The 141,886-nt window shown below is 52.3% G+C and overlaps 2 protein-coding genes across 3 annotated transcripts; both read left to right on the top strand.

The window, feature by feature from the left end:
* The first annotated feature begins 23,180 nt into the window (after positions 1-23,180).
* On the top strand, positions 23,181-24,514 carry LOC308355253 (DNA/RNA-binding protein KIN17-like). The gene has a single exon (XM_080823350.1). The coding sequence runs from the start codon at positions 23,216-23,218 to the stop codon at positions 24,392-24,394; it is 1,179 nt and encodes a 392-aa protein (XP_080679476.1). The 5' UTR covers positions 23,181-23,215; the 3' UTR covers positions 24,395-24,514.
* Positions 24,515-63,253: 38,739 nt separating this feature from the next.
* On the top strand, positions 63,254-141,465 carry UNC5B (unc-5 netrin receptor B). 2 transcript variants are annotated; one of them, XM_080823468.1, is made up of 17 exons: positions 63,254-63,497; positions 124,177-124,401; positions 127,597-127,740; positions 128,189-128,292; positions 129,059-129,239; positions 129,871-130,038; positions 130,779-130,943; positions 131,164-131,196; positions 132,957-133,151; positions 133,525-133,914; positions 134,562-134,649; positions 135,548-135,716; positions 135,861-136,094; positions 137,973-138,122; positions 138,693-138,857; positions 139,676-139,857; positions 140,652-141,465. In XM_080823468.1, the coding sequence occupies exons 1-17, from the start codon at positions 63,419-63,421 to the stop codon at positions 140,815-140,817; spliced, it is 2,838 nt and encodes a 945-aa protein (XP_080679594.1). In that variant the 5' UTR covers positions 63,254-63,418; the 3' UTR covers positions 140,818-141,465. The 2 variants fall into 2 exon arrangements, with proteins under 2 accessions (XP_080679594.1, XP_080679593.1); XM_080823467.1 differs by lacking the exon at positions 131,164-131,196 and having other exon boundaries at positions 63,284-63,497.
* The last annotated feature ends 421 nt before the right edge of the window (positions 141,466-141,886 follow it).

Here is a 141,886-nt window from a genome sequence, read left to right as displayed (position 1 = left end):
GAATAAATCTAACCAAAAAGGCAAAGTATCTGTATTCAAAACTATAGAACACTCAAAGTATTTACACCTTTCTTTTATAGGCCTTTCTAAAACTTCTGAAGTTAAAAACAGAACCAGTATCATTTAGTGTTTTCATGTGAAGAGTAACATTTATATGTAGGAAAGACCTTGATTCTTAGGATAATATACAAACTTATGTAAGACATTAAATCTTCAGTCTCAAAATGCCACAAGAAGATTGAGGGGAAGACCTAGAGTTCTCTAACAGGGAAGTAGTTTCCTTCTCTACACAAGTTGGGACCCAAGGCAGTATAGAATCCTTATGGGATCCTCCCATACCTGAGGATGTAGGGCCTTCAACTCCATCCAGGCCCAGGAAAGTAACCTCAAATTCAAGCTCCTCTGAATGGAAAAAGGATGCCTCTACAAGATATTTCCAGTATATCCCCAAACTGGGAACTTCCTTCTGGCTCCTGAGAATGCCAGTGCTGAAGATCACCCAAAAAACAGAAGTGTACCTCAGGAATAGATATGTTGGACCTGTGGGAATCCTCAGACGTCATGCCCCCAGATACCAGCACAGCCCTGGGTCATATCCAAATGTGGTTTCTATCTTGCCTTGCAAAAGTAGGGTATTCTTTGAGTTGATGGGTCCCTATGTCCCTTCAATTCAAGATTCAATGTAGGTATCTGTAGGGAAGGATGTGGTCTTCTCCCACCAACCTCCCCATAATTCCCAGATGCCAACTCCAACCAAATGTAGTCATTCCAGTAGCAAAGAACTGAAGTCCACCCATATCATGCCACATGCCCTCATTAACACTTGTTCAACACTCAGCAACAAAAGCCTTGCCTGGTGACTGGAGATTAACTGGTGTCATTCCCATGGGCCTAGGACTATATGACCTTAGGGGTGGGGGGTGGGGTGGCTCCTTGCTGTTTCATTCTTAAGGCCAGGTTCAGACTTCAAGCCCAAGAATAAAGTCTAGAAATAATGGCATATGGTGGCTGGAGATCAGGGACATTGAGATCGTTTTATTTCAGAATAAAATCATGACTATGACAAGGGAAGACAGACAACCAGCTGCAGAGAAGGATACAACCCTAGGGCAGAAAGGATATGGGGGAATAAGATCCTAAAACTAGATTCTAAAAATAGAGACCTGGTGGTTAGAGGAAGGGCCACTTGAGGGCACCCTGCTGACCAAGGAAGGCAGCAGGTGGATGGAGGGAAACAAGTGGAGACTGAAGGCAACTGATGGGACCCTGGAGCAGGGCAGAGGTTGGGCCCAAGACAGACTAGGGCCCTCAACTTGGTTTGGGTTCAGAGTCATACCCAGAGAATGAGAAGACCTATTGAATGAAGGTGACCTGAGGGGTACAGTGGGAACAATCCTAGGATGAGAGGCACTAGAACACAGGCTAGAAGCCGTACTTCTCATGGGGTAAGCACTCCTGGATAAAGGTAGGCAGGTGGCCTGGGTTCCTGAGGCCCACACCTGCCAGAGAGAGGATAAAGATACTGAATGGGTAAGAACAGGGAAGGACACAAGTGGACCTGAGGCAAGGGGAACAACTGTAGGCCATGTCATTCCCTGTAGAACAAATACTGTCACACACAGAAAATGGCAAAACCACAGGTCTCTTACCCGTTGAGATCAGGAACACGACAAGGATGCCCACTCTCACCACTCTTGTTCAACATTGTATTAGAAGTCCTAGCAACAGCAATCAGACAACAAAGAGAAATAAAAGGTATCCAAATTGACAAGGAAGAAGTCAAACTCTCTCTCTTCACAGATGACATGATTCTTTATATGGAAAACCCGAAAGACTCCACCCCCAAACTACTAGAACTCATACAGCAATTCAGTAATGTGACAGGATACAAAGTCAATGTCCAGAAATCAGTGGCTTTCTTATACACTAATAATGAAAATACAGAAAGGCAAATTAGAGAATCGATTCCATTTAGTATAGCACCAAGAACCATAAGATACCTCGGAATAAACCTAACCAAAGAGGTTAAAGATCTGTACTCGAGGAACTACAGAACACTCCTAAAAGAAATTGAAGAAGACACAAAAAGATGGAAGACCATTCCATGCTCTTGGATGGGAAGAATAAACATCGTTAAAATGTCTATACTTCCCAGAGCAATCTATACTTTTAATGCCATTCCAATCAAAATTCCACCAGTATTTTTCAAAGAGCTGGAGCAAATAATCCTAAAATTTGTATGGAATCAGAAAAGACCCCGAATTGCTAAGGAAATGTTGAAAAACAAAAATAAAACTGGCGGCATCACGTTACCTGATTTCAAGCTTTACTACAAAGCTGTGATCACCAAGACAGCGTGGTACTGGCATAAAAACAGACACATGGACCAGTGGAACAGAGTAGAGAGCCCAGATATGGACCCTCAACTCTATGGTCAAATTATCTTCGACAAAACAGGGAAAAAATATCCAGTGGAAAAAAGACGGTCTCTTCAATAAATGGTGCTGGGAAAACTGGACAGCCATATGTAGAAGAATGAAACTCGACCATTCTCTTATGCCGTACACAAAGATAAACTCGAAATGGATAAAAGACCTCAACGTGAGACAGGAATCCATCAGAATCCTAGAGGAGAACATAGGCAGTAACCTCTTTGATATCAGCCACAGCAACTTCTTTCAAGATATGTCTCCAAAGGCGAAGGAAACAAAAGCGAAAATGAACTTTTGGGACTTCATCAAGATCAAAAGCTTCTGCACAGCAAAAGAAACAGTCAACAAAACAAAGAGGCAACCCACGGAATGGGAGAAGATATTTGCAAATGACAGTACAGACAAAAGGTTGATATCCAGGATCTCAAACTCAACACACACAAAACAGACAATCATATTAAAAAATGGGCAGAAGATATGAACAGACAATTCTCCAATGAAGACATACAAATGGCTACCAGACACATGAAAAAATGTTCATCATCACTAGCCATCAGGGAGATTCAAATCAAAACCACATTGAGATACCACCTTACACCAGTTAGAATGGCCAAAATTAGCAAGACAGGAAACAACGTGTGTTGGAGAGGATGTGGAGAAAGGGAAACCCTCTTACACTGTTGGTGGGAATGCAAACTGGTGCAGCCACTTTGGAGAACAGTGTGGAGATTCCTCAGGAAATTAAAAATAGAGCTTCCCTATAACCCTGCAATTGCACCACTGGGTATTTACCCCAAAGATACAGATGTAGTGAAAAGAAGGGCCATCTGTACCCCAATGTTTATAGCAGCAATGGCCACAGTCGCCAAACTGTGGAAAGAACCAAGATGCCCTTCAACGGATGAATGGATAAGGAAGATGTGGTCCATATACACTATGGAGTATTATGCCTCCATCAGAAAGGACGAATACCCAACTTTTGTAGCAACATGGACAGGACTGGAAGGGATTATGCTGAGTGAAATAAGTCAGAGAGAGTCAAGTATCATATGGTTTCACTTATTTGTGGAGCATAACAAATAATATAGAGGACAAGGGGAGATGGAGAAGAGAAGGGAGTTGAGGGAAATTGGAAGGGGAGGTGAACCATGAGAGACTACAGACTCTGAAAAACAACCTGAGAGACAATCAGACTCTGAAAAACACCTGAGTGGGGGGTGGGAGGTTGGGGGAACCAGGTGGTGGGTATTAGGGAGGGCACAGATTGCATGGAGCACTGGGTGTGGTGAAAAAACAATGAATACTGTTATGCTGAAAAAAAAAAAAAAAAGCATAGTTAAGAGGAAAAAAAAAAAAAGAAGGTGGTCCCAGCCAGGGAATCCAAACACTTTACTGATGTGCACAGGGACCCTTGCCACACGGACCCCAGCAGAAGGGAACAAGACAAATCAGGAAGAACCATGACTACCCAAGAAGTCCTAGAGACCAGCACATAGGCAGGGGTTCCTACCAAGTTCTCTTCAGAGGAAAGCCTGAAGGACATGGTCTTCTTAACCAGATGCAACTGAGAATTAGGTTACACCAAGGTCCAGAGAGAAGTGCTGGGGGGAAGGACCCCAGTTGCCTCAGAGCCAAGAAAGTGGCTTGGATTCTCTAGGTCCAAATCCACCAGCAGGAACACCAGCCCACATAGAAAAATAGGTACCAAGCCTATTTTACCACCAGACCCTGGATCCTAAGGGTCTGCGGAATAATGCTAGTAGAGACAGGTGGCCAAGCATGGAGCTTCTCCAAAGGCAAAGGAAACAAAGGAGCTTGATCTATCCCAACCCAGCAGGACCCTTCACTGAAGATCTGATCCATGGGCTCCAACCTAGTTCTATGACCAACCTAGTTCTATGGGATGTGGCTGTCGCTCCAGCTACTTTGGAGCCAAGGAGGTCAGACAGTCCAACTAGAAAAGGAGACTAGGAATGAAGGGACAGAGTTACCCAGCAGACAAGGACTCCCAGCCAGGAAGGAGCTAGGGGCAAGCATTGAGGTTCCCCCCAAGACAGGCTGAACCAAGCCATGGAAACAAAAGTTCTGAAGGTGGCAGGATATCTGGGGCAAGGAAGCCACCTGCCCAGCCATTAGAGACCAGTCTGTTTGCAGCACACACACAGGACCCAGACAGCCCACCCCTGCCCACTGAGCCACGGACCTCAGAGGCTGCCCTCTGACTAAGGTCCTGCCTCATAACTGTTCTTCCTTAGGCTGACAGAACACCTCCACAACAACCCCCACCCCCACTTCCAGTCAGTTCCCACTATTTCCTATAGAGTCCCCGGATAGGAAACTCAAGAGTCCAATAAGTTGGGCAGTCAACAGTCTACAGAGCGGTGGAGTCCTCTCTAGCAACAGGGGCTGATGATTATGGTCCTTTGTACCACAGCTAAAGCCTCCAGAATGAAGAGTGAAGCACAGAGGCTTTCGTAAGCTCAGAAGGGCGAGACTCAAGCTAGGTTTTTATTTTTGTTTTGTTTTGTTTTTTAGGTTTTTTGTAGCAACTGAGCTGCTCTCCTGAGCATCGGGGGCTCAGATAAGAGGAGCAAAGCTCCAGAAACATCAGGAAAGCTTTTCCACCAGACTCCAATCGGTCACAGAACCTGAAGGCCAATGAACACAGAGCTGACCAAGTAAAGGCATACCTTTGGTTGTATTTTGTAGATACAGCATTTTCTTTTTGACACACAAGTTGGAAGTTTGTGGTGACCCTGCATCAAGCAAGTCTGTTGGTGCCATTTTTCCAGGAACCTTTATTTCCTGTCACATTTTGGTAATTTTTATGATATTTCAAAATGTATTGCTATGTTTAGTACAGTGATCTGTGATCAGGGATCTTCGAGGTTACTAAAATTGTCTTGGGGTACCATGAACCACGTCCATTTAAGACCATGACCCTCATCAATAAAAGTAGGTGTTCTGACTGCTCTGCCTGCTGGCTGCTCCCTTATTCCCTCTCCTCAAGCCTCCTTATTCCAAGACAAAACTGAAGTTAGAGGCCACTTGACAGTCATTAATTGGCCTAAGTGTTCCTAGGAAAGGAAGAGCCACAGGTCTCCCATTAGATCCAGAGCTACAGATGAAGGTTAGGGAGGACAGCATGTCAAAAGGCAAGATGGATATAAGAGGCCTCACTTTTGGCCCAATAGTCAGCCAAGTTGTGAAGGCAAAGGAAAAGTTCTTGAAGTTAGAAGTCCTACTCCAGTAAACACAAGACTGCTAAAGCAAGAATACCCTTGTTGCTGATATAGAGAAAGTCTGAGTGATCTGGATAGAAGATAAAACCAGGTACAACATTCCCTTCAACTAAAACCTAATTCTGAACAAGGCCTAATGCTCTTCAAGTCCATGAAGAGCTGAGAGAGGGGAAGAAGCTGCAGAAGTTTTCTTCTGAAGCTACCAGAGGCTGGTTCTTGATTTAAGGAAAGAATCCATCTCTGTAACTTAGAAGCACAATGTAAAGCAGCAGGTTATCCAGAAGATCTAGCTAAGATAATTCATGAAGGGGGATACACTGAGCAGGATTTTCAATGTAGGAAAGAGAAGCCATCTGTTAGAAGATGCCATCTCCCTAGCCAGAGAGAAGTCAATGCCTGGCGTCAAAGCTTCAAAGGCCAGGCTGACTCTTGTCAGGGGCTAATGCAGCTGGTGGCTAAGTTGAAGCCAATGTTCCTTTGTTGTTCTGAAAATCCTAGGGCCCTTAAGAATTATGCTAAATCTACTCTGCCTGTGCTCTATAAATGGAACAAAGCCTGGATGACAGCACATCTGTTTATAACAGGATTTGCTGAATATTTTAAGCCCACTGTGGAGACCTACTGCTCAGCAGAAGAAAGTTCCTTTCAAAATACTATTGCTCCTTGACAACGCACCTGGTCACCCAAGAGCTCCAGTGGGGGATGTACAAGGTAGTTAATGTTTTCATGCCTACTGACACAACAACCATTCTGCAGCCCAGTCTTTTTAGAAATGTACTTTCTAAGACTACAGCTGCCATAGACAGGGATTCTTCTGATGGACCAAAGTAACTGGGCAAAGTAAGTTAAGAACTTCCTGGAAGGGATTCACCATTCTAGAGGCCATTAATATATGCTGACCCCTTCGCGTGAGTCACACATCCATGTCTATGTTAATGGGTGCTGGGAGGAGTGGATTCTGACCCTTATGGAGGACTTTGTGGGGCTGGAGACTTTGGCGAAGGAAGTACCTGCTGACATGGTAGAAACAGCAAGAGAACGGGAAGTGGAGCCAGAGATGGGACTGCATGGCTACAACTTCTTGCCAAGACTTGGAAGGAAGAGGAGGACTTATGGAGAAGCAAAGAATGCTTTCTGGACACAGAATCTACTCCTGGTGAAGACGCTGTGAAGACCACTGAAGTGACAACGGGTTTAGAAGATATCATCTTCTTAGTTGCTAGAGCAGCCCAGGGCTTAAGAGGACAGACTCCAATTTGGAAGAAGTTCTTCTGTGGGCAGAATGCTACCAAACAGCATCACACACTACAGAAAGGTCATTCGTGGAAAAAGGGATCCATCGATAAGACCACACTAGAGTTTGCTGTATTTTTAAGCAATCGCAGCAACCTCCACTCTGATCAATCAGCAGCCATCACCATGGAAACACGATCCTCTACAAGCAAGAAAGCTCCAATGGTTTGCTTTTAAATAATAAGTATTTTTAGTCAAAGTGTATACATGGTTTGACATCGTGGTATCACAGACTCTAGACTAATGTGACCAGAACTCTTGTATGCATTAGGAAACACTCCTTTGATCTGCTTCATTGCAGTGGTCTGCAACCAAACCCCCAGTATCTCCAAGCTATGCCTGCACATCAGCTTCATCAAGGATCTCAGCCTGGGGCAAGTCAGACAAGAGGAAAGAGCACCACATCCTAAGAGGGTACAGTTCAAAGGGTGCCCAAAACCTAAACACCCGAGTCCATCTTTTGCCTCCAGCCATTTCTAACTCCAGATTCCACCCAGGCTGGACATGGTTCAAACTGAACATCCGTGCCGTGAAGCTAACTTTATGAGCCACTCTACACGTGTGATTTCCCCAGTCCAGGGGTTTCTGCCAAGATCTAGATAAAATTTAAGCAGCACATTTCTATGAAGTTCAAGAATCAAGTGGAGGGAGAGATTTCCACTAAGGAAGTGGATACAACTGTAGTACCTGCTTCAGCCTAAAAATGCCACTTCCCCCTCAGGCATGATAGGGAGTGAGGGAACCCAGGGCAGCAGCCCTTGATCTCTCCTGAGTGCCACACAGGAGCCTCGGTGTCAGGTGGCAAGCAGCAGTGTGGGTAAGTCTCCCTGCTAGGACTGCCAGACTTCGTGGGGGGGGGGGAAGGCTGAAGGTGGAGTTTCACATGAGCCACAGGTAAGGTTTTAGGGTGACTGTGTCCCATACAGACCTCCTGCATTGTGTCTGCTAACCCTGTCCCCTGAGGACAAAGTTGGTGGTCACCTGTGGTTTTTATTGGACAAACCCAAGAAATCGTGTACAGAAAGACACCTATAACCTGCCTGTAGTATGCCACACCCTTTTGTGGAAGGCAAGGGGTTCCTTGAACACATTTGGAATATGCTGGATGACAAACTTCCAATAAACACAGGACCCCACACAAGAGGATGACCAGGACAATTTCTTGGCTCAAGACTGTAAAGAACATAAAGGAACTCTAGGGCCTGTGGCCTCTGGGCTCACCCCTTCACCATGGGCTTCTACTCTGCCAGCCATGGATAGAAGGCACATTCTCTGAGCTCTTGACTTCAAGTTCCCCAGCGGTGACCACTGTGTGAGCTGGAACACAGGAGCCACTGGAGAAAGGTTTGTTAAACTGCACTTCACGATTTATCCCAGTGCAGGCTTGTTGCACAGAGAAGGTCTTCACTGTTCCTCTGAAGACACAAGTTCAGTGGCTCTTCAGTAGGATCGTCAGCTGAGCATCATCAGGGAATTCCAAAAGGAAGGAAGCTTCCTTTAGTTTCCCTGCTCAGAAAGCACTGTACTTCAAAAGCTTTTCCTTCTCAACTGGCACATAGTTGGCATCACTAAACTGTTGGGTTAGAAGAAAAAAGGGCAAGTACGTATATACATACTAATCATGGTCCTTCATATCTAAAGCAGCCTTTTCTAGTTTCCTGAACAAACTAAGTTCTGCAAAATTGGCTCCAGGGTCAAGACAGGATTCCCTTCCATGAAGCAAACCAGAATAGAGCAAGTATATTTTCAGTGCCTAAAGTTAAATCTTTGGTAATTAAGGACTTGATTACTATTTTTATCTAAACTAGGATAGTTCAGGTGTCCTACTGGCTACATAGGGGTTCTCCATCCACAGGACTAAGCCAGTGAGCAACATCCTAGGGTTTTATACCCACTTCTGGTAGCCAGGAAGACATCTCCTGTACTTGTAGGTTTCATTGCAGGTTCTTGGTTAATTTCAGTTAGGCATTTCCTTCCACAGAATAAGAACAGTGCAGCTCTACAGGAAAAAGCCAAGTTTCAGATTTCCAGGTTAGAAGTAGCAGCACAAAGATGGTCCCAGGGGAACCACAAGGTTGGGTCCTTGATGGGGGGAGAAGAGAATAACCTTCAGTAACCTTTGTGTTTCAGTTTCTTCAACTGTAAAAAAATGCTACATATGCATATGTTCCATATCCCTGGGATGTGTTAGTTCAGTTAATCTTTAAAACATGCCTGAGACACTTCTGCCTCCATTCTCAGGTTTGAAGTAGTTTGTTCTCACGTTTGAAGTAGTTACAGTATCTACCTTCGAGGGCTTGAGAAGAAGCAGTTAGACATGTGAATTGCTTAGTATTCTCTAGCATAGAATCTGCATGCAGATACTAGTTAACACTTGGCAAGTGAGAGATCTTAAGTGCCAGTTCTAGGAAATAGGAATATTCCCCTAAAATACCAGGGCATAAGATACAAAAGGCAGTGAGCAACATTAATCTGTACCCATAGGAGTCACCCAGATACTGTTACCTTGGGGTAGTGACTCTCCCTTAGGAAGGGACTTTAGGGGAGCTTCTGGGGATGCTGGCAAGGATTGGTTGATTGATTGATTGCCCTGAAGGTCAGTTACAGGAATATTTACTTTGGAGATTCATCCAGCTGTGTGCTTAAGAGGCACGCAGATACATGTACAATTCATATGCACGAGGAGGTTCATGGCAGTCCCCTCCAAAATGAACATATAGTTCCTTGCATCTACCGGTATTATAAAAGGGAGAAACCCTCTCTTTAGGAATCCAGCTGTGTGACCACTAAAGGCAGTCAGGATGTAGTAGTATGGCGTCCTGACAGTTCTAATTCTTCCTCTGGTAGTAGTCTAACAGACACCTCTATTTACTGTCAATGGTATTCATGAATTGTTAAGTTAGAGCTCCTTAGTAAGCAGAAAAGTATTCTAACTTAGGTTACCCACAGTTCCTGGACTGCTTTGCACCCAGGTGCACTAGGACTTGAAATGGCTGATGGGTAGGAAATGAACATCAGGGGCTGATTTTCCTTTCCACTTGAGATGGTGCTAAGCAAGCTAAGAACTGCTTCCCTTTCTTATGGACAGCTCTCCTACAGGAAGCTTGCTGGACCCACTCAGACCCTTCTGAAGGGATTGAGCTAACACTTCCCCTTTAAGAAGTCCCTCAGCCAGTTTAAGGCCTTAAGAGATCTAGTTTACTTTTAATGGCTAATGCTTAACATGGAGGTGATCAGCTTAGGAGTGGCAATTAGAAAAGTTAAGAGGAAAATAAGCATTTCATGGTGAACAGTATGGTAGGTTGTGTTAGTAAGAGGAAAATAAGCATTTCATGGTGAACAGTATGGTAGGTGGTGTTAGTAATTAACACTAGCCTTTTTAAGGGGCCTCAGCCTTTGCAGCTGACAAGAGGCTCATTCATGTCACTGACTGGGTACTCCTGGTCCCCTGGTTCCTTTGTACCAGTCTAGGGACTGGGGCTCCCTTCACCTTGTGGCTTCACCCTCCCAAGTGTTTACCATTAAACCAGCAGATAAGGGAAGAATCATGAAAGAAGTATAGGCTAGGATCCCACATGTAGTCAACATTTCTGGTCCTGCTCTACTGGCCAGAGCTCAGCACAGGACCTCAGCTAGATGGAAGGAAGGCTAGAAGCTGGTCAAGCCGGGGGCCCAGGAGGAAACCCACGTCCTGGGAGTACTAGCAGTCTCCACCACAAGTATACACCCAGAAGGTATGAATTTACAAGAGTCAAGTCTGAGGTCTCTGAAAGCCAGCCATGTTTAGTATACCACACTACATCCCATTTAACAGAAAAAGTTTTAAGAGTCATCGACTCAAGTATATTTAGAAGAAACTGGAATTTTACTGATAGGATCAGTAGGATCCTTTTAAACAAATTGCTTGACTGATCGGATCACTATGAGTATGAAATTAAAGCACTTTAGAAGTCAGGACCAATAGGTCCCTCCCTGCCCACCCACCAGTGCTTCAGAGTTGTTTTTCCCTAGCATTATCATCTTGACACTGGCATTTCAGAAAGTTCCTACTGAAAGATGCTCTTATAGGTGCGTGTATATGTTTAACTTGACAACATTCTTTAAGGTAGGTTTCAGTCACCTACCTATTTTCTCCAAGGCCAATGACTCTACTCCCAGGCAGCTTTGACATACACAAATACCACTTTACAGGTTCCTAGAGGAGCACTCTGTGCTCTGAGCACCTGGAAGGTCATGTGTTATTGCTGCAAGGCAGGCATCTCCAGGAGACCATGCTCTAGGCTTATCTGACCACCATGAGGATGTTTCCGTCTAATTCCACCAGATAGTTATTTAAGGAGACCATGTTTTAAGATACAAGAACTGGTAGGTGAAGGGAAAGAATCATGCATTTAGGCTGTTTTTAGTGGCCTACCTCTTCAGATGGATCAGCTGCATCATTGCAACCCCACCTAAGTAGACCCAGATCCTAGTCCATGGCCATGAAGCTCATCATACAATCATACACAGCTCCTGACGGTAGTACATGTCTGCATAAGAGGTAGTCTCGCCAAGTAAACTTTAATCTCTTAGAGTCAATCACAGACTCATAGGAAACACAGGAGAGAGGGAAGGTATTAAAGCACACCACAGAGATGCAATTAGCAGACCCAAATGGGGAGGATTCTGTAGGACAAGAGACCCTGCTTCAAAGGATTACAAGGAAAGATGGAGAAACCTATACGCTGAGATAGGAGACCCCACACAGGATAACATACAGATCCTACCTGGATCCTAGTTCCCACAAGGAGTAGAAGGAACTAGTGTAACTGGTAAAATGTGAACTCTGAATATGGTCCAGGATTACTTGGTTTGGGTTGTATTGTTAGGGTTTCCCGCGCAAGCTCCTGTCTGGGAACTAAGGTATTTATGGAAAGTTTAAGGAAGAGCTATTTTTAGAGGTAGGTCTACTCATTTTTCTGTTTATAGGATACTAGGACAGGAGATAACCAATTCTATAGGTTCCCACATCTTCATAGGAGGGCCTTCCCAAAACAGAATCTAGAATGTCACAGCCCACCCTGGATCTTCAGAGAAATTCTTAACACCCCTTAAGCCAAAGTAAGATCGAAGGGGCTGGTTCCAAGCAAGGCTAGCTCAACAAAGCACCCTATTGCTCTGTCTGCCTCCAGTAAGAAGATCCTGCTTCCCCCCACCAAACACCACGAACAAAACAAGGACCACCCAATGGAACACGTAGGAGCCTAAAGCCCCCTGGGAAGAGAATAACAAAGAGCCTCCTGGATCTTACACTACTAAAGGCTAGTACAGCTCAATCATCTTCTCCCATCCCTGGTACCCACCTCACATTTGAGACCAACGAATACCCATGAAGGCAGGTGGGAGAGCACACTGCATGCCTGCACTCTGGCCTCCATTCTCAGACAATGGCATGCTCATTAAGATAGCAGGAAGGACTTGCTCACAGACTACAGGTAGACCTATAATCTAGACCTTCTTACATGAGGTTCTCCTGTAAAGGCTAGTTGTCCACCTGTGTCAATCCCTGTGCTTTTCTCTAGACTCTCATGCCTTAAGTAGTCCATCTGTCTTAAGGATAATGGGGAAGGTGATGCAGTAGATTAGGAGGTAGCTCTCATCTTAAGGAGGGAGGTCTTATGAAACCTTATTCTTCCCCCTGCCTCTGTTCCCCTCTACTGTGTAAGTCGTCCCTATTCCATCTCTGCTGCTTTATGTGGTCCAAACTTCTCTTTCCATTGTTTCAACAGCTTCTGTGGGCACTAAGTTACCCATTTTGATAAGCATAAGACGTGATCCCGTTCCACTTGCTGAACACCCACATTTGACTTGTCTTGCTTTGCCTGTGATCACCTTCTTCCCACAGACCGTTTTTGCTCTTCAGTCTTTGTGATCACCTACTTCCCAGTCCCCCTTTGCCCATGTGCCCACCCAACCATTAGGTGCTGAGACTCCTCTGGACACCCCAGTTTGGCACATGGGCATTGGGTAGTTACATGCTCCCTAGACGACGAATTCTAGGTTTAACTTCAGGGAATTGCCCTGCTTTGGGGAGTTCCAGTTTTAGTAAAAGTGCTGCCAAAGTGAGCAGAAAGAGCACCAAGTTCAGCTGTCCAATTGCCTATTTGAAGTTAGACTGTCTCACGGGCAATGCAAACCAAGCTTGTCCAAAGACAGAATAACCTTCTCTAGGAATCCTCTAACCAGACGGATATTATCTAACTCATTAACCAAGCATATCCACGTGCTTAATTTTGATTGCCCACTATTGGACACTTAATTGTTCCTTTGCTTCTAAGTTTACTACCAAGTCCTGTCCTTACTACCATTCAAATCTTAAACCCTTTCCATTTTTTCCTTGTTTCCATTATTTCTAGCTCATACAAGCTAGGAATCCAGTCCTTACCTGCTCAGCCCCTACAGGGCTTTATCTTGCCACCAGAAGGTCCTTTAATGTCACAGAGGACACTTACCTACTTCAATGGCTAGGCATTCCTAATATGGGCTTAAGTCCTAGATGGGAGTCAAGGCTTAAGAACCAAGCCATTCTAGTGTCCTTAAGCAAAAATAAGTTTACATACAAGGACTTTGAAGACCAACAGACTTTAGGCTTCTGAGAATGATGGTCAAGACCATACCCTGGAACCTGCCCATGAGGAGAGCCCATACTTTTGCCATGACCTAGAAGGGGAAGAACTAAAACTACCCAAATTCCTTGACACTACAATGCTAGTGCTGATGCTCGAACACCTCTGCAAATGAGAGTAGCCCCAGATCTTGGCTTGTCAAGAGCAGAGGGACTCAAGTGCATCTAGTTGGCAGGATCTGATTGCATCTAATCTTTGCTCTAGGATTATGAGACATTCAAGCAATCTGAAGAATATGTTAGCCACCTTCTGTAGTATAGGGTAGTGGAATGGTCAGTAAGGAAGGTGAATCTACCACGTAGACCACTGTGTATGTGGACCTTGTCTCTTATGGCTTTTAACCTCATTTTATGCTTTGTCCTCTAAGATGGGTGATACCACCTAACACCACCACCCACCCTCCCACCCTCCCATCTCAAAGACCAACTGGATTTACATAAGCTTTTGAACTGAATGGACTGGCCTGGAAGACTGGAGGTAGGTGTATCTAAGATTTGCCAGATAGCCTTCAGGACCCAATTGAGAGGCTAGGTCAAAGAACAGAGAAGGTCCTGGTCTACCTAAGACTGGTAGTCTACAAGATACTAACCATACCATTATTTGTTCTATGGCCCAGAGTAGTTGTGGCTCTGTTACTCCTTTAGGTAGAGGAGATATCCAGAGACTTCACCCTCATCCTGAGACACACAGATGCTTTCTGGTCACAGGACAATTGTTCAACAGCTATACTATCTATAGTTTTAATAGTGATGTATGAGGGTACTTGGCTCCCCCTACCTCCTTGTTTCATGATCGGTCTTTATTGTCAACCTAATGAGTGAAGTGGTATTGACATAGGCAATTCACTTGGGTCCTTAAGTGGGGTGTATGCACCCCTTTATTTCTGACCTTATCCCTGTCTTTACTGCCCATATCAAGGCTGCCCCTGACCCCTATTCCTCTTATTCCTCTTATTCCTAAGATAGTTCAGCTGATGCTTTTATTGGTATAAAGCAAAGCTGATTGAATACAATCTTGTAATACATGTCTACTAACAAGATAGCAGTGTTTGGCATTACCTACCAGAGATTTTTGGAAGTGAAAAACATAACTGTTATAGATTGGCATTGATGAGTCAACTAGTGCAATTGATCTGGTGGGGACCATTGACTTTGAAACCCTGATCTCCAGAGACAAGTTCGGTTTTCTTTAAGAAACTTTTACGGGTTTTTGCAGAGGTTAATTTTAAGTCTTGTGAAGTTCTCCTTAGTACCACCATAATATCTTCAGTCATTGCCCCTTAGCCCACAAAACCTAAGATGCTGGCTATCCAGACCTTTATAGAAAGTTTGCCAACCTATGTTCTAAGGGAAAAGAAACCATAAAACTTCCAGCAACGTAATTATTTAAGTTCTTCTCTTCTAGAAAGTGAATAGATCTCACCTGACTACAGACAGGTAGGATATTGCATTTGAAAAGTGACCACATGCAAATCCAAGTTATCTTTGCATTTAACAGATGAGGAACAGAGACTAGACAGCTAATTCAGCCTGGAAAGAATGGTGACCCCAAATGTTAACATCCTTAGCTAAATTCATTGCCTACATTTGCTGTTAAGCAGTCTCTTGCTGTTTCCCTAAGCCTCTCATCACTAAGTATTTCCAAAGTGAAGATTCAGTTATGAGCAGGCTGTGAAGATATCACAAATGAACACATAGGCATGGGAGGGACTGCTGTCACACAGTCCCTGCAGCCTTATTCACTAGAAGGGTTTTAAACTTAGGGGTTAATTCTAAAAGTTAACTACTGGCTAGGGATTCACAAGATTAGCTCACTTAAGAGCTGGCAGGTCAAGTGGTAGGAATTAAGGGTTGCATAAATAGACTTGTTACATTCATTTATAGTCACTAAGTAGATCTTGACAACTCTAGATCAGGCTTTCTCCAGGAGACTGGAGGTTTTGTCTTGATGGCTTGAAAAAGTAGATTCAATTCCTTGCCACCTTCCACCCCAATCCTGATTACTTGACCAACTCAAGAGATTTATAGCCCACCACATTCAGAGATTGGTTAAGATGGCATAAAAAAACAGACAAGACAAGCATGCATTTTTAGGTCTTTGGACACAGTGAAGTAGAATCTAACAGTATTTTGAGAAGTCCAATTTATGTATCCCTCCCTACAAGTGGGATACGTGTCTAATTGAACTACTACTTGACATATTAATACTTTCTAGAAAAGCTCCTAAGTCCTGAAGCCCTAGGGTACCAAGTTCTTAGTTTTCAGAAACAGAAGCAAATCTGTAGCTCAAACATGGCATTTCAAGAAAGTCATGGGAGCATAGATATAGTGTGCTTGAGACAGAACTCTGGGAAGAGTGAGATTGTTAGCTTTTACCCCAGACTTGATCAAGGCCAGGGGAGAAGGCAGTCATTGACCATAGCGAGGGTTATGGCCCAAGGATGGCAGTAAGAGCACTAGCAGTTAGTTCCACAAGAACTTGAGCTACTGGTATACCCTACTTCTGTAGGCATTTGAAGTTCTGTACTAAGTGTTAAAGCTAGTTTGACCTTGAGGGTAAGAAATCCCCATTAACACCCAAGTCACAAGTCATGAGAGGATGAAACAAGAATATTTAGGGCTTATTCTTTATTGGCCATAAAGATTAGACTGGTGACTGGAAAGAGATTAGCAGCATTTAAAGAAGGGACAAGGGAGATCTAGAAGATACAGGGAACTCCTCCTACCAAATGAGGGGAGAATGTTAATGGGAGAGATTAAATACAGCAACAGGAAGTTCAGAAAAGGACTTACAGATATGGTTGCCTGTTACATTAGTCAGAAATAAGTTTCTAGCGGTCATCTTCCACTGATCACCAAGAGTGTGCTGTGGAAATATGGAGGCAGAAATCTTTCTGCTCTGATTAGTGGTAGCCCTTAGTGACACGGGAATATGCCTGTGCCCCAGCATTCCAAGGTTAGGTGCATACCTCAGATCTCAAACACCTAAGACATTTATAGGCCCTCTATTCCTCACAGCAGAGGAAATCAAGCATGCACAGGTGATCTGCACGGAATGGCAGGCTACACTCTTAGCGCTTACCACCTGGACTTCAGCACAGCATGAGAAAGTCACAGAAGTGACCAGTGGAGACCGATGCATGGTATCATTTATGTAGACATATATTCTAACCACTCTCCAGGATAAGCTCACTCCCCCCAGCATAGGGATTCCCCTACCCAGACATGGGTTTTTAATTATTTCCCACCCCAGCAGAGGGAGGTGAGCATCCCTGCTGTTCCAAGGTGTCAAGGACACAGCAGCCTCAGATGCTGCCAGCATTGCCCATGACCAAAACAGAGGCCAAGAGATAGCCGTGCTCACCGATTGGCCTCTGAACTGGAGACGTGTATCCAATCTCTAGAGACCCAGGCCCAGCTTTCCAGAGCCACGACTCATCAGATTGCTTGTTTTGTATTGGAGGGGTTCCTGATGGCTGTACATTCCTGAAGCTTCCACAGGCACCTAGAAAGAGCTAGATATTTTAAGTTTGACATAGCTGAAGTAATCTAGACAATCCTAGTCTATTCCAAGGAACAAGACCCAAACCAAATTCATGTGCACCATGGGTAAGAAAGCCTTCTACCTATTTAGCTCAAGTCACTGAGCGCCTGGGGTTACTAGTTTGTCCTGTGTTCAGGGACTCAACCAGATTTCAGGAAAACACAAGGTCAGCAGGGAACAGCAGGTCTTCTGAAGAAACCAAACCAAAGCAACCAACTCCATCCACACCAGAGACCATTCTTCCCCACACGGTCCTGAGAGGTAAGAATTCCAAGCACAAAAGGGTCTGTCCAACAAGAAGACCTAACAATCTTAAATATCTATGCCCCTAATATGGGAGCAGCCAACTATATAAACCAATTAATAACAAAATCAAAGAAATACATCAACAGTAATACAATAATAGCAGGGGACTTTAACACTCCCCTCACTGAAATGGACAGATCATCTAAGCAAAAGATCAACAAGGAAATAAAGGCCTTAAATGACACACTGGACCAGATGGACATCACTGATATATTCAGAACATTCCATCCCAAAGCAACAGAATATACATTCTTCTCTAGTGCACATGGAACATTCTCCAGAATAGACCATATCCTGGGTCATAAATCAGGTCTCAACCAGTATCAAAAGATTGGGATCATTCCCTGCATATTTTCAGACCACAATGCTCTGAAGCTAGAACTCAATCACAAGAGGAAATTTGGAAAGAACGTACATACGTGGAGACTAAACAGCATCCTTCTAAAAAATGAATGGGTCAACCAGGAAATTAAGAAGAATTGAAAAAAATCATGGAAACAAATGATAATGAAAACACAACGGTTCAAAATCTGTGGGACATAACAAAGGCAGTCCTGAGAGGAAAATATATAGCAGTGCAAGCCTTTCTCAAGAAACAAGAAAGGTCTCAAATACACAACCTAACCCTACACCTAAAGGAGCTGGAGAGAGAACAAAGAAAGCCTAAACCCAGCAGGAGAAGAGAAATCATAAAGATCAGAGCAGAAATCAATGAAATAGAAACTAAAAAAAACCAATAGAACAAATCAACAAAACTAGGAGCTGGTTCTTTGAAAGAATTAATAAGATTGACAAACTCCTGGCCAGACTTATCCAAAAGAAAAGAGAAAGGACGCAAATAAATAAAATCATGAATGAAAGAGGAGAGATCACAACCAACACCAAAGAAATACAAACAATTATAAGAACATACTACGAGCAACTCTACGCCAACAAATTTGACAACCTGGAAGAAATGGATACATTTCTAGAGACATATAAACTACCACAACTGAACCAGGAAGAAATAGAAAACCTGAACAGACCCATAACCAGTAAAGAGATTGAAACAATCAAAAATCTCCAAACAAACAAAAGTCCAGGGCCAGATGGCTTCCCAGGGGAATTCTACCAAACATTTAAAGAATTAATTCCTATTCTCCTGAAACTGTTCCAAAAAATAGAAATGGAAGGAAAACTTCCAAACTCATTCTATGAGGCCAGCATCACCTTGATCCCAAAACCAGACAAGGATTCCACCAAAAAAGAGAATTACAGACCAATATCCTTGATGAACACAGATGCGCAAATTCTCACCAAAATACTGGCCAATAGGATCCAACAGTACATTAAAAGGATTATTCACCACGACCAAGTGGGATTTATTCCAGGGCTGCAAGGTTGGTTCAACATCCGCAAATCCATCAATGTGATACAATACATTAATAAAAGAAAGAGTAAGAACCATATGATACTCTCAATAGATGCTGAAAAAGCATTTGACAAAGTGCAGTATCCCTTCCTGATTAAAACTCTTCAAAGTGTAGGGATAGAAGGCACATACCTCAATATTATCAAAGCCATCTATGAAAAACCCACTGCAAATATCATTCTCAATGGAGAAAAATTGAAAGCTTTTCCACTAAGGTCAGGAACACGGCAGGGATGTCTGTTATCACCACTGCTGTTCAACATAGTACTAGAAGTCCTAGCCTCAGCAATCAGACAACAAAAAGAAATTAAAGGCATCCGAATTGGCAAAGAAGAAGTCAAACTATCACTCTTTGCAGATGATATGATACTATATGTGGAAAACCCAAAAGGCTCCACTCCAAAACTGCTAGAACTTGTACAGGAATTCAGTAAAGTGTCAGGATATAAAGTCAATGCACAGAAATCAGTCACATTTCTTTACACTAACAACAAGACAGAAGAAAGAAATTGAGGAGTCAGTCCCATTTACAATTGCATCCAAAACCATAAGATACCTAGGAATAAATCTAACCAAAGAGGCAAAGAATCTATACTCAGAAAACTATAAAGTACTCATGAAAGAAATTGAGGAAGACACAAAGAAATGGAAAAATATTCCATGCTCATGGATTGGAAGAACAAATATTGTGAAAATGTCTATTCTACCTAAAGCAATCTACACATTTAATGCAATCCCTATCAAAATCCCATCCATTTTTTTAAAGAAATAGAACCAATAATCCTAAAATTTATATGGAACCAGAAAAGACCTCGAATAGCCAAAGGAATATTGAAAAAGAAAGCCAAAGTCGGTGGCATCACAATTCCAGACTTCAAGCTCTATTACAAAGCTGTCATCATCAAGACAGTATGGTACTGGCACAAAAACAGACATATAGATCAATGGAACAGAATAGAGAGCCCAGAAATAGACCCTCAACTCTATGGTCAACTAATCTTTGACAAAGCAGGAAAGAATATCCAATGGAAAAAAGACAGCCTCTTCAACAAATGGTGCTGGGAAAATTGGACAGCCACATGCAGAAAAATGAAATTGGACTATTTCCTTACACCACACACGAAAATAGACTCAAAATGGATGAAGGACCTCAATGTGAGAAAGGAATCTATCAAAATCCTTGAGGAGAATGCAGGCAGCAACCTCTTTGACCTCAACCGCAGCAACTTCTTCCTAGGAACATCGCCAAAGGCAACAGAAGCAAGGGCAAAAATGAACTATTGGGATTTCATCAAGATCAAAAGCTTTTGCACAGCAAAGGAAACAGTTAACAAAACCAAAAGACAACTGACAGAATGGGAGAAGATATTTGCAAACAACATATCAGATAAAGGGCTAATATCCAAAATCTATAAAGAGCTTATCAAACTCAATACCCAAAGAACAAATAATCCAGTCAAGAAATGGGCAGAGGACATGAACAGACATTTCTGCAAAGAAGACATCCAGAAGGCCAACAGACACATGAAAAAATGCTCCACATCACTCAGCATCAGGGAAATACAAATCAAAACCACAATGACATACCACCTCACACCAGTCAGAATGGCTAAAATTAACAAGTCAAGAAATGACAGATGCTGGCGAGGATGCAGAGAGAGGGGAACCCTCCTACACTGCTGGTGGGAATGCAAGCTGGTGCAACCACTCTGGAAAACAGTGTGGAGGTTCCTCAAAAAACTGAAAATAGAGCTACCCTATGACCCAGCAATTGCACTACTGGGTATATATCCTAACGATACAAACGTGGTGCTCTGAAGGGGCACGTGCACCCGAATGTTTATAGCAGCAATGTCCACAATAGCCAAACTGTGGAAAGAGCCTAGATGTCCATCAACAGATGAATGGATAAAGAAGATGTGGTATATATACACAATGGAATACTATGCAGCCATCAAAAGACATGAAATCTTGCCATTTGCAACGACGTGGATGGAACTAGAGGGTATCATGCTTAGCAAAATAAGTCAATCGGAGAAAGACAACTATCATATGATCTCTTTGATATGAGGAAGTGGAGATACAACGCGGGGGAGTTGGGGGGAGGTAGGAAAAGAAAAAATGAAAAGATGGGATTGGGAGGGAGACAAACCATAAAAGACTCAATCTCAAAAAACAGACTGAGGGTTGCTGGGGGGAGGGGGGACGGGAGAGGATGGTGGGGAAATGGACATTGGGGAGGGTATGTGCTATGATGAATGCTGTGAAATGTGTAAACCTGGTGATTCACAGACCTGTACCCCTGGGGATAAAAATACATTATGTGTTTATTAAAATTAAAAAAATAAAATCATCTTTTAAGATCTTAAAATTGCCTCACAAGGGTTGTTTTTTTTTTAAACTGCTACAATTTTATGTAAAATATTTTGTCCCAGTTTCAGAAACTTTCCATTGGATACTACCTCAGGTAAAAATACTGACAGATGACATTTCTGCACAGCAACAGGGGAAGGAGAGCTGATGTTTGCTGAGCACCACTGCACGCCAGAAACTGTCCCATAAAGCTAAGACCATATGTATTTGTTTACCATGACTTTTTAGTACTTTCCACAGTACCAACTTGGTGCAGGGCAGGCACCCAACAAATGCGTGCTGAGTTATTAACAAATGGGACAACCTACATGACTGAGAATCCAACTAAGGTGATTTAATTGCCATGAATACTCTTTCAAAATTTAAAAAAAATCGACTTTGAAAGCAAATCCATTGACAGTTTTCTGTAGGTATTCACACCTGATTTCATTACATTACCCTAATTTTTTCCGCTATTGTTAAGAATTCTTGGCTTAATGAGAAACGAACCTATTTCCTTTAAGGCTCTACAGTCCCTCCGCAAGAAAATTAGGATGCAAAATCTACTTTTGCGCTGCAGCTCGTTAGAATTCTTCCTCACTGTGAAACCGAAGAATTGCGACTCAGCTTTTAGCCAATAATCTCCTTAGCACCGTGTCTGAAATTCTTCCAGACTCCGTCTCGCTTCAAGACATTACATCCTATTGTATGATACCACCCACAAATGAACGTTTATCTGCCCATTGGTTGGCCTTCTAATACGCAGGGTTTTTTGTTGTTGTTGTTGTTTGTTTTGTTGTTTTTTTCCGGAACCGATGATTAAAATCCTTAAACTTGCACGGCCGTTCACAGACGGCATTTTACAGCCATCTATTCTCCTCCTCAGGACCTTGGGACCATTTCATGACCTTGCAGGGTTACTGCTTTAACATAATGGTTTCAAGACAGTGCTAGGTGTCTCTACCTTCCGATCGCCATCAGACGGATTTTTAAGGTCCCTCTTGCACCCGAACTACCACAAGCCCACGAAGGCACGTATTATATACAGCAGTACCCAGCCATGAGCCTGCGCTGCGGGCTAAGCGCTTAATACACGTCCCGGCTGAACTGAACGGCTCTGAATGGCCCATGCAAACCTGCCCAACACTAGAAGGTTTCAAAAGGCGTCAAGGGCAGAAAGCACAGCTTAACCTTCCCCTAGACCTTGCCTTCGGTCTTCCCCTCCCCCTCTGTGGGCCTGGGAAAGACTCCTCGGTCTTCGCCTGTGCCTGACACGCAGCAGGGCCTCTGTAAGTATGTATTAGCTGAGTGAATCCAAGACCGCCCTGAAACCAATTCGGACTAAAGTCTCAACCCCGAGGTCCCAGATGACCGCTCCTCGTGGCCCTCACTCCACCCCACCCCGCCTCAGGAGACGTGGCGAGCCCTTGCTGTCACCGCAGTTCCTTCATGCACCCTTCCCAGATCGGAGGGGCTTCTGGCAGCACGGGCTTCCCGGGGCCTCCTCGGGACAGGGGTCCTTGCAGGCCCTGAGACCCCTGTCCTGTCCCACTCGCCTCCACTTGCTTCCTCCTTCCCCTGACCGAGCTCCTCCATTCCTCATAACCCTCCCGTCCCTTCGCAAGCGGCCATGCCATTGCGGCTGCACTGCCCAGCCCTCGAGAGCACAGCGACGCCCGCCCGAGAGAACATGGTGGTACCGGCCCGGCTGAAGGTCGGTCAGACAGGCCTCACCGCGCCTGCGCGGGACCTTCTCCAAGCGCCCTCCCACCCGGCTTTCTCCTTCAGTCTCGCTTCCTCCCGCCAGAAGGAGGAAGCCTCGCGAGCATTGCGGGGCTCAGTCTCCCGAAGCCCCACCTCCTTCCGGCTCGCGGCTGGTATTTGTCCAGCCCACCCACCCTCGTCGGCTTCATTCCGCTTCTGGTTGGCAGAGCGCTGAGCTTTACCGAAGTTGTCGCTGTCGTGGTCGCGATGGGGAAGTCAGATTTTCTTACCCCAAAGGCCATGGCCAACAGGATCAAATCCAAGGGGCTTCAGAAGCTGCGCTGGTATTGCCAGATGTGCCAAAAGCAGTGTCGGGACGAGAATGGCTTCAAATGTCACTGTATGTCTGAATCTCATCAGAGGCAACTCTTGCTCGCTTCCGAAAATCCTCAGCAATTTATGGATTATTTTTCAGAGGAATTCCGAAATGACTTTCTAGAACTTCTCAGGAGACGCTTTGGCACTAAGAGAGTTCACAACAACATCGTTTATAATGAGTATATCAGCCACCGGGAGCACATCCATATGAATGCCACTCAGTGGGAGACTCTCACTGATTTTACAAAGTGGCTGGGCAGAGAAGGTTTGTGCAAGGTGGATGAGACCCCAAAGGGCTGGTATATTCAGTACATAGACAGGGACCCAGAAACTATCCACCGGCAACTGGAACTAGAGAAAAAAAAGAAGCAGGACCTTGACGATGAGGAAAAAACAGCCAAATTTATTGAAGAACAAGTGAGAAGAGGTCTGGAAGGGAAGGAACAGGAGGCCCCTATTTTTACAGAATTAAGCAGAGAAAATGACGAAGAAAAAGTTACATTCAATTTGAATAAAGGAGCACGTAGTTCGGCAGCAACGTCCTCCAAATCCAGTTCCTTGGGACCAAGCGCATTGAGTACCATCGGGAATGCAGCATCAGTTAAACGGAAAGAATCTTCCCCGAGCTCAGCTCAATCGAAAAAAAAGAAAAAAAAGAAATCTGCCCTTGACGAAATCATGGAGATCGAAGAGGAAAAGAAAAGAACTGCCCGAACAGACCACTGGCTACAGCCTGAAATCATTGTGAAAATTATAACCAAGAAATTCGGAGATAAATACCATAAGAAAAAGGGTGTTGTGAAGGAAGTAATTGACAAATACACTGCTGTTGTAAAGATGATTGACTCTGGAGACAAGCTGAAACTTGACCAGACTCATTTAGAAACAGTAATTCCAGCACCAGGAAAAAGAATTCTCGTTTTAAATGGAGGCTACAGAGGGAATGAAGGCACCTTAGAATCCATCAATGAGAAGACCTTCTCAGCTACTATAGTCATTGAAACTGGCCCTTTAAAAGGACGCAGAGTTGAAGGAATTCAATATGAAGACATTTCAAAACTTGCCTGAGTTTGAGAACTTATTAACACATTAAAATCCTAAAGCATCAAATTGGTGTTCACCAAGGCATTATGAGACTCTACTGTGTTAGGGTGTTTCTTTTGTATAAAGCAAATGGATTTATTTAAATATTACTGTATAGTTGTTCAGCTAAGCTTACAGAAAAATCTAATTATGTCTCATGAAGTATCAAAACAATGTAAATTTTGTTCTTGGTGTTTTTGTTGCCTTTATAACATTTCCTTAATGCTTTTTAATCTTCATTAAAAGAATGTTATTGTAAAAAAAAAAAAGAATTCCAAGCACAAGGTCATAGAGAACACAAAGTCCTCTTTAAAAAAAAAAAAAAAAAAAAGTGGTCATGGAGCAGAGCCAGAATGGGAAGGGGACAGTTTGCCTCCTCCATTTAGGAACGAGCCAGGCCAGTCCTGGGGGGGGGGGGGGGGTGAGTAGCTCCAGGGTTCATAACATGCTGTATGAGAGGCAGAGCCCCAACCCACACTGGGAGCAAGGGAAGACAGGAAACCCACCTCCTGGCTTCTCTTCACCTGGGCCACAGGTCCTGTCACACGGGTATGGCTTCATCTTGGACCTAGACAGCCGCCAGCTCCCCCCAAGAGGTCAGACACAGCCAGGACACTTCCACTGCCTGAGCCCACCACAATCGAGGGCAAGACTTGCTGTGTGCCATGCTCAGTGCACAGTTCTCAGGCAGAGAAAGCTGTCCCGATGAAAGCCAGTCCCAGCATGTGAAGAGTTTGGAGGTCACGGTTCTCCGCACAAAAAGAACGCTGAGCAAAGTCAACAACTCCTTAGGCCTGCTAGGAAATTAGGGTCAGAAGGCAAACCACCACCCCAAGAGATGGAGACAGATACACAGAATCACCGCCAAGAGCAGCTTCCCTGAAGAAGCCACCAGAACCGGTAGAAACACTTTGGTCGCTTGCTGGAGGTCAAGTTGCTGGGCTAGCTTGAAGCTAGAAATTCTAGGGTCTGTGGTTGTAGGGGGCCCTGTACTGTTCTGAGGAGTTGTACCTCCAGAAATACCACCAGGTTCTCACGGTGAGGGTCAGACCAAAAAAAAAAAAAAAAAAAAAAAAAGTCCCCTCGTTTCAGGTCAGTTCAAGGGAAGGGAAGAATTACCATTGTGAGATATGCCCAAAGCATCCTCCATGACAGAGGCCAGGCTTCTGAGGACAGCTGCATTATCAGAGTCTTGCCTGACCCAAGAGAAAGCTACTTGGCCAACTCCAGCCCTTTCAGACTTCTCCTAGGAGAAGGCAGGCCACACTATTTCTGAAGTTCAGCCTAGACACTCAGGCCCACTAGAAGCTCTGAAACTTTATCCTGGGACTACACAATGCTCCCCCCCACACACACTCAGGGCTCTAGTGTCGAGTGGCTGACAATGGAGAGCCATAAGACCTAGACCCTAACTAAGGAGTTCATAGGGAAACTGAAGAACAGCAGAGAACAATTAGAGGAAACTAAGCCTTCTGGCCCCCACAGATACCCCCATCCTTAGCCCAGATGAATTATATCTGCTCCTACTTTCACCATCCCCCACCCCCTTACACGGCATGCCAAAAAGGCAGCCACACAATCCGGAGTGTAAACACCAGGAGCAGGTTCAGACAGGAGACAGGTTTTGGGTTATCAGACACAGAGTTCAAGATCACTGGTTAATAGGTAAGGGCTCAAAAGGAAAAGGGCAACAGGACAGAACAGAGGAATGAGGGACCAAGATGAACCTCTAAAGATTAAGAACAATGATCAGCAAGAACAGAAGAATGCCTTTGCTGGGCTCGTCTGTAGAGCAGACATCGAGGAGAGAAGTTGAAAAGTTGCAGTTAGGCAGTAGTAGAAAGCTTTGTATTAAAAAAAAAAAAAAAAAGCAAAACAAAACAAAACAAAAACCAAAACCAGACCCAAATTTCTGACTAGTAGGTGTTCAGAGTCTTCTTCCCCAAATTTCAGGGCTAAGCATCCCAGAATGAAGGGGCTCCTAGACCAGCCGCCCATCAGGTACTCCCTCCTCAGGTCCTGTCTATCCATAGCCAACAGGCAGACCTCCCAAGGCTTCTCCATTCTCTACACATCACCACTTCTCTGGCTGCACATGGGGACCAGCCTGCCTTCCCTGCCAAGCCGTAGTTCCTTGTTTGCATGGGCACTGGCCCCTCTTCTTCCAGCCTGCTCTCTCAGAAGGAATAGGGAGCATGTTAGGCCCTGGGTCGCTGTACTTTTTGCTTTCCCCATAGTTGCACGATGTTCTTGACGAGCTCTCAGAACCTTAGGGCTACTGCCCAGTTACTGCCCAGTTGCCGTGTGTCCCAGTCCCCTGAGCTCAAGGCAAGGAGCTATCAGAAACAGAGATCTGCCACTCTTCTTCCCAAGGACTCTTATGCAGAGGATTATTCTAAGTGGCCAGCTGTCCTAGTCTTGTTAGCCCCTTCTTGAAGCTTCCTCCCCAGCAAGGGGAGGCTGGGGAGGCCCAGATGCCCTCTCCAAGGCCAGTCGAGTTATCAGCAGGTAAAGCAGGTACTCTGCCTGCTCAAGATGGCCCCAGGTAGGCCTACTTCTTCCCTTAGCACCTGGTCAAAGCAAGGCAGGGCTAGATTGTCCAGAATCACAAAGAGAACCTAAAGTCTTAGCTAATTGTTTCACCTGGGTTCTCTTGCCAAATACCTATACTTTGCCACAGGGATTCACCCTTCTTATCAAGAAGGCAGCATCTTCTTTTTAAAGCATCTTGTTTTAAAAAGCTAGGAATTCTTAAGATGGAAAATTCAAGAGAAACCAGGCAAGGATTGGAAGTTTCCAGAGCACTGGAGGTTACATAAACCCAGCCTTTTCACCAAGAACAAACAGAAGAAGCCAACTTTCTTCCTTCAAGTATTGAAAGCAAGAGACCGCTGACAAAGGATAAGGGATTAGGGCCTCCTGAATAGGCATCAGGGGCTGTGACTAGGGGTTAGGGAACAGACTTAGGAGCTCCAGGGAGTGCCCAGATGTTTGGGAGCATGTGGGTTAGTCCCTAACATTACCAGAGCCTAAGAGGGACACATGAGCAGGAACATGTGACCAGTGCAGACACCCACAGAGGGACCAGGAGGTTCAGGTGACTTATACTTCGCTAGCTAGCAGTCCACCCTGACTCGATCTAGAACACCTTTGTGATCTTGATAATAACTGTTCTCTGGCCCCTTCCCCATGAAAGCAGCCACAGGGTCTGGATGAAGGACCTTGGTTTTTTCCTCCATGTCCAAGTCCCACAAAGAATATAGTGTTTGTCCCACCTGTTCCCTCGAAGTTCTGTGAAGCAGAAACAGGCAGATAAGGGATAAAACCTTCTACTTTCTACAGGTACTGGCACCCAGCCTAGAGCCTGTGTGGTTTTCCTTCATGCCCTCCCACAGTGGGACACACTGGCTAGTTAATTGTACCCTTCAGGTTCCTGAGCAGCTGTCCCAGCTCAGGGCAAAGCTTCCCACCTGTTGTCCCTAGTATTAAAAAACTTCACTGCGTCTGGCTCAGGGTGAGATTCAGCAAAACCTAGAGTTGAAAGTGCCTTCAAGACTCCAGTTGCCTGTTGCCTAGAGCAGGGACTTGTGGAATCTTACCAAGATTAGTCAGATTCAGGAGAATAGGACAAGTTTGAAAGTGTCAAGAACCTTCCAAATAAGACAAGCCCAGAGATCTAAGAAGTTCAAACTTCATGCAGATTAAGAATGTAGGCACATCAGTTTTGACCCTCATGGATGATGATAAACCCCAGAAGCAGTCAAGGAAAAGACCATGAAGGTTCACAGCTGAATTCTTGGTACAAGAAAAGCCATGAAGGCTGGCACAACCCCTTCACTGTCTGGAGGGAAAACATCAACCCAGAACTCTAGTTGACAAAGATCCTTCAATACTTAACACGGAATAAGGACAGACAAAAGCGAAGTCACCAGCTGAGCAGCACTAAATACTGCGGGAAATTAAGCCAAGAGGCAAGGACTTCAGATGGAATCCCAAGCATAAAGAAGGAATGAAGTTCACAGGCAAGGTCTGCAGTCAGAAGGGTCATGATTCCGAGAAAGTAGTAGGACCGTGTAACCAAAGAGGACAAAAAAAAAAAAAAGAGCTAGCATGAACTCAGAAGTCCCTGAGTTAGGCTAACTTGCACATTCAAATAGCCAGTTACTAGAATGGCGTCTCCCTCCAAGATTGAAGACCCTGGTGGACCTCAACAGGACTGTTGCTACAAGAGACTGTAGTAGTAGGCTTCCAACAGTAAAGGCTGTTTTTAAGTTCCTTTGGATCTTTCAAAGGACTTTGCATCTCCCAAAGAACTGGACCTGGTTGTACAGACAAGACTTACATGGTCTTCTTTCTGGGCTTTTCCAAAGCCCCCCCCCCAACATTAGCCGTTGGCCAGTCTTTGCATTTGGCAGTGAGGATACCAGGAGTGGTTCTGGATGTCCTCACAACTCAACACTCTAGTGAGCAAAGATTAGAACATGGGAATAAAGCAAGGAAAAGATAGACTTTAGGATCAAAGGTAGACAGCCTTACCAGTGAAGCAGGCAGAGACAAAACCTTCTGAAAACTATTGAAAAGATAGTACAGCAAAACAGCAAGGACTTAGGACCTTGTAATACATTCTTATTAAGTATCTGGTTAGTTTCCACTTGCTAGGAAGGCCACAACCAGCAGTCAGAAGAGTTCACTGAACTTCTTAAGAAAGGAGTTGGATCACGTTCCTGCCCTAAGAACATAGATCACAGCTGCTAGCTCGTCGTACCAGGACCAGGCCCACAAAGATAAACAGGGAAGGGATGAAAAGGAGGACCGTCCAGGTGAGGGCTGTTTGGACCCGTGAGGGGGTGGCTCTTCTCCAGGGCAGGAGGCAGCCTACTGGCAGTCTAAGTTAGGAACCAAGGTCATTCAAGTTTTGCTCCCCCTTCTCCCCTATTACCTTGGGACAGGGCCTGCCTCCGGCCACAGCAGTTTCCTCCTCTGGGCCAAGTGTCTCCAGAAAGGAGGTCAGGACTTGGCAGAATCCCTGAGCTAAGAACAGATAGGAAATCGCTTGGGAAGGGAACCTTCCCCCCACCATGGCTGCCTATGCCTTGTGCCCCCTTCTCTGTCACTTTCTCCCTATGCCCTAACATTCTTCTGCCTGGCAGGCCCTGCCCTAAGAAGGCCTGGGTGGGGTGAAGAAGGATTCACTGTGTTCCTAGCACCTGGATGCTCCATCCTGGGGCACTTTTCCTTCCCACCCACCCCAGCTCATGGAGCCCTCTGAGCATCTAGCCTGCCCTGCCTACCACAGACCTTGCTGGAAATAGCCACCACCACCAGGGACAAGGAGTGCAGCTAGGTCAAAATGGTTAATTAATCCGATTCCAGAGAGCAAGGGTTTTTAACAGTAGGAGTTGTATTAAATTAGGGATGAAAATAGTTACTAGACAACAACAGATCACAGAATGGACTCCTCTAAGAAACACCCCACAGTCACTTGAAGTCCAGGTAGAAGAACCTCCCAGAAGGGCAACAGTCGATAGAGAAGCTAAGACCTAGAAGACAGGCCAAGATCCAGGGAGGAGCCCTGGCGGAAAATGGAAGTATCTGGAGGGCAACATCCGGAGACAGAGATGTTGAAGACCACGACCCTGGCCACAGGAGGGGAGAGAGAAGGAAGAGCCGAGCCTGAGAGAAGTGAGCTGGGATCCCCTTTTACTTTCCTAAGAAGCCAGAAGCTGGAGGAAAGCAGATCACACAGAGGAACAAAGTCAGACTCCCACCGCCCTGGCTTTGGGTGGAAGGACGAGACCAAGGGATCTGGAGGAGGCGATCTTCCAGGAAACAGAGCTGGGAGCAACTCCCCGGATCCACACAGAGCTACGCCTGGCTGCAGCCCGTGCCTCCCCAGGGAAATCCAGGGAATGGTGGGGACCACACAGACACCTGAGTGAGGGCTCATCACTGCAGTGCTGTGGTGAGAGGGGCTCCCCCGGGGCCAAAGCAGGAGCGCCCCGACTCCCCACAGCCAAAGCAGAGACCGCCAGGGGTGGTGTGAGGAGAGCAGCCCAGGTCACAGATGCCGCGCTGCCGGCCCGAGCTTGGGAAGGCTGGGGCATCCCGGCTCAAGGGTCTGCTTAGCCAGCTCGGGGTGGGCAGGGGTCCCTCAAGACGCTGGAGGCCACTGAGCCAGCCTCCTCCTGCCCCTCATCCTCACGGGTCCCTTCATGCACCGTCTACCCACTCTCCTAGCCCTTAGTTCTTCATCTAGACAGACCCCAGGCTTCTTGGCGGGGCCTCAGCTGCGTCCTGCGAGCACCACAGCCCAGGCGCTTTTCACAGCGAGGGGAGGGGCCTGACACCCCTCACGGATGCCAGGGAGAGGACTGGCCGCTCCCCCCCACCCCCACCCCCGCAGCCCATGTTCCTGCTGCCACCCGCCCCGTCTCTACTCTGCGTGGAGTCCACTCCGGCCTTTCTGCCCCGACAGTCAGCTGGTATCCGGCCTCTCCGCTCACCGGTGCCTCCCCTGCTAGCCCAGAGGCCTCACAGCAGAGCAGGCCGGCCCTGTTCGTCTTAAACACGCCTACCTCTCAGGGCCGGGATCACACTTCCTGGAAGAGGCAGCCTCTAAGGCCCGGTGGGATGGCTGGAGGGTGTTCCTATCACGTGACCCTCACTGGGCGTGGCCGGGGGCAGGCGTTTGAGGGGGCGCTGCGGCCAGGCGGTCATCTCAGGAGCTGGGGCCTGGATCCAGAGCCCGACTTGTGAGCTTTCCCAGGGCACGGTCCCCGGAAACACCCCTGTAGCCCATGGCATGGGCAGGGCCCCCAGAGCCCTTTTCTCCTTCCCAGCAGTCAGAGGGCCTGCCCTGGGCTGCACACCAGAAACATGGAGGTGTGGGGTGGGGAGCAGATAGAAGATCAGAGCTGGAGACCCTGCAGCCTAGCCTCCTCTGTCATGCCCTCTGGTTTTAGATCGAAGGCATTCCTTTGGTTGAAGCCACAGCCTAAAGGGGGCCTCCATAGATCCACCTGAGGGGACATCTCCTGGCCTCAGTCTCAGACTAAGAAATCCTCAGGCCACCAGTCTGGACTTCTAAGACTCAGGGCCTCCCTGGCCACGAGCTCGTCTTCCCTGGGTGGCACTGGAGAACAGATTGGGGCACTTGGCCGACACCAAGGTACCGAGTCCACGCAGCTGAGCCTGGATGTTGGGGCAGCACGTAGTCCACAACTGGGGCTCCCACACAGGAGGTGTGCACCCAGGGCTTGGGTCTCCACATAGCCCCTCATCTCAAGTGCCAAGGTTCCTGGTGCCCATCACACAGGGGTGCTGAGCCTTAGCTTATCAGCTCCCACCGGAGCCACAGACCACACCAGACCGACGCCAGGTGGAAGTCTTCAGAACAGACTCAAGGGATTCAGGTGAACTTGAGGCTGCTGGAAAATTCCAGGACCACCTGACCATTGTCTACCTTAACAAGCCAAGCAGCTGCTCAGAGAGGCTAATCTCTTTTTCCAGAACCCAGCCCTGCTCAGAGGGCATTTAGCTCCAACAGACCCCAGGCACCACTAGGATCCTGCCTGGGGAAGGCTTCAGACCCCTGAGGCAACAGTAAATGACAGCCCTTTAAAGAACGAGAATGCAGGTCTTGGCACCAGTCTCATTGCCGCAGCCGAAATCAAGACTGCCTCTCTTCCCTGGCCAGCCATCCAAGATCTGCCCGGCTCAGGAGCTCAGACGGGCCCAGCCCTCTTTAGAAGGTCAGTCTTCTCCACACACCTGGAGTACAGGGCTGGCCAGAGACTGTACCCAGCAACCCCCTCCACTTCTGGGGACCTCTTTCAGCCACATACCGTAGCCAGCAGCAGGCTCTCTTCCAGCCCAAGCTCCAGCTGTCTTTCTCCTTCCTACCTCCACCTTCATCAGGTGGGAACCCTGCACAGCTGTGCCCCAGGGCTTTTGCATCTCTGTGGTATTTTCTTCCAAGATGGCTGTGGGGCTGAGCACGTCCACCTTCTCTCCTCTGAGCACAGTGGCCTCAGAACACCCTCCCCTGAGAGAGGCTACTGGGTCCCATTCAACCAGAACAACGTGGGGGGGGGGGAGCGGTGGGGGGCAGTGTACAGAGAAAGGCAGGACCTACACCCCTCCACCCCCTGTGTCTGGGCTGGCAGCCTCCCACCCCGAGGCTGGCCAGTAGGTAACACCACAGAGTCCTTATCCCTAGCTCAACTCAGAGAGGCACAGCCTGGCACCAGGCCCACGATCTTCACCTGGCCCAGAGCAAACACATCACCTGGAAAAGCAGCCTTCAGGCCCTGCTGTTAGGATACCAAGTCCCACGGCCCGTGGCTTTGGTCACATCTTTATCTTCAGTGTACGTGTACTTCCTAGGTCACGGCCGTCCTAGAGCCAGGAGTTCTCTTTAGCCCCCGCCGGTCATGTTCCTCAACTATTGGCCATGGCTCAAGGGGACTAGCACCTTCACTCAGAGTCCTTCAACCCCTCACCAGAGACCTGCTTCAGCCTAGCCCTTTGGGGGAGAAAGATACATCCCCTGAAGGTCCTGCTTGACCTAGCGCACGGCAAGCTCGTCTATCAGCCCAAATGAGGCAATGCCTGACAGTTTTTATAGGGCTCTGACCCTGCCTCTTCTAGAACAGTTGTTCTCATGCCTTTTCACATATATTAGAATCACCTGGAAGGCAAGTTAGAGCAAGATGGCGGGGCCCCATCTCCAGAGTTTCTGAGTTAGCAGGTCTGGGAGAAGACTCCAGAACTTGTATTTCAAACATGTTTCCAGGTGGTCCCACTATTGCAAGTGTGAGGCGCATACATTGAAAACGGCTGTCCTAGAGTTTTCGGAGATAGAAAGGGCCTGTGCCTCCCCATTTCATGAAGACACGGTGGGGAGCTGGATTTATAGGAAGAGTTTTAATGCTTTGGGGTTGACGCCTCACGGTTGGATCAGGAGAGTGGCTTGCCTTGGGTTTGAAGGGCTTTGGGGCCCTCCCCTAACTCCACAACCCCCCAGGGGCTACTGAGGTCGCTTGGGAACAGGGAGGCAGTGCTGGGCTTCCTGGTGTAGAGTCCCGGCAGAAGGGAGAAGACAAGCAGAAGAGGGTGTGGGGGATATGGGGAGCACACTCAGAAAATTAGAGCAGAGGGGTGCCACCAGCTCCCCGGGATGTGGGTAAGTCACTTGCATTGTTGGATCACATCTGCCATTAGTTGGGCTAACACTGGTTGAGTGAGTGCCTGTCGAGTGGTGGGCCCTGGGCTGGGTGCTGGGAGGTGTCAGGAAAAGAGGCAGCCCTTTGCTGCCTGGGGGAGTGAGGGGAAAACGGGCAAAGGCAGGCAGCAGGGGGGAGCCCCTCCTGTGGGTCCTTCCACCCCAGGACCTGAAGAGAAGGAAAGGCAGTCAGAGGGGCAGGCCAGCCCAGTCCTTGCGAGGCAAGCCATCCCCCCAGCTCTGGAAATCAGGCACGGTAGCTTGTCGGGGAGAAGGGTGACACTTTGATGCAAAACCCAGCTTCGGAAAAGTGTTCTCCCTACCCCAGCTAGGCTCGTTCTACTGCAAGTGGCAGGCTGTGTGTTTTATTATTTATACTGAGCTTACAGGTGACCAAGTGTCACATAGGCAAAGAGCCTGATGCCCAGGCCCCATCCCAGACCTGTGCATCTCTGGAGGCAGGACCCAGGCATCAGGAAGCCCTGTAGGCGGAATCCTTGGTTGACTGTTTAGAGAAGCACTGGTCTAGATTAGCAGGGAAAAGATCTCCCAAGAGACCTGCGGAGATGGGCGGTTCCAGTGCAGGGGAGAGGCAAGGGCAGACAGGACGGGGAAAGGTGAGATTCCCACCCCCCCCCATGTGACTACCGGCTAGGCAGGAGTGACAGAGAGTAGAAATGTGGGTGGGACCCAGTTTTGCCAAGGGACTTTTTTGCCCAGCAGAGGAACTTGGCTTTATCTTCATGGCCAGTGGGAGCCATGGGAGATCTCTGAGGAGGGGCACTCCATGTCAAAGCTGAGTACCAGCTGCAGCAGCCTCAGCTTCCTCCTGCCTCTGCTCTCTCTCCTAGATTTCATTGTTTGTATCATGTGATTAAAAAAAAAAAAAAAAAAGCACAAGAAGAACTTGGTCTCAGGAGCCCATCCTGTCAGGTGATGCTGCTTTGGGAGGATAGGAAGATCGGAGGATGACAAGTGTCAGTGCTGACTCCTGCCCCTTTGGAATCATTTAAAATCTCCAGTGTGGCTTTGGGTTGGTGGGTTAGCGTCTCTGAGCCCAGTGATCAAAGACAGCTCCTCCTGCCTGCCTGGGCCTCGGCTCCAGTGCACGGGGGCGGGCTTTGAAAAAGTGGAAGCAGGGCCCAGAACAAGATGCAGTCAGTATCCTTTGCAGGAGGTGCACAGGGACTGAGGAAAGGGATGGCTGGGAGGACATTTGAGCAAGATCCCCCCAACCCTGTTAAGTCCCAAACCTGGGGAAAAGCATCAGGGCAGGTGGAGTAAACACATCTATTTTTCATGATCCCAAGCTCAAATGTGAGAAGACGGTAGCAGGGGTGTCATGGGATAGAAAGCAGATGAAACATTGATAAGAGCCAGATTAATATTGCAGGAGGGGCGGTCCGCAGGTGTGGAGGCAGGACCCCAGGGTACCCCTCCCACGAGAGGCTGACCTGAAAGAATGCAATTGTTCACGTGGCTGGCCAGGGAGCTACCTGAGGACCACCCGCCTGGGGCTGGGCAGGGCGTGCGATAAGGGGGTACTCGTCAGAATTCAAGCCTCCGTTTTGCTGTGTGACCTGAACACGCAGCATCACCTCTCTGGGCCTGGTTAGTGCTAATTTACCAGCTCCGCCTAATTAGGCTAGACCTTGAACCTTCACTTGGGTTGTTAATATATTGCTCTGATCATGTTGGCATCGATAAAGGACCACGTGGTATGAAGTGGTAAGAAGAGTCTAAAATAAAGGATGAAAAATAACAAAGCAATTTATATAACCAGAAGCTTTCCAAGGGAGTCCCCAGGCTCCCAGCCCCCACCTCAGCCAGCCAGGGTGCTCCCCAGGCAGCCACTCCCAGGGCAGTCCTGCTTCCCATCCTGCCTGCCCCGCCAGAGTCTAGTTCCTAGCCTGGGATGAGCCTTTGAGGCCTGGCTCTGGAAACTGGCGGCCCCCAGATAAAAGTCTTGTTCCCAGGAGGGGCTCACTGGTGATGGTACAGCCTGAGATGACCCTCCAAGAAATCTCAGTCCCCTCCCACCCTCCCTGCCCCACCCTCCGTTCCCTCACTGAGAGTCTGGGAGCTAGAGCCTCACTTTGGCTTGCTTGTTTTTTTCCATCTGCCTTTTCTAACACTGTTTTTTTGTTTTTGTTTTTGTTTTTCAAACCAGTGTGTCACATAAAGCAGCCTAGCAGGTCACCTTCTTTTAACACCTGCCATGTTTCTGTCCCCAGCAAAGACAGCAGGGAAATGGAATGGTCATCCAGACACTTGTCTTCTCTTTCTACTCTTTCTCCTTTGCACAAACGGTTCCTGAGAACATAATATGAGCCGGGCTCCTCTCTGTATGCCATCCGCCGGGATGGTCCCAATAGCCCTCCCAGGAGAAGGAGCCCCGGCTCTGAGGGTCACGATGCTGGCAGAGCCAGGGCCCCAATCCAGGCTGACAGTGACCAGAGCTGTGCCCTTTCCCAGTGGCTCCACGGTTATGGGGGCAAACCTCCACTGTGGCCTCACTCTTCCCTTCTGAGCAATGGCTCGGGTTTGCTTCACCCTGCCCCCATCCGGATGGTCTTGAGAAACTTGGGAGGCAGTGACCTTGAGAGCCCCACAGACCTCCCTGTGTCTTCTTCCCAGATTTGCAGATCGTGTGCAGGCTTCTCTCCATGGAAATAACGCTGTTCCTCTCCAGCCCATGGGAAGTCAGTCCCACTCCAGACAGGATAAGAAGCCAGAAACCAGAAATCTAAAACCTACCTTGGGGAGGAAGAATGCAGTAAAGGATTGAAATTTGGAACTTGGGACACTTAGGTTTGACTGATGGCTTTCACATTCACTGTCTCACTGTGTGACCCTGGGTAAGTTGCTCAACTTCTCTGAGCCTGAGGTGTTTTTTTATTTTTTCCCTCTTCAGTGGGAAATCTCTTCAGATTTCAGTGGGAATCTCTCAGTGGGAGATCTCTCTTACAGTGGGAATCTCTCTTACACCTGGGGGATCTCCCCACTTGTTTTTTCTCTCACGGGATAGCAGGAAGTCTTCAATATGACCGTGAAAACAAGCTCAGCAGGTGGAAAGGACACCGCTAATGTTAGTGTTAGCAGTGTCCGTTTCCAGACAGAAAGCGGCCCCAGAGCAATTGGCATATACGCTGTCTGCAGGGCCTCATTACCAAAAGCCAAGGAGGCTCAGGGGGCCCCCACCCATGAAGGGCTTCCAAAGAGTGACCCCACCTGAAGAGTGACCTACAGACACTGGGAGACGGCACACGAGTGTGTGTGTGCGCATGTGTTCATGTGTATGTGCGTGTGTGTGCATGTGTGTCTGCGTGTGTGTGTGTTGCTGTCCCTTCCTCTACTCCCAGGAGGCACATCTGAGCTCTTTCTTCCCCAACCCCAAGCTGTCTGGCTTGACACCTGCTGAAAGCCAAGTCCCCGACTCTGCCACCCTCTGTGTCTGGAATTTTGGAATAATTCCACATGAGCCATAGAGCCGGCAGGAGCCTCATCAAACATGCATCCCGGACTCCTATTGTATAGAGGGAACAGGAGAGTCTAGAGAAGAGAAAGCGCGATTCAAACAACCGGGTGGGCCGGGACCAGAGCAGGGTCCCCGACTCCCATCCCAAAGCTCCTTTGGTTGCTCTGTGCTGGTTCGAAGTGTTCTTTTCTTGGAAAAACACAGAGAAAGCAACAACTTTGTAGGCCAGACTAATAGCTGGGGCCAGATTTGTCCCACTGATAGATTTGCTTTGCCAGCACCCGTCCTTCCGATGTTTTAAATTTTTACCCCATATTTAGAAGTCAGAGATGTTTCATAGAAAGCCACAGTCGCACATCTCCTTGGTAGCTAAGTGAACACGGTGGCGCTACACCCATGTCCCCACGCGGCATCTTTTGTGGTATTCAAGTGGTAGCCACCTGTTCAAGATGGGATGTGCATCTCCACGTCTCCACAATCCCCACTACTCCCTATAGTCTCACACCCAGCCAGCTTCCTTCACTGGACATTACCTGCCTGCCCCCAGAAGAGGGCTTTTGAGAGCAGGATCTATGTGTTCCTGTGTTTTCTCTCCCTCTCTATCCAGCCTTTAAAGTGTCTGGCCCACACTCAGTCATGTGTCCCCTCCACAAGGATGCTTGCAAAGTGCTTCCCCAGCTTTCCAAGGCAATAGCACGCCTGTGTCCCAAACCATAGTGAAGTGTGGTGGCAAGGGGACAAGTGGGTGGTGGCAGCCCATTTCACAAGGGAAGAAACTGATTGGCAAGTGGGTGTGGGATCGGAGCTGAATAAACTGGCAGACGCCTGCTGGGGGGGCTCTGGGACCGCTCCCTACCTGTTGGAATATTAGTACTGAGAGGCAGGCTCTGCCTGGAGTGCTGGAAGCGAAGCCTGGTCTGGTCACAGGATTTGGAAGAGGCAGCTCTATGAGGTGGGCAGAGGCAGCCTTCTAGCCTGACACTGTCCCTTCCCACCCTGGCCAGCCCAGCTCTTCTCTTGAGCCACCAAGCATCCTGCTACAGGAGGAAGGGCTAGCAGCTCAGGCCAGGACCCAGCCCCATATACATTAGGAGTAACACAATTGTGTGAGAGTGTAGAACATTATTGCCTGTGCATTATTGATAGTTATTGTACCCTACAAACCATAAATTATTGACGGGACTGAGAGAATGGCGAGGTGGGGGCTGCAGCCCGGGACCAGGGGACAGCAGTGGGGGAGGGCAGGGTAGCACGTGTACAATGCCTGCCACAGTGAGGTGTGGTGGGTTCGGGCAGAGGACCCAAGCAAAGGGGAGAAATACACCTATGTGCACCCCCAGGCAGGAAAGTAATAATGTGTGTCTCTCTCTTTCCTTCACTATTCACCTATCTTTCCTCGATTTCCCCTTCCTAGGTGCCTTCACTTCTTCCCTCCTGCCCCTTCCTCTTCCTGCTCTCTGGCCTGCTCTCTCTGGTAGACAGCTGGCATCTAAAAGAGGCCTCAAGGACAATTCCAGGTGCTGGCCCCTCAAGTGTTGGGGGCACAGTGGCACAAGATGGGGCAAAGCTAAGGAACAGACATTTGGGTGGGGTGGGACCCGGGGTCCTGTTCTCACGGGGTGAAGTTTGAGGAAACTGTCCACCATCCAGGTGGAGGTGGAGAGGGGCTTCATTACTAGGACAATGGTGATCACTCGGCGGGGGCGGGGGGGTGCGCAAGAGCTTCGGGGGTGCTCCTTTCATCCCACAGCAATGATGGGAGGGAACTACAGAGGGGTTAAGGGACTGGTCCAAGGTCACACGGCTAGTGAGTAGCAGAACCAGGAGTGCAGCCCAGGTAGTTAGGCCCCAAGCCTGGCCTCTTAACTATCCCATGGGGTATGTGAGTGACCATCCCTGAATGAGGAGCTTAGGAGGGGGTTTTTTATTTGCTTTTTGTGCTTATCTCTATTTTCCAAATTTTCTACAATGAATATGCATTGGTTTGTAATCAGAAAAAACACACACAACAAATTACTTTTTTAATAGCGTCTCCCCTCCTCCCAAGTCCCTTGATGCCAACCTATCCCCTCCCCAACCCCTTGGTAGCCCCAGGGGCCTTCTCCAAGCAGGCAGGAGGAGGGGGAAAGAGGAAGCTGACCCCACTCGGACCCCCTCCTGTAGGCTGGAGGGGGAGGTAAACACAGTGTCGCCACCTCGGTCTACCTCATCCGAGTTCAGGGCCAGGAGCACAGGTACTGGTCACGGGGCACCTCCGGCCTCCCTGCCAGGCCTGGCAGCTTCTCCTTTGGCTCACTCAAGGACTGAGGGTCAGCCCTAACCTCAGCTCTATCTACCCACAGTAGCTGGACTGGCAGCTGGGCCCAGGGCCAGGCCAGTACTGCGGAAGGAACCCTGTAAACCATTCCCAGCCCCAAACTGTGCCCCGAGATTACCACTCTGTTCTCCCCGTACTGAGTTCCCTGGATTAATGAGTGTTCCCAGCCTGGAAGTGCGGGGACTTGACTCCCATGCACACAGTTCCAGGAAAGAGAATCTCCTACGCCTCACTACTCCTGGCTCTCCCTGGAAAGACGGCAGGCGTCCAGGAGGGAGTGAGAGCCTGGGGGCGGAGGCTGCTGCCGGCAGCGTGCACCTTCTCAGCAGCGGGCACGAGGCCCGGCACCATCCACACCCTCATCTAGGCTTCTCGGTGGGCATGGCAGAGAGGGCATAGATCTTCATGCACTGACCTCTGATAATATCAGTGTGGTAATGGTAAGTGGAGAAACAGATTGCATTCCCACGTAAAGCATATACCTGTTTTGTTTTTACAAATAGATATTTTAGCCAGGTTGATAGCAATGACATGTCTGTGTCATCTTCAGCTTCAAGACACGCCCCCTGAAACCGCTCACAGAGGTTAGGAGGGCGGTTGTCTGCAGTGGCGGGCTGGGTGAGGACAACAGTAAGAGAGAATGAACACATCTTGTTTTACATAAGCCAAAAAAAGAAGTGATGACATTATGGGTTATTTTTTCCCACCCAGAATAAATAAAACTTTAAAAAGAACTAAACATGGTGGGCACGCTTCTGCCTCCAGACTTGGGCGACTACTAGCTGTCCTCGTGTCTGGAGAAGGCGTGCTCTGCTGCTCCCGCCTGGGAGCTGTGTCCCTCTCCGGCGACGGCTAGCCAGAGGTCACGGTGGCCAGGTGGCTCGGGGCTCCTGGACAGGACCGGCCTTGGTTCTGGGAAGACTGGTTCAACAGTGACCTCAGAGACACCCCCTAGATCCCCGCCTCCCTCCCTGGATCCTTCTGTGGCATTGCCACCCAGTGCCTCAAGGATCCGTGCTGAGGACGGGGACCTCTACTCCTAGGAGACCAAGTCTCTGCCTTCCTCCCACTCATCAAGCCCCCACTATGTGCCAGATGTTATGCTGGGTGCCTCCATTGCCCCATCTAAACATACTTATGTCAGTTTTCTCCGGGAGGAAGGATGAGACAGATAGAGGCACAGCCAGGAATGAGGTCGACCTGTCCAGTTTGGAAATGCACAGGAAACATATCTATTGTTATACGTATGTCTGTCTTCCCACAGAAGACAGAGAGAGAGTGAGTATTTCCTTGAAAGTCTTGGAGACAGCAATCCATCCGTTCAGTGTTTGGAGCTGGTAGGACACCCTATGAGCTCATAGGCCAGAATGAGGCACAAAATCCCCCAAGGGGAAGAAACTGAAGGACAGTGTTGGTCCTTTTTGGATGGGGAATTGACAGAGGAGGAGCTGGTGGGGCTCTGGGGAAATATACATTCCAAAAGGGCCTGAGCTTCCCTCGGGGTTGAATGGGACATCTGTAGCAATGGCCTAGGGCGGGGCTGAGGTGTGGCTGAGGGCAGCCACAGGTGTGTGCTGGATTTGGCACGCCTACCCTGCTGTCCCCACGCAACGCAGGTCACCATCTGCAAAGAATGAGAAGATCCCACTGGGCAGATGGAAAGATGGAGGCCCGGGAAGACTGTCCTGGGGGAACTACCACACCTCTTTGGGTGAGCCTCATGCTTCCTGTGATCCCCTACCGTCCCCCCACTGCTCCCCTCTCTGCTCCTGAGTTCAGTCTTCTGGAGGAGGGGAGCAAGGTGTGTGGGCCACTCTCCTCTGCAGGCAAAGCTGGAAGGCCCTAGAGAAGGGACTCCAGAAGAGTGCCCAGTGCTAGGTCTTAGAGCATCATGGCTGTACCAGTCCCCCTTGTCTGACCCAGCTCCAGGAGGGTGCAGGAGACGGGGTGTGTGGGATGAGATCCGGGAAAAGGGAAGGGAACTCTTGGTCCCAGCTCTGCTGCCAACTTTCTGTGGGGTGACAGAGGGCCATGTTGGGACAGGAAATGACAGGCCACAGTGGGAGGCAGGGACTGGTCAGCCTGGGCGGGGGGGGGGGGGGGGGGGGGGGGGGTTGTGTCACGCCCCCTGCTGGTGGGGGCGGCCAAGGTGGGGGTTGGGAAGGGAGCCAGGCCTATCCCTGTGGAAGGGAGGAGAGGGAGCACCTGTGTGAACCCACAGGAAGGCTGATACCTGGGTACATTCAGGGCTGAAGGGAAGGGGAGCATGAGGCCTGGGTCGGAGGCACACTGTATCTGTGTCATCCCATATGGCAGCCACTGGCCACAACTGGCCACGGAGCACTGGAAACATGGCCACAGTGACTACAGTACTAAAACTTCAGATTTCAATTTAATTCATTTTTTAAAATTTAATTTTAATTCATCTCAATTTAAAATTGAATTTAAATTGTAAAACATACTTAATCCACTTATTGGAAAACTTTTTAGTATGTTTAGAACAACATGGGGACCCTGTCATGGTCACTTGTATGAACTATAAACACTGATCAAGTATTTCCGTTGAAAATGTAGAGTTCAAACGGAGACATACTTTAAGTATAAAATACATACCGGGTTTTGAAGAGTTAGTGTTAAAAAAAAAGAATTGGATAACTATTACCAATTTTTATATTGCTTACACGTCGAAACAAAATCGTGTTGGGCATATTGAGTTAAATAAAATATCTCAAATTAATGCCACTTATTTCTTTCTACTTTTGAAAATGTAGCTGCTGGAAAATTTTAAATTACGTATGTGACTTGCGTTACATTTTAGCTGGACAGAGCTGAAAGTCGGGAATGTTGGCCTAAATTTAGCAGGAGAATATGCATTAACCATTATGTGGCTCTCCTGTGAGGACCCCCTGGGACACTGTCCTTGCTCCTTAAGACTCAGTAGGTCCCCTCTGTGTGCTTCTGGAGTACCTGTATGCATCTAAACATAGGGGGAAAAAAAAAAAGGCACCATGACTTTAAGGCTTTATACATGTATTTTATTCAAGATGCACAGAGTCTGTGTGAGAGTTGGGGTTCTGCTTCTAGGTTCTGGTGCCCCGCACCACCACCCTGAGCTGTCAGCAGTCCCCATGCCCAGAGTGTCCTAAATCCAGCCAGGCGTGGAAAGCAGGCATCATCTATGTCTCCCGCCTCCCTGCACAGACAAGGCTGGGCCAGAGTCATCAGCTTGGGTCTCTGCACACTTCCAGTGGCTGGGTGCTGGCGGCGGTGGGGGGGTTGGGCGGGGGAGCGTCCCTGGGGAGCACCTCATGACACACGTCAGACCTGTCAGTTCTGATGCTGTAGAGGGACATACAGGCCAGTGAAATGTGACCCCAGTTCCTGCCTTGGAATCAGGGCATGGGTCACCAGTGTGCCGGGTCCAGTCAGGCTCCCAAGCCTATCAGAAACTCCCTAGCTCCTCACAGATTTGCCTGAGGGGAGAGGACCCTGAGGGATGAGGACCTGGGCCCATGTCTGCCCCAGGTCCAGGGAGGAGCCAGATCAACTTGCCGGTCTTGATAAATTTCTCTCCTATCCCTAGTTTCTCCGGATTCTTTTCATGGGGCAGGTTTTCACATAGTCCTTGAAACCACCTTTAACCTGGTCTTTGTCACAGAGATGAAGATAAAGGCCACAATTCCAGACAAGGCAGTTACTTGGGGCTGCAGGGTGAGACAGAATTGCTGTGTGGCCTTGGGAGAGTCACTTTGCTTCTCTGTGCCTGTTTTCCCAGGTGGAAGACTAGCCTGGAATTCCCTCTTTGGCCACACACCTGAGGTGGAGCAGACCTCTGTGGAAGGAAGAAACGCTGGGGAGGAAGTTCTGCACGTACAAACACGTAGAGAGAGGAGACCTGAGCCTGTGGCCAATGACCTGGTCCCAGAGCCATAAGGCAAAGGAAATAGATACTCCGAGAGGGGGTTTCCCAAAGCAAGGTGTTATGTGAAAGTTACAAGCAACCTGCTTCCCACTTTTCTTCAAAGATTCCATTCTCTTTCTCTTTCTCACTCCCCCCTCTCTCTCCCCTTCTTCCCACTTTGGGCACTTTCCTGCTTCTCTGTACAGGAATAGACTCATCTTTTCATTTATTCAGTCAACAAACATCCATCTAATATTTATTATTATGAAAATTGCCTGGTACAGCGTTCAGAGCACACTAGATTTTATAATTATTATAATCATCTTCCATGTCGGGTGCCGAGCACACTCTTCCCCTGTGGACCAAGCACTTCCCTGAGGGTTCTCCCTACTAAATATCCTCCCTGGACCGAACCATCCCAGGGGTGACAAGGATGATGCCTGCACAGCCTTGCAGAGGGGCCCCTCCTGCCTCCTCCATCTTTGCAAAGCTTCCCCCCATACATGCCCCCTAACAGGATCACTGCGGTCTCCAAATTTCTCTCTCTAGGAGTGGGACCCTCTCTTTAAACAGACGACCTAATGTGTGAGCCAGCTCCCGGTGACAGGTTGGGGTTCTGCAATCTTCCTACTCAACACCTGCTCCCATCCTGTCCTGTGGCAACTTCTTGGGTACCGCTGCAGACAGGACTCTGGGACTCTCCAGAACACAGTTCAAAAGTTCCTGCGGTGAGAAAAGACTGGGAGTCAGAAAGATAGGGCTACACCGCACAGGCCATCGTCATGCTGTGCAACTTCATGCAAGTTACTACCCTCTCTGAGCTTCCGGTCCATTTTGGTTCAGCGAGGAGGTTGGGGTGGATGAGTCAGAAGAGACAGCCATGATCCTACAATGGGGAGAAGGGAGAATTAGCATGAGCAGGGGTGAGACAGCCGCACCACCCTTCCTGAAACAGGTGACCAGGGAGCAGCCTCATCTCTGCCCCATCCGGAGTGAGTCTTCCTCTGGAGTGAGTCACTGCACACCAGGAAGACTTTGAGGTCCTGCTTCGATGCTAACTGCCCCAAAATATGTCTCCTCTAGTCTTTCACAAAGTCTGAAATTCCACCATTAGCACCGCAGCCCTTTGGATCCCTGGTACTTTATGTTCCACTCAGATCTCAGGAAAATATGGATCGCTATATATAAGAAACAGAAATAGCTCATCAGATAAGACCTTGGTGCAAATAAGCCGGCAGAGATGGGCTTGGTTTGGCACTCGAGGGGGTCAGCCCAAGATCCAAAAGACCAACTTTGCCAACTTCATCATGACCATTGGGCAGACCAGCTTGGCCGTGACCTACTTCGAGACCCACGCAGTGCAGCCGAGCTTGCCCTTCAAACTCTCCTCCCACCCCAGGCCTGTTCCTGCCTCTCTGCTCGGCCACCATAGTAGCCACGGCTCCAGAACCAAGGGCTCACCAGGCACCATTCTCCATGCGGGGGACTGGTCCCTGAGAGCACAACTGGCCCCCTGCCCTCTGCCGTACGATAAACGAATTAGCAAATAAATAAGGTTGCTTTCCAGGCAAGTGGTATGTTCAGGTTTACACTTTCAAGGGTCACTGGTCGCTGGCTGAACAAGGGATTTGTAGGGAGACAAGAGGAGAGCCATTTGTCTGGGAAGCTGGAAAAGGGGCTGATAGCTGCCAAGTCTGATCCCCCATTTCACAACTGGGGAGACTGGGACCCAGAAAGGGAAGTGGCAACAGCTTGGTCTAGTGAAAGCAGTCTGGGCCAATTTGCCTCATCTTAAACCCCAGCCTAGGTGTTATTCACGGGGTGGCGTCATTGGAGTTCTCCAGCCTCCCCAAGCCTTACCTTCCACATGTGCTCATGGGGCTCCCACTCCCCCTTTTGCAGGGCCTCATGAGCATGGAGAGGTGACACATGTGGAGAGCCCAAAGTGTAGTAGGTGCTCAGTAAACAAGGCTGTTAGCATTGCCATCAGCATCGGGGTGACCTGCCCAAGGTCACACGGGAGGGAGCAGACAGGCCAGAATGGGACTCCTGACCTCCCAGTGCCCTGTCCCCCCACAACCCCGCCCCCCAGCGAGATCCAGCCAGCGATCAGTGGAGTTTCCAGGGCAGATGATGGAGGGTGGAAAAAATGAATAGGATGTTATGCAATTGACTAACATCAGGATAAGCGATTTTTTAAAAGGGGGTGGGGAGGAAAGTGCCTCAGAGGACACGCTCTCTTCAGGAGCTGCGGCTCTCTGTTTCCTAGTGTGTTTTTCCCTGAGGTCAGCCCAGTGGGAAACACAGTAAATTACTGTTCAACAGGAAAAGACCATCCCAGTTGGGGGAGCCATCCTCCCTGAGCAGAACTACCAGGAAGGGAGCTCACTTCTCTAGCCAGAATGCCTGAAGTCAGCAGGAGAGGCCAGCCAGACCAGCAGGCCTGCGGGGACAGCCTCAGGGAGGACGGAGGTCCGGTGAGGGGCCAGCTTGTGCCACTGGCACCTGCCTGGGGCCGTGCGGAGAGGACGGTGTTGAGTGACCTGGGAGCCTGGCTCCTGACACTCCCTTCATGAGCCTGCTGTCTCTAGCCTATTCCCCAACTGCTGTGAGCCTCAGGGTCTCCAGCCATAACCACTGGGCCGGCAGCACCCTTCAGTGCAATGAGGCTGCAGGATCCCCTGAGACCATGTACTGAGATGCCCAGGAGCCCAGGAAGGACTCAAGCCTTGTTTGCCCCCCTGTGGAGGGCACCCCTCTCTGGAGAGTGAGGGGAGACGTGGTTCCTGGAAGGTGAGAGCAGGATGGGACCAGGGAGTGCGAGCAGAAGGCGCAGGGGGACTGGTATCTGCTTCTCTGGGTGGGCCAGGGAATGGGTCAGCTGCTGAGCCCCTACCTAGAAGGGACCCTGGGGAGGAAGCTCAGATATTGAGGGAGAACAGAGAGGAGAGAAAGGGATGTGTGCTTGGTTGTACGTTCAAGTTAATAAAGTAGCACTCTCTCAAGGTGCTTGGATTAGCTTCTGGGGCTGGGGGGGCACCATAACAAAGTGCCTCAAACTGGGGAGCTTAAAATGACACTTATTGTCCCACACTCCTGGATCAGAAGTCTGAGATCAAGGCATAGTCAGAGCGGTGGTCCCTGGGAGACTGGGTAGAAACACTTGTGGGCTCTTCTTTGCTTCTAGGGGCGGCCAGCAGTCCTTGGACATTCCTGGCTTGTGGCTGTGTCCCCCCCATCCTCCGTCTTTACAGGGCGGGCTCACAGCCTCTGCCTTGTGTGCGTCTATGTCCGGATTCCTCCTCGTAAGGACATTGGTCATGCTGCATTAGGGCCCACCCAAATGACCTCATCTTAACTTGGTCACACCTGCAAGGTTGGGGAGAGCACTAATCACAGGTGAACTCATTCTAATTACCACTGAAGCCCAGCACCTGTCAATTCAACCCAGGAAGAGTCTGGTCCTCACCCCAAGATGAAAGTGTTGACCTGCTCTATGAAAGATACAAGAACACAAAACAAAATTATATCTCAGTCCTCAGATTTTTTTCCAGATAGTATTCATGAAAAATAAAAATACTTAAACACACAGGGAGAAGTAGGAAAACCTGCAGCAGTGTGCTGGGACCAGCTGTGCTCTGCTCAGTTTCGTTACTATGTGATGCTGATAACTTGAACTCAGCTGTCGGGGGAGTATTTACACAACCGACATTGGCAAACACTGCCAATCAGGGCTGCTGGGACTGTTCTTTTTCTTCTCCCCCTAAGGCCTGGCTTTAGGCTATTGTAAATTATATTTTTAAAGGTTTTGATTTATAATCATTCATTGCCAGTGGACAGAAATGCAATTGATTTCTAAATATATTGATCTTATATCTGGCAACCTGCTAAATTTACTCCTTAATTCTTACAGCTTTCTTTACTTTTTTCTTTTTTGTGGGAAGGAGGAGTTGGATGAGGAAAGGGAAGACGGAGAAGGAGAGAGAGAACCTTAAGAACGCTCCACACCAGTGCGGAGGCTGACATGGGGCTCGATCTCACAACCCTGAGATCATGACCTGAGCCAAAATCAAGTCAGATTCTTCACTGACTGAGCCATCCAGGTGCCCCGATTCTTGTAGCTTTTTTATAGATTCCATCAGATTTTTTGCAGAGACCATATCATGTTGCTTACAAATAAAGACAGTTGTATTTACTTCTTACCGATTTGCTTGTCTTTTATTTCCTTTCCTTGCCTAGTTGTACTGGCTAGAACCTATATAATTTTTTCAGCTTTATTGAGATCTAATTGACCTACAACATTCTGAGAGCTGAAAGTGTACAAACTGTTGATTTGATACACTCTTATATCGCAAAATGATTACCACCTCCACTATGTCATATAATTAACATTTCATTTTTTATGAACATTTAAGACCTACACTCATAACAACTTTCAAGTATATAACATAGTATTATTAGCTATAATCACCATGGTGTACATTACATCCCCAGAACTTGTTCATCTTATAACTGGAAGTTTGTACCCTTTGACTACCATTTCCCTGCCCTCCCCACCCCTGCAGCCCCTTGGCAACCACCACTCTACTCTCTGTTTCTATGAGTCTGGCTTTGTTTAGATTCTCCTTGTAAGTAAGATCATCCAGTATTTATCTTTCCTCATCTGACTTATTTCACTTAGCATAACGGCCTTAAGATTCACTCGTGTTGTTGCAAATAGCAGGATATCCTTTTTTCTTAGCCAGATGTATATATCATATATATATATATATATACACACACACACACACATATATATACACATATATATATCTCAAAAGTTTATACATATTTCAATTATATAAACCAATTATATAAATTATATATATATACATATTTCAATTATATAAACCAAGCACGCATCCCTTTCTCTCCTCTCTGTTCTCCCTCAATATCTGAAGGAGGAATGAAAAGCTTAAACAGATGTTTCGTTATGCCTGTCTAGTAGAATGGATACAATTAAAAAGATCGACCTTCCCAAACATTGGCAAGAATGTGGAAAAACTGGAACTTTCATGCTCTGCTGGTGGGAATGGAACATGGTACAACCACTTTGGAAAACAGTTTATCAGTATCTTTAAATGTACACCTAGTGTATAATCCAGATATCTCATCCCTATATACTCACCCGAGAGAAAAGAAAGCACATAGCCATATAAAGACTTGCACACGGGGGAACCTGGCTGGCTCAATTAGAGCATGCAACTCTTAATCTTGGGGTCATGAGTTTGAGACCTACATTGGGTGTAGAGATTACTTAAAAAAAAAAAAAAAAGGCTTGCACACAAATTCTTGTGGTAGTTATTTTTATAATAACTAGAAACAACCCATACATCTGGCAACAGGTGGTTGAATAAACAAACTATATTATGTGCATATAATATGTTACTACTCAGTAACAAAAGGGAATAGACTACTGATACACTTAACAACATAGATGACTCTCAAAATTAGTATATGAGAGAAAGAAACCAAACAAAAGAAGAGTACATTTTGTGTGATTCTGTGTTTTAGAAAATGAGAACTAACAGACTGTGAAAGAAAACAGGTCAGTGTGTGTTTGGGAGGCTGGGGAAGACAGTGGGGCAGGAGGGGGCAGATTATAAAGGAGCATAAGGAAACTTGCAGGAGCGAATGACAACGGTCACATTCTTGACGAGGTCATGGTTCCATGGGTGTATAAGGGTCTTAATTTACAAGATAGACATATCAAATGTGGGCAGTTTATTATACATTGACATATATTTAGATTTCAATAAAACCATTCAAATTGTTTAGAGTATATGCTATGGTCCATAGGTATAACAAATATGTAAAGTTTATATCGATTAATTGGATAGATTTGTTTGCTTTTTCTCTTATCTCTCAAGGCAACTCTATTTTTTATTTACAATAGTGTGCTGTAACTTATAAAACAAGTTTTTCTTATCATGTAAGAAAAAGTTGTTGCTATGGTAATACCAGACAAAATAGCCTTCAAAACAAAGTGTTAACAGCATTAAAGAGACATTACACCATGATAAATGGTCAATTTATCACAAAGACTTGACCTTCCTAAATGTCTATGTTCTCAATAATGGAGCTTCAAAGTACATGGAGTGACTACTCCGAAAATTAAAGGAAGAGGTAGAAGAATTATATTTGAATATTTTAAAATTCCTTCAACATGTGAATAAGTAGATTAAAAAGGATTTGAAAAAAGGAAATGGATTTGAGCACAACTGTCAATCTGTTAGTTGCTTTCAATAAACTACCTGATATACATAGAATATTACATTTAACAATTACAGAATATACATTTTTATATGTGTACACAGAATATTTAAGATATTATATATGATATATTATTATTATAGACATTCATATTCATAAAGAAAAATTGTAATAAATTTTAACGGACTGAAGTTATGGGAAGTTTGTTCTGTGACCACACTTGGATAAATTACATATCAATAACAAAAAGGTATCTGGAAAATACCACATATTCGGAAATTAAACAGCATGTTCCTAAATAAATCATTGGTCAAAGAATAAATGCCCCAGGAAATTAGATAATATTTTGAACTAACTGAAATTGATTTGAGATCTTTTTCTCTTTTCCAACGTAAGTATTCAGTGTTATAAATTTCCCTCTCAGCCCTGCTTTAGCTGCATCTCATAATTATGTTGTACTTTTGTTATAGTTCAGTTCTAAGTATTTTTTTTTTTTAAGTGTTAGGAGATTTTCCTGTTCTCTTTCTGTTATTAGTTTCCAATTTGAGTCCCCTTGTGGTCAGACTACATGATTTCAATTCTTTTAATTGGTTGGGATTTGTTTTAAAGTTCAGGGTATGGAATACTTTTGTGAATTTTCCATGGGCCCCTGAAAAGAATGCATAGTCTACTCTTTGGGTGGAGTGTTTTATAAATACCTATTACATCTGTTGGCTGATACTATCTCTCAGTTTTTCTATATCCCTGCTGATTTTTTGTCTGGTAGAGAGAAAGGGATGTTAAAGTCTGTGACTGCAACTGCAGGTAGGTCTATTTCCAATTGACCTTCCAGTTTTGTCAGTTTTTACTTCATATGTATTACAGCTCTGAAGTTTGGTGCATATATATTAAGGATTTCTATATATCCTTCTATATATCCCTTTTATCAATATTTAATGTCCTTCTTTATCCCTGGTAATTTCTTTTGCTCTGAAGTCCGCTTGGTATAAATATACCCACTTTGCCTTTTTTTTTCAAAAGATTTTATTTATTTATTGAGAGAGAAAGAGAGAACACAAGCAGAGTGGAGGGGCAGAGGCAAAGGGAGAGACAGAATCTTAATCAGACTCCACACTAAGGACAGAGCACAATGCAGGGCTCAAACCCAAGACCCTGAGGTCACAACCTGAAAATCAAGGGTTGGACACTTAACCAACTACACCACCCAGGTGCCCCCTCTACTCTTCTTCTTTTTTTTTTTTTTTAAAGATTTTATTCATTTGACACAGAGAGAGGGAGAAATCACAAGTAGGTAGAGAGAGAGGAAGGGAAGCAGGCTCCCTGCTGAGCAGAGAGCCCGATGCAGGGCTTGATCCCAGGACCCTGGGATCATGACCTGAGCAGAAGGCAGAGGCTTAACCCACTGAGCCACCCAGGCACCCCTCTTCTTTTTTTAAATTAGTGTTTGCACAGTACATTTTCCCTCCTTTTTACTTTCAACCTACCTATATACCTACATGTGAAGTGGATTTCTTGCAGACAACATATAATTAGGTAATTTTTTTGTCCACTGGGCAAATCTCTTTTAATTGATGTATTTAGGTGACTTACATTCAATGTAATTATCGATATGGCTTACATCTACCACTTTATTATTTGTTTTGTTTGTCTATTCTGTTTCTTACTCCATTGTCTCCTCCCTCTTTTCTTCCTCTTTGTAGGCTATTTGAACAAACTAAATGATATTGAAAAGAAAACATATCCAAATTAATGGAATGCAAATAAAGTTCTGCTAAAAAGAAAGTAGAGCTTTAACTACTTATGTTAGATGGGAATAAACCTAAATACCAATGATCCAAGCATCCATGTTAAGAAGTGAGAAAAGAAGAGCAAATTCCACAGTAAGTAGAAGGAAAGAATTAATAGAGTGAAAAGCAATCACTGAAAAATAGATAAGAGAAAAATTCATCAAAGACAAATTTGATCACTTTAAAGATTGAAAAAGTTATTGTCAAAAGATTGACAACCCCTTAGATGGATTGAAAAAGAAAGAAAAAGAGAGAGCCAGAGGACACTCAAATTACCAATACCAAAAACCAAAGAGGGCATATCATTATAAGTTCCATCCTAAAACCTCACACAAATAAATATGATAATTTAGATGAAATGAAAAAATTCTATCAGAGTACAGCTTACCAAAAGTGACCCAAGAAGAAAGAGCAAATACTAATGGGCCTAAGTCTGTGAAAAAAATTAGATTAACAAGCAGAAACTTCAACAAAGAAAACACTAGTCTCACTGCTAAATTCTTTCAACTATGTAATGAAGAAATGATATCAATCTCACACAAACTTTTTCCAAAACTAGAAAAGGAAGAAAGGCTTCCCTAATCATTTCACAATACCAGCATGACCTTCTACTGAAACCTCACAGAAATATTACACAAAATGAAAGTATAGACCAACATTCCTCATGAACATCAGTGTAAAGATTCCTTAACAAAATATTGGCAAGCTGAATTCAGAAAGATATCAAAAGAATAATATATGATGACAAAATGTGGTTTATCCCAGCAATGAAAGGCTAGTTTCTCACTTGAAAAGAAGTCACTGTAATTCACCACATTAACAGAAGAAAGAGGAAAAAATTATGATCATCTCAATTGATGCAGAAAAAGTATTTGACAAAATCCAATACCCATTTATGATACTTAAAAAACTTAGTGAAGTAGGAATAAAATAGAAGCGCATTTCCTCAAGATGGTAACAGCTAGCTATGGAAAGTTGACAGTTAACATCCTACTTATATGATGAAATATGAATGCTTTTCTCCCACAATCCAGAACATGTGAAGAAGGCCTGTTCTCATCACTTCTGTTCAACATTGTACTGGGTGTTTTAGCCAGTACAATAAGGCATAAGAAATAAATACAATTGGAATGGAATGAGAAAATGCTTTTTATTCACAGATGATATGTTTGCATATGAACAGAATCCAGAAGGATTGAGAATAAAACAACTAGTATTACTTACTGAATTTAGTAACTCACAGTATACAAGGTCATTATACAAAATCAATTGTATTTTTATACAGTTAGCAAAAACCCATAAGATATATAGGAATAAACTTAATAAAAATGTACAAAGTCATTACATCAAAAATGACAGATTAATGTTCAGAGAAACTAAGACTGTGAAAAGATACGCCTTTTTGCAGATTGGAATACTCCGTGTTAAAATGTCAGTTCTCCCCAAATTGATCTATACGTTTGATGACATCTTATCAAAATCCTAAATTTTTTAATGGAAATTAACAACTGGATTCTAAAGGTAATGGAAATGGTAATGATCTAGAAGATCCAAAATAATATTGGCGGGGGGGGGGAAGAAGAGGGTTAGAGAGCTAACATATTAACTATACACACCTGGTGATGAAGATGGTGTGGTATTGGGGTAAGGACAGACAAATGGATTAATGAAACAGAACGGAGGGTCCAGAAATAGATTCATACCTGCACAGTTCATTGATTTTTGGCAAAGGGAGCCAAAGCAATTCAATGGGGAGAGGAAATTCTTTTCAAAAACATGGTGTTGAAAAAAAAAAAACCAACCAAAAACGTGGTGTTGAAACAAGTGGGGTAATGAGATGGGGAAGAAAATGACCCTCAACCTCCACCTCACACTATACACTAAAAATAATTAAAGACAGATAATAGACTTAAACATAAATGTTAATTACAATAAACCTTCTGGAAGGAAACAGGAGACTATCTCTTTGACACAACACGCAGTCATCATAAAAGAAGAAATGTAAAACATGGATCTTTATCAAACGGGAAAATTTTGGCTCTTTAAAACACACTGTTAACAGAATGAAAACCCAAACAACAGGCGACTGGGAGGAAATATTCACAACACATCCATCTGACAAAGGATGTGTATTCAGAACATTCAAGGAAGTCCTACAAATCAACAGTAAAACATGAGAAACATCCTAATAAAGATTGGGCAATAGGTTTGAACAGCTCTTTCATAAAAGAAGACATACAAGTGGCTAACAAGCACATGAAAAGGTGACCAGCATCGAGAGTCATCAGAGAAGCACCAATTAAAACTAAATTGAGATACCATTTCCCAACCACCGGCTTCATTAAAAACACCGACAATATCAAATGCTGGCGAGGATTGTGAACCTGGAACTCTCATACACGGAAGGCGGGGGTACAAAGTGAAACAATCACTTTGGAAAAACAGTTTTGGCAGTTTTCTATAAAATTAAATATATACTTACCTGAGGACCCAGCAATTTCACTCCTTTTTACTGCAGGAAAATGGAAACAGGTTTCTAAAAAAGCAAAAATGTGTTCAGGAATATTCATAGAAGCCTTATTCGTAACTAGACTAAAATGGGAAATAATCCAAATGTCCATTACAAGAGAATAAATAAACACATTACGGTGTGTTCAAATAATTAAGACTATTTCATAACAACCAGGAACACACTTCTGTTACCACAACAACCTGGAATGGATCGCAGTCATCCTGGTGAGCAAAAGGAGCCAGTCACAGAAGGCTACGTATTATCTGATTCCATGCATGAGGCATTCGGGAATAAGCAACCTTCAGCTTTGCTGTTAGAAATCAGGGGGAGGATTGACTGGGAAAGAGGTAAGGGCATTTTGAGTTGCTGAAAATGTTCCTATCTTGATTGGGATTGTGGTTACTAGGTGTGTTCACTTGTCAAATATCATAGAACGTTACACTCCAGATCTGTGTGTTTCATCGTATGTAAATTACACCTCCACCAAATTCTTTATAAGACAGAAGAGGAAGTAGGGGACAGGAACGTGGGTGAACTTCTAGTTCTTGAACCTTCCTTTCCTCGACCTTGAACTTCCCCACCATTTGGGATCTCGTGAGTTGGCTCTGTTCATTTTTAAGGCAGTGGTCGCTCCTCTAAGCCCTGGTCAGTCCTGCATTCACACAGGTATATTGGGAAGTCCACAGGTCACCCCAATTAGGCAATACTGGTCTAGTTCCCGACTTCTGCACAGGTCCTTGAGTGATGGTATCTGGACAGCAATCATTGGAATGTTTTACAACTCTCTTAACTGGGAGCAGAAGTTTTGACTTGTTTAAAGTCTCTCATCCTACAACCTACCTAACTACTTGAAAAGCATAGCCATTTTAAGAAAGAATATGTATACACGTGCACACCAACAGAGTCTGCTTTAAAAGATGCTGGTGGTGGGACGCCTGGGTGGCTCAGTGGGTTAAGCCTCTGCCTTCAGCTCAGGTCATGATCTCAGGGTCCTGGGATCAAGCCCCGTATTGGGCTCTCTGCTCAGCGGGGAACCTGTTTCTCCCTACCCCCACCTGCCTCTCTGCCTGCTTGTGATCTCTCTCTGTCAAATAAATAAATAAAAATCTTTAATAAAAAAAAAGATGCTGGTGGTGATAAAGAGTCATCAGGAACAGCAGGTCTAGAAGCAACCAATGAAAAGCTAAATAGGTCCAAATTCATAGTTCATGCTGAAATCGATTTACGGCAAAACAATGGAACAAAGAGAAATTTAAATATGCAGAGCCAGATGAGCTGACTGCTGATATTACGAAAAAGAGCAGAGGACTTGACGAGGACTGCTCCCCATATGGTAGGTAGAGTCAGCATTCAAGAGGAAGGAAAGGTCTATACTATCCTTCTCTCCAAACACACACACACACACACACACACACACACACACACGCACACACACACACATACACACACACACACTCTCAGTCTACCCCACTCTGCTCCCAGAGTCTCTCCTTTCCCTCTTCCCCCAATTAATATCTTTGTGGCTCACACATCCAGTTCGCAGGAGGACCTCCTCAAGTAAACTTTCCACTGAAGAATGTCTTTGGCATTTATCCTGAAAATCATAGTTAGTTACCTTCAAAAGTTACCAGCTACTGAAAAACCAGAAGCACAGAATCCCAGAAACATGGGAGTGTTGTCTCTCTTACAAATTAATTTTGAATTAGCTCTCATTTTTGGTTTGAGGAACTGCTAGACTTTAAGCAATTCTACTTTTGCCCTAATGAAAACTTTACAGAGTTATAATTACCAAGAGAGTGATTTGTAAATAAAGTTGATTTAAATATTAATCTCAGCGAGTGAATTATCTTGTACTCTCTGGGTAGCATAAATATAGTATTCAATTCGATTAGCAGCCCATCATTACATGAACAATACTGGAAGCATCACATGAGCTGTTCTGAAATTGAACATATTTGAAATGGCCAAAGGCATTTCTATATGGCAACGGCTGTATTGTTACAGCTTTAAGACAAACGTCAAGTGCCTTGATGCTTTCATTAGACAATGTAACTTGTTGTTACCTGAATACATTTAAACTGGAATATTTAAAAGAGAGTACAAGAGAGTTTAAAGGGTCTATCTTGCTATTTCATTTTTTTAAATTTTTAAAAAAGATTTTATTTATTTATTTGACAGACAGAGATCACAAGTAGGCAGAGAGGCAGGCAGAGAGAGAGGAGGAAGCAGGCTCCCTGCTGAGCAGAGAGCCCAATGCAGGGTTTGATCCCAGGACCCTGGGATCATGACCTGAGCCGAAGGCAAAGGCTTTAACCCACTGAGCCACCCAGGCGCCCCTATCTTGCTATTTTAATCATCTCCTTAGACAGTATCCTCTCCTCTTACTCCTCCCTCAACAGAGATTACTCCCCAGAACTCCAGACAACATCAGGAGAGGCTGGTAGTGTGGACCAGTCATAGAGCATGGTTGCAAAGCTCAAGGTCAGTCCTGACCAGCTGTCCCTGTCTCTCCCCCAGCCTCAGTTTCCATTTCAGTGAGTCCGGAATCAACACTGAGCTCCAAGAACAATGGAGAGGAAGGAGAGGAACAGCAGGAATTCACGTTGTTACAAGATCTACCCGGGGGAACTGAGGGGGTCCCTTGTGTGTGTCAGCTCTGTGGGCTCTGAAACCAGACAGCCCGGCCCGGGTTTCAGTCTGGCCTCTATCTCCCGCTGAGCAGGGAAATCTGAGTCACAGTTTTCTCATTTTTAAAATGGAGATAAGCATAACATCTTCACGGGTTATCATGGAGATGGAAGGAACTGATTCGTGTAGAGCTCTTGGCACTGTGTCTGGCTCGCTCTTGTTGCTTAGTATACATTGGCTGGCTTTGTTCATTTTTAAGACACTCCTCTAAGCACCGATCAGTCCTGCATTCACACAGGTGTATTGAGAAGTCCACAGACACCCCTAACTCACCACGCCCAAACCCAGATTCTCCCCAGTCTCCCCAGCCCACCCCATCTCCTCTTTTCACTATTCCTCCCATTGTAACCCTGTCTCCCCCTGTTGGGCTCCCCCAGCCCCCCATTCTCTCCCGTACCCCCAAGTTCCCACACTTGGAGAGGCCCAGAGTCCAGAGTCTTCTTTTCTCCCTCTGAGTCTTCCCCCACTGCAGCCCCAGGCACAGACTCCCCTGTTTCCCTGCCCTGGGCTGTCCCCCTCAGTGTGCCCCTACGCCCCAGCCCAAGATATGCTCCCACAGCTGGGCTCTCATCAGGCCTTTCTACAGCTCAGTCAGCACCCATGACTCCCTGTTTCCTACAGAATCTATCTCTAGCATAGCAGGCCCTACCTTTGCTGGGAGGTTTCCCCTCCTGCCTTCTCTGCCCTTTTGTCCCCTGCTGGAAAGACAGGGGCCTGGCCACACCCTGACCATACCCTGACCACACCATCCCCATTCCTGGCCCGACATCTTTCTCACACATTACCTTGGAATGCATACCTCTTCCCGGTGTATGGTTTCCTTCCCACCCTGGGTCTGGAGTCCAGCATTCCCCCTTTAGAGCTGATAAAGTCCCTCTGGGCAGTACTGAGACTGGCCAGCCAGACTGGCAGCATATCCCAGGCCCTGCTTCACGGCCTTTTCCCTGTCCCATAAGCAGGACAGGTTACCCAATTTGCAGGACCCAGTCCAAAATTATTTTGAACAGGGCTCCTTGTTCAAAAATGATTAAGAATTTTGGGGGAGCTGGGTGGCTCAGTTGGTTAAGCACCTGCCTTCAGCTCAGGTCATGATCCAGGAGTCCTGGGATTGAGCCTCTCCTTAGGCTCCCTGCTCAGCCCAAAGTCTGCCTCTCCCCCTGCTCAGGCTCTCTTGCACTCTCTCTCAAATAAATAAGTAAAGTCCTTAAAAAAATTATTAAGAATTTTAAGATGGAGAAGTCCCAACTGAGGGTCATTCTACAAAATACCTGATCAATAATTCTCAAAACCATCAAGATCATCAAAAACAAAGTCTGAGAAACGATCATAGACCAAGAAGCTTTTGAGGTCATGATCACTGTGTGTAATGGGGCATGCTGGATGGGATCCTGGAACAGAAAAGGACATTAGGTGAAAACTAAGAAAATATTAATGAAGTTTCGTTCATAATAATATATCAGTATCAGTTTGTTGATTGTAGCAAATATACTACATACAGATGTAAGATATTAATAGTAGGGGAAATAGGAACTTTCTGTATTATAGATATATTTTTCCTGTTTTCTGTTTTAAAATTCAAAGTGTTTTTTTTTTTTTTTTAAATTAACAGTAGCAACAAGAAAGAATTTTGAGAAGGCAACAGCAGAGAAAATGAGTAAATCGTCCCAGTCAGAGCCAGGATTTAAACCCGGATCTGCCTGACCCCAAGGCTTTTGTGACTAACTGCTTCTGTTGCCTGAACCCCAGGGAGAAGGCCCTCCCCTGGGGACAAGAGAAAAGATGTGGGTGGGGTGGGGAGTAGAAGGAGGGCTGTCACAGTATTTTGCTGAGGTTAAGAGCCCAAGCTTGACGGTCACGTAGTGTTATGATTCCATTTATATGAAATTCCCAGAATAGGCAAATGCACAGAAACAGGAAAGTAGATTCATGGTTGCCAGGGGCTGGCAGAGGAAAGAAAGAATGTACAGGGGAAGCGGGGGGCGGGGGGGAGGACTGTTTCATGGTGTGGGATTTCTTTCTGGGACGATGGAGATGCTGCTCTTAAATTAGATAGCTGTGAGGACCGCATAACATCACAAATATACTAGAAAACACTGAATCATATGCTTTTATTTACTTATTTGTTTATTTTTTAGTAATCTCGATGCCCATTGTGGGGCTTGAACTCACGACCCCAAGATCGAGAGTTGCTCGCTCCCCTGGGAGCCAGCAAGGCACCCTGAATCGTGCTCTCTGAGATGGTAAGTTTTATGTTCGGTGAATTGACTCTCGATTGAAAAAGAAGAGTACAAACTTGAGATCCAGTCTGTCTGGATTTGCATCTCCCTGCACCGTTGACTAGCTGTATGTGACCCTAGCCAAGCCACCTCTCTGTGCCTCAGTTTCTCTATCTGGCAAACAGGGGTTGTAATAACAGTACCTATCTCAGAAGGTCATTGTCAGCATATAAAGGACTGGGGACAGCACCTGGCACATAGAAAGCACTCCACGTTGGCTATAACAATAATGTGGTAGAGCTTCAAGGGGCTTCAACCCTACGTGTCTCCCTTCCCAGGATCCAGGTGTTTGGGGTCCGCGATGGACTGGATGGTCAGGGGAGGGATTGTGAGCTTATTCTCAAAACTTCCCTCCCAAGATCCTCCAAACCGTGTCATCTGAGAAACCCCCTCCACAAACAAGCCAGGGGTCCACTCCCTGGGAGGCCCCCCGCGGTGTGGAGGGGGTTGCTCCTTGCTTGCAGACCCACCGCCTTAGGATGGAGGTCGCAGGGGCGGCCGGTGAGGTGTGGAGCTGCAGCGCGCCGCCTAGTGGCACCTGTGAGACACGGGTCCCGGCTGCCGAGGGAGGTGCCAACCCAGAGCGGCCCGCCCCGCCGGCTGGGAACCTCCTAGCTGCTTTTACATCAGCATTGTTATTAAAGAAGCAGCCTGTATTCAACCAGATAAGGGGCCTTCTGTATATTCTTTTCAATTCGAGGAGGTAGTTAGTGTTTCCAGTTCACAATTGAGGAAACCGAGGCTAGGAAGGGCTCAGCAGCCAGCCCACCTTCTCCCAGCCCCTAAGAGCTGTCCCTGACCCATCAAATGAACATCAGCTCAACTCCAGATTCCAGAACTCTTGTCTTCCTCACGTGGCTTCTGGTTTGGGAGAAACGAGGATAACCCGTGGAAGCATCTGCAGCCACCACTAAGGGCCAGAACTGGCTCTGGGACTGTTTCAAAGCAGCTAAGCTGTAGGAAGGCAGCCCCACCACCTTGCCCCAGACCCCAGGCCCCCAGGAAACAGAGGGGGAGGTGGGAGGCTCCTTCTAGGGCCCCTTTGACAAGGTTATGGGCCCTCTGCTCATTAACCCCTCTTTTTCCAGCCTCATTGATCTTTCCACTCAACCAATATTGATCATAGGCCTCCTGTGTGTACCATGCTGTCTTCCAAGCGGGATAAATAATAGTAAATGGGAAAGGAGGGGCCCTGCCTCCAAGCAGCTCACCACCTCCTTCTCCTTAACTCAAAGCAGGACACCTTGGCTGTGAGTCTGGTGGCACTGGTTTTGGGAACACCTTGATAATTCTTAGTCAGTTACTCCAGTGAGTCATCCCAGGGCCTAGGCCTTGCCCGTTCTTCACCCATCCCAGGAAGAGGTGCGGGCTCAGGGTATTATGACTTCCCCCGAAGTCCTTTCCCTGGCTCTGACTGAGGACCAGCACTCACACTGTTACAGCATTGGCGGCAGGGGGGTGGGGGGGGGCAGATTACAGAGGGAACCCAATGTGGTAAGTTCCTCACCCTGAGGCTGGAGCCCTGGAGGGAAAACAGAGCCCAGGATGCTCCCCCCACACCCCTATTGGCATATTTTAATAGTTGAAAGAGTTTGTAGGCTTGGGAGGAAAGTGGGACAGACACCTGCAGGAGAGGGGGAAATAAAGAACCACTCTTCTATGGCTTGTCCTCCCATCCCCCCTTCCCTGCTGCCAGGAATTAAACAAAGTCATGAAACCTGACATTGGACTAGAAGAGCCTACCTGGTACAACGACTGCCTGAACAGCAAGTCCAGAGGACTGTCATTTTTGGAAAAATCTCCAATTTCCACTGGCCTCTGATGAAGGCAGGGGTGGGGGGAGGGGGGCACCTGCTCCAGTCCTGAGGTTCCCCACAGGCATGCCATGTTTCTGCTGAGGTCCCTGCTGAGTCGTTCAGCATAGTGTCCTTGACCATGAGTCTGCATCTGTCTGGGGTTGGCAGTCAGCTGTGGGTCTTGGTACCTGTGTTCCTGTATGTGTTTCCTTGGGGAAGTTAGGTGTCTAAGTATCTAAGTATCAATTTGTCTTTCATGTCATCTTCTTAAGAGTGTATTTGCGTTTGCACAGGTGTATGGTGTTGTATGTGTTTGTGTCTGTGACACAGGTTATGTGTGGTTTTTTTTTTTTTTTTTTTTTTTGGTCTCTTGTCTTAGGTATATGGTTTTCTCTGCAGCTGGAGGCCTGTTTGTAAGGGTTTCTAGGAGGGCCATTTTGCACCAGTGCTGCCTGTTTACTTGTGCGTGCTTTCGTAGGTGTCTATCGGCGAGGCGTGCTTGTGACTGTGTCTAGGGGTTTGTGTATGTATGTATGCTTGTAGTTGTGTGGCTGCGTGGGGTTGGCTTGGTGTGATGAGCTGTTGATTCTTATCCACTGCCCTTGCTGGGGCTGTCCTGGGCCAAGCTAAAAATAACCCAACTACCTTTGTCCATAGGGACCTTTCTCAGTTGGCCAAAGTTCTTTGCAGGGAATCCTGTTCCACCCATATTCAGCCTCCTGATCTGGGAATACCCAGCAGGGGGATGGGGCAGGGGAGGTGGCTGACGACAGGTACCCCGGGCCCAGATGCTCCAGACCCCAATCAGTGCAGGAGTGTGTGGGGCAGAGGATATTGGGCGTTACTTACTGCCTCTCTGTCCCCACCAGGTCCCCTTCCAGCCTGCAGGGTCTGATCCACAAGTCCTTCTCCTGCAATCTAGGAAGCGTCCCTGGAGACACTCGGCCCTATTCCAGCCCACCTCCACGGGCTCCTGGGCCTGGCTGGAACAACCTCTGACTGCTTTCACCCCCACTGTACCTGTATTTGAGGATCGATTCTAGATCTCAGCTCCAGAAAAATCCCAAGTAGAGAACAGATCAGAGCAATGGGGAAGAGGCACACCTGCCAGCTGCCAAGTCCAGTCCCAGGGGAGGGCTGGGGTGGATGTGCCCCAGCTCAGAGACTTTCTTTCCAGTGCCATCTCCCCTTCCCCCTTCAATCACTCATTCTTGGAAAGCCGGGTTATCTTGAGCAAATGACTTTACATCTCTGTGCTTCCATTCCATCATCTATAAAATGGGGATACAATTGGTGTTCTCAGAGTTGTTGTGAGGACTAACTCAGATAATGCGTACAAAGTACTTAACCCCTTTCCTGGGGCACAGGGCTTTGCCAGTGTAGCAGGCTGACCCCTCCTGACACCTCTGTGTCTCAATTTCAAGACACTACCGTCCCTCAAACTTTCCGGATGTCTTTTGGCCCACCCTTGGGTGGCCAGGACTTTACCCCCCAAATCAGACTGGCAGGGAGGCGAGATCTTGGAAAGAGACATTACTGACGTTTATGCAGTTTCCATACATACTTTTTTCATTCAACTCTACACCCCCTTATGAGATAATTATAATTTTTCTCTATTTTAGACGATGATGAAGAGAGCGTCAGAATGGTTAAGTAACTTGCTCAAGGTCACACAGAAGGTGAGGAGCAGCCCCCAATGGCTGTACCTCTCCCCTCTGACCCCCTGTCCTTTGGAGGGCACGTTTTTAACACTAGTACTGAAAGTGTTACAGGAGGTTTAGAGGGGTCTGGAAAACAGTTCTGCCTAAGGTCATACAGACAAGTAGAGCCACCCAGGACGATCCCAATCTGTGCCCACCTTTACATAGCTGTAAGCCCCAGCCTAACCAGGACTTCAGTGTTTGAGATTTTTCCAAGTTAGGGAGTCTTTTTTGGAAATATCTCCAGAGGTTGAAGGCATAGGACGTAGTACAGACCAAGGGAGCCAAAAGTGAGGGTCCTCAACTTAATCGGATGAGAAAGCTGACACCGACAAGCCAAAGGAGAGCGTGGATATATTTCCTTAATTTTGGGGAAAGGAAACTGGGCAGACTCCGCTTCCAGCTCCGCTCCAGTGGCCGGGTTTTCTAACACGCCAGGCCCAGCGTCTGGCGAGGACCCCCCCTGAAAGGCCCCCCCAACCCGCTCAAGCAGAGGCGGCGCCCAGGTGGCCGTCGGTTTCCCCCCTCCGGGGGCCCCCTGCCGTCCCCGCCCTCGCCAGTCCAGGCCCCGCCCCGGCCGCGCGCCGTCCCCCTCCGTTCGCGGACTGACTAGGGCGAGCGAGCGGCAGCGCTCGGCATTGTGGCAGGCGGCGGGGGCCGGAGAGGGCTCCTGAGCCCCGGGCAGCGACGGGGCGCAGAGAGGCGCGCGCCGGGGTTGTGACGGCGCGGTGCCGGCCGCTGTGAGGGCCGCTGAGTGCACTCATCTTCCGTCGCGAAACTTCGAAGCCAGGGCGCGGGAGCCCGGGGAGCGCTCGGAGCCCCAGAACCTGAGGAGCGCAGAGAGGGGCGCGCCGGAGCCTGGCTGGAGAGAGGGCTCTGGGCACCCACTGCGCTCCTAGCGCCGGGCAGCCCTCTGCGCAGCGTTGGCTGCCGCTGCCCCCACGGAGGGCACGGGCTGGCGCGGCCGGGCGCCGGGGAGGACGGCGAGGAGGAGGCGGCGGCGGCGGAGACGGCGGCGGCGAGGCTGGGGCCAGGGAGAGAGCCCCGGGGGAGAGGCGCCCGAGCCTGGCCGCGGGAGCATGTGGGCCCGGAGCGGAGCGCGCGGTGCGCTGCTGCTGGCGCTGCTGCTCTGCTGGGACCCGAGGCTGAGCCAAGCAGGTAGGGAACGATCGGGCATGGGGGCGGGGATTTAGGGGACCTTTGCGCCCCAATCTGTCCCGAAGTTGAAGTGGTCCATCACCGCGTCGGTGTGCACTTGGAAAGCGCAAGGGCACCCAAGTTAAAAGGTAGATTTCTCCGCCCCACCAAAGTGGGCGATGGCGCAGCCACCTCGCGGGGGGCCGCAGGCCAGGTGGTTCAGAGTAAGCTTCTTGCCCCGCCCCCGCCCCTCTCCTAGAAGGGATCGCTTCTTTTCCCTGGAATGGGTGTCCGAGTCTGGGTCGGCTCCTCCCGGAGGACTGGCTCCAGGGACCCCGAGCTCCCCGCGCACCGCGGCAGCAAAAAAAAAAAAAAAAAAAAAAAAGACTATTGCTGCTCGGGCCAGGTGTGCGCTTGCTTGCCTTTCGCCGGCAACTTCCTAGTCCTGGTTGCCGGCTCTTCCAAGCTCCTACGCGCCGCACCCCCCCGGAATCCGCAGATGGGAAGGAGCAAGAGACCTGCGGAGCAGGGGAAGCGCGGGTCCGCTCCGCTAGCCGGGGGAGGCCGGCTTGAAGGGCTTTGGCTATAGAAGGGGGAAGGGCTGAATACTGCTCAGACAGCTTTCCCCGCGACCGCAGGATCCGCAGGTCTAGAAGGAATTTTTCTGGGGTTTGGTGTGTGTGTGTGTGTGTGTGTGTGTGTGTGTGTGTTGGGTGGGGGGGGGGAAGTACATAGTGATCCTGCCAAGTTTCCTTTTAAATGGGTCACTGACATTTTGCCTCGTCCGGGGAGCGGACAAGATGCGCTTGCCTACTGTGGGCCTGCAAGATGCCTTAAGGGGATTGGTGGGCTCCTAAAATAAAGTCCCCATCACCACCACCACCACCACCACCCCCTCGCCCTGGTTGTGTACACCTCTCTCTTCTCTGTTGCTGGGCCCCGCGTAGCTGACTGGACTGCGTCTTCTAGCGAGCCAACATCTCTTTGGTACCGGAACCCAAGTAGGTGGGCTGGCTGAGGCCGCTGGACACCTGCGCTCCCGGGACGGGGCAGGGTGGGGTGCGGAGGGGGGCGTCCTGCTCGGAGTCCTCTGAGTTGAGGCTGAGAATGGGGCAGGAAAGCTGGCTCAGAAAGTAGACGGGGTGACGCAGCCCTCCCCCGCCACCTTCCGCTGGGATGTTGGCATCCGCCCCCACCCACCTCCCCACGTACACCCCAATAGCCCAAGATTCCTCATTCTGGAATTAATGATTCCCACGGCCTAGGAGCGAGGGCTTGGTTTTCGCACAGCCTCCACTTTTTTTTTTTCCCCCAGCCCTCTGTTGTAAAGTTACGACACAATCATTTGATCCAAGTTAATTACGATTTGGGCAGACTCTGGTATTTAAAGCAGCGTTTTGAAGTTGGAAGGTAATGTTGGGGGAGGGGGCAAGCTGCTGAATGACCAACCTTGTTTTAAAGAGCGTAGTTGAATGTGGGAGTTGCTGGGCTGGGGTGTTGGTTTCTGGTTTGAGGATGTTTGGGGGGAGTGATTGAAGGGTAGGGTGAAGTCTCTGTAAAGGGCACTTGGGAAACTGTTTTAGAACCAGCCCGGCAATGGGATCAGGAATAAATACTGAGGTTACTGAGGGTAGGGGGTGGGCCTCCGCTGGGCAGGAAAAAGACAAGACTGGTTGGCCTAGAGTTCTCCCAGAGCCTGGTTCCGCGGGGGAGTGGCCTGCCTTTCCTGATTAACAAAGCGTCCAGCCCCCACCTTCCCCAGAGGAAACCCCAGGCCCAGGGCTTTGATGGATTTGGGCACAAACGGAGCCCAGCCAGAAATGGCCTCTAATACCGGGCTTTGATTTCTCACTAGTGAGCAGAACCAGTGTTGGAATTGTGCTCATTACTTAGCACGGCAGGGGCTGTCTGCCCACCAGCCTAAAGAGGGGCCAAGTGGTGGGGTCACTGTGCAGTCTTCCCTCTGCCCAGAATGTGAAGCCCTTAGAAATGTGCCTTCAGGAGGGAGAGCATGCCCCTTCCTCCAACGCAGCCCGACTCTCGAATGCCACAGGCACAGAACATCTTTCAGAACGTTCTTTGGGTCTGGTAATTTGGTTCTTGGTCTTTTCCCCATTTCACGGATGGGGAAAACCAAGGCCAGAGTGTTGACTTTCCTCAAATCTTGCCTTCACTTGACTACAGATTGCAGACCTGCATGCGGGGCTGCTCCTCTCTAACAGCCAGGCTGGTTCAGGTCACCCTGGACTCCTGCTCGTGGCCCCATCCACCTCCACCTTGAGGCTTCTGTCAAGCTGAGGGAGACAAGGCTGTCTCCACAGAGGGGGACCCCTTCTGGGGGGTGTGCAGGCTCCTGTCAGGTCAGGTGGCAGGCACTTCTGTCTCTTTTATTTCAGCCCCTTCCCGGGGTAGATGTGGGGATGAGCCTCCTTTACAGCCTCGGGGATTTTTTAACCCTAAAGTTTGATGTTGGAAAAATCAAATCCGGAACCATAAAACCCCAGACCCTTAGAAGGAGGTGTCAGCAAGTGACTGGCCAGCAGAGGCCACTTCAAAAGCCTGGGTCAGCCCTGAGGATCTCCTCTCACTCCACCCCTTAGCCTTTCCTGGAGTTTTTAAAGAGTCTTGCCTTGGCCTCTGACTGGGATGGTTGAGAAGGGATCGTGGTATCATGATAACACTTCTTTTTAAGATGTAATTAAAACCAGAGTTTTCCCAGTGTCTCTGCTGTGTGTGCAGGTGTGTGCACGTGTGTGGGTGTGCGTGGGTGTGGGTGTCAGATGGTGGCCCATCAGAGTCTCCAGAGGGAGACTAGAGCAAACACCCATCTCAAACAAATGGAAAATCAAGAGTGTCTTAATGTGCTTTCTCATTAAAGTGAAAGTATCACTACAGGGGAGAAATTTCGGAGGTAATTTCTCTCCTTCCTCCACTCCCACCCCACCCCCAACTGGGAATTCCAGAGGACAAAACAATTCCCCTTTTCCAACCCCTTTATTTAACTGCTGAAGCTTTGGGACGGGCCCTGACATGCATGGGGGTTACATGGGGACTCAGGGATAGATCTGGGATCTGAACTCAGGCCTCGAAAACCTCAAGCTGCTTCTGGCTCCTTTCTGGCTCCTTTCAGCAGCTGGGCTGCTGACTGGCGGGGGGGGGGGGGTGGGGGGGGTGGGGGGGGTGGGGGGGGGGTCTGGGACTGAGCTGCCCAACTGAGGCCCTGAGGGAAAGCAGGCAGCTAAAGATAAGGTTGTTTGGTAGTTAGGTCAGACTGGGACTTGTAGCAGGATGGGGGGAAGAGGTGGAGTCAGGAACCAGGACCCCAGGCAGGTGGAACAGGGCCCAGCCACAGAGGTCAGAAGTCAGGCCCGAGACTAGCCAGCTGCCCAAAGGTTGGCTCCACGCCTGGTCCTGATCTGCCCCAGGTGAGATAAACCACAAGCCAAGCTCCCTTAGGCTGCAGAACTACCTGGTTCTACACTTTAAAGGTCTGCCTTCGTATGTGTAGATGGAGCAGAATGTATTTTTACTTTTTATTTTGAAGTTTTGGGGAGCCCATCTCCTCCCCACCGGCGTTGTTGAGTTTCTGGCTGTCCAGCCTAAGATGAGATCTTCCCCTCTCCCCTTCCCCTCCTACCACTGTCTTCTAAGGAGGGTGTGGACTGCCTAGGACTTTGAGGACGAGGGTAGAGAAGGAATCCCTCCTTTCAAGTGCTTGGAGAGTAAGGTTGGTGATTTGGAGTGGTCTGTCCTGGAGCACCGACCCCCCCCACCACCAAGCATGTTCTTTTGACCCTCAACCCTGGGGTTGGGGTGGCAAGGAGACACCTTGGAGCCCACCTGATGCCTGCAGGGAAGGGAGAGAGGCGGGGTCGCCGGTTGGGACTGGGACTGCGGAGTAGAGGGACCCTGCCCCCTTGGTTGGGTGGCTCCCCTGGGGAGAAGGGAGGGGAGCAGGGCATCCTAGGCCACAGCCGGTGCCTCTCCTGGCCTCCTCTTCCTTCTCCTCCTCACCAGTTTCCTCAACAGCTTCCACAAATGGAGTCATTAAAGCTGTGAAGGCAAAATGAAACCAAACAAGAGCCTTCTGGGCTTTTCTGTTTCTTGTCTTAATTTTTTTAAAGGGAAATTTAAAATACCGTGATTAGAATAATACGAGGAGAAGGTGGAGGGAATCGGTGCAGGGCCCCCTTTGATTTGCTTCCCCAGTTGGGGCTAGTGCGCCCCTCCCGCCCCCCATGGGCCCGGCCGCCTGAAGGGATGTGTCCGGACCCCGACATTCACTTTGGGGAGCCGGGCGTCCCGCAGCTGGCCTGGGCTCCCGGCTGTTAGCTGGGCGGGCGAGAGCACGGCGTTGGCACTTGGCCCCGCGCCTTCATCGCCGCTGCGCCCCCACCGTGCCGGTCTCGCAGCGCCCCTTCCTCTCCGAGCGGTGGCTTTTTTTTTCTCGCTAAAGGCCGAGAAAACACTGGCTGAAGTGCGCGCACAAATCGGCGGCGTCCCCGCTCCCCCACCCCTTTTGTTCCCTGTCCCTTCTCTCCGAAAGCTGTCGGGTGCGGGGAGCGCCCGAAATGACCCTCGCCAGCCTTGCGGCCCCACAGTGATGAGCGCTTACCTGGGGCGGCCCTCTGCGTGTCCCCGCTCCTCCTCCCTGCGCCCCGCAGCACCCCTCTCTCCTCCCCACTGCCCTCCCCACTGCCGTGCCGGCTCTTCTCCTCCCTCTCTCCCTGCATCCCCTCCCCTCCCCTCCTCTGCAGAGTTCCCGGGGAGCGCCAACACCGCGGCGCCCAGCCTCGACGCCTCCGTCCTCACCTCCCAGAACAGGCTGCCCACCCCGCGCCTCACAACTTTCCCCGCGCCGCGTGGCCGGGTTCTCGGGGAAGGCAGGCTGTGGGTGTGAAAGTGTGTATTAAGGAGTATGCCTGTTGCTGGGCAGGAGGGGTGGGTGGTGAGAATGTGTATTAAGGGGGTGGGCGTGACGGTAGGTGTGGTGTTGCACTGGGGTTTTAGGCTATGAGGTGAAGGTGCAGGACAGGGAATAGGTATGTTGCAAGGGTTGTGCCTTTTGTATATGGGTATGTGTGAGGTAGGTGGCTACGTGTGTTTGGGTGTGCGGGGGTGTGTGCATGTGCATATGGGCACAGCTGTGGTGTGTTTGTGTATAAATAGGTATGTGTGGCATGGGGACAGTGAGTCACCACCAGGCATGAGACGCTTCATCCATTGTATTCTGTTGGGGCTGTCTCTTCCGGAGGGGACCCAGGCCATCTGCCCTTCAGCACTAGAGACCTTACTTTGCTCCGCACTGGGAGTTGTGGGCAGGATTTGGTCCAAATGCTGGGTTCTGGAGTTGGGAGGGCAGAGGGCAAAGGCCAGGTGTCCTTGTGGTCGTGTCCCCCCCTCCCCTGAGGGCAGATAGGACAGGTAGGTCCTGCTGCCCCAGAGGGAGTAAGGTCAGCCATAGATAGGTCCTAAAGCCAGTCCAGGAGCTTGATTAATGGCCCCCCAGGACAAGGGTCTGGGTCCTCGGGTCACCCGCAGCTGGCCTCCAGCTTACCAAGAACAGCGGGGGCACTGAGGGTTTGGAAATCAGCTCTCCAACCTGGGTCAGGCTCATGCTGCAGCCCTCTAGAGGCAATGGGGTCTCCTCTGGAATTTGCTAGAGAAGAGGCAGGCAGAGCTTGAGCGAGTGGCATCTTTCGTGGAAAGCAAAGTAAGCAGGCATGGCTGGGGCTGGGACTCTCAGTGGAAGCAATTGAAAGTGGACACGTGTGCACATGGACACACGCGAGAGTCGTACTCCACTATCCTTACTACTTCCTTGCTCACCAAGAGTCCCTCTGCTTTCCCACCTCTGCCTACACTGTCTCCCATCCTTAGCACTAGGATAAAAAATGTGCCAGTGTGGACCAGGGAGATATAGGAAAGTGCCAGCCCCACTGCTGGTGCATACTGCCTTGGTTTGTAAAACCCTCTTATAGATGGGACCTCACTTGGTCCTTATAAGAACCCCACCAGGGAGGAGGTTACCCATTTAGGAAGCTGACCTGGGACCCAGTCAGAGCCAGAGCAGCCTTGGCCCTACCCCTCAAGGTGGTCACTATGCTGGATGCTGATGTCCACTCCAAATCCGGGATGACCTTCGGAGAGTCTCAGATGCCAAGTGAGGGAAGTGTCCGTATATGTGGGGGAACACAGCCAAGAGTGAGCTTTCCTAGCCTTGGGGCTTCCTGGAAGGGGTGATGGGAGCCAGACCTTGACTCTCTCTTTTTCAGGTGTTTCTAAGAGCCTGTCCTGAAAAGACGGGGCTGGCTTAGCCAGCTGGGGGTACCTGGGCAGGGATGCCTGGCCCCACGCCTCTTCCACTCTCAGAAAATGGGCCCTGTTGGCCTCTGCTCAGCCACCAACCTGGGCAAGCCCAGTCCTTGGTGAGGCAACCCTTGGTCACATTTACACTCCTAGGGCTCTCAGTCTCATCTGAAGGGGTGCATCTTGGGGAACTGGCCCTCCACTACCTCTGACTGCAGGCTGGGACCTGGGGTGGAAGCTGGAGAGGAAAAGCTATCTTACTCTCTGATTCTCTCCCTGTGGCTCTTGAAGATGGGGTGAGCCCGGAAAATACTTTTCACGCACTGGTAGGCATTACGCTGTGGGCAGGAGCACGGAGTGGTGTCCTCCTGTGTCTTCTGCCATGCCCCCACCAGTGTGGACACGGAGGGAAGGACAGAACCCTGGGCCCAGCAACTTCTGCAAGCCAATCCGAGTGGGACAGTTTGTTTGTCATTACTCCCTGTGGGAGCTCACAGCCCCTCTCCACCACCCCTCCTCAGAGAGGCCCCTCTCCAAGGCCTCAGCTGCAGGCATGGAGGGTGTGCAGCAGGGCCAACTGGGATTTCGAGCAGGTTAATAGCCTTCCAGCATCACCACCTCCTAACTGTGGCCTTGACCGCTCACCTAACTGTGCCATGCCTCACTTGCCTCATCTGTAAAGTGGGGGTAGTAATGCCATCCTCGTGGGGTTGTTTTAAGGAGCACATGACCTGATTATGATAGAGCCCTGGCACGGAGATGGCCCTGTGATGCCAGAGTTGGCTTCCTTGAGGGGCGGGAGGGGAGGAGAGAGGAGGGAGGCTCCGGGCCTGGAGGCCCAGCAGCTCCTGGCCCAGGAGTTAGGAGACTCTAGTATTTGCTGACAGCTGCCTTTTCCTCTCCGGGTCCTGGTTGGTCTCCCCTTCTGGAAGTTTGGGGTGGGGAAGGGTGGAAGGATGACCTTTGGGGGCCTCGGGGTTTATTTCTGGGTGTTTTGGGTTGTTTTTTGTTTGCTTGTTTGTTTTTGTCTAGTTCCCTCTCCAGAGGCCCCCGCAGCCAGCGAGAGAGAGGTAGTAGCTGAGGCCCAGAACCACTTGTGTTTACAGAGGCCCCTCTAGAAAGTCAATATATCGACTGCAATGCCCTTGTGAACATTATGTGGCCCTGGGTCTCTCTCTCTGAAGCCATAAATCACCCCTTGGGACTTCAGTCCCATTTTCCTGCTCTATAAGCGTCTTTTGCCTCAGAGGCCAAGAGCCCCAGATGCCAAGCAGGGCCCAGGGGCAGAGAAGGACCCCACTGGCAGAGGCAGCCTGGTCTTTGCGAGACAAGGCACTTACTCCCCTCCCCAACCAAGGCTGGGGGGGGGGCCTGTGGAGGGGATGGGGGGAACACACTTTCAGAGCTAGCAAGACCTTCACCATTTCATTTTGTAGGGGTGTTGGGCGGCTGATCTCGCGGGTAGGGAAGGAGGGATCCTATCTCCACATCCTGGCGGGACACCAGCCCAAGCCCTGGAACTCAGTGCACATGCGTATGTTCTTTCAGTCTGAGTTAGTCCTGGGCTCTGTAGTTGAAGGAGGGCAGAGCAGAGGCCTAACCCTTGAACTGACTCGGGTCGCTTCTTGGGGCCCAGGCGAGCCTTGTGCCCGGTGCATGCTGCTGAGATGTGAGAGTGAGGAAGACTGTGTGTCAGGGAGGAGCTTGTTCCCAGGTGGCCGGGGAGGGATCCAGTGCTCGGAGGGCAGGTGGTGCTGTCGGACCACGTGGGCCAAATCCTGGCTGGGGCCCCATCTGGCTACGTGTCCTAGAGCCAGTTGCCTACCCTCTCTGAGCTTCTGTTTTCTCATTTGTAACATGGGACTGCTGATAATGCCGCTTGCATCCGATTGCTGTAGGGAAGAATGAGGTAATACACACAAGAGTGTGGCATGTCCTCAGGTGCTCGAAGCATTCACCATCCTCCTCAGCATCATTTCTACTGATGCCACGTGTCACGTGGTACAGCAGGAAGCACTGAGGCTGTTGAGAGAAGCCTCTTGTGGGCCTGCGGGGCTGGTCAGGGAGGGCTTCCTGTAGAAGGCAGCATGTTGTTTGGCCTTCAAAGGATGAGCAGAGTTTGGGGAGGCAGAGAGGGCATCCTAATGGGGGTTATGTTTGTGAGGGGCTGGGGCTGGGAGCATCTGGCTCACCTATCCAGGAGACAAATTGCTAATTCAGCACTGACTTGTACCTGATCATCCGGTAGAAGAAGAATGCTGGTGCCAGGGGTCCCTTGGTACAGTGGAAAGAGCCATTTGGGATTAAAAGCACTCACTCATTGAGTGCCCCACACATCCCAACCTGCGAGGTGACCTGCCCCCTTCACTGGGCAGTGCTTTGCCGTGAGATGCCATATGTGATCCTGGCACAGGGAAGGTTCTCTTGACTTCTATTGCCTTCCCTCCTTCCTGCCTCTCCCCCGCCCTGATCTGGCTGACCCCTGGCTGGGACTGTGCCTTGCTTTTTCTCTGTGGCCATCTCTGGGCAGGAGAACAAGGAGACAGAGAGTAGCAGCTTCCGGGTTGACTGGAGAGCCAGGGAGAGGGGCAGGAAGAGGGAGGCTGCCTGCCTGTTCTGGTCCCTGGGGCTCACCTAGGGCTGGTGGGTACCAGGAGGCATCACCAAGGTCTGGGAAGAACAGCTACTGAGATCACCCAGGAGCCTGCAACCCCCAGAGGCTTCGAGTGGCGTCTAGAGGCATTACCGGAGTCAGGAGACAGAGCTGAAGGCAAGCAGCTCTGTAATGTGATCAGAGGCGCCCGCCTGCCCAGCCTGGGGCCTGAGCACCCAAGGAGGATGCCGAGCTTACAAGAAATTGAGTCAGAAATTCCAGGAAAGTTGTTCCTAGCTCCTTCCCCCATCCCACCTTCAGGCATTCTGTGACGCAGCAAGGCAGAGTGAGACTCACAGAGCAAGCAGTGGCCCAGGACCAGGTGACAAATACTGCATGGGGTAGCCTCCCACCCTTCCCTTTCCTTGTCACTGAGCCAGGGCCCTGGGGACCTGGGTGGAGGCAGGATGGGCTTGAACAAGTAGGTCATGAAAGAGCAACTATGACAGCAGGTGGCTAGGGGACTGGGTCTGATTTCGCTCCCTCCCATGTCCCTGGCTCCCAGCACAGTCCCCGGTGCATAGAAGGTGCTCAATAAACACTTGTAGAATGGATGAATGAGAACTCACATTCAGGCTTTATTCACCCCGCTCTTCGCTACGATTCAGCCCCTACTGTGCCTTGGGCTTGTGGCTGTGGATGTAACCGAAGAATCAGGAGATTCTGGTAGCTTTGCTTGCCTCCTCCCCGTCTTTGCCTACCTCTCTGCATTCTCTTCTGCTTATGTCTTTGAGCACTTCCTATGTACCAGACATGGTGAAAGAGCCCAGTCTTCAGTGGTCAGAGCCCCTAGGTGTGAGAGAGTTTATTTGCTAAGTCCAAGGGAGCCACAAAGAATTAACCAAGTATCATCAGTCTGCCCAGGCCCTTGTAAAATGTTTGTTTCCTACTTGCCTTCCCAAGCCCATTGATCATTCCACTCCAGCCTGGCTTCCCGTGGTGGTTCAAGAGAGTGCCTATTGCATGTGCATGGGCTGTGGGGCCTGGGACTGCATGTAGGCTGAGGGGGTATTCCTCGAAGGCCCACGGGCAGGGTCTGACCGCAGCCCTCAGCCCTCCAGAGCAAATGCTACCAGCTCCTTGGAAGGAGCCAGGTTTGGTGCAGGGGAGCAGTTTTGGCTGCAGGGTCTGACCAAGCCAGGTTCTCCTTGGCACTGTGTTTGATGCTAACATTCAGGGAGCCTCCCTGGGAGATTCAACCCCCTTGGGCCCTTGGCAGAGGCAGCGGTAGGCCTGGCCAGTACCACCCTCCCAGCTGGGCATCCACTGGTTCTTGCCAGGAGCCCCTGTCACAGGCTGAGCTGGAATTCCTGCCTGGCAGCCAGACAGCCAGGGCCGCTGGGCACAGTGACCCCTGCTGCAAATCTGATCTGGCCCCATATTTTTGTGCTGGAGCACCCCACTTCTGTACACACGCGTGCGGACTCGGAAGAGACAACAGCAGAAAGAACCCTGAGCTAAGGATTGGGAAGCCTGGATTCTAATCCTGTCTACACAGCTAATCTGCTGTATGGCCTTAAGGTACTCCCTCTCCCTCTCTGGGCTTTGGTACCCTCATATGTTCAAATGAAGAGGGTCTTCCCTAGAAATAACTGGGCTAAAGTCCTATCTCGGTCATGAACTGCACCTCCTCACTGTAAAAAAAAAAAAAAATGAGCCCCAGTTGGTTGTCGGGGAGATTGAACGAGATGGGGCATGGCCAGTAAAAGCTGGTTTCCTTTTCTTTCTACCCAGGAAGAAATCCACCTGCAAATTGCTGGTTACAGTCGTCGCTTCTTTCTAGTAGTCCCCTTTTGATGTGGGGAATATCAGACACAAGGTTCAGGGTGATCCGCTGGGGACTTAGTGACCCACTTGGGGTTACAGCAAGGGGAGGAGCCTGCATGGTCTTATGCATTTGGAAAGAGCACTGGACTAGACATCTGGAAGCTTCAGCTCCAAGGCCAACTCTGTATGACCAAGAGCTCACTCACCCTCTTTGAGCCTTGGTTTACCCATCAATAAAAGGAAAAAAAGAAGCTGCATGGCAGGTAGGGCCAAAGCAGAGAACACCCAGAAAGATGCTTTGGAAACTGTTGTCCAAATCTGAGAAGCTGATCTGAGGTGGAAGGAGGCGGGCAGAGCAGGGACTCTTGTCCTGTGGACCATGTGGTTCATCTGAGAGCTGTTTTTGGGGGTGGGGGGCATGGGAAGGACCCAGGAAGGACCCACCATTTGTTTCCCTGGCTGGAACCTCCTGCTGGGTGGTGGGCCCTGGCTTCTCCCCTAGCCTGGCTGGCCATGGCTGTTGAGCTAAGTGACAGAGTCTGGGGTCTCTCCCCACCCTTCTCCATGCTGCACACCCCAGAGCAGAGGAGGCCGGGGTGCCACGTCAGGGAAGGTTAGTATCAGTGCTGGCTTTGATGTGTCTCAGCTAGCATACCATCTGCCGTGCCCACCAGAACTTACATAATCCCTCGGCCGGCTGCCCGTTCTTAGAAAACGGGGCAGGCAGGACCAGCAGGGAGTGGAGGGGTAGGGTTTCCTTCTCTGCCCTTTCTTCTCTGGCAGCCCACACCTCCCCGGATTAGTGTTCCTTCTCTGAGCTGCTCCTACACCATCCAGAGCCTGAGCCACGAATGCGAAGTCAGAGCAAGGCTGAGGTTGGATGGGGACATGGCAGGCCTGCAGGGCTGCTTGCTGCCTGGCCTCGCAGACTTCAGGGGCATCCGCAGGCCACTTGCTGACAGCACCTGGCCCGCGGCAAGATCGCCAGCCCTGCCTCGCACCATTCCTCTGCGGGGCTCCAATGGAATGGGGCGAGGGGGGCAGCTCAAGCTTCCAGGAAATAAGGATAGACCTCCCCCCACTTCCTACAGATACGTGCCCCTTCCCACATTTTATCAGGTTGTGAGCATTTTTTGTATATCTAAGTAACAGCCAAATAACACTGCCCACTTACAGCCGAGACCCGAGATCCAGTCCTGTCTTTTTTCTTTGCTAGCTGTGTGATGCGGGCCAGGCCACTTTCACATTGTTGCTCTCCGTTTCCTCATCTGGGAAATGAGAATAATAAAGCCTGTTTCCATAGCTTCAATCCTGAGGATTGAATCAGTTAATAATGCATGTAGAGGACAGAGAAAGTGTTCCATAAATGCTGGCTGTCATCTTTGGTACCCAGTTCCATTCTCTCTTTTTTTTTTCCCCTTAGAAAATGACACAGAATGACTAACTCTGGGTCATTCTAGGAATGCAAGGTTGGTTCAAAATCCATTCACATTAATAACATGCCAAATTAATATCATGCACCAGATTAATGAATCTAAGGAAAGAAAATCATGTGATAATCTCTATAAATGCTGAAAAAACCTTGGTCAAAATTCAACACCCATTTGTTGTATCAACATGCAAAAAAAAAAAAAATAGCAATTAAGGGTTTTTTTTTAGCCTGATAAAATACATACATACTCTAGTCCTACAGCCAGTATTTTGTCTAATGGGGAAACAAACACTAACGGCCATTAAAATCACTAATGAAGCATGGATACCCACCATCCCTTCTCTTCAACACGGTGCTAGAACCATTCACCAATGTGATTAAACGAGAAATCATTTAGAGGCACAAAAGGTAATGATGAGATAAAACTATCCCTACCAGATGTTAAAACATACTGTAGCCCTCCCATAATTCAGACTGCAGCATGGGTGTGTGAATTGTGGGACAGACCAGTCAAACCTAATAGAAATTCCAGAACGAGACCCAAGTGCATAAAGAAATGTAGTATATGACAAAGATGCTATCTTGGCCCACGGGGACAAAGACAGACTTTGAAATGAATAGTGCTGGGACACCTGGGTAGCCATTTGGAAAAAAGTAAGCTTTGATTCACATTTCACACCATGGAGAGAGGAAAAAAAAAAACACCTCCAAATGGATTAGAGATCCAGACGTAGGTAGCAGATGAAACTGTGGGTGAATTCCTCCTTAACGTTGGGTTGGGAAAGGCTTTCCAACTATGATTCAGAATCCAGAGGCAATAAAATTAAAAAATTGATGTTTATTACATAAATATTAAAAAATTTTTGGACAATAAAGCACCCCAGACTAGTCAAAAGACAAAATATTTGACAAGCCAGGAGGAGATACTTGTCACACATGCCCCAGACAAAGAACTAATATCCCAATACAGAAAGCACTCCAAAATATTGGGGAACAAAGGACCGAAAACCTGGTAAAAAGAAAAAGGAAGAAAAGAGACATGGACAGACAATTCACAAAACAAGATGTAGGTCACCCTCAAACACATGAAAAAATATTACAACTCAGAGTTAGGAAAACGCGAATGAAAACAAACCCTGAGATACCATTTCTCACTTTAGGAGACTGGGCAAAATGAAAAGTTAGGACCACACCTTCTGCTGGGAAACCTTGCAAAGCACACTTGCAGATGTTGCTGGTGGAACCGCTCCTTGGTGCAATCCTTCAGCTAGATGGTTGGCCAGTATTTCATAGCAGCGCGTCATGTACTCTATTTTTTGGTCCAAAACCAGTACTTCTAGAGCTCTTCCCTTCAGGTACAGCTTTATACGCAGCTTTAAATACAGCTTTAAATACATATGCACGTTGTTTGTAGTTGCAAAATATTGGAAATCACCCCTGTGCCTTGCAGGAGGAGTTTAATCAGCTACAAGCACACATCAGAAATGATGGCATTGCTGGGGACCCGAGGGCTGGGACTCCCAGAATGTTCCAGCACACGAAGGAAGCATAACATAGTATCTAGAGGACACTACCTCTCACGTAAGAGAGGAGCGGGTGCGAGACCAGGCTAGATCCGGACCTCTCTTTCTGTTTCCATGGCTGCTGGAATGCCCTCTGCTTCCTCATGCGTGCGCCTCCTGCTCTGCTCAACGGTCCAAGCAGTGGGCTGTTCACGGGGCGGCGGGTTCCCTGTGCTGACCCCAGGGAAGATGGAGAGGGCAGGACCCACAAGTGCTGGCCCTGCTCGGGCTTCAGTTGTGACTTCTGGCTCTCTGTGGTCCTGAGCACATGCCTTCAGTGCCCTGGGACTCGATTTCTTCTGTAAGATGGGGAGTAATAAATTCCATACCCCTTGCCTCACAGAGAGGAGGTAGGATCTCGTCACGGTTCATGTGTGTGCAAACGGCTTTGTTTATTATTTACCTGCAGCGTCTGCTGGTTGCTCTTTGGGTCTCAGTAAGCCTTGGATTCTCCTTTTCCAGTCCCTTACCACATAGACACATGCGCGCGCAGGCACGCACACACACACACACACACACACACACACACACACCCCTCCATTCTTTCTAGACCTTTCCAACACCCTGAGGTGGCTGCTCCGTTTGCTTTCTCCTTGATTAGCGAGGGTCCCATCCGTGTACACTCCATCTGTGTGCCAGGTGTGTTGTAGGCCCTCCAAGGCCCCGGCCGCCCTTCTACTCTGGGCCTGTTCTCTTGCCCGCATTGAGTCTCATGGAGCCCTTGTAATGACTCTGGGAAGAAGGTCTTATGGGGCTTAGGGAAGTGAAGTGATTCAGTCTTCTGTCAGAGCCTGGTCAGGGTGTTACCTGGTCTCTGGACTCTAAATTCAGTGTTCCTTCCAGTGTTCCTTCCAGGAACCCATTCTGCATCCACGCCCTAGGCTGGGACCAGGTCTCCCCCCAACCCCAATACACCTCCCGGGACATCCCCATGAGAGCTGGCTGCGCAGCGGTGACTTGTGGAATGATTGCGTGGTGAGCACACGTGAGCCCTGGACCACCCTTGTCAAATGCAGCCACCCCAGCCTGGTCTCAGTAAAGAGCCGACGGGCAGAACTGGGCTTTCCCCCCATAGACCAGTCCCGGCCAGCATGTCAGTCTTCTCTCTCCAGCCTGTGCCATTTTAAGGGTCAGTCCAAGAGGGTGCACGGGGAGGACCCAATGGCAGCCCTGGGGGCACCTTGTCTGCAGGCCTCAGGCCCCTACAGGTCAGGGCGGGGTCTGGGAGGGAAGGGGTTCAGCCAGACCTGAGCCTTCACAGAGAGGGAGGGGTCCTTGGGCAGGCGGTGGAGGGCATAATTGCCGGAAGGTCGTGCTCCCAGCCCTGAGAACTCTGCTTACCAGTCAATAAGTCGTTTATTACACCCTTGACAGCATCCTTCTTTGCCTCCGCTCTGGGTCTTGTGCAGTTTGCAGAGGGAAGGGCCGGGCCAGCTGAGGGTCTGGCCTCTCCAGGGAGAGGGGCTGCTGGAAGCCTGAAGTCAGCTGTCTTCCCCACCTTCCCACCGCAGCCCACTGGGCCAAAGTACTCCCAGAAGCCCCCGGGGGGCCTGATCACCCCTGCAAAGAGCCGGCTGAACAAGTTCCCAGGTGCTTGAACATCTCCACCTCACTGCCCTGGAGTTCTTTTCCAAGGCTCTTGGTAGGGAATCCCAGTGCTTATGGGGGAGGTCGGTCTTCAGAGCCTCTCAGAAACCACGGCCTGGCAGAGATGAATCGCAGCTTTGGAACAGCCCTGGGGGTCATCAGGGCAAGTATCTGGTCTTCCCTCTTACAGGTGGGGGAACTGAGCCAGGGAGAGAGAGGGATGACTTACTTACCCAAGTTATCTCAGGACTTGCTTGTGGCTGGCTGAGTTTTCACCCTTGCCGGGCCCTCTCCACCCTTGCACGGTTGAGAAAGATTAAGAAAAGCATTTTAGACTCTTCTAGATTGTCTTTCCAGGGCACCCAGTCTTCCCTCCAGGATTTACCTCTAGGAAACTCCGTTGGAGATGGAGAGGAGCTGTCAGGCCTTTAGCTCTGAGTGCTCTCAGTGGTAGGGGTGTGCGCCTGCTCTGGGGCTGGGGATGGTGGTGGCCCCACAGCCTGGCCTCTAGCCCTCCTGGTGACGCCACATTCAAAGGCAGAAATCAGTCTTGAGCAAGAGCAAAGCCAGCAGCCGCTTTCGGTGAACTGTTCACGCATAGAGTGACCTGGAGGACCCAGCGTGCTTCTGCGCAGGAATGCTCCAGAGAGAGCCGGCTGCATTCCCTCTGCCTTCCCTCTGCTCTCCCTTCCACACCAGGCCTCTGACTCTGGGTACCTGGGCCACCCGTCGCCTCCCTGGAATATGTCATGCCCTTCCCTTAGACGCTCACCACGGGTGGACAGCTGGGACCAGCTTTCCTATAAGGGAAATTCCAGATCCCACTAAATTCCAAATTCCACAGCCTTATCTGGCACCATTCTGTCTGGCCTTCGATGGGCTTCCTGGTGTGGGTGGAAGGACCTCCCTAACTCAGAGCAATTACTGGGGGGTGCCCACACTTTCCCACCACCAAGCTCCCTGTGTGTGTCACAGGTTTAGAACGTGGCTGGAACACACAGATCGATTATACAGGGAGCAATGAATAGCATTTGGGGAGGAGGGAAGAGGGGAGGGGCCGACAGTGGGTTTGACAGCAGCAGACCAGCTCCATGGCTGGGCCCTTGTCTCATGTCACCCTTTCAGAGTGGAGGTGCCACCCCCAAGCAAATCACAGCCTCATGCTAAGCCTCAGTTGCCCCATCTGTTAACTGATGGAGGTTGAACCAGTAAACTCTGAGCCCCCTTACAGCTTTCAGCTGCACATTTTCCAAAATCCCCCTTAGCCCATCTGCCTGTAGAATTTCCTGATGTCCCAAGAGGGCCGTTGCAACACTGACTCTTCCCCAGCACTTCCTGTTTAGCCAGGACCCTGTCAATAGAGGGGCTGACAGGAGTGGGCCCTACAGCAGCAGGAGCAAGCCATCCCCGTGTCAGTAGACAATGCCTCCACGCCGAGTCCCCCACCCCATGCTCCTTCCTGCCATCCAGGTCTTGGCACAGATGTCCCTTCCTCAGAGAGGCCTTCCCTGATCCCCTGCCCCTTTTATTTCTCTTCTAGCACCTTCTGTGAGCTGGGATGATTATTTATGCAACCAATTCCTTGCTGGCTGGTTTCTTATCTCTTACACTCTAGCCTATAAACTCCATGCAGGCAGGCCATGTCACTCACCCGGTAACCCTAACCCACAAGGCCTGGAACAGTGCCTGGCACAGAGTGGGCCCTTGGTGAACAGGTGCTCGGCGAGTGAAGAATCAGGGCTGTACATGTGGCTCTCCTAGAGTTTTTCCAAGACTCACATGCCTGGCCTTCATCCCTAGCAGTTCCGGCTTAGGAAGTCTGTGTGTGTGAATTTCGACCTCTCAGATGCACAGCACTTGTTAAAAAGAGACCAGCTCAGTGGTTGTCAGCCTTGGCTGAATGATGGGATCGCCTCTGCCTGGGTTCCCCCCCAGACTTACTTGGTCTTGGGGTCTGTCTGACCTGGGCATTGGGAGCCTTAAAAGCACACCAGGTCATCTGCTGTGCCACTAAGGTAGAGGGCCCCAGGATTCAACCCTCTCCATGGCCTTTCTGGTCCCAAGTTCTGCGATTCTTGGAAAGCCCTGTGTTCCACATGGCAACCCCAAGGCTCTAGCGGGGGGAACCTCCTTGCCCTCCCTTCCTGTGCAGATAAAGGGAGAGTAGCTCTGTTTGACCCTCATGGGCAATCCATCAGGGACGTGCCCGGGATCCTGTGGCCCTTCTCCAAGCAACTTCCCAGGAGTGCTGGTGGCTCTGTGCACAGCCCAGTGCCTCCCTTTCCTGGCAAGAGAGCTGAGCTGTGTTGGAACCTGTCTCTTCCCCTCCCTTGATAGCACACAGTTTTAAATAAGATCTTCATTTACCAGAAGTTCACACCACAGCTTATGTGTTATATGAGAAGCGGCAATCTTGTGCTCACGGGAAAGAAAGTGCATGGAGATGCAGTCAGGGGGGCTGGAGGCGAAGCGGCCACAGGGGACAGGGGAGTGGGAGGAAGAAGGAACCCGGGGAATCCGAGCTGGCACCCGGCCCCGGCCCTGGCAGTGCCATGCTCTTCTTGGCTCAGCGTGTGGCGGGTGGGGGAGGTGTCCCGCTCTGCCAGCTGACCTCATGGCTGCTGGAAGGCTTGGAGCTGGGAGTGAGTGTGATGTCACTACCGGCTCTGCCAACTGCCCTCCCCTGCCCCCATCCCCACTGTGCCGCTCTCTCCATCATTTACGTGTCCTCAGTGGCTGGAGCCCAGGATCTTGCTATTGACCTGCTAGGTGCTTCCGGCCTTGCCTTGGAGGCTGGGATAAGGAAGGGATTCGGTGGCCGTGGACAGATGCCCCCCCTCCCCAACAGTGTCCTGCCTCACTTCTTCCCCTACCCTCACCCCGGCCTATGCAGCATCAAGATCAATAAATAAATTCCAGTTGTACAGGACTTTACAATTTCCAGGGTGTCGTCACGCGCCCCTCCCAACCACCCCTGACGTGGGTATGATTACCTTGCTTGCGCAGAGGGAGGAACTGAGGCTTGAGAGGTAAAGACTCTAGTGGCAGAGCTGCGGGCTCGTGCCAAGATCTCTGTGGGTACTGCCTGGGCCCAGTGGGGGACAGGAGGGCAGGTCGCCGTCACGTCTCAGTGTGGTCTGCAGTGTTTTTACTCCAGTGCTGTTTGTCTCTTCCACTGGCCTGAAAGCTAAGGGATCAAGGCTCAGGTGTCAGAGTGCCTGTGACCTTGAGTCAGGCTGCTTCTTCCTCAGGGCCTCAGTTTCCCTGAAGGTAAATCAAAAGGGTTGGATTAGGTGGTTTTTCGGGAAGGTACTACCCTTCAGCTCCTCCTTGCAGGTCATCAAGTGTGCTCTCTCGCTGAGGACGTGGGGAAGAGGGTCTTATGGTGGCCCTGTCCCGGGATCTGTGGTACAAGGCCAATGTGCATGTAATAAATATTGAGCCGACAAATGCTAAGCCGCATCCCCAGCCTCTGAATAAATAAAAAGTTGCCCAGAATAACAGCCCGGAAAATGCTCGGGCTCCAGCCAGCACTCACCTTCACCCCTCCTGCTGGCCAGGCCTTCGAGCTGCCTCCTCCCACTGCGTCCCATCCCCCTCCTGTCCGTCACTCACACAGGCCCCAAAGGCAGGCGCTGTCCCAGACTGGCCTTAGTTCAGGGCTCTGCAGATGACAGCTGGAGGACAGGCCAGCCAGACTCTCATGGGGCTGGGGGGGGGGGGCTATACTTTTAATCCCCACTGCCAACCAGAAGTCTTTCCTTCTTTGTGGGACCCCCACTAGCATTTCCGGCCCCCTCCCTGAGAGGTCAGCTCGCCAACTCCAGCAGAGGACTTCTACTCTGACTGCCCCTGGCTGAGACCAGCAGGAAATTAGGACCAGGGGACGCATAGGTGGCCTCAGGATGCTCTAGGATACCCGGTCACACTTAGTCTGATATTACTTTGATGTGTATAGGAGTGTGTGTTTCCTTGGTGTTCTAGTTCAAGGTTTATAGTGCAGACACCCAAGTGTCAGATCAAGCATAAAGTCACAGAATGTTAGAGCTGAAAAGCATCTCTCTTTTCACAGACAAGGAAACTGAGGCCCCAGGTGGTCATGTGAGGGGGGGCGGTGAGGACACTTGCCCAGGGACAGACAGCTAGGAAGTGGCAGAACCTGAGTTTGAACCAACATCTAGTGCCTGCGCCCTTAACCCCCACTGATGGTGCCCTCCCCCCAAGGCCTTTGTTGGAGCCCCACAGATGACTCCTCACACTTCGGGTCCCCAGAGGAGAAGTCCAAGCCAGGCTCCTCAGTCCTATTCTTGGTTTATGGACCACCCTGGGAAGACAGTGCCCCAACAGAAAGCCTGCTTTCTGCTTTGTGAAAGGAACCACTATCATGCCACAGGGTTTCACTGAAAGTGTCGGGGCCAGTCAGTCCCAAGACGTAGAGCTTTTCTGTGGGTCCCCAAGCTGTGTGAGAAGCAGCCAACAGCCTCTTGAGTGGAAGGCTCTAAGCATCAGGCAGAACACACACCCCCCTTTCCTGGCCCTTCTTAGTCTTCACAGACAGTGTTCCATGGAGGGTTCCAGTAGTTCCATGCAAGAGGCAATGGGGCTTTTAATCCCCATTCTACAGATAAGAGCACCAAGGCACAGCTCATCAGGGAATGTAGCCAGAGTCTGGTAGCTAAGGCCATGGCCCAGCCAGTGCAGGTCTGGGTCTGGATCCCGTGCTGCCTGGCTGGGAATTTGGGGGAATCACTTAGCCCCTCCTCCCCTGTCCTTCTATGGAGGTCCCAGGGCGAGTCGAAGCTTGGGGGGCCTGAGAGCTGGCCTGGAGACTTGGTATCTAAAGCCCCTCCCGGGCAGGGCCAGATTCCCATTGGTCCTCAAGTTCTGCAGGCCCAGAACAGACCGTCCTGCCCTCCTTCCTCCTAGTGCCCAGAGCAGGTCCCCTCCTCCGCTGTGGCTCTGAACGCAGGGCCTCCATCGCAGGGCTCCCGGCCTGCGGCTGCTGCTGCCTCTGACATTCCGCCCCAGAAGATAAGGATCCTGTCTGGCGCCTGAGTGCTTTTTCCCTCCTTCTTTCCGAATCTGTTCGCTGATTATCTGCAGACAGCCCCTCACTGGGGGGCCACCAGGGAGAGGGCCCAGCCCACAGAGAAAGACAGGAGGGGGTGGCGACCAGGAGGCGGGTGGCCACCAACAGGCCCCGCCAGCCAGACCCTGCTCACCGCCCCTCCTGCACCCAGCTAGGGGCTTGACTGAGCCCCCCAACTTAGCGGAGAGCTGAGGGCTGGCTTCCCCGGGTAGACTGACCCACTTTAGTAGGAAGAAAGGGTATGTGTCCGGGGGGCTGGGCCAGAGCAGGCCAGAGGGTGGGGTCGCTTCCGTGGTCAGCGTTCCTCAGCACTGGGCCTGGACGGTGCCCAGAGGGGATGTGGTAGCGGCTATAGCCAGCCAGACGGCCACATCCTGTGGGAGACGCTGGCCCTTCCCAGGCCAGACAGGGGCTGAGGACACTTAGGGACAGAGGAGGGAGAATGCTTGAGGGTTCCTAGAGCTTCTCCCCCAGCTCTGGGGACAGGACTCAGATGGCCAGAGCTAGCATGGCCTTCTGGCCTCAGCCTGGAAACGAGGAACTCCCCATCACCACGGCCCAGGACCTGGCTCCAGGGGGCACCCCTGCCTTAGAGAGCCAGGGCCGCCTCTAGAGAGCATCTGGTCACGTTCAGGCAATGTCCAGATAGGGAGACCTGAACAAGAAGGGATCACGCTCCTCTCACCCACTGGCAGGTCGGATGCCTCCCAGGGGTCAAGAGTCTGCATCATGGGCCCTGGGAGTCGGGAGCCCTAGTGTCAGGTCAGTATGTTATTGCTAACAGGCTGCGTGACCTTGGGCGAATTCCTTTACTTTCCTGGGCCTCAAGCTCTTCAGCTGTAAACTGGGAAGCCTAGGTGGGATGAGGACATACAGCCTCAGGTTGGAGGTAATACTCTGGCTTGGAGTGGGTGCCCCGTAAATACAATCATGTCCCGCTGTCGGCAGCTCTGGCTAGGGACCTCAGGACCGGCAAAGGCCTGCCTCAGGAGCCTGGGCTGGGGGGTGTCAGGAGGCTGAGGGGTCAGCCATCTCTCTCCATGAGTATTAGCTTGGGCAGGCTCTGGAAAAGGCCTTCCCTGCTCCCAACCTCCACTCATCGTCCCTTCCCCCAGCCCCTAAAACCATTTGGGGGAAGGGAAGCAAGGCAAGATCATTTTTTATGGCTTCCTGGCCCCGGAGCCAGAGGGCTGGGGACTGGGTGGTGTGGGCTGAATTCCTGAGCCTCCCCGTCCGGAGCCTCCAGCTCGTAAATATGAAGCCCGGGGCTGGGAGGATCTGGCCGTTAAGCTGTCAGCAGAGCGCCCACTTAGAAAGTCGTAAAGTGGTTCTCAGAGCTCCTCGGAGCTGGGCCCAGGGCTCTCCTACCCCACCCTGGTGGGCAGTGGGCTCCTCACTTGTGGGTGTGGGGCTCCCTCTGCCTGAGCCCCTATCTGAGTCACTAGTCTCCTGTGCTTCTTCCCCGGTGCTACCATCAGCCATGCCTCAGTTTCTCCTCTGTGCAAGGGAAACCTGCTGTGCTTCTCCTCTCAGGGGGATGGATAGGGAGTCCAGGCTCGGGGCTCCCTGGAGCTCTTAGCAGGCCAGTGGAGGCCTCAGAAGGCATAGAGGGGCTCTGTTCCTGGATGTGTCCTAAGAACAGGGGAGCCCCCATTATTTCTAATTCCCTTCTCTGTGCCTTCCCTTCTGTGTGACCTAGAACCTGCTCCAAGGAGTGTGCAAAATTGCAGTTAGGGAGAGAAGATGAATGCTTATGGAGAAAGAGCTCACATTTTCTCTAGCTCAGAGGAGGGATGGGGGAAGGCTTCCTGGAGGAGTCAGGCATGTGGATGGGACACAGGGACTGTGGGATTGGGAAATGGAGATGGGTGGGCACCTAGGAGCCTGGGGTGGGTGTGCAGTGCAGTGGTGGAGAGCAAGGAGCCAGGACCCGAACTTGGGGTTGGCGGGAGGAGGGGTAGTCTGTGAGCCATGGGACTTTGTGAACACATTGCCCAAGGACCCCTCTCTCTTGGTCACCAAGACACGTGCTTATGGGGACAAGCTCTGGCAACAGAAGGGGTCAGTTGCCACCTTTCCCTCTGCTTAGCCCTGTGTCCTTGGACAAGTTAACCCAGCTGAGTCTCTACGTCAGCCTCAATGGGCAATTAATAGCAGTCTACCCCCATGATGTCCATTGTCATAAAGTTTAAATAACACTTTGTGTGAGGGGATATCACTCAGTGGTTAGGGGGTCTCTGGAGTCTGGCAGCCTGCCTTCAAAACTCAGTTCTACCTCTTGCAGACCATATGGACTTGGGGGGTGACTTGACTTCTGGTGGCCCCAGTTCTCCCATCTGTGAAATGGGGATTCCACACCAGCTGTGTGCCTGTCTGGTGTCTGTCGCAGGGTAGGGCCCTCCACCCTCAGCCTGTGGCCTCTCCAGGGTCGGGAAGGGAGGCTTTATTGGGAGCAGGAATGGTCTTTATTAGGGCTCCTTAAGTTCTTTTTTTCAGTCTTGAGAAACATTTAATGCTTACCTTAAGGCACGTAAAAACAATAAATGTGGGGCGTTTTCCTCATTTGTGGTGAGCTGGGTGGGTTGGGGGAGGGGGGTTGGTAACCTGAGCTGGGGAGGGTGAGTAAGGTGGGAAGGGCCTCACCAGGCAGGTAATTGGGGCTGGAGGGGATTCTGTCTTCTGGTGGGAGAGAAGGCGGCTTCTGTGTCACCTCATTAAACTCCGCCACAAATAGCCCAGCTGCCTGTAATGCCCCGAGGCAGAAATTGGCCCGGGGGGGGGGGGGGGATTCAACACAATATAAATAAATAGGAGTGTAATCATTAAAAATAAGCCCTGCCCTGGGTGGAAAGGCCAGTCTCCCAGCAATGGAGCCCCAGGAAGGGCTTGCTCACAGCTCTCAGGGATCGGCCATTCTGCAGATCACCTGCTGCTCCCAAAGGGGACACGAAAGCCAGGACAGTGGCCATGCATCCTTGGTTATGGCCAGGGAGACCCTGTTCCTGGACCACTCCCTCCCCACCCCCACCCCAAATGCTCTTGTCTTCCAGAAGTTTCCGCCTGCCTGCAGGCTGTGCCGCTCACACTCACTCTGGCTCTCCATCCTCCCCACTTCCTTGCTCCATGTGCTCTTCACCCCCCCACAGCATCTCCAGTCTCTGTGGGGCTCAGACTTGGAAGCCAAGGCCTTGCTAACTTCCCTGCTGCTGAGCTGTCCTGGCGGGAGGCTGGGGGATGGTGGCAGATGCTGGCTGGTAGCAGAGAGGGCGGGTTCAGGTTTGAGTGGCCTGTCCTCAGGCCACTGTCAACCTACTCCGGGTCCCCCTGGGGCCTCTGACCCAGGAGAGGCTGGCTTATCACCTCTCAGTAAGGCAGCAGGTAACTTGATAGCTCGTGGGGTGGGTTTTAGCAGCCCTGGGCAACACCTTCCATGAGTGTGAGGTCAACAGAGACCTCCCCCAGGAGAACCTGCTAATGGGGAAGAGGGACCTGAGCAGCAGTAGCCATCTCCTATGCGGGGTGGGCAGAAGAAGGAACGGCTGGGTGGCGGGCTATGGTTCCCCATAGTGCTAAGCAGTTGGGAGTGCCCCCACAGGTGTCCCTGGGTAGATCGCTTCGCCTTCTGCCCTGTTTCCCTCTTATCAGCAGCACCTACCTGATGGGAGACTCTGAGGGGTCCATTGGAGGATCCCTGAGAATTTCAGCCCAGGGCTATTACATCAGAAGTGCTGGGAAGTACACGCCATGCCCCTCCCGATGCTAATAGTATTTGGTGCTAAGCTAGACAGGGCTCAGCTAAGATCGCCAACTCCGCCCACCCCCCTTACCCACCCTACCCCCGCTCCCCCGCCCCATTCTCTGTTCTGCAGAGGGTTCCCCAGGTGGGCAGTGGGCAGCTGGCTCCCAGGTCGTGACCGTCACCCATACCAGAGGGTTCCTGGGTGAGGCCGAAGGCTAGATTTATCAGCTCCGCGTTCTAGGCTCCTATCCTGCTTCTCCATGTGTGCCTTGTGCAAGTAAACCTCCAGGCCTGCCCGCAGGGAGCCACCTGCTCTGCAGGGTAGATGGGCCTTGGGCTTGAGGAAAAAAAAGCAGATGTCCTATGTGGGTCCTTGGAAGAGGGCCCAGCTGGTCTCCAGGAGCTTTCAGACAGGGGCCCAAGCGAGGCGTGTTGGATGCAGAGCCAGGCAGCCTCCCCTCCGCTACCCGCTCCTGCACCGTGTTCTCTCAGTCCCCGCCAAGAAGCTCTGCTTCCAGTAGGGTGCCAGAGACTGTGAGCCATACTTCTCACATACCAGCCTCTGCTCCACACCCCCGAGTGGCACTGTCACTCTCCTGCCATGGAGCTTGCTCCTTTTGGGGACAACTTGGATAGCTGTTGGTCAGGCCTAAATCTGCCTCCTCTGGCTTCCAGCCCCTGGCCCCAGGCCAGCCACTTGCCACTACAGTTCCTCCGCTGACATAACCTGCTGAGCTTTAAATTTCCCTTTGCCCAACACCCGAATATCCCCAGTAAGAAAGGAAGGCTCTTGGAGCATGGCCAGTGCCCCCCAGAAACCAGGGGTCCCAGCCACGGAGGTGCTGTGTGCGGCCTGACTCTGGAAGGCTCCAGCATGGGCACAGGGCCAGCAGGGTGGGTGTGGGTGGTGAGGCCTGGAAGGGCCAGCTTTACCCCTCATCCTGCCTTCTCCCTCTGACTCCAGCCTCCCACAGGGCCCACGCATTGCTTCCTGTGAGGGTCACGGCAAGCCGAGGACAGCAATAATGACTTCCTCCCTGCGCAGCGGAGGCCTGCCTTCTCTCTGACCCAAGCAGATACCCACCTTCCTCCTGCCCTTCCGTATTCCCCCACTCCCCTCCCACTATATGGTCTCCTTTCTTAAGCGACCAGGGGGAATATGGGAGCCAGGGCCAGCTGAAGGTGTATTTGATATTTCTGGCCAGCCTGTCTAGCCTGAGAATGCCTCTGCCTGAGAAATCAGAAGAAAGTTCCTTGGAGGGTCCTTAGAAGTAAGAGGAAGCAGGCTCCTGGGTACCAGTCCCCAGGAGCCAGAGACAACTTTGGTGAGCTTTTCTGCCTGGAGAGGGGGATTCTGGATGACCTGCTAGGCTGCTTTCTCTTTTACAGCCTGGGAGTCCACGCGTCTCTGATTTTCTGGCTTTGGGGCTAGACATTTCTGAGTCCACCATCCACAGGGGCCCCCATGTATGCAAGGGACTGTTCCACACACTCTGCGTGCATCGATTCCCAGTCACCCTGGAAGCCTCTTCAGGCAGGAATTCTGGCCCCATCTTCCAGAGAAGCTGAGTGACCAGCCAGCGTGTCCCGCTCTGGCAGCGTGCCTCTGGACCCTACTCCATAATTATCGCTCTGCTGCCGGGTCTCCCATGATGCCTGGCTGTCTTCTACCGCCCTCTGAGCCTGTTTCTTGAGATTCAGTTAGCTGTGGTCGGCTTTGGCTAGAGGAGAGGTTGCCCAAGCCTCCTTGAGAAGCTTGATGGGCCACAAGTGCCCAACGGGCCGCTTAGAGAGACCGTCACTGCGGCAGGAGCCCCCCACAGATGTCCTAGACGTTGCCTCGGCTTATTGCCAAGGCCTCCTCAAACACGCTGCATTTGCACCAGAGCTCAGCCCTCTGGAGTCAGAGCCTTGCGTCATGGAACCTGACCACATTCCATGACCATGGCTGACCACGTTCAAGGTTAGTGCTGGCTTTGGTGGCCCTGGTCTGCTCAGGGAATGGGCCAGAGGCCCCAGGGCCGAGAACTGCCCTTGGGAATGGCCTTGCTGTCCTCCCCCCGCCCCGCACCCCCTACTGAGTGCTGCCCAGGTGGCCCTGTATTATCTGAGTGGGGGAAAGGCAGGCAGGGGAAACGCACTAGCAGGCCTACCTCACTCCGTCCCTGGGAGCAGGGGCGGGACTCGAACAGCCGCGTAGTAACAGGCACCCAGATGCGAGGCTCGCCTTCTCCACCTGGCACTGCCCCGGGAGATCTCTATCTTTAAATCACAGGCTGTCAGAGCTGGAAGGAGCCTTCCATTACCATGGCCCAAGTCGAGGCCCTGAGCCCCCAAGTGCCGCCCAAGGACATGGGATCATAACGGTGCTCCTGGGCCACTGGAGGGGGTTAAGGCCAGGTTAATCTTAATAATAAACCTCTAACAATGGGGATAATAACAGCCCCGGCCTCAGCCCTGTTATCTCGCACGTCACCTCTGATGAGATTATAAAGCAGAGCGGATGTGGGGCTGGCCCGGAGTCTCGGGATTGGGAGACGAGACTTTCCCCGGCGTCCCTGGCTACTCGGCGGGCATTCACATGTGGCCTGGCAGTGCAGCAACTGCCCGCAGTGACGGGCGTGTCCTCCACCCGCACTGTCCTGCGTGGTAGCCTTAGCCGCACGAGGCTGTTGAGCTCTGGAAATATGGCTGCGCAACTAAGGAACTGAATTTTTCATTTTAATTAATTAAAGATTAAATAGCTGGCGGCAGCCGTTTTGAATGGCCCAGCTCTGGAAGTTCTGGGAAGACGCCATCCATCGTGTGTCTATTACAGCATGAGTATTCCTCCAGGGGAGTCCGTCCTCTCTCTGCTGCCCAGAGGGGTCCCCTCCCCACCCCGGGGGGCGTGAATGGCCAGGGCAGGAGGACCAGAGAAGCCAGGACGAGCTGGAAGTCTGTCGGCTTGTCTCAGGAAGGCCCTCTGTAGCAGAGAGGGGAGTCCCCGCTGTGGCACTGGGGACGGCATACGGTGGCCACTGCTCTTTAGATCTTCCAGATCTCATCCACACCCGGTAGTAGCGACATTGGCTGGGTGCTAACCGAGCAGCAGGCACCGTGTGAAGGGCCTGACCTGTCAGGCTACGTCAGCTGAGCATTGTTCTCCCCATTGTGTAGTTGAGGACAACGCGGCCCAGAGAGGGGAAGTCAGTGGCCATGGTGCACACAACAAGTGTGCACCAGCACCAGGATCTGTGCCCAGGTTTTTGTCTGTCTCCAGAGGCCGTGCCCTTCTCCCAGCCCTCCCGTTGCTCTATTTACTGTCTACCTATTCTTCAATGGTCAGTCCTGGGCCAGGCAGCTTTGGGGACACAGAATTGTACAATGCAGGGTGCCTGCCCTTCAGGTCTCCTCCGCACATCAAAAAGGGTGAGGGATGCCCCGGTGCCTAGTCAGGAGTCTCTGAGCCCAACCCTCACGGGCTGCAGTAGTTCTTCTTGTCACCTGGCCCAAAGCTTACAGAGACCCTTCAGGTCTCCTCCGCACATCAAAAAGGGTGAGGGGTGCCCCGGTGCCTAGTCAGGAGTCTCTGAGCCCAACCCTCACGGGCTGCAGCAGTTCTTCTTGTCATCTGGCCCAAAGCTTACAGGGAGTGGGTGGCTCCCTACGCTGGGACCACTCGGGCATTATGGCTGCACCCGAAACCTGGATGCTGAGGTTTGAATCCTCATCTCTGAAAAGGACACCCAGCACCCAGCAGTTTCCTGGCACTACAGAAGGCTTGCAGCAAAAATCAGTTGGATGAATATTCTCTAGGCAGGAGAAGCACATCTCATTTTTCAGGGGAGGAAAGTGAGACTTGGAGGAGCCTCCAGGCTTGCCCTAGGTCATGCCCTTGCTCAGGGCAAGGCAGGAGGGCACCCAGCTCTCCTCATGTCTCCTCCAGGGCTCTGTCTACCTCCTGCGGCTGCCTTTCTAGGAGAACCAGGGAGCAGGTGGAAGGAAAACACTCAGCTTGCGTAGAGAGGTAGTCATAAATATAATAACATCCAGGAGGAGGAGGAGAAGGAGGAGGGAGGGCGGATGCTGAGAGCAAGGATGTCCGCTTCCGAGAACCTATATTCTCGGGCCCCGCTGTGAGCAAGGATCCTGCGGGTCACTGGGACTGCTTCGAGAGAGAGGGGGAGAGAGAGAGAGTATGTGTGCGCGTGCACGCGTGCCCCAAGTCCCGCTGGCATGGCCTGTGCATCTGTGGGCAGTCGTGGCACACAGATCCTCTCCAACTCTCTCTGCCCCGCCGCCCCCCGCCAACCCGCTTCCCAGTTCTCCGGCAGCCAGATGTCTCCCAGATGTTTCTCACTTCCTGCCTGGCTCCGTGCAGTGCGTGTGTGTGTTTATTTTGGACAGCCCACTAAATAATAACCATTTTAAGAAAAGCTTTTCATAACCCTGTTCCCACGAGGAGTCAGAGTTCAGGAAATAATCCCAACTCTATTCACTATTGTCCCCAGGCGCTCTTCTCTCTGACCTCTGCTCCCCCCACCTTCGGGGACCACTTTTGAAGAGATTTCTTTTTATTCTACATGACGTGTCCTCTCTCCGTGACGCTGGCCCTCCAGGAAGCTGAGGCTGGGTATTTCTGTGGAGTGTCGTGAAACTGGGAGCTCAGCGCAGGGAGCCCTGTAGAGTTTCGCTACTCCTAGTGTGGGCCCCAGACCAGCCTCACCTGAGAGCTTGTTAAGGATGTAAAGTCCCAGGCCTGCCCCAGATCTCCTGAATCCAAGTCTGCATTCCAGCAAGATTCCAGGTGATTCATACTTGCTTCAAGTCTGAGAAGCACTAGGCTGGGCTTCTTGTTGAGAGGGTATAGGAGCTGAGTAGGAGGGGGTTGGAGGTCCTGCCATCAGGAGAACCCAGGTGGGGTCTAGTGGTACAGACTAGGAGACCCAGAGCCCCCAGTGCTTGGAGCCTGAATTGCCCATCTGTGTGGGCTTGGGAAAGAGACAGCCCAGCTAGCCCCTGGTCGGGGAACAGAGGAGGCAAATGGGTCTTGAAAATGTCATCCCATCCCTGGCAGCCAGTAGGGCAGCAGGCGAGGTGACTTCCCAGCCTGGCCACGCAGCATGGGCCAGCCCTGCCATCTGCTTCTTGGGCTCCTGTTAGTCCGTACCCTGTGCCCTCTAGAGACCGGCGTGGGCATCTGCATCCCTAGGCAATCAGGGCCCTTCGAGGGGGGTGGCCAGAGTTTGTGTTCTGTGTCTACGTGACCCAGCTTGTGGTCCTGCCTCCTATGAAAATAGAGCAAATAATGTCAGCCCTGCTTGCCTCACAGGGGACATGTGATCACTCCGTAAACTCTCCAGCCCTACCTGGGTCCAGTGTTAACGTCTCTCGGCGAGGGCTTATGGAAGGCATGGCGTGCCTGGCTTAGGGCAGGGGCAGCGGATGCCCTGAGAGGCCTGAGACCCAGGCTTGGGCTAACTTCAGGCAGCCGGCGGCTTAAGTGGGGAGACAAGACTTCCGCCTTTGGAAGGTTAAAGAAAAATCTGACCCCAGGGCAGGAGACCAGCGGATGGCAAAGGCTGCTCCTCAGGCAAGAACAGAGCTGACAGGAGTCCCTTCCTGGGCAAGAGGGGGTTACAGGGACGGGGTTGCAGGCAGGCTGGGAGGGGTGAGATTCTGAGGGGGGTGAGGGGACATGGGGAGGTCCTAGCAAGGACCCCAGGGTAAGAGGCCCGTGCACGTTCCTTGTAGAGGGATGGCTCCCAGGCCTACTTGAGTCCCTAGTGGGATGGTCCTCAGGACGGTAGGGGAGACCTCCCTGAGGAGTTGGGGCCCAGGCAAGGACCACGTTGTGGGTACCTTGGGCTCCTTCCACCGTGTGTCACAGTATGTGCCCATTAGATCTTAGTAATCAGTGGGTGAGTGGCCAGGCGACTGAGTGAATGGAGAGGAGAGGGAAGGAAGAAGGGAGGGATGAATGTAATTGTCCTAGCTTCTGTACTTGTCAAAACCCTTTCCCATCCATCATGCTTCTGCTCCAATGCTTGCCCTCTGAGGGGAAAAAACTGTGAGTATTTCTCTGTAGGATCAGTGAGACTAAGGCCCAGACCCAGAGAGGTACAGCCCGCGGGCCAGCAGTCTCCCACGAGGAGTGTTTCTTGAGCACCCCAGCTTCCTGGCACTCCGCAGCGGCAGGGCTGGACCCTGTGTCATCCATTGTCCCTCGCCTATTCTCTCCATGACCAGGGACCCGGCCTAAGGCCCTCCACACCCGTCTGTTCATGCCTCCACTGCTCGGAGGACCCCCATGCCAGGGGCGGCCCAGCTCCAGCCTTCCCCGGATTCCAGCACAAACCAAATAAGACAGTCCATGGCCCTGATTGTCCACCAGAGGCAGTCCAGGCCCCAGCAGGGTTGTCCAGGAAGCTTGTCTCTGAATATTTACTGAGCCCCCAGTTGTTTGGCTGCGGTTCCTCAGGACAATAAAGGATGGTAAAGGTCAGTTTTTGCTGCAAAGGTGATTGTGGTGTCTGAGAACAAAAAGGTCGCACAGACATCCGCAGCACACCAGGCAGGCTTCCTGGAGGAGGTGCTGCTGGAGCTAGGCCTGAAGGGAGGGCTGGGGTCTGTGGAGAAGGCACTCTTCCTTCTGGCCAGCCACTCAGCATGTCCCCACCACCCTGCCCTGGGAACATGCTGGAGAAGAGAGATGAATGAACAGGACTGCCTTGTTTCTGTCTCGCCCATGGAGGACTCTGCTCTTGGATGAGCTCCCACACAGGGCACTATCTGCTGAGGCCCTCACCCTCTGAGCTCCCCAGACCTGACCCTCTGTACCTCTAATCTGATACCCATCCTCAGCCCAGCTGAGCTGTTTCAGGGACCTGAGAAGACTGGGTCTTCCCCACCTCTGCTCCCCAGCCCCCCAGGTCCTGTCAAGGCTGTGAACCATGACCATACCCCCCAAATTAGAACCTGTGCGTGGTTGGGAGTTCTGCACCATTCAGGTCTGTAAGAAACCATGCAGCAAATTCCAGACATCAGACAGAGGACCTTAGGAAAGACATGCTTCCTTTGGTTTGCCCTGGGGTCTGGTGCCAGGGAAGTAAGGCTCCCTAGTGATTTGGGGTCTTGTGTCCGGGAGATCCCTTTCAAGGCCTCAGGGAATAAGAGAGAAGATGCAGAACACCCCCTCTGCCTTTAGCTAGCTGCTGATTCCCTCCTCCTGTGTGTCTATCCTCCTCGTCCTCTAACAAGGGGTTGACTCAGTGACCCCCTGCGGGCCCTCTGTGAGTACGGCCCTGCCAGGTGGGTGAGATCTGAGGGGAAGAGATGCCAGGTTCTGGGGACCTGTCCGAGGGCCCCGAGCCCCTGGACCTGCTCTCCTCTCCTAGTGGCAGAGCCTCTGAGCAGGAGGCAGTCAGGCTTCCCCACCCTGCTGGGCAGCCAGCCTTGCCTCTGGCCTCGGCAGTGCTTACCCAAGCAGGAATGCCCAGGGAGGCTGCCGCTGGAGAGGAGCGAGGAAGGGGAGGAGAGCGGCCATACAGACAGTGCAGAGAGCCATCCTGGAGCAGGAGGAGGCCCTACCCCTGTCTGGGTTCCTCTTGGGACCTGCACATCCTCACCCCCCATCCAGGAGGGCTGAACCAGTGGGAGGGCCCACCCTCCCCTTCTTCCCCTGAGTTAGCACTTTTTTTCTCTGGGTGTTAAACTCAGCTCTTCCTTTTTTCTCCCATTCCCTACTGCCTGTTAAATAATTTAAATATTTGGGCCTAAAGGGCTTCAATTATCCTTTAATTTACATTAGTAATTTATGTATTAGGCAGAATGGACACGCGGTTAGTGTAACAACCCCCAGTAGACCGGCGAGTATCTGCTGCTCTTGACGTTCCCAAGAATCTCATCATTTTCCTTTGCAGCCCAAGCTCTTTGTTTGAAAAGCAGCTGCTCTAATGCGCATTTACACAGCCCTGTGTCTACATTCCTGTGGGCAATGGGAGGCTCCCTGAACTCAAGGGATCTCTGACAGGCATCCGCTTACAGGTGTGTACACCGAGGCAGAGGACACGGTCACACACACACACATACACACACACACACACACACACACAGAGCAGGGCGTAAAGCACACATGCCATTGGCCTGCAGTCACCACTCCCCCCCATCCAGCCTTCCTTATTTCTATATATACGCTCATATTTGCATCAGTTGGTCAGGTGGTCCCAAACATAGCTCCTTCCAGGGGTGCCTGGCTGGCTCAGTTGTTAAGCATCTGCCTTCGGCTGAGACCATGATTCCAGGGTCCTGGAATCGAGTCGCATCGGGCTCCCTGCTCCGTGAGAAGCCTGCTTCTCTCTCTCCCAGTCTCCCTGCTTGCGTTCCCTCTGTCACTATCTCTCTCTGTCAAATAAATAAATAAAATCTTTGAAAAACAAAAAAGGCCATAGCTCCTTCTAGTAAAGAGGTGGATGGGATCCAGGTGGCATTCCGGGGGACCCTTCTGTGCCCTAGCTTTCCATCCCTCCTGTGCAGCCCCATACAGGTGCCTGACTGAACCCAAGGTTGAACACACACATGAGAGCAAGATCGTGGCCTCCTCTCCAGCCAGCTCACAGGCCGTGGGTTGCCACAAGCTCCAGACCCCTTCTAGGTGTCTCTGATGGGCTGTCCACCCAGTCTTGGCGCCAGAGTCTTCCAGCCTGGGCATAGCAAGCAGCCTGAGCCCTTGGCCCAACACAGGCTGCCAAGGGGAGCCCATTCGGGATTGCCAGCTCCCGGCTGCCCTTCTAGTCAAGGGCTGAGGGCTGAGAAAACAGTGTTCTTATGTGTGGTTTCTAAGCTTGTCTGCTGAGACAGGCCCCTAGCCCTGCGGGAACATAGCTTGTAGTTCTGTGCTGAGACCATGCTTTCCAGGCAAGGCTCTTTGAAGCCAGATCTGTCCAGGAGGATGTGGCTTCCCAGCTGTCATCCCTAACTCTAGGAGAGCCCCCAGCATGGTTCCTCCCTCCCATCACTCCCCATTTGTCCTCCATAACCCCTAAAGCCCAAGATGGCCAGGAGGCAGTGGCCCAGTGAACAGTGCAGACTTCCAGTTGGTGGGAACAACCCATTATACAGACGGAAAACCAAGACTACATCTTGGGTCAGGGGAGAGTAGTTAGAGAGTCCCCTAATAAAGTCCCTCATAGGGTACTGGCCACATGTCCCAGTGCCCATGGGGCCTTTTGGGGCACAGATTCTCTCTTTCCACTCTGGAACTCAGACTGTTCCCCTGAGGCCTGGGACGGGGTCTTGGAGATGTAGTTTTCTTCCCTGAGCACAGATCTGGGCTCAGGAGAACAGTCCAAAGGAACCAGGTGGAGAATGTGTAGGCCATGGGTCCCTGTCTCCTGCCCCCCTCAGAGACTACCATGGCACAAGCATCTCCCATTCCTGAGTGGGAAGGGGCACTGGGAGCCTGTGGTACACTGGGCCTGGGCCTCCCAGTTGCCAAAGGCCTACCTTGTAGGGGTCCAGGCCCCGTTCCCAGGATGCCTTTAATGAGGGGGCTGTGCCAGTGGCCCAGACACCAGAGTCCCTTTGACCTGGCTCCCAGGATGCTCTTGACCTTCTAGCCGTTCTGCTCTATCCAAACACAATGCTCCCTGCCTTGGCCGGTGTGCTCGCTCCGGGCCCTCCTGGGAACCCCCACCATCGCCTTTCTCCGGCCTTGGCCTCTTTCTCTTCCTCGTCTGTCTGGTTTGGCTTGGGGGTCTCGGTGCTTCCCAAGTCCCAGCCTAATTCCTGCCTCTCCCAGGAAGCCTGTCCTTATAACCCCAACCTCCCTAGTCCTATGGCCCGTACCTTAAAGTCTAGGGCAGCACTGGCAAAAACAGTTCATCTCTGGTGGCTGTTTGCAAGCCAAGGGTGACTACCTGATAGGTTACATTTAGAAGAATTGTAGGGCCACAGCTGGTCTCGGTCTCCTTCGTAAACTGACACCTAGTGTCAGTTAGGAACGCCTGCTCTGGGCACGGGATTGGAGCTAGTGGTACTGAGGCCTGTATTTGCCATCCCGGCTCCGGGGCTTGGTCGCAACCTTGTTACCTTGCTCTCATGGCTGCACGAAGGCTTCTCCCCCTCCTGACTCCCAGCACAACAGCAAAGGCTGTACTTCTCCCTTGAGCAGAGCCTACTTCTCTGCCCCGCCCCCACCTGCCCCTGGTTTCTAACATAGGTCTGGATCTAGTAGACCTGAGGAGGGGGATGCTTAGCATATGCTCAAGGTGGAAGGAACTCCAGAGACCATCCAGTTCAGGGATGGCAGATAGATGTCTTCTTGCCTGCCAACCCTGAACAGACAGCAATGACTTCCAGGAGCTGTGCCGATCCCGAGGTGGAGATCAGGCTCAGCTGGAGAGAGTGCTGGGAGCAGCTAGTGATGTCTGTCACAGGCTCAGCCATGGTAGCTGTCCTACCAGGTATGGCTGTCTGGGTTTTAGTCAGTCTTCTGAGCAGACTGATATGGAGTCAGGGAACCAGACGTCATCCCGTTGCTTGGTTGAATTATTAGAGAATGCTAGCTCCTGCTAAGAGAGTCAAATTAAAGAAGGCAGGAGTTTTCCAGCACATCCTCATGAGTTTTCACTTGTGTTTATGATACTCACAAACACACTGAAACATATACACCACATATGCACATGTTCCCAAATATATGCAAACACACACACACACACACACACACACACACACACACACGTGCGCACACACACACACTCCTTTGCCTTCTCCCCAGGCAAGCCTCATCCTTGCTTGACCAATCAGTGGGATCTAGGGGCAGCTGAAGGGAGCCTTGGCAGACACACTAACCATGTGTCTGTCTGCTCCCTGTAGCCACAGTCTTCATATGTTTTCATGCAGTTTTTAAACTTTTTAAACTTTAAACTCTTACCTGTTACTCTTTAATGTCATAGGCGGTTGGTGTGATAGAAACACTCTGCAGATGGCATTTAAAGGCAATCGGATTTTCTTCTGGCAGCTTCCCTGGCCTTGAGACTCACAGGCCACAGAACCCACCTCTCCATCTGCGAGAGCAGTTTTCCATTTGCCCCATGATGGGCGATGGAAGCAGTTGTGGGCCAGTGTGTCGCAAAGGTGGCCTGTACCATAATAAGTTTGCTTTTAAATGCTGTCTCTCACTTGTGTTGCACTCGCCTGCAGACAAGGTGATGTAAGTTGCAGAGGGTCCCTGCGAAGACCCTGAGCTCTGTCTCCCTCTGACCCCCCACCACATGGTCCTGGGCAGACAAAGGGATGAATGAACCAAGAGAGAACTCCTGTCATGTCAGAGTCTCATATGCAAGTCCTACACAGGAGCTCAGGTGGGGAAGAAGTGAGGATGCTATTTATTTTTCTTTAAGCCTTTTTTTTTCCTCTGGGGAAAAAAAAAATCCACAGGCTGGGGGTGTAATTTCCAGCCTGTCATTTCGTTTGTTGTCGGATTGACTAGACTTTTCTGGAAGACTGCTGCTTGAGGTGTACTAGGTATGCGGGGTTTATAAGTAAGGAAAGTGACATGTAGTGAGTGTAGAACAACAAGAAGTGAGTGCTTTTCTCCCCCTCCTCGGAAGAGTGAGCTGTGATCTGGGTTAAAATAAGTATCCTGTAGATTACAATGTGTTTCTAAATGTCCGTACTTTAAAAAAAAAAAAAAAAAAAAAGGAAAGGGGAAGCAGTTTCTGCTCTCTCAGTGGCCCCCCTGAGCCTTGAGTTTGAGCTTTCTGGCTGTAGTTCCTTCCGTTGTTCCCTCGCTGCGTAGTGTGACTGTGAGCTGGTCTGTTGCCAGAGGCTCTCTGGGCCTCTGTGTTTCCATCCGTCAAATGGAACAATGTTGGGCCTGGGGCAGCAGAAACCATCACAGAGCCCCTGGCCACAGTACGTGGCTCCCGTCTGTGGCTCCGTTCTAGTGTGGACACCTTTGACCTGTACCTCATGGGGGCCCAGCGGTCAGTCCTGAGCCCACAGCCTCCGGCCCTCCGCCCTGCCCACTCCTGTTGGCAGCGTGCATCTGTATGTCTCACCTCTTTCTAATCTCAGTCACCCCATGAAGGCAGGACTTGCATTGCATTGTACAAAAGAGGAAATCAAGGCTCCAAGAGGTTGCTGATGATAACAGCTGCTGGCAGATTTTAAGATTTTTATTGTGTGCCAGGCACTGTGCTGAACTTGTATTAAATCGCCCCCTTTAGCGCTCAGAGCAACACAAGAGATAGGCATCCTCTCTCCCATTCGGAGCGGAGGAAGCAGGTTCAGAGAGACGGAGTGTCTAGCCCGGAGCCAGAGTCCTTCCTGGGGACTGGCGTCACTAGACAGCAGCACCTGTGAACTGGGGAGAGTGAAGGCATTGAAAGCATGATAGTACATTCCAGAGACAACCAGTCAGACCCTGGCAGTCTGTTCTTCCCACAGGAGCAGAGGGCAGGCAGGGAAGAGGGGCGGGGGTTGGGGAGAAGAGGGGGCTTTTCCTGGAGAGCTCCAGGCTGGGATGAGCTAGGGCAGAGCCCAGGCTGTGGGGTCCCAGGGTCTAAGGGCTTTTCCACCCTGTCCCTCTTAGTGCTTTGCCTCTGCAGCTCACACCCTGACTCCTCCCCCCCACACCCTATCCCTCATCAGCTGTGGGCTTGGGGGATCCCCCAAGTACTATCAGACATGCCACACCCCGCAGTGAGGCCATCTTAGCCACCCTGATGTTATGGGGCCAAGGCCCGGGAGCCGAAGTAGACAGTTGCCTGAGCTTCGGCCCTTCCCCTGGCACCATGCCCCAGAGATCCTGATGCAAGGAGCCGCAACGGCATTTCCCAGAGACGAGGCTTGCTCTCCACCAGCCCCTTATCCCATCACCCAGGCTCTTGCCCACAGCAGGTGGGCAGGCTCGCAGGCCCAGCCTGAGTGGCACATGCTGGAAGTGGCACTGTTTTGGTTCAGGCTATGGGGTGGAGTGGTGTGTCTATGTGTGTGTGTGTGTGTGCGCGCGCACGTGCGCGCGCACGCACATGCACGGGCACACGTATGCTGAGTTTACTCAGTCCCTGGACAGCTTGGGCTTTGCCTCCCTTTCCCTGGGGCCCTGCCAAGCTCCCTAGCACCTGGTTCACAGCATTTTCAGGCTGTCAGAAGCTGGGCTTCCCCAAGGGCTGCCAAGGGGAGGAGGGGCAGGAGTGCTGGGTGGGGCAGTGAGCACTCTGCCTCCCCAGTGACCCCCATAGCCTGGGGGTGAGAGGTGAGCACCAGTTGGGGCGGGGGGCGCCCAGAGGCTAGAGCATCTGCCTCAGGAATGTCTGCCAGGAGGGATCCAGGCAGGTCCTGTGGCTGGTGGGGGGGTCACAGCTTGAGAGGGACATCTCAAGGATCCCCTCCCTCTCCATGTGTGTCCCTATTTACCATATCATGTCAGCTTACAGACCAGCAGCGTGACCTCCATTCAGCAGGTGGGAGACTGATGTCTAGAGAGGACAGAAATCTGCTCAAGGTCACATCCAGTTAGTAGTATTGTTAGGACTGAACTCCGGGGTTTCTGACTCTTGGTTCAATGCTCTTTCTGCGATAGCAGGTGGTTATCAAATTGATGTAAATTACATGCAAATGTCCATGGCTCTCTGCACCTAGCATGGCAGGGTGTGTCCTAGGGGAGCTGGTGGGGATCTCTTCCCTTCACAGACTATCAAATCCGATAAGGCCCATGGAGATCATCCTGCCCGCCCCAAGGCTTGGGTCCCAGTGGGCTGTGGCTAAAGGGGAGGGGTGCGAGTTGGCTCTGGGACTGTGGGCGCCTGGCGTCCTGCTGCGGTGGCGGCGTGGGGCCGACAACGCCAGGAAATAGCCAGAGGAAGCCTCCAGGATGGGCCCCCAGAGTCTATAAGACGCCATGGGCCCAGCACAGAGAAGTTTTCTCACGCATCCTGGGAAGGTGACTAGCTCTCCCCAGGCCCCCTGGGTCCCCATCAATAAGCCGGCCTGAATGGAGAGGCTGGGTTGGGGAGATTTATTTCCTGGCTTTGGAACCAGCCATTCTCCCTGCCCCCACATTCCTCCTGGCCAGAGAACAATGGGACATCCCCAGAGAGGCCTTCCTGGAGCAACAGGTGCACAGAGCAGGGTGGATGGCCTCTGGCCCCCACAGGCTCCCCGCCCCCAGGCTGTCACACACTACATGAGCCTAGAATGTTGGCCAGGCTTGCAGAACAGCAGCCCGAGGGGCACTTGTTAGAATCCCTGAGGCTCTTTGAAAGATCAGGCTCCGGTCCTCTCCCCAATCTGGACCCAGTACGTCTGAATCCAAGATGCATTTGTTTGCTTGCTTGCTTATATCATCCAGATAATGTTGCCATAGTGCCCCCCATAATCTCCCCATAATCCCGCCCCCCCCCAGACCCAGCCACTGCTGTCCTATTATATCAGTGTCTTTCTCTCTGTATTTCCTTCCAGGCTCAGGCTTGGTTTTGTTTTATGGCGAAATCAAAGTCAGTGCTTCATGTCACACTCAGGTCTCCTCGCTTAACCTGATTGTGCGAGCCTTTCTCATGCGGTTACATAGACGTCATCGTAGCCCTGTTCCCACCTCAGAATCACCCACATATGGGCAATGGATATACTTGAATTTACTCCACCAGTTCCTGCTGGGGGGCTATTTCTCCCTGGTAAATAGCACTGCTGTGAACCCATGAACCCAGCTTGGCTGAGCGCTTTGGGAGAGCTTCCCAGAATGGAATTCTGGAGAAGACATGCCTTCCTTGACCCTTGTGGCCATATAGCTTTGTGGATTGGGAGCAAGAGTTATCCCCAAGTCATCATTCTCCGAAGATGGCAAAAGGTGTTTTCCAGATATCACACACTTCACCAGCTACCCCTCGCCGTGGGGGAAGAGAATGTGAATTGGAGACAAAAGGAGCTCCGGCCTTGGCTTCCAGAGTCCCTAACTTAGAAACACCGAGGGCCCTTAGGGACCTGCTTTACTAAGCGGTAATTAGCGCCATCCATCTGCAGTGAGATCTGGAATGAGCGGAAGCCCTTTCAAGCAATTTGCTCTTTTAATCTCACCCCTGTGATCTCATTTAATTTTCTCAGCCAAACTTTGTTCACTGAGGGTGCCAGAGGCTCCCGGCCGGGCTGAGTTCTCACCCTCCCCAGACGGGGTCGACGGTGAGCTCTGCTGGCATCCGTTGATTTCACCTGTGGCAGTCTGGATCCCAAGCAAAAGGCCTGCCTCCGTCCAAGCAAAAGGGGATCGTGTAAAAGACAGAGGCAAGCGGGGCATCTTCCCCTACCACAGGGGAAGACGGGATAGTTTACAGAGTTATGCTCCTTGGCATTTTGTGTGTGCGTGTGTGTGTGTGTGTGGACTGGCAATGGGGCATGGCGGGGCAAGGTCCTCAGGTAATCCTCCCATGAACTCTGTGGGGTTGGTGTAATATCACCCCATTTTACAGACCGGGAAACTGAGGCTTTGAGTCTCAATGACTTGTCAAGTTCCCTAACATGTCCTGGGGCGGGGTGCTCCCGTGACAATGTCACGGTGACTGGGTAAGTGGTCGTGTGCCTACCGTACCCTGTACTACTGCCACTCACATAGCCTCTCCAGCCCTGGCCCCGGCGTCTCCAGGAAGGGAGACTCCGCTGAGCCAGCAGAGCTCCTAGGCTGTCAGCAGCCAGGCTCAGAGAGAGTGCCACGGTGATTTATGGCTGCCTCGTTCCCTAGCGCCCTGCCTGGGTCTGCTGTACTTACTGACTAATGGACGCCCAGCACAGAGGGAAATAATTCTGCCAGGAGTTGGCTTCAGTGACAGGGGCAACCTCCACTGCCTGGGGGTGAGCACAGGATGGGGAACAGGGAAGTCGAGCAGCAGCCCGAGACAGAGGCATACAGGAAGCTCTGAGAAAGCAGATGGAGCCCAGACAGGGACTCAGAGGTGCAGAGGATCAGAGGATGCCCCGTCTGGCAGCCCAGTCCCTGGACCAGCTTCTCCAGGGCCACAGTGGGGAGCCAAGAGGTGAGCCAGGAGTCCAAGGTCCCAGATGTCCACCAGCATACCAGCCTGAACATTTGGTGTGGGTTTTGATATTCATAGAACATCAGAACTTCTCACCTAACTCCTCAATGACAGATGAGCAAGCAGGGGCCCAGAGGGGGTCAGGGACTTGTTCAAGGTCACACAGCAGTTGATTACTGAGCTGAGACAAGAGCCCAGGTTCCCTGCCTCCCTGGGATGTCACAGGAACATTCCAGCCAGAGTTGAGCCCAGGGGAATGGAAAGGAAGACCATAAAAAAGGCATAGATTGTGAGGCAAAGCAGAGAGTGTGGGAGCTGGGGGTCCAGTCTGGTCCAGGGAGAGGGTGGGGCACAGGACTAAGGAAGTATATTAAGGAGAATTGGGACAGCCCCAGCAGCAAGAGGGGAAGGGGTTCAGCAGCCAGTATAGACCATCCTGGCAGGGGCAGGTTAAGGGGGAACCCTGGAAAGCTACGTCCCATTGGATCTCCTCTGTCAATTAAGCAAGTGCTCCCTGAGGTTCTTTGCTAGGCACAAAGGGACAAACAGGAGGAGAGTCAGCTGTACCCCTAGATCTTGCCTTGCTCCTCTCCACCTGCATCCCCCAACCAGCATGTCTGGCCTTATAGGAGGAAGAGAAGGGCCCTGGGCTCAAACCCCAGCTTCACCGCCAACCCTGCTTCTAAGCCAGACATGCCATTCACCTCTGAGCCTGTTTCCTTACCTGTTAAATGGGACCATTCTTTTCACTACCAAACAGATGGTGAACTGGGAAGTTTGGGCTGAGAGTTGCCTCTGGCCTCCAATCAGGTATCTAGGACCCCCGTTTCTCTCTAGGACCCCCTTCCCCATCAGGCCACCCAGAGCAGTCGCATGAGGTGGCTAGTTCCTCGGTAACGTGTTCAGTCTGTGAAATGGGCAGAATCAAGGCTGCCGCCCCGAGCTCCCGGCTCCCCTCCAGCCCCAGGCTGGAAGGCATCCTGGACTGGGTGGTGAGCTCCCGCCTCCGCACACCAGGTGCTGCGCAGAGGGGCCACGTGGGTGTGGAAGGTGTTGGCCCTGGCTGGGGATCCAGCAGCGATCTGGGGCTTGACAGCCAGAAGGAGTGAGGAAACCTGCGACTGTTGCAGGGCAGAGACGAGGCTCTGTTCCCTCCCTGGAACCGGGGCGGGCCGTGGCCAGGTGTGTGGGGAGCCCTGCCAGCTTACCCGGCCTCAACGGCTCCCACAGACAGCCCGTGTGCCTGCTGTGCTCTGGGCCTGTGCTGAACCCCGTCGTACGTGTGATCCGCGCCAGGCGGGCCATGTCCTGATACCCACTTTCCAAACGCAGCACAGAGGACCGGGGACCCGAAGCAATGTTTCCAAGGTTGGCGCTGCATTAACTGGGCACTGTTGGTGAGCGCTCACCTGAGCCAGGTGCTGGCCTAAGTGCTCCACACACAATCACGCTCGTTCCTCCTAGTTATCCGCTAGGCGAGGGACTCCTCACAGCTCTATTTTCCAGGTATAGAAAAGAAGGAAAAGCCTAAGATCCCACAGCTGTCGATGCCACTGTTCTCCCCTGGGTGCATGCGGGAGCTCTTTCGACTGAAAGCAAGGGCCCCCACCCCCCTGGTGAGACGTGGGTTCCCTCAGCTCCAGGCGGGGTTCCCATCTCTAGGTCTAGGCTGTTCCATGCGTTGTCTCATGCTCGTCTTTGACGCCTGCTGGCCAAGCGCAGGATGGGAGAGGAGGGCTTGCAGATCAGGAGAGCCTGGAGGGAAGCCCTGGTGCTTTCAAACGCTCTTGCTTCATGAGTGTCCAGACGTCAACCCGTGTTCCTCCAGACCCAACCCTGTGGCCCCCAGGACACCTGGCTTCTCACTGAGCTGTGCGGAAGGGCTGGTTTCGCTTGTGCCTTCCCCGGAGCCCTCTACTCCAAGCATCAGAGAGCAACAGGACAAGCCATGTTCTTGGAGAGTGTCCTTTTAGAGGAAGAAGGTGGTCCAGAGAGAGGAAGGGACTTAATCAAGGTCACACAACTTGGGGCATCCCAAGGAATCTTTGGAGTCCCCTCAAGAGAAGCAGGAGGAAGAGCTAAAGATGGGTTTTGCCCACCTGGCTCATGCCATCTGCTCCCAGGGTCGCCCAGGTCCCCATCCTTGTCCCACCCTACCTACCCCAACATTGTCTTTTCTCTTCGGGTTGGTGGCCAGTCGAGGAGAGGATTCACCAGTGGGTGAAGACTTCTTCCCCAGAGACCTAAACATCCAAAGCCCCTCTTCCCCCTGCCCGTCCAAGAACCCGCCAGTCACCAACCTGTCCAAGAGCCAGCTGGCAGATGACAAGGGATAGGCTGAGCCTTAGGGTGGGAAGCTGGGATAGAAATGTCCCAGCCTTACGTAGTGGGCAGGGTAGAGGAAGGGTACATGTAGCTATTCATTAGGAAAAGAATTGTGGGTGATCTTAGCCTTGGACAGCCCTTTACAGGTTATAAAGCACTTTCACTTCTATAAGCAGAACCTACCGTTCACCCTGTCCGGAGATTAAGAAACTGAGGCTCCCAGAGGGGAAGTGGTTGGCCCAGGGTCACATAGCCCATTAATGTATGAGCAAGACTGGAACCTAAACGAAGTTTTCTGGGCATGCCGGCCAGACCCTGTGCTGGTTACTTTGATGTAGGTGACGGTTTACCTGAATGGCAGTACTGGGAGATTCCTGCAGATCTCCCCATTTTATAGAGGAAGAACTTGGGGCACGGAGATGACCTGCAGTGGGTTGCCCCGGCCCCAGTCCAGCCAGGTCAGTGGGCCTGGGCCCTGTGTGCCCACTCCTGATGCTCAGGGGTGGACAGCCCCAGGCAGCCGCATGTCTGCCCATCTTGGACGTGGGAACGCGGTGCCGGGAAAGACACCGGCAACAGCACGGTTTGGGCTTGAGCCAGAGCCTCCAGGGGACAAACCAACCTTTGTCATCATCCCTTTCAGTAGAGAGAAGTGAGGGGCACCCAGGGTCAGGGGTGGAGGCTCTAGGGCCTGCTTCCTTCCGTGGCCCAGCGGAAGTGGCTCAGAACTCCTCCTGCCTCCTGCTCAGAGGACGGCTTCTCTGCTTTGGTCAGCTGTCTCCAGCACTTGTGTTTCTGTGCCTGAGCTCCAAACTCAGCTCGAGAAAGCATACCTTAGATTTCCAGTGTTTCTTTCCAGGGCCCCCGCTGTAGGGATGACAGGCAGAGGTGTTCAGGGACCACCCCCTCCCCCCTCCCCCCACCTCACTTTCCTCACAACTCCAGGGAGGAGGTAGAGGCAAGACAGGCAGGCTGGGCCCAGGCATTGAGAGGCCTCTGATGGTACCGGGTGTGGCCCTATAATCCCGCTGGCTGGCCGCCCTGTTCCCTAATTAAAGTGCCCTTTTGAAAATGCCCTCCGGTTCAGGCCCGGCAATGTTGGAAGAGGCAGGCACCTCCCAGAAATCTCGGCAGCTTTCTCACCTCCCCTGGAGGGCCTCGAGGCTCAGGGCCTTTGGTCATCCTGGTGAGGCTGGGGGAGTCACACACACTAAAGCGAGGACCCCAGGGTTGTGCCCGTCCCATCTTGGTCCTTGTCCTCCCCAAGCCACCTCTGTCCAACACCCCTCGCTGAAGGCAGCCGGCTGTCCTAGTCCAGGAGCCTGAAGAGCGTGGATCAAAGGCTCTATTGAAGAGGCTTGTTAGAGCGGGGGATGCCAGGGGCAGAAGAACGGCTGGGGGGAGGTAACCCAGAAGACTGAGTCACCGCGGGCCAATTGTGGTGAGTGGGCAGTGGGTGGCTGGAGCCAGCTTTTCGGGCTGGGAGGAGAGCCCAGCCAAGAGGCCCAGGAAAGGGTTGTGCTGGCAGCTTGGGGCTCTGTGCAGAGGTTGTCACTCCTGCCTGGGGACCCCTCCACTGGTGAGCAATCCTGGTCCTCCAAGGTCCCTTATGAAGGTGGCCTTCTGGCCTGGTCGGTGCTGTGGGGGCGGGGCCGGGGAGGGCTTTTGCATCTCCGGAGTCTTTCCCACACTGGAGGCCCAGAGTCCGTGGGGCTGTGCAGGGGGAGTGGCTGATCCACACCCACTGGAGGCTGGTCAGGAAGGAGCCACTCCGTTACTGGGCTAAGTCACCCCAGCTCTCTGGGCTCCGTTTTCCCCTGGGGTTAAGTTGGGGGTGAGTGGAGACAGTTCAAGTCAGGGATGGTGGAATCTTTTTTTTCAGCACTTGATTGGTGTGTCTGGGTATGTCCTGTGTTGAGAAGGAGTCTGAGGCCCTGCTCAGGCATTGATTAGTGATGTCTGCCACAGCCTCTGGAGGGGCCCTGCTGATGTGTGTTTGAACCTGAACTGGATTTCTCTACAGCCTTGATACTCTCTACCATCCCAAGACTCTGAGGCAGACAAGGACTCCCTCATCCTAGCTCTGCCTGTGGGTCCTGAGATGCCACTGGAAATTAGTTTTAATTTCTCCATCTTCAAAAGGGGGAGAAGGACTTCACTGAACCTCCCAGGCCTTGACTCCCAAAACTCATCATTCTCAGGGTTCCCGAGCCCTTTCCTATGCCACCCTGTTCAAGGTGGAGTGTGCCCGTGCTCCAGAACCTTCTCCCAGTGTGGACCTGAGCCCTGGATTTTCCCTTTCACTGGCTGTGTGATTTGGGGCAAGTGCGTTAAGCCCTGAACCATGGTTGGCAAAGTCTGGGCGACAGTGGCTGGGCCCTTGGAAGCCACCTGTGTGCTCTGAGTGCTCAGCCCCAAGGTGCCATGCTGATGAAAGTGTCAGAAGACTTGGTTTCTTTGTCCGCCCCTGACCTCAGCTTTGCCTGGGAATTTTGATGGGGGGGTAAGTTGGGGGGACTCAAGGAGACTTTCAAAGCATCGCAGGCCCAGACTTTCTGCTCTCCGCCGCTCTCTGCTGTGCTGAAACCGCAGCCCCAGCCCAGGCTGGCTTCTCCCTAAACTCTCCAGTCCCTCCCTTTAACCAGCCCCATAAAAAGGGAGCAGGGCAGGAGGGAGTCCGGCTGCAGACTTTGTAATTTGGCTTGGAGGCGGCTCCTGTTCGTTTTAACCAGGCTGTAATTACGGCTGGCACCCGACACCCCTCATTACCGGAGCCTGGAAGGGGGACTGTAATTATAGCATGCTGGGTCCCGGCTGGAGTGGTGGGGGGCCAGGCAGAGTGGGGGGCTGCAAGGCCAGCAGACAGCCCTCCGGGTTGGGGCCCTGGGTGCCTTCCCCAAGGCTCCTCATTTCTCTTGCTTCCAGAGCTGTTCACGGGAAGGGTGGGGCATAGGTCGAATGGAGGCCTCTTCTCAGGGAGAAGAGGATCCAGGGGAGCCCAGGTAGTCCATCCATTCATGCGAAGAGCACTTATGAAGCACCTACTGTGTGCCATGCTGGCGCTGGGGGTTGGCAGTGGGCATACACGTGTCATCCCGCCAGGGACAGTGTTCAGGCAGCAAATGCCAGTGAGGACATCACACTGCTGAGAACATCTGAGTATGTCCACGCTGGGTGGCAAAGAGCCACCGTCCCGAGGCCTGAGTGGCCCCAGGGGCGCCGTTCATTCCCTTGGGGCCCCTCCCCAGCCTCACTTGGCACGGCAGGGGCTCCGGGAACCTGGCCCAGGGCCCACAGAGGGGGTTCAGTGTTGTGACTGCGACCGTGCACCTGCCCCCCTGGGGTGAGACAAGGATCTGGTGGACACCCAGGCATTCAACAAGGAAATACACAGAGTACGTGAGGGCAATAAGGAAAAAAGTACCCGAGGAAGAGCCAGGGCCCCAGGGTCATTGGGAGGAGCAGGCAGGAGCTGGGCTCTCTGAGCAGATGACCTTTCAGGGAAAACTTGGAGACAGAAAGGCTCAACCAGGTGAGGGGAAGTGGGGCAATGACTCAGCATTCCAGGTGTCTCCACTGGGGGCTTGCAGCTTGGGGTCTGACGCTCTGGGGTGTCCCCACGCTGGCTGGAAGCATGGACAGCAGTGGGATTTCTCCTGCACATGGTGCAAAGAGTGCGGGACCCTTGACTGTGGACCTCCAGTCCAGGCCTAGCTCTGCCAGAGTGCTGTGTGACCTTAGGCCAGTCACACCCTCTCTGGGCCTTGGCATTCACATCTGTCCACTGGGAGGCCCCATAGGCCACAGCCCTCCTTCCCTGCCACCACCCCTGGGTATCTGAGGAGGCTGTGACCAGCAAGTCCTGTTTAAACACTACATTTTGGAGGCGTCCTGAGCTGTAAAGCAAGGACCCCATTGACAGGATGGGGGTAGGGGCCAGAGAGCTCGGACCGAGAGCTCAGGGCTGAGAACTCCGGGCTGTCCTATTCTCTCTGCTGAGTTATTAAGAGCTACCCGGAAGTAGACACAAAGGCAATTGTCCTGAGCTGGAGTCAGCCCCTAGCCCCCCAGCTGAGAACAATCGGGGAGGAAAACCAAGGCCATTTGTCCAGCACCAAGTGCAGCGGCGGCGGCGGCTGGGAAAATGTCGAGTATCCCCCAGCTAAAATTAGACACCTACTAAACCTTTACATCAAGGCAACCTGAAGCTTCTATTGTTTTGAACTTGCCATCCCAGAGGACATGGGGGCAGGAAGGGCTCAGGAGAAGCGTGTGACCGTCCCCCTCTCAGGGGCTGGACCAGTGGCTGGTGCTGAGCCATCCCCTGCTCCTTGAGGGTGCCCAGTAAGGTGGAGCGGACCAGGGGACAGATGGACAGATTGGGGGCGGGGGGGGCGGGGGCGCAAAGGTCTGACTGGCCAGGGTCACCAAGCACCGGAGGCTGACACAGCTCTGGTTTCCTACTGGAGACATTCTCCCTTCAGCAGTGACACTGTTATTCCCCGGGCGGAGTGAGGGCGTCTAGAAGGAAGTGCAGGAAACGTAAGCAAGAAGATAAACAAGAAATAAAAATAAATTGGAAAATAACTCTCCATCTTTCCTGGAGGAAGTAGGCATCTCTCTTGGCTCATGGGGGACAGGTCCTGCCACTGGGCTGCCAAACCCGGCTTCAGATCTTTCCTCCGCCACCACTTGGTGACTTGGGCAAGTTACTTACCCCGCTGAGCAACTTCAAACAATGGAGGTAACTATCACCGCAACTTCATGGGGTTGTTGGGAAGACAATAGAGATGATGTAGATAGTGACAACGATAATAAAAACAATAGCACAGCTTACGCCCAGTAAACCCTTTTGATGTGGCACGTACTGCTCTGAGCGATTTGGGCGTGTAATGTGTTCAACCCTCCCATTTTGCAGATAAGGAAACTGAGGCCCCGGGAAGCTAAGGAATGTGCCAGAACGCAGGTGCAGGGGGTACTGTCATTATCCTTAGCACCCCACACCAGAGCCAATTTAAGCTAAGGTAGCCGGCCCCACGCTCCTACGTGATTCCCTTGGTTCTTTTTGAAAGGTCTCCGGCTGAATCACAGAAGCTCAGGGAAGGGTTGCTGACCACTCAGCACCGCCTGTGGGCTAGGTGGTTTACATTTCTGTTAGGCAAGAGAGCGTAGAGCTGTGGGCCAGCGGCAGCACCTGGGAACATGCTAGAAACGCACGCTCTCAAGCCCTACCTCGGACCTGCTGAGTGGGGGTCCAGGGATGGAGGAGGAAGGCCATGGCGCCACAGGTTTCTCCATGCCTTCCAGGGGTCCTGGCGCATGCTGCTGTTTGAGAACTATCACGGTGGAGGTTGACAGGTAGGGGCTTAGAGACAGGGAGATCCAGATGTAAGGGCCAACGGCTCTGCCCTGTGACCTTGGGCAAGTTACCTAGCCTCTCTGTACCTCTCAGTCTCCTTGCCCACAAGCTGGGGATCCTCATAAGAGTACCGGGCTCAAAGGTTGTCAGGAATATTCAGTTGGACGCCAAGTGCTCTGTGCAGTGTCTGGGAGCCGGCTGGCCTGTAACCGTCCTTGTTACCGGTTCCCCATGTGACCTGCTGTGACTCAAGGCCATGGGAAAGAGAAGGTGGGTCTGTGTGGCCAGGGAAGCCCATGAATCGCACCCAGCCCTCCCTCCAGAGCAACCCAGCAGAACCGAAGGTGACCCCACTCCTGGGGCTGCGGGGTCGAGGGCAGCTGAGATGGACATCTCCCCCCTACCGGGCTGGCTGCCCATCTTTCAGGAGCCTTTAGTGTCAACCAAAGAGACCCATGAACCACACGAGGCTCTTTGCTCCACCCCTTTCTCAGGGAAAGAGCAAAGGCGTCTCCAGGGAAACCAGGTTTGAGAATGAGTCTGGAGACAGGGCCATCTCCAGACCCTGGGCTCTTGGGCTCGGGGCCCTCAGCTGTACGCGGTTTCCAGGAGTGTGTCTTGGCTCTTGTCCTCACCACCTGCGTGTTTTTGAAGGCTCCTTAGAGGCCTCCGGGGAACCCTGCGCTCCTCATCCATGCCCTCCTCCCCAAGAGGAAGCTCCTGGGACCAGGCCAGGCAGAGAGCACAGCCGCACTCCCAGGCTCCTGGGGAGAACTCTCCCACCGCTGTCCCCAGGTCCTCTGAGCCACCCACATGCCTTAGTGTCACGTCGCACTTTCACACCTCTGGCCCCAGCTGTCACTGAGAAATGAGCACAGTTGGGCTAATGATATGGCGTCCATTTTACAGATAAGCCCAGGGCCCAGGACATGAGGCAGCTGGCCTCCTCACGCAGGAAACTTTTCATGTTTTCTTTCCACAGAGCCACACTTCCCCCCTATGTCTTTTCCTCCTGACTTCTTTATCCCCCTAGCACAGTAGGGTTGACCTCGCTCCCACTTCCTCCAGGGCGCGTGCCCTTCTCCATGCCATGTTTCAGGCGCTTTCCTCCCCTCTGCTCTCCCTGGAGCCCAGTGGCACCCCACACCCCTCCCTGGAGAAAGACCTTGTCATGGTGTGAGGGGGCCGGGCACCTGCCCCCTCATACTTCCTCTGGCTCCGGCTCAGAGGTCAAGGTGAGCAGGCCGATCCCTGAGCCAAGGAGGCCTAGTGATTACATCAGCAGGTACAAACAAGGCGGCAGGAGCCCGGCTGGGAGTCCCACGGGGCTGGAGGTGGAGCTCCCCCTGCCCCACGCGAGTCTGTTTCCTTCCCTCCTTCCAGCTTGCATCAGCCTTTTGAAGCTCCATGTCATCACTGAGTGGGTCATCACCGAGTGGGCCAGGGCTGGGATGTGGGGCAGGGTGGGGAGCGGGGCACCTGGCCCGCACCTGGAACCCAGAGGAAAGCCTTAGGGCTATTGATCAAGAAGTCAGCCAGGCCTCTGGCAGCCCCAGGAAGGCATAGCCACCATTTCTTACTGCAAAATGAACAAACAAACAAACGAACAATTATAAAACTTAGAGCACCGGGCTGCCCACCCGGCAAAACAGTTTCACACTTCTGACCTTGGTGTTCCTGACAACCCCAGGGGGTTGAAGCAAGTAAAAGTGGCCCCATTTTCCAGAAAGCAAGATTGAGGCTCAGAGGGAAGTGGCTCACCCAAGGTTACTTTATGAGCCAAGGACAGCACCATGGATTTCAGCCCAAGAAAAATATAAGGGATTATAGGGGCCTGGAGAATGAGCACTCCCTGGGGTAGTCCAGCATGCTTTCGGGAGGAGGCGGGCTGGCTGGCTCCCCAACTGAGAAGGAGGGGGCTACAGACATAGCTATCGATTTATTTCTGCACTGACGGTGGGTCCGCAGGCAGAGGGACATCACTGTGGGGCTAGGCTGGAAGCAGACGGAGCAGGAATCTGAGAATCAAGATGTGGGATCCCTAACCTTGAACTTTTGCTGGGAGCTTCCCATGGGTGTGACTGAAGCTTGACCAGAGCTCTCCAAGGCTCTACCATAGGTGTGATTAAGGGGAGATGAGGACGTCTGATGAATGAATGGAAGAGTGGGAGTGAGTCCCTGCCCACCACCCTGTCTCCCTCGAGATGTGCCTGAGTGGCCATGCGGGTCTTCCCCTTGGCCTGGGGCACCTGTCTCCCCATGTCTCCACTGCTGAGAACTCAGCTGTTGACCCAAGACCAGGGCCAGAGAGGACTGAGTACCCCAAGAGCACTGGGCTGAGTGCCAGGATGCCCACGTTCCAGCCCCTTTGCTTCCCACTTGCTCTGTGACCTGAGACCAGTTAATCCAACCCCTGGGAGCTCGAGTCTCCAAGGTCTGCCTCCCTGGGGACCCATGGAACCTTAGCCCAGTCTTAGCCTTGTGGAAGAGGCAGAGCTTCCAGGGCTGGAAGCCACCTTCCCTTGCTCTCCGGGCCCGAGCGTAACCCCAGGTGGATTCCAGGCCCAGAAAAAAGACAACAAGGAGCCCCGTGCTGCTCACCTCGCCCTCCACTGCTGGCGCTCTCGGCTTTCTCTTTCTCTGTCCCTCTCCCCGTGACTCCACCTCCACCTCTCTTCATCCCTCCTCCTTTGTCCCAGGGCCTGTTTCGGAGATTGGCAAAGGCCAGAGCCTACTGCCCATTTTCTCTGGCCCTGCTGTGGTTCTCTTTGTGCAAACGTGATGCCCAGATACTAGGGTTGCTGTAGCGACCCACTGGCGGTTTGCCCTTGGACAAGTCATTGCTCCTCTCCGGAAGGAAGAGTTTGGATTCAGACCTGAGGGCCCTATAGCCCAAAGTCTGAGCTGCCTCTGGGTGCCTGCCGGGTGGCCCACAACCCGCACTGGTGCAGGGTCTGCCCAGGCGTGGTGATGGTGCTGAGGGCGGCCGGCAAGGATCATAGCCAGTTTTCTGCTTTGCAGTGTGTGGGCGGTTGTCTCCCCTTTGAGAGGAGGGGTTGTTCAGCCCGTGAGTGTGAGGCAGAGAAGGAGAGGAAATTTGTGCCCTGGGGCGCTCCAAGAACAGGCCTGACCCTGGACTTCCCAGGAGGGCATGCAGACAGCTCACCCGGAAGGAAGGGCAGCAGGGACCTCATTGCTGCCCCACCAGGCAGTCCCCGAGCCAGAGGCTGTACCTATGGGCTTTTTCACTCTTTCGCGAGATAGGGACAGGACCCTGGGCGTCTTTCTGCTCAGCACCCAAATGTGCCAAGCCACCAATGTCATTGCCCTGTGGCTTTCTGCATCAGCTCTGTATCCCGCTGCTTCTCCAGCGACCTGGGGTGCGGTGCTGGGGGCAGTCAGCCACGCTGGCCCGCGCCTGTGCCATGTGGGACCTTGCTGAGCGCCAAAGATGCGTTGTGCATTTAGCTTGTGGTTTCAAATTCTTCAGTTAAGGGCCTTACAAGGGAAACAGAATATGGAACTGTATATCGTGGGACCTCGGTAACAAATAGGCGTCCTATCTGTAGTCCGAGAGGAACGACGTCCTGTGTTAATCCTGGTAAACAGGGGGTGGGAATGGGTGGTTTTTATTTTCATCCTTATTTCTTCCTCAGTTGTCATCAGAAAAGGCCAAGAGGGGAAAAGAAAGTGTTTTCATTAGAAAGACAAGGAGGATTTTTTTTTTTTAAGATTTTATTTATTTATTTGACAGAGAGAGAGAGCTCACAAGTAGGCAAGGAGGCAGGCAGAGAGAGAGAAGCAGGCTCCCTGCTGAGCAGAGAGCCCGATGCTGGGCTCGATCCCAGGACCCTGAGACCATGGCCCAAGCTGAAGGCAGAGGCTTAACCCACTGAGCCACCCAGGCGCCCCAAGACAAGGAGGATTTTTAAAGTAAAGTCCCTCCTCCTGCCCTGGGAGTTTCTAGAGCCCAGTTTCTCTGCTGGCTTTGCAGCTCAGGTGCTGTGTGATTTTGAGATCAGGCCACACCCTCTCTTCTCTCCGTCTTGGAAGACAAGGATTAGATGGTCTCTGAGGTTCCCTGGGTTAGCAGTGTCCTATAGGATCGGGTTTCCAAAGGGACTGCGTGTGTCCCAGGGCTCAGGTGAGCCCAACGTGTGTGCGTCCCCTCTGGCTGCTTCCTCCCACCTCCACCTGCCACCCCAGGTGTTGGGAGAAGTCCTGCAACCCCAGTAGGTCCAGCTAAACAAGCAAACAGGATTTCCAGGTTCTCCAGGAGCTTGCCTTCCAGAGAGCAGACTTGTCCAGACACAGACAGGGAACAATCAAATACAGGAAGAAGGGATTCCAGAGGTGAACGCTGTCAAGAAAAACAGACAAACAAGCAAAACAACAACAACAACAACAACAAAAAAAACCCAGGACAATCTGGGGATGGCACAGGGGAGAGCAGAGGAGGATTGGTGTACACAGCCCAGTCATGGGAGGGCCTCACATGGGAGCGGCAGGTGGCACTGAGATCTCGGGGACAGAGAGTTGCTGCAAGAGTACAGAGAGATTGGCCCGTGGTGCGTGTGCATTCCAGGAGAGAAGAGCAAAGGCCCTGTGGTCGCAATAAAGTAGGCACATTCAAGGGGCAGGAAACACGCCTGCGGGCGGGGGCGGATGGCTTGGGGCACAGTGATGATGGGTGAGCCTCTGAAGTCAGAGGGTTCGGTGCTGGGTGGGACTTCATTCCAGGTGCAAATGGCAGCCGTCAGAGGCTGCAAGCAGGAAAGGGGGATTGACCTCTGTTTCACGAGATGGCTCCAGCTGCTGTGAGCATCTCGGATTGGAGGGGAAGGGGGAAGGTAGGGAGCACAATGAGGAAGTCCCAGCAGAAGGACCTGGGCTTAGGGAGGGAAAGGGAGCCCTCCCTAGCCAGGACTGGAGCCACTCAGGTGCACCCCATCCCAACTCTGAACGGAGGAGAGATGACCAAATAAAATAGAGGGTCTCCCAGGGGACCCGAGCCATGGCCATTGCCTTAGAGCAATGACATAAACAGCCCGAAGAAAGGAGTCACTGTCCCAGCCTAGTGGCGGGGATCCCGGGGAAAAGGTGGTGCCCTGTGACCATGGGTGTGGTCTGCGGGTGTCTGCTGCTGGGGGCATGTGTGTGTCTCGGTGTGACACCAGGCTAGCAACAGGTCCCTCCAGGCTAGGATGGATCTCTGTTTGGCTAGGCCATCCAGAACAAGTCTGGGACTTGTCAGACCCCAGAGGTAGGGAGGCCAGGTGCTGGGGTGAGGACGCCAAGACCCTCTTCCCTTCCGGCAAGCTAGTGAACTCTGGAGAGACTCTATTGGCTCATCTGCAAAATGGGCAGGAAACTAGCTGCCCCTGCTCATCCCTTAGGGCCTTGTGAACCAAAGGAGGCCTGTGGTTTAACAAGAAGAGCTTTGGGTTTCTCATTAGCTGTGAGCCTGAGCATGTTCTTTAATTTCCTTGATCCTCAGTCTCCTTCTCTGTGAAATGGAACACCTAGCTCACAGGATTACTGTACTGATGGTGTTTGTTATCACACTGCTGTTGGTAAAAGGTTATTTTCTGGAATGTGATGCATAAGGGGGCTTTGAGCCCCTTGTCTGGGAGAAGAGGTGGAAGCAGAATGCACCCCAAGCCTCCTTAGGGCCCAAGCCTCCAGGCATAGTGACACCCTGGGACCTAGGGCTTCGAAGGGGAGCCAGAAATTAGCTCTAGAAAGGCCCAGGCTGAGGGAGTCCAATGGCTGAAGGAAAGGTGTGGGAGGAGGGACTCCTGTGTGGAATGCAGCCTCCCCAGGCCCCACTGAGAGTCTGAGGCTAGACCCAGTAACCATAGTGTCCCTCCTGACTTTGTAAGTCGTGTGGCCCCCAGTAACATGGGGCCTGGGCTCCATTCTGGGACTCAGTGCCTCCCGTCAGCTCTTCACTTGCCCTCACTTGTCCCTGAGTCCTTCCATTTCTCAGGGTCAGCCAGACACCCCCCTTCAAGATGTAAGCCGCTGCCCCAGCTGGCCATCATGGTGAGGCCACTTCCTGTGGCCAGCACAGGAAGTGATGTCATGGGCCCAGGCATGTCTACAGAGGGTGTGGGAAAAGGGCTGTGCAATGGGCCTCTTTTGTTAGGAGTAACTCAGCGTCCCCCAAGCCCGCCAGCCCCCATTTGTCATCGGTAACGGCCATTGTAACTGCCTCTGAGGGGGGCCCCAGCCTGAACCCCACAGCCGCCAGAAGCCAGGGCCAGATGGAAGAAGGGCTTTGTGTCCAGGGAGGGGTTCTTCCATGGGGGGTTTATGTGTTTTTAAAACATAATAATAAGTGGGCTCCTTTCCCCCCTACTCTCTGCATTCCCCACTGAGCACATCAGCCTCGCAGTGAATGGAAGAGATTTTCCATGCAGTGGGAGGTCAAGTCTGGCGAGAATCAGCCCGAGTCCAGGGGCTAGAGAGACTGTGATTGCTGATGATGAATGTGCCCAGCGTGGGGTGTCTCTCTCTCCCTCACCTCCCGCCTGCTCCCCTCTCCCCTTCCAGCCCTGCCCCGTTGGCATGGGCGCCGCCTCAACGCCAGCCAGCCTTGGAGACCCATGGCCCTGCTCAGCTACAGGTGCCCACCTCCTGCTGCTGAGCCTAGGGGTCTCGGGACTGGCCCTGTCCCCAACCTGGGGACACAGACCAATGGGTGGGGACGGCAAGGCCCTCCGTAGCCACCACGGTGGCCTCATGCTCAGGTCTCTGCCCTGGGCAAGACCAGAGGCTGCCCCGGCTGATACAGGTGGTGATGACTTTCCATCCCAGGCAGGGGGAATCCAGAGACGAAACGTTTGCCCCCGGCCCTGCTCTGCCCATGCTGTCTGCCCTCCTCAGCCCCGAAGCGGAAACTGCACTCTGGTCTGGCTTGGCTATTGATTTGCTGTGTGATGTTGAATTAGTTACATTCCCTCTCTGAGCTGGTGGAATATAGGGCTCCAGGCCCCTTTGACTGTGACTTTCTATGCTTCTGCCTTTTCTCCCCTTTCTTATAGATGGCTCCAAGAGGTGAAACAACCTCCCTGAGGTCTTGGTGGCAGAGTGGGGATTCGAACCCGTTCCTCGCAGGGTCACCGTCAGGGAAGCAGGAGCGTCTGGTGATAGTCTCCCTTGTAGGAACGTCTGAACACTGTAGTTTTAGCTTTTCCCTCTCCTCAGGGGTAGCTCTGGAAAATGCAGTTTCTTCACCTTGGTCCTGAAGCCACTTCCTTCACCTCCAAGGCCTGGCTCCTGCTTATTCTAGTTGCTCAGATTCTGACACCTCTTAAGCAAGCCCATGGCCTTGGTTTCCTCCCTGCCAAGTGGGACCCTGTGTCCCCACACTGGGCCCTGCCCAGGCCTAGCCCCTGGGAGGGAGTGTTGAACCTAGCACAGCTCCTCCTGGCAGGTGGGGACGGGGCTTGGGCTCCCGGCTCTGTTTCTCCGTCCTGCAGGCTCCACTCACCTACTAGAGGCCCTGGAGGCCGGTTACTCGGTCCTAACACGGTGGGAGGACACCAAGGAAGGTGTGGCGGGCTCCCTGCTCTCCAGAGTGGCCACCAAAGCTATTAAAGGAAACTTGGAGCTGCCAGAAGCAGGACGTGCCTGCCGGACCCCCAACCTGACCACCCCCCGCCCTCCATACTTTAAGTGGGTTGGGAGCAAAATGGAACTTGTCCACAAGGAAGCCAGGTTGGTGGTAAGGGGGTGCAAAACTGTGTCTCATGACTATGTGAAAGCAAGGCGAGAAGGCCAGGGGAGGCAGCCCCACACTTCAGAGGAAACACTCTTCTGTGGAAACTCAGAGGTTAAAATTGTAGCAATGGCTGGAACCTCAGACAGCAAATTTCAGTTGAAAGTAAGAAGGACTTTTCCGTTAGGTCGGTTCAAAGGAGAACCTGGCTGAGACGAGCAGCGGTGGTGAGTTCCCTGTCCGTGGAGGGATGCGAGTCAAGGTTGGATGGAATGGATGGGGGATGTTGTACAAGACAGCCCTCACAGTAACCTCTCTCCCTGTGACTCTACATCTATGTGACACACATGACACACGTGACAAGAACCCTCAGGCAGCTGTAGGTAAATTGGAAGTGGGGGTTTGAATGGCCCCCACAAGTGGTCCCACCTGGAGGCGTGGGTGGTCCTCGTGAGATGAGGCCTGGGGTGGGAGGGCCTGGGCCTGATTGGGAGAGCCCAGCAGCAAATAGTCCCTCCCCCTTCCTCCCTGGGCTCCCCCACACTGTGCCATAGGACCACAGTCTGTGCAGGGGGCCTTTAAGCGAGGAATGACAGTGGCAAAAAAGGTGACCACGCTCAAAGGAAATTCGCTTCAGCAATTAAAAATGGACCCAGTAGGGGGTGCCTGGGTGGCTCTGCATTAAGTGTCTGCCTTTGGCTCCGGTCATGATCCCAGAGTCCTGGGATCAAGCCCCGCATCGGGCTCCCTGGTCAGTGGGAAGACTGCTTCTCCCTCTCCCACTCCCCTGCTTGTGTTCCCTCTCTCACTGTCTCTCTCTCAGAGAGAAAGAGAGAAAGAAAGAAAGAATGACAGAAAGACAGACACACTTGGTGGGACATCTTCCTGCCAACAGGAACTCCAGATCTGGATCTGGCCTGGCACAAGCAGGCTGCCCTCTGCTGGGGGCTCTTCTCAGGTCTCAGTCTCCTCTGGAAAGAGCTGTAGCAAAGCCAGGGCGACAGGTGATGGGAAGAGATGGCCCTTCCTCCCACTGACCAGGTGACCTTGCCATGAGGCAGGTCCCTGGGTGCCCCGTGTCTTCATCCGGAAAATGGGAAGATAATCCTCTGCTTGGGGGCTGTGGGAAGTAAAAATATTTAAAGTTCCTGCCACGTAGTAGAAGCAAATCCCAGTTCTAATCCAGAAGTCAGATTCAGGTACCTGAATGCCCAGATTATCTCCCTCGCTCTGCGGCTTACTGGCTGCATAGCCCTGTGCCAGTGACTTCATCTCTCTCGGCCCCTGTTTCCTTGTCTGTAGTAAAGGCATAATAATAGTACCTAATGCATAGGGCTGTGGTTCCCAAAAGTTGTGCCAAAGCACCCCAGGGTGCTGCACACATTCCCAGGGGTGCTATGGGAAGTCGTTCATCTTGAAGGAAAGACAGCCGTGCTGAACAGCTGCCAGATATTGCCACAACTGTTGGCTCAAGACAGCTGTCGATGTCAACATCGTATCCTACTTCTGTCCTTTTCGCATCATCCTGTCTTTGCAGAGGTGGAATTTGGGCATTTGGAAGTACTCTGAGACAGACAGTGAGGGTGGTGGGGCCGGTCTGATTCCAAGACTGAGAAGCAGTACCCAAACGGCGTGCACACCCCACACGACTCGTCACTGTGGCTCTTTAGGAATGGAGTACAGATCTTACTTTTTCTTTCAATTTATGGGTCTTGTTTTTTCAAAAGGCTGCCAAGTTGTTGGGACATACACATGCTCACGTGCACGCACACACACACGCGCGCACGCGCGCACACACACACACACACACACACACACACAAGCTGTTTAGATCTAACTATTTAATAAATAGAACCTCTAGGAATTTCTTTTGGCCTTGGGGTAAAAGTTACCAAGATACTAAAGACCGAGGAAGTGTAGGAGGCTGTTTGGGGGTTGTTGGGGGACTCTGAGTTCAGAGGAAAGCTGTGGGCAGAGAAGTCCCCTGGGGACCCTGAAACTCCATCAGTCTTCTCCCTCTGGGCTGGCCCTTGGCCGGGACGCCTGTGGAGCCTCCTTCAACTGTGACGGCCCAAGCCAGGGGCCAAGCCAAGGAGGGGAAGTGCCCACTGATGAGGCTGGGGACCTAGCTTAGCTGTTCCCCAGACCCTGGCAGCACTCCCCACCCCCCAGCCCCACTTTTATTGAACTTGGATTCACTGACCACCTACTACATGCCAGGCAAACATAGAGTCTGCCGGTGGTCTGCCTGGGGAGGAGTTCTCTGGTCAGACCTGGTCCTTCTTGTCTCCTGGCCGCATCCGAATTCAGGACCCCAGGGGGGTAGGGACGTTGTAAGGGGGCACCAGCTACATCAAGATCCCCCCCTGCCCTGCCGGGCTTGGGGAGGCATCGATGAGGATCCGTGGCTGCATCCCTGCCAAGGCCAGAGAGGAAGCTTTGTGCCAGGGTGGAGAGGAGGGCTGGGGTGGGGATGGGGGGGGGCGGGGGCCGCCAGTCTAGGGCCCTGCTGCGCTAATGGACGTGTCTCCTGTTCAGTTTCCTCCGCCGCGTCTGCGCCTGCTTTATAAATGAGCCGCATTAGGGTTATAAAACCAAGTCGTAAATACCAGCTGTAGTGCCGCAGAGAGCCAGAGCAGCCATCACCTCGGGGGTTGGGGGGCTGGGGGCCGTATGGTTAGAAGAGGGAGCTAGCAAGTGACTGGACCCACGGGCTCCCCTGTACCTTCTCTGGTGACCTCCACCCCCCCAGAGGGAGGCCTGGTCCCCCCATTTCACAGATGGTGGTACCTGAGGTCAGGAAGGGTGACTTCAGACCCAGAGGTGGCTCCATCTGAAGTCTGTGCCCTGCCTCACCCCCCTCAGGTCTGAGACTGAAGCAAGGCTCTTGTGGCAGGGGTTGGGGAGCGGGGCACAGAGCCTTGCCAGTGCTCTGCTGCCCACACGCCCTCCTGGCTCCACCTGCTCTCCGGCCCCTGGGAGTCGCTGTCCCGCTCCCTGGGCGGGGTTTCACCTTGCCGTCAACTGCCCCAGCTCCCAGACCCCAGGGGCTGCCAGTCTTCTACCTACATGGAAGGGGGCTTCCTGCCCAGCAGAGGGAGGTGGGCATGAACAAGCCCTGGGATCCTCCGTGCCCTTCCCAGTTTAGCTGCCCACCAGCCAGGGAGCTTTGGTCTGTCGTTCCCCCACACAGACGGTCTTCAGTTCCAAAACAAGGACGGTTGCAGCCTCGCTGAACTTTTAATGAGAGAGTTCTTAGAGTTGTGGGGTCCTGGCTGGTGTCAGGACAGGATCCATCCGGATTCTCAGACGGGGGGATGCTCACCCTGTCCCCGAGCTACTCCAGCAGCAGGCCGTCTGGAGTCCTGGGCAGTATCCCAGAAGCTGGGGGTCTGCCTATCGGGTTCAGAACTTGGCTGTGCCTCCTGCTAGCTCTGTGCCCTAGAGCAAGCTGCTTCACCTCTCCCAGCCTCAGTTTCCCCACATAGAAACCAAAGACTCCCATAAATACCTTACAGAGTTGTTGCAAGAGTGAGGTAAGCTGACTGTGTAAAGTGCTAAAAACACAGCCCCTAATGCCAGGCGAGCGCTAGTCGCCATTTTCATGTGACGATGTACACCTACTATGCGCTTGCCCCCTCCTGGGTGCTCACGCTTGTCTAGCTCTTGTGGTCCTCAGAACAGCCCAGGGAAGGGCGTTGACCTCCCTGCCGTCTTCAGAGACAAAGTATCATGCTGGCAGTTAAAGGGCTGTCCTGGGGTCCCATGGAACATGCTAGATGGAGCAGGATTCACACTTTCCTGCTGACTTCCCCTTTGCTCCCCCCGGGACCGACTGTCTGGAGTCAGTGACAACCTGTGCATGTTCTCAGAGCGCCTGAACCCCCCACCCTCACCCCAAGTCTTAGCAGGAGCTCCTGGGCCGCAAAGAGACGGCTTATTTTGTTCATTCTGCTCTTGGAGAGCGGAGAACAGAGTGTCCCCTTGGCCCCTTTGGACATAGGGGGCTCCTTAGGGCCATGCATGCCCCATCGTGGCCTCCTGGGCTGGGGGCAAGTGCTTCCTGGGACCCCACCCCACTGGAGGGACTGGGGTGCTGGGACAGTGACAGGCCGTGGCTGGCAGTGAGGGGCTGGGCGGATGCACACCCCTGCGGTTTAATCATTGTTCCCTCTGGAGCTTAGCCCCCCATCGTTCGCTCCAGCCATCTGATTGTTTGGCGCTTGGTGTCGGAAAGTCTATTTTCCTAAAGTGGATAGTGAACCAATGGGCTGGCCTGGCCTGGTTTCCCTCCCTCCCAGCACTGGTCGTGGCCGGACCCTCTCCCTTCCTGTTTGTCTCACCTCGTGAGGCACTGTTCTTTCCAGAGAGGCCGGCGGGCCAGGGCTCCCATTTGGCCCCTTGTTGGGGAGGAGTTGTAGCGGGCACAGCCTATCTGCGTTCCCAGGCTGCGCAGTTTTCTTGTCTGCTATTAGGGTGGAGGGTGTGCATTTGGCTGAGGAGGGAAGGGCTGGGGAGTGGGGCATAGAACGCGCCGAGGAGGGGAGGCTCTGTGTAAACACTGCTGGGGAGGTGGTCTCCCGCTCCATGCTGCTGCCTGCCTTGGGCATTCAGAGGAGGAGGCCCCATGGGGGGGCCAAGCACCAAGGAACCAGACCTGGTGCAGCCACCCCACCCGACCCCACCTCATGCCTCTGGGGGTCCTGGCTTATCTCCCCACCTCCACCAGCCCAGCAGGCTGGGGCTGCCAAGGAGAGCTGTGGCTTTAGGGCAAAACTGGCTGTTTTGTAATCCATGCCAGCCCTTCACGTCCTGTGGCATCACCATGGGAAACCGGAGGGAGGCTTAGTAGGTCCAGTGCAGGGGACACTGGGGAGGGCTCGAGGGGTGTTCTGGCCCAGACAATCCCTTCAGCTCTCTGGGCCACCCTGACATCTCTGTCTGGAAAGAAGGAGAATCACCCAGGGTCAGAGAGCTAGGACTGGCTCCAAAGCACGACCTGGTAAGAGCTGGGGGAATGGGGAAACTGAGGCCCCAGGAGGGCCAGACCTTGCCCGTGTCACAGAGGGCATCCCGGCTGATCTCCAGCCGCTCACTGCCCCCCACCCCAGCCTCAGCCTCATGAAGCCCACCCTCCCTCCACAGGCACGGATTCCGGCACCGAGATGCTCCCTGACTCCTTCCCATCGGCACCGGCTGAGCCCCTGCCCCACTTCCTCCAGGAGCCCCAGGACGCCTACATCGTGAAGAACAAGCCCGTGGAGCTGCGCTGCCGCGCCTTCCCTGCCACACAGATCTACTTCAAGTGCAACGGCGAGTGGGTCAGCCAGAATGACCACGTCACACAGGAGGGCCTGGATGAGGCCACGGGTGAGCCTGCCCCACTCGTCCGGTCACCTCCAGGGCACAGGGGTGCCAGGGATGCTGGGTCCTGGGCCTGGCTCTGCCCTGGGCTCTGTGTGAGACTTCACATGGCCATGGCGCCCCCGGGGCCTCAGTTTCCCCTCTGGGATTCATCCTGGATCCTCATCTCCCCAAGCATTGGCCACATGTCCCTGTCTGACTTTGCACTACCAAATGAAAGAGCACAGAGTCCTTTTCTCTCTGTCTCCGGCTTACATCAGGGAGCAGTGGGGGGCGACGGGGCGAGCGTTCCTCACGCACACACTCTCGCGCTTGCACACTCCAGCACCTGCTGTGCACCCTTCATAACAAGGAGGAGCTGCCCCGTCCGCAGCCCCGGCCCCCCAGCACGTACCCAGGTTCCGGGACCGTCCTTAGTGTCAGAGGGCCTCTGGGTTTGTGGGAAGTGATTCTGTTCCCGTTCGTAAGATGCTGCGTCTCCTCCTCCAGCTGTGTTCGCTAAGTAGAACACCATGGAGGTGGTGCTGGGACAGAGCCCGGATCCCGACAGGAAGATGCGCGCGGGGTCCAGGGCACCCCCAGAGGTGCCCCTGAAGCCAGTTGGGGGCTTCTGTGTCCCCAGGCCCCTCAGAGGGGGTCCTTTCCAGGGCTCCAGGGGACCACTGCTGCTGGTGACCTACAGGTGGCCAGTGCCAGGCAGCCCCAGCCAGGCCCAGGTTCTGGGGGGCCCCTCACCCCACAGCCCGCCTCTGCTTTGGTCCTGCTGCCGCCACTTCTTCCCTCATCCTTCTCTCCCCCCTTATTCAGCCCTCTCCTGTTTCCTTCTGTCTCTCCCACCTCTCCCTTTTCACTCCTATCTGTGTCCATCTTCCTTCCCCATGTTTCTTGGTCTGCCCCCCCTCCCCACACAACATGTTCTCTCTCACTCTCTCTCCTTTCTCCCTCCTTCCAACTTCTATCTTTCTGGGAAAAGCTCACCGATTTCAGAACCACCCAGGCTTAAAAATACACCCCAGAATGTACTTTAATGCTACTCAACTGTGTACGTTAAAATGGTAAGTTTTAGATTATCTATATTTTACCAACATTTTGAGAGAATTTTAGAAAACAGATCTGGAGTCTCATGCTTCCCCAAAAATCTAAAAAATAAAATAAAATAAGGAATTTTTTTTAAGATTTTATTTATTTATTTGTCAGAGAGAGAAAGAGAAAGAGAGCACAAGCAGGCAGAGTGGCAGGCAGAGGCGGAGAAAGAAGCAGGCTCCCTGCTAAGCAGGGAGCCCGATGCGGGACTTGATCCCAGGACCCTGGGATCATGACCTGAGCTGAAGGCAGCGGCTTAACTGACTGAGCCACCCAGGCTTCCCAAAAAAGGAATTTTTAAAAGAGAGAAAAAAGAAATGTACCCCCAGCCACCCCTGTGGCTGCATGACTCTGGGAAGTTCCTCACACTCTATGAGCCCCACTTCCTGTCCTTGTAAACTGGGACATTAACGAAGGTCCCCATGGGGGTGGAACATGGTGGGGCCTGCTCAGTGTTGAGCGTAGTGCCAGGACCCAGCAGGCACTCAGTAAATCCCATTTCTTCCATCTTCTTTCTGGCTTTTTCTTGGCCTCTTTCCTCTTGAAACTTGCCCTTATTTCTGTGTCCCCCTGAGGCCCTCTGGCCCAGATCAGAGGTCAGCGGTGGGGGTCCAAACCAAGCAGAAGGATGGTGTACCCCGCTGGGGCCTCTCACCACCCCTGCAATTAGGAGTGATTGTAACAGCACGGCCCCTACTCCCCCGGCTACCAGGCCCACGAGCGCCCCCTTCCAGCGCTGTGGGAAAACCAGGCTGGGCAGGGAAAGAGAACTGAACAGCCCAGTCATGCTCCCTAGGGTACTTTCACAGCAGGTGGGGGGTGGGCCAGGGTCAGAGGGGCCTTCCCTCCAGAAGTGAGGCCTGGCCCAAAGCTGATGGTGACTGGGGGTGCATTATGTACAGGGGGAGACCGAAGGTTGAGGTTGGGGCCAGGATTCAGACCTGCCCAGCCACCCAAACCCACACTTGACCACCATGCCACAGTACCACGGAGAGTACAGTAGACAATCCTACCCTCGAGGGGCTTATCAGAACCCATGTGTAAGCATGAGAGGAAGAGCTGGGACACGTGGCAGGGAGGAGCAGCAGCTTTGGGTATTCTGAAACGGGATAGTCATGAAGGGCTTCCTGGAGGAGGAGGCCTTGCAGTCCTCCCACAGGCTTTGGGGGAAGAGCTTTAGATGGGCTTCCTAATCCAGAAGGGTTCACTCTTTTTCTGAGCATAAGGGGCTTTGTCAACAGTTGGCAGGAGAGTGATGGATCCTGTCTGGGTAGGCTGTTGGATCCAGTATCCAGAGAGGCCTCCAGGCCCTAGTAGGGAGCTGTTGAGAAATCGGTGGGATCCCAGGAAGAGGGGCCTCCCACCAGCTCCAGCTCCTAAGCAGAGAGAGGCCACATGCTGTCTTCACATATTTGTGGAAAACCTTTTCTGTGCTAGGTCGTGGGCCCCAGCAGTAAACAGAGCAAAGCCCTGCTTTATTCCCCTGCAGGAAATATATAATTAACACAGGACCACATCAGTAGATGATACAGTTCCAGAGAGTGGTCAGTGCTGTTGGAAAACCAGGCTGGGCAGGGAAAGAGACCTGCACAGCCCAATCATGCTCCGTGTGGCACTTTGACAGTGGGTGGGGAGTGGGCCAGGGTCAGTGGGGCTTTCCCTCCAGAAGTGAGGCCCAGGTGATGGTGATTGGGGGTCCATTGGGCACACGGGGGCCAGAAGAGAGTTCCAGCCAGGGAACTGGTGTGCGAAGGCCCTGTGGCTGGTGGAGGGAAGACACCCAGTGAGGCTGTAGCAGACAGACAGTGTAGGGCCTCACAGCCACGTGGGGGATCAAGGTCTTTGTGTTCTGAGGACTGGAGGCACAACCAGAGGAGTGACCTGGCTTTGTGCATTTTGCAGAGCACACCCTGGCTTTAGGGCAGGACGTGGCTGGCACGAGACAGCAGGTTTGCATTAGCCGGGGCAGTCTCCAGGGGAGTGACATTGGTGGGTCTGGCCAGGGAAATAGATGGAAATGGGAGGCACTTGGCAGAAGAGAGACAGATGTCCCGGTGCCATGTCCCTGCTTCCCATGCTCAGACCCGTCCCCTGCTAACATCTGTCTCCTCCTGTCAGGCCTGCGGGTGCGGGAGGTCCAAATCGAGGTGTCACGGCAGCAGGTGGAGGAGCTGTTCGGGTTGGAGGATTACTGGTGCCAGTGTGTGGCCTGGAGCTCCGCCGGCACCACCAAGAGTCGCCGGGCCTATGTCCGCATCGCATGTACGCCGTCCGACACCCCCACCCCACTCCCCCGGGGCCCCTTCCGTGTGCTTCCTGGAGAGGAAATTCCTCCTCTGTGGGGGCATCTCTGGCTGAAGATGGCCACTGCAGAGACCTCAGGGCCCATGAGTGCCCGCCCAGAAGAAGCCTCTTAGACCCAGATACTGGGCCACCTCTGGCCTTGGGATTTCTAACGGCCCCTATCACCTACTTCTGTATAAGGGAGCTGCCTGCACGTTATTACGTGCTTATGATCCCAGAGTCAGGGAGGGAAACCTGTTCCACCAACTCCACCTGGGAGGGCCCCCAATTTGGAGAAGAGGACATGCCACAGGTCGAGCCCCTTCCCTTGGTGTGCACTGCCACCTAGTGGTTAGAGCTGGGTACCTCGGGCTTCAGTTCCCCCTCACTGTGCCTGGTGGTGACCGACTCCTCTTGCTTCTCCCAGATCTGCGCAAGAACTTCGATCAGGAGCCTCTGGGCAAGGAAGTGCCCCTGGACCAGGAGGTTCTCCTGCAGTGCCGCCCACCGGAGGGAGTGCCTGTGGCTGAGGTGAGTGGGGACAAGAGGAATACCAGGCATGGCAGGGACCAGCCAGACGTGGTATTCACTACCAGCCATGGTGCCTCAGGCTCCCAGAGCTTTCCCCATTTCATAGATGGAAATGTCAAGGCTTGAGACAGAAGGGAACTACCACCGTTGAAGAATTCAGCATGCACTAGACCCTGGCTAGGCATAACCCCAAAGCTGGGGCAGAGCTGGGGCAAGATCCCCAAGGGCTACTTGGGTTGGTCCCAGGTTCAGTCTCTTGCAAGGGAAGTGCCTGTGGCTGAATCCTCCTTCCCCACCCAAAAGCCAAAGCCCCGCTTCATGGACACCAAAGGGTCTTATAATGCACGGGTCTGAGCATGGATACACTCCATGGGGCCTTTGCCTTAATGGCAGAAGACACGCGCTGCTAGCTAATGCTTATTTTGTACTTACGGGGAGCTAAGTTCTCCCGCTCTCCACACTAATGTGTTTAATCCTTGCGACAGCCCTGTCGGGTAGATGCTAATAAATGCTGCCCTCTGACTGATGAAATGGAGGCTGTCCAGCTAGTGGGTGGTTGTCACAACCCCTGGGTTCTGTACTGCTCAGCACAGTGCCTGTCCTGTGGAGGGCCTGCCTCACCACGTCACCGCCGTGGGTGGAAGATGGATAGAACTTCTGTCCTGCTTATGGCCGGGTGTCCTATCCCCTTCACAGAGGGCCCACTTCCCGGGATGCAGTGAGTAGGCACTGGCCCTCACGCCCCCCTCCAACTACTCTCCTCCAGGTGGAGTGGCTGAAGAATGAGGACATCATTGACCCCACCCAGGACACCAACTTCCTGCTCACCATCGACCACAACCTCATCATCCGCCAGGCCCGCCTGTCAGACACAGCCAACTACACCTGTGTGGCCAAGAACATTGTAGCCAAACGCCGAAGCACCACCGCCGCCATCACTGTCTATGGTATGGGCCCACACGGGGCAGCCTAGCCAGGGGCGGGGGAGAGCCTGGGCCATCTGCCCGCCTCACCGTGTCCTATCGAAGAGGCCAGCAGGGTGCCGATGGACAGCTAGGAGGCTGAAGCCCAGCAAGGGGAGGTGCCTTTACCAGGATCACACAGCAAAGCTAGCAGTCAAGTCAGGCACTCTGGGCTTGGGCTTGGAACAGGACCCAGTCAGTATCCTCATTCCTGAGCCTGGTGTCCCAGCAGAGTGAGAAACCACTGCCTTGGCCTGTAGGTTATTCCTTGCTGTTCCCTTGGGTATAGGGGGGCAGAGCCACAGCTGAGATGCTTTGAGTGTGCTAGAAAGAACCCTACATCTGGCTTCATTACTGGGTGGCCTTGTGTAAGCATCAGCCCTCTCTGGACTTTCATTTGCCACCATACACTGAGGTTAGGGATAGAGCTTGACCTCCCTGGTCCCCTCTGGGGCTGATGGCTACAGCCCAGATCTGTCCCCAGTGCTACGGCAGGAGGGGTCCACTTAGGAAAGGCTAGGCCTCAGCAGAAGGGCCTCATTGGGCCTGGAGATGGGGTTAGGGGGCCCACAGGTGGCAGAGCCGGGCCAAGCAGGTGACACCGCTGCCCTTGCAGTGAATGGTGGCTGGTCCAGCTGGGCGGAGTGGTCACCCTGCTCCAACCGCTGTGGCCGTGGCTGGCAGAAGCGCACGCGGACCTGCACCAACCCAGCACCGCTCAATGGAGGCGCCTTCTGTGAGGGCCAGGCCTTCCAAAAGACCGCCTGCACTACTGTGTGTCCAGGTAAGGCCAGGGGCCAGCCGGCATCCCACCTCCCCCTCCATGGCCCCACTCTGGTTCCCAGCCCTCCTTTCTGTGCCGAGAGGGCTGCCGCCCTGGGGCTGGCTGCTCTATCCCATTGTGGGGGGTGAAAGATGCTTGTCCTGGAGCCTCTGCCCTCTCATTCTGTGCCGGCTGCTAAAGAGACAGACCCGGAGGCTCTGAGCCGCTGTCTGAGGGGTGGACTCTCCTGCCCTCCAGGCTGAGGGTTCTCGGTGTCAGCTCTAGGGCCGGGGTCCCAGGCTGCCTGGGGTGGGAGGAGCCTGTGCCCCTGCCCTTGACCTAGACACGTCTTGACCGCCACCCCTAATCCTGCAAAGGCCCTCTCTTCTCTGCTCTTCACCTCACCCTGTGGGTCCCCGTCTGTGGGTCCCCTGCATGCCTGGTTTTGTCTGGGCTCTTGGGTTTCGGTGTGTTTGCCTTGGGCTTGAGTCCCCGTGAGGGCCCCGGGACTGCGTCTGAGAGAGAGAGAGAGAGAGAAGGGAGAGAGAGAGAGAGAGAGAGTGTGTGTGTGTGTGTGTGTGTGTTCGTGTTCTGTCTGTCCCCGCCCCATCCGTGCCCGGGCCCCATGGCTGGGGGTGAGTGTTGCCCTATGGCTTGCATGTCCGGGCACCCTGTCCTGCCGTAGTGCGCATGCGTGGGTGCGGGTGCGTTGCTGCATTCTGCGTGCCTAACCGCGCGTGCCGTGCCCCATGCTCCCGCAGTGGACGGAGCGTGGACGGAGTGGAGCAAGTGGTCAGCCTGCAGCACCGAGTGTGCCCACTGGCGCAGCCGCGAGTGCATGGCGCCCCCGCCCCAGAACGGAGGCCGAGACTGCAGCGGGACCCTGCTCGACTCCAAGAACTGTACAGACGGGTTGTGCGTGCAGAGTGAGTCCTCGGGACGCCGGGTCCCCGGGGTGTGGGCTCGAGCCGGATGGGGGTGCCCCCCAGGCCGCCCCAGGTCTCAGGTGCCGGCAGCAGTGGAGCAGCCCCTGGGGCTTCTGCCCACCCGCCCACGTGCATCATCTCATCTGCCCGTTTCCTGTCACCTCCGCCATCCTTTCTCCGCCACCTACGTCATTGTCTTTCCGTTTATTTCCCTCGACAGATAAGAAAACTCTAAGTGACCCCAAAAGCCACCGTAAGTCCCATTTCATGGCTGTCCTCTTTGTTCTGGGGGATCCCTGGCTCTCCTTGACTGGCTTTTCAAGGGTGTGGGGTGCAGGGCAGTGTGGGGGACAGGGAGACTGGAAGGTGCCCCCTCACCCACCCTCCATGCGGTCCCCCACCCCTGGTGCTGCACATGTCATGGCCTCTGTCACATGCAGACAGGGAGACCCACAGCTACAGAAAGGACACTGCCCCAACCCTCCTGTGATGGGAGAAGTTGGGTCTCAGTGAGGAAGGGGCTTACCTGGGGATCCAGGTGGGATTTGAACCTAACTAGTTATGTGGCCAATGCTGGCGATTTTAGCCTTGTGCCCTCAGCTTCCTCTTTGTGACAGAGCCACCACCCAGGCCCACACTGTCCACCCAGAGCCCCGTACTTACCCCCAGTAGCAGGACTAGATTCTCCAGGAAACCTGCTGCCTGCCGTCAGCACCGAGGGGCTGGTCGGCTTCCTCCCCAGGCTGTGCTGTGGCAGCCCCAGAGCAGTAAACCAGCTCGGGTGGATTGGCCTGTGGCAATTAAACCATCATTCCCAAATAATTCCAGAATCGTAAAATCAACAGTGAGGCCCTGGGCCCGGCTCACAGTGGTCAGGGAGAACATCAAGGAGGCAGAACCAAGCCTTGAGGGCCTCCTCCAGCCGCTCTCCCGGGGGGCCAGGATCCTCTGGGGAGCCCAAGAGTGAGGGCCACTGAGGAGAGATGGGGCCAGAAGGTGGCGGAAGTGGGCAGACACTGGGACTTAGCCACCCCTACCTCCCGAAAGCTCTGTCTGCACTGGGGAGGTGGGGCTTGGAAGGGAAAGCAGGCCTACTTTTCTGAGCCTCCCCCACAGGAGGGGAGATGGGCATGTACTTCTTGGAAGGGAAGAGCAGGTATTTTGGCTCTGCCTGTGTGCCGTCCGGCATGGTAGCCACTGGCCACGTGTGGCTCTTTTAACTTCCTGTGAACTTAGTTAAAATTAAATACATTGCTTAAGACTTAGTTCCTCAGTGACACGGGCCACATTTTAGTCATTCATTAGCCACATGTGGCTAGTGGCTGTCGTCTGGGACAATGCAGAGAACACGCATCGTTGTGGAAAGCGTGGTCGGATGGCACTGCTGTGCAGACCCTGCCTCTTGACCCTGACACCTTCCTGCTTGGCCTACATAGAATTATTTGCAGCTGTGTAGCAGCCCGCCTGGGGGAGGGAAGTGTGGCCGTGGGTGGCCTCCCTGAGCCCCTTCCTTCCCCTCCACCTGGTCACCTCCTCTCCACCCCATCACCTTCCATCTCATTCCTTCCTCCTGCTTCCCCTCAGCCTCCAGGCCCCACCTGGCTTAGGGTGCAAGTTGAGCTCAGGGAGGGCTGCTTAAGAGTTCTGGGCGCCGGGACCTCCTGCCCAAGGGTGGGCTGCAGGCTGCAGTGGGGCTCTCAGTTAACCTCCTGGCTGGGACAGGACAGACTGAGCCACAGCCCTTGTCTCTTCTCAGCAGTGAGCCATGAGTTCACTGTTGGGACGGACACGGGTCATTTTGCCTGTTTCTGCACGGGGAGGGAAGCAGGGCAGGGGCCTTGAGACCATTTTACTTGCAAACACCGATGCACAAAACGGTTCAGGCTTGTCCGAGGTCCCAGCCAGTTGTGGCAGAGCTGAGAGTAGGAGCTAGTGTATATAGCACAGATCTGTCCCGGGACCTCGGTCTCTGCCCCAGGACCTGGGTCTCATACCATCTTCCTGTGCCCGCAGTGCTGGAGGCCTCAGGGGACGTGGCGCTGTACGCAGGCCTTGTGGTGTCTGCCTTCGTTGTTGTGGGTGTCCTCATCGTGGTGGGGGGGGTGGTGTACCGCCGCAACCGCCGGGACTTCGACACTGACATCACTGACTCGTCCGCCGCCCTCACCGGCGGCTTCCATCCCGTCAACTTCAAGACCGCGAGGCCCAGTGAGCACCTGGGGATATCTGGGATCGGGGGTGGGGTGTGGCAGATGCAGACCGGGGCACCCAGAGAGGCACGACAGCCAGCCAGACTGGCCAGATCAGCCAGACCACAGTGGGGGCTCCTTCTCCCTCCTGGAGTTTTTATAGACTTTGCTCTATAGATAACTGGATGAGCATAGATCAGAGTGACCCAGAGAAGGGAGGGAGTAGCCCGGGTGGTGGGTCCCCAAAGCTTCCTGCGGTGGATGGCAATTGAGCCTTTGGCAGCTGGACGTTTGGGTGGGATTTGGCAACAGGAGGGCCCCCAGCAGGGGTAGAGGATGGGAGCAAGCCAGTAAGGCACAGCTGGGTCTGATCATAGCCCCAACCCCTGCAGACAATCCACAGCTCCTGCACCCGTCAGCGCCTCCAGACCTCACTGCTAGTGCCGGCATCTACCGTGGGCCCATGTATGCCCTGCAGGACTCAGCCGACAAGATCCCCATGACCAACTCACCCCTGCTGGACCCCCTGCCCAATCTCAAGATCAAGGTCTACAACTCCGGCACCACCGGCTCTGGGCCAGGCCTGCCGGATGGGGCTGACTTGCTGGGTGTCCTGCCGCCCGGCACATACCCTGGCGATTTCACCCGGGATGCCCACTTGCTGCACCTGCGCACTGCCAGCCTCGGCTCCCAGCAGCTCCTGGGCCTGCCCCGTGACCCAGGGAGCAGTGTCAGTGGCACTTTTGGCTGCCTTGGTGGGAGGCTCAGCATCCCCGGCACAGGTGGGCTCCTGCTCTGCTTGCCTTTTGGCCCAGGCTCAGTGAGTCCCTCTAGGCATCCCTCCAGCAGCCCCTTCCACCGATAGAAATTAAGACTTCCCTAATCCCATTTCTCAGATTGGAAACATGAGGCCCAGGGAGAAGAAGGGACTATGAAATAGAAGACGTGGGGTCCAGACCTTTCTCTGCCCCACTAAGGCAGGGGAACCTTGGAGTAGCCGCTCTGTAAACCTCATCTTTTAAGTGGGAGAGAATAGCTCTTCGTAGTTCCCCAGACCTACGGAGCAATACTGGGAGGGCAGGGCTGCCCATCTCGGGCTGCAAAGCCATCAGTTGATAGTTTCCCAGTGTCACATGGGTCTGGGGCTAGAGCTGTCACTGGGGCCTTCTGACTTTGAGTCTTTGCCATCTTTGTACCCTGTCATAAAGCCAGGGGCCCCCATGTTATCAGACAAACCCCCTGCTGTCAGTGGCCTGGGCTGTCCTTGTACCTAATCCCCAGAGCTGTTCTCCCCACCTCTTCGTTGACCACCTGGATTTCAGGAAATGGCTTTCTCCCCCTGACCTAAGCAAGGAGCTACTCCCCCACCCCTGTTCTAAGCTCTTAGACTGCATCTAGCTCCTCCCTGCTGACCTCCCTCTCCCCCTAGGGGTCAGCCTGCTGGTGCCCAATGGAGCCATCCCCCAGGGCAAGTTCTATGAGATGTACCTCCTTATCAACAAGGCAGAGAACACCCTGTGAGTAGAGAGACCTCAGTTCCGGCCTGGGCTGCCCTTCTCCTCTTCCTCTTCCTCTCCCTCCTCCCTGTCCACCCTGGGTTCAGATACCACCATCCCCCACCCTGCGCCTGATCCTAAAGCCAGAGGTAGTCCTCCAAGGAAGACATTGACAGACCTTATTACCTCTACATTTATATCATAAAAATCAGCCCCACAAATCAGGAAACTGAAAGGCAATTGACAGAATAGCTACATTATGACAAAAGGTTAATAACCTTACTATGTAAAGAGGCTTTGAATATTTCACTGCAAGAAGGGTCAGAGGATAGGAAGTGATTGACACATAGTCTCTTTGATGCACACACCCTCACACACACACACACACACACACACACACACACAGACACACACACACTCCAGTAGATTATGAAAAAACATTCAGCATAATTTGTAGTCCGAGAAATTGTGATTCAGCCATGAGATATTAGGAGTTTTTTGCTTTTTGAATTTACAGATTTTTTTCATGCGATAAAAGCTTCATATTGACAAAAGTGTGGGGACTCCCCCCTGCCCCGTGACATGCTGGCGACAGCCTAGACTGCTAGCCCCTTTCCAGAGGGCAGTTGAGCAACACTTGTTCAAAACATCCTAAGAGTGCAGAGCCTTTGAAAACGAGAACAGGGATATGAGTGTGAGAACTTTACTTGAACAACAGAAATCTGAGAACAATCTTCAGGCGTATGCCATCCTTTTGTCTCTCCTTGACCCATGACCTCCGGGAGCCCCGAGGGGTGGAGATGTGCCTTCAGCCTCCCAGGAGCCAGGACAGAGGCAGGAGCCCCACACCAGTCCCAGCCCTTGCTGACCTTCCGGCCTCCCCTCACTGCCTCCGCCCTGCCCTCTGCCATCTCCCCAGCCCGCTTTCAGAAGGGACCCAGACAGTACTGAGCCCCTCAGTGACCTGTGGGCCCACGGGCCTCCTGCTGTGCCGCCCCGTCATCCTCACGGTACCCCACTGTGCGGAAGTCAGTGCCGGCGACTGGATCTTCCAGCTCAAGACCCAGGCCCACCAGGGCCACTGGGAGGTGAGGAGCCGAGGCTGGGGGGCCGGGTCCGCCATCCGAACCTGCTCTGGGAAGCCTCCGAAGCTGAAAGACCCTTTTCTCCCGTCTCCGCCTTGGTGGACCTCTCCATGGCCTTAACTGTGACCTGTGTGCCTCACCCTGCAGGAGGTGGTGACTCTGGATGAGGAGACCCTGAACACTCCCTGCTACTGCCAGCTGGAGGCCAGGTCCTGCCACATCCTGCTGGACCAGCTGGGCACCTACGTCTTCACGGGCGAGTCGTACTCCCGCTCGGCCGTCAAGCGGCTCCAGCTGGCCATCTTCGCCCCCGCCCTCTGCACCTCCCTGGAGTACAGCCTCAGGGTCTACTGCCTGGAGGACACACCCGTAGCCCTGAAGGTAAGGCCCAGCACTGGCACACTGGGTGTGCGTCAGCCCCGTTGCGGTACCCTCTTCCACCATCAGCCTCATAAACCCGTCATTCGTTACTCAGACATTGAAATGGCATCACACCCCGAGATACAGAGAGGAATCAGGCACAGTTCTGCCCTCACCAAGCTCCAGGCTAGAGGAGAGGGAGACAGAGAGGGGGCTCCCTGAAGGAGGGCGAGGGGAGCATCCACCTGGGAGGGGGAGGGTCTGAGAGGGCTTCACGGCACAGTTAGCCTTAGACCTATGCTCTGAAAGCCAAGTAGGGGTGCCAGGCAGAGAAGGCTGGAGGGCCTTCCAGTAGGCAAAGCTGCAAACGCAAAGGCAGATGTGTCGTTCCGTGTGACCGAAGCCTGCAGGGGCTGTGCGTATGTGACGGAGGGAGAGAGATGGGGCTGGAGAGGAGGGCAGGGCTCAGCTCCCCAACAGCCTTGGGATCTATATTCAGGAATTTGGGATCTATCCTTCGGGCAGGGGCATAGAGGCGGTGGACACCTGTGCACAGGCACTCCTTTGAAAGCCCCTGAGCTATGCTGCAGGAATGGGTGGACAAGAGGCAGGGAGGCCAGTTGAAAGCTTCACCTGGGCCCTGGACACCAGGCAAGGACAGCAGTGAGGACAGGGGGTTGGCCACTGTGTTAGTAGAATGGATAGAACCCAGTGACTGATGGGATGAGGGGCAGAGAGGAGGGGTCAGGGCTGACAGCCAGGTTCTGAGTATATGCAAAAGGACAGACAGTGCCCCTGAATGAGGGAGGGGTTGTGGCAGGTGCGAGTGGTTTGGGCAGAGAGAGCAGAAAGATGAAAGGGTCAGATTTGGGCACATAGAGCCTGATGGTGGCAGGTGTGTTTTAGCACCCTTCCCCCCTCCCAGCCTCCAAGTCCCTGCCCATTGCCTCCCCAGTCCTCGCCCCAGTTCCTAGGACCTCAGACTCATTCTAACACTGGAAGAACACAGCCCCTGGATCCCGTGTAAACCTCTGCCTTTCTTCCATCCCTCTGCGAAGCCTCTAGTCCCTTTCCTGTAGCTCCAAGCCTCTCCCTACCCATGGTGTGTGGTCTCCTCCAGCTCCTGTCTCCCAGTCACTTGTGACTTGTCCCAAACTCTAGTCAGGGACTAAGGCAGCATAGGCGGAAAGGCCTCATGGGAGAGTGAGTGTCCTCTGCCACACCAGGCTGGTCTGAAATTCCAGAAGGCCCCGAATGGGTTGGAGGCTCTGGCAAATGCTCTTGTGGCCTGCATCCCTCAGCACGGGGGCATTGGCCAGGGCCCAGCTTTGGTTGGAGAATGGAGGGAAGGTCAGGAGGGAAGCTGCCACATTTTTGTTTGATGGCATTCCTTATCTCTTCGGTCCCCATCTGTCCATCCATCCATTCGTCCACCCATCCATCATCCATCCAGCTTGCTTCCCATCTATCTGTATACTCATTCACTCAGCAGTCCATGTGTCTGTCCAGCCATCACCAAGCATCTATTCATCTTTCCTTCCATTTGTCCTTCTGTTTATATACCCATCTGTTTGTATATCCGTCCGGACGTCCATCTGTCTGTCTGTACTTATGCGTCCATTTATTTATCTATTCATCCATATATCTGTGCAGTCATCTCTAAGTCCAGTCACTTATCCATCTGTCCATTATCTGTCCACTCATCCATCTGTTCACACGGCGTGACTTCCTGAGCGCTTACCAAATGCCCAGGCCCGTGCTCCAATGGGTACCTGCCCTTGGTCCTGTAGCCCGGCTCCCACGGCCCGCCTGTGTCCCCAGGCCCCCAGCTTGCAGCAGGAAGAACCCACTGGCCAAGGGTGATGGGCTCCCCCTTTCCCCTTGCCTGCCGACCCACAGGAGGTGCTGGAGCTGGAGCGGACACTGGGGGGCTATCTGGTGGAGGAGCCCAAACCCCTGCTGTTTAAAGACAGTTATCACAACCTGCGCCTGTCTCTGCATGACATCCCCCACGCCCACTGGAGAAGCAAGCTGCTGGCCAAGTACCAGGTGAGGGCCGGGCCAGAGAGCTGCGGGGGATGAAGCTGGGGAGGGGGAGCATGTGACGGGCTGCCCAGGGAAGACCAGTGCCCCCCCATGCCTCCCCCCGCCCCGTCTCTGTCTCCTGCCCACCCCACTCCACGTTCCCGGTCATCCTGAGGCACAGCCCCATGCTCGGTGCCCACCCCATCGCGCACTACTGTCTCTAAGAGTGCTCGTGTCTGGCAGACCATGCAAAGGAATCTCAGATAGTGCCCCCCCACCGCACCTGCACCCATCTGTGCAACACCATCGAGGGGGCAAGGCTTCCAGCCCAGACATACGTGTGCAGGTGCACATGTACCCACACACAGACTCACACATCCACACCAGGGCCTTCTCCCCCATATGCTCCCTTTCTCAGCTGAGGGGCCCTTGGCCAGCTCTTCTTCCTCTGCCCATCTGGAGGGAGAGGCCTGCACGGCCCCTGAAAAGTCCCCATGCTCCCCGACCCTGGCCTCATTACCGGCCTCTGCCTCCCCTTCCCTGCAAGCAGGGCAGGCTAACCTCCCATCCTTCGCCCTGCCGCCCCTCCCTCAGGAGATCCCCTTCTATCACATCTGGAGCGGCAGCCAGAAGGCCCTACACTGCACCTTCACCCTGGAGAGGCACAGCCTGGCCTCCACCGAGCTCACCTGCAAGATCTGTGTGCGGCAGGTGGAAGGGGAAGGCCAGATCTTCCAGCTGCACACCACGCTGGCCGAGGTGAGTCCGAGGCCAGACACCCTGTGGGGCCGGGGGTGCAGCGCTCAGATCCCCGTGCTCCCCACCTCAGCTGGGGGGGGTGCTGTCTCCTGTAAAGATGGGTCCCCTTTACCTCCCAAGTCTGAGTGGGGACCTGGGAGTCTTTTGCTCAGAGCTGGCACTTACTGAACGGCCAATGCTGTGCTTAGCAACACAGATTACCTCACTAGAGGTAATCACTAAACACCTCACTAAATCAGAAAGCGGGTCTTAGGGAGGACAGAGACCATCCACCTTGGATCCAGTTAGCACTTGGCCCTGGCCTGTGGTCCTCCCCCACTGTGAATCCAGACTGAGGTTAACAAAACGCAGGCTACCCGGGACAATAGTGCTAGAACCTCCTTGCAGCTCAGTGTCAAGAGCACTGGCTACGGGCTGAGACCCTGCTGTGCCTCTGACTTGGCATTCGACCCTGGACAAGTCCCTTCCCCTTTCTAGACTTCATTTCCACACGTGTAAAAGTGGCTCTGGATGGATTAGACCATGGCTGAGGCTCCTTGTGGCTTTGTAATCAAGATGCAGTGCGTTAGCCCAGGCCCAGTGCATGAGCATGGTGTGCCTTGAGGGCTGGGTGCTGGGCATGCAGCTGTATCCCTTGGAAACTCCCAGGGGAGGGGGACTTTGACTGAGCAGCTGGAGCCTGCCCAGAGCGTTGGGAGTGACCGGAAGCTCCGTGAGCTCCCAGTCTCCGGGCAGGAAGGTTGGAGGGACAGATGCCAGTGGTATGCATGGGGATGGGGGGACTCTGCCCCTCTCACCTTGCCCCCCCACCCTTCCAGACACCTGCCGGCTCCCTGGACACCTTCTGCTCTGCCCCTGGCAGCACTGTCACCACCCAGCTGGGGCCGTACGCCTTCAAGATTCCACTGTCCATCCGCCAAAAGATCTGCAACAGCCTGGATGCCCCCAACTCACGGGGCAACGACTGGCGTCTCTTGGCGCAGAAGCTCTCCATGGACCGGTAGGTGTTGGGCCAGATCCCCCCAGCGCAGCCTCCCTTTGTCCCCAAGGCATGGGTGGGCCAGGACCTAGAGCCTTCCATCCGTGGTAGATCAGGAGCTCAGCTCGGGTGTGCTAAAGCCTTGAGGAACACCCGCTCTGGGTGCTGGCCTGTGAGAATCCGGGCAAGACAGGATACCAGGTGTGATCACCATCTGCACCCCTCTGCCCAGGACAGAGCAGGTATTCTGGAAATGTTTGCCCAGTGACAGAGTATACTTTGGTGTCAAAGCCCTTCTGGAGAACTTAAAGAGTTCTTGGGGATAAATACAATGGCAACAACCGTCCTTATTATTACATTATACTTACTGAGAGACCCTTTAATACACCTGCACTGAGCAGATGCCACGTACAAGATACCTTACTGGAAACGGGCTTTGCAGAGCATCTCAGGCTTTGTTCCTGCTCTCGGGAGAGTGTGGGGGACAAGACAAGCAGGGAACGGGTGTGGGACGAGGAAAGAATGGAAGGCTAGGTCTGGACGGACTCTCCTGGGGCCAGTGTCTTTCAGTGGTAGTACTAACAGAAGTGAGACATGATGATGAGCAAGGACAGTTCCATTTTAGAGAGGATGAAACTGATGCTCAGAGAGGAGCAGTGGCTTGCCCAGGGCCACACAGCCCCCCAGCAGAGGGGTTAGGGGTCAGACCCAGGACTGTGGGACTGCAGAGTCTTCCCACGTCCCGGGGCTCTCTCCATTTCCACGCTTCCGGGAGGTGCCTGGGAGCCCAATGGCCTTCTCCTTCCCTCCGCCAGGTACCTGAACTACTTTGCCACCAAAGCGAGCCCCACGGGTGTGATCCTGGACCTCTGGGAAGCTCTGCAGCAGGACGACGGGGACCTCAACAGCCTGGCGAGTGCCTTGGAGGAGATGGGCAAGAGTGAGATGCTGGTGGCCATGGCCACTGATGGGGACTGCTGAGCGGCTCCAGAACCATGGGCTGGGAGGGCAGGCAGGAGGCGGGCACAGGGAGACCTGGGGCAGCCTCTTGAGAGGCGGTGAGGCCTCTGCTGCCCCCTGGCTCACAGCCGGAGTCGTCCCCTCCGCCTCCCCTCGCCCCACTCCAGACCACGACCAGCCTTAGCAAATCCATGTACTCCGTTGTCCTGAGGACCCAGTGCTCCTTCTCCACCCCCTGCTGTCCCTCCTACCCTCAGATCTCCGTGCAGGAACCACCGTGAGGCCTCTGGAGGCAGCTGGGGGGCGGCCAGGAGGTGGCCCTCCCCACTCCTTCCACCCCACCTGCCACCGCCACCCCGAGAGCTCTGGGTCGCGTTTGTCTTCGTTTCATCCTTCAGTTTCTCCCTCGGTTCCTGGTTTCTCCCTCCTCCCTGAGCCCTCTTCTCCTTTCACACCAGTTTCCTCTTTGAAGAGTCAAGTACAATTCACATGAACTGCTTTCTCCTGTCCAAAGCAAAAAGGAAAAGGAAAGGAAGAAAGAAACCTCAGACCGCGAGTCAGGCTCCAAGAAGATAAAGAACAACACCAAAACCACAAGGGAAAAGAAAAACCCAGTTTCTTAGGAAACGCACATGATTTATTATCCAGATATTTGGATAAGTCCTTTTTAAGAAAAAAAAAAACAGAAAATGAAAAACAACACACACAAAAAAATAGAAAACTCTTTTCTTGAGTGTGGACGCTTGTGGGCTTGCTCGTGGTTCTGGCCAGGAGTGAGCATGTGTGCGTGTGCGTGTGCATGCATGTGTGTGAGAGAGATTTTCAGGGAGAGAAAGACAGAACAGGGCACACCTTGCTGCTAAAGATTCCGTCTTCGACTAACTCCTACAAGGCCTCCGTTTCCCCAGTTGTACAGGGTCAAATGGGGTTTTAGCCATGGTACCGTATTTCCCTCTAAAATCTTAAGCAGATGCTAAGTCTATAAAGCCAAGGAGCCCTGATGCCTGGAGCTGAGTGGGGGGGGTGTCCTCCCGCCCACCCACCTCCCCAGGCAGATGCCCCACAGGCTCCCTGGGCTCTGGGGGAGTCT

Source organism: Martes martes (genome assembly GCF_963455335.1).
Source record: "Martes martes genome assembly, chromosome: 14".
Lineage (NCBI taxonomy): Eukaryota > Metazoa > Chordata > Mammalia > Carnivora > Mustelidae > Martes > Martes martes.
Note: the sequence above shows the minus strand (reverse complement) of the source record. Positions and strands in the feature narration are given on the sequence as shown.

Coding starts and splice junctions, on each gene's coding strand:
- LOC308355253 (XM_080823350.1), top strand. CDS start 23,216: ATGGGGAAGTCAGATTTTCTTACCCCAAAGGCCATGGCCAACAGGATC.
- UNC5B (XM_080823468.1), top strand. CDS start 63,419: ATGTGGGCCCGGAGCGGAGCGCGCGGTGCGCTGCTGCTGGCGCTGCTG. Junction 124,402..127,596: donor GGGCCTGGATGAGGCCACGG/GTGAGCCTGCCC, acceptor TCCTCCTGTCAG/GCCTGCGGGTGCGGGAGGTC. Junction 135,717..135,860: donor CCCACCAGGGCCACTGGGAG/GTGAGGAGCCGA, acceptor CTCACCCTGCAG/GAGGTGGTGACTCTGGATGA.